Source organism: Mytilus trossulus, chromosome 13 (assembly GCF_036588685.1).
Source record: "Mytilus trossulus isolate FHL-02 chromosome 13, PNRI_Mtr1.1.1.hap1, whole genome shotgun sequence".
NCBI lineage: Eukaryota > Metazoa > Mollusca > Bivalvia > Mytilida > Mytilidae > Mytilus > Mytilus trossulus.
Genome location: NC_086385.1, coordinates 59984746 through 60128924, shown reverse-complemented (window position 1 = coordinate 60128924; position 144179 = coordinate 59984746). Strand labels below are relative to the sequence as shown.

At 33.9% G+C, this 144179-nt stretch overlaps 4 protein-coding genes, 1 long non-coding RNA gene and 1 pseudogene across 6 annotated transcripts in view; 1 reads left to right on the top strand and 5 right to left on the bottom strand.

Annotated features, from left to right (window-relative positions):
* LOC134695401 (Golgi reassembly-stacking protein 2-like) overlaps positions 1 to 6465 on the bottom strand; it is a 14016-nt gene extending 7551 nt beyond the window's left edge. Inside the window, exons 1-5 of the mRNA XM_063556638.1 lie at positions 6287 to 6465; positions 3275 to 3355; positions 2068 to 2225; positions 1260 to 1305; positions 477 to 563 (exon numbers count right to left, since the gene is read on the bottom strand). Of these exons, the coding sequence (XP_063412708.1) occupies positions 477 to 563; positions 1260 to 1305; positions 2068 to 2225; positions 3275 to 3355; positions 6287 to 6349 (435 nt within the window). The 5' untranslated portion in view covers positions 6350 to 6465. The remainder of the gene's footprint in view (positions 1 to 476; positions 564 to 1259; positions 1306 to 2067; positions 2226 to 3274; positions 3356 to 6286) is intronic.
* A 6989-nt stretch (positions 6466 to 13454) lies between these two features.
* On the top strand, positions 13455 to 43109 carry LOC134694661 (chitin synthase chs-1-like). The gene is made up of 16 exons (XM_063555704.1): positions 13455 to 13504; positions 25613 to 25742; positions 26529 to 26904; positions 28772 to 29721; positions 30380 to 30479; positions 31342 to 31496; positions 32209 to 32291; positions 32809 to 32917; positions 33952 to 34105; positions 35076 to 35277; positions 35713 to 35907; positions 36217 to 36614; positions 37961 to 38125; positions 39001 to 39209; positions 40417 to 40739; positions 41971 to 43109. The coding sequence occupies exons 2-16, from the start codon at positions 25642 to 25644 to the stop codon at positions 42852 to 42854; spliced, it is 4404 nt and encodes a 1467-aa protein (XP_063411774.1). The 5' UTR covers positions 13455 to 13504; positions 25613 to 25641; the 3' UTR covers positions 42855 to 43109.
* Positions 43110 to 54047: 10938 nt separating this feature from the next.
* On the bottom strand, positions 54048 to 77298 carry LOC134694624 (peroxisomal acyl-coenzyme A oxidase 1-like; annotated as a pseudogene).
* Positions 77299 to 81335: 4037 nt separating this feature from the next.
* On the bottom strand, positions 81336 to 83437 carry LOC134694543 (cerebellin-1-like). Its single transcript, XM_063555556.1, has 4 exons — positions 83325 to 83437; positions 83008 to 83067; positions 82007 to 82138; positions 81336 to 81604 (listed from the first exon to the last, which is right to left on the bottom strand). The coding sequence occupies exons 1-4, from the start codon at positions 83419 to 83421 to the stop codon at positions 81336 to 81338; spliced, it is 558 nt and encodes a 185-aa protein (XP_063411626.1). The 5' UTR covers positions 83422 to 83437.
* Positions 83438 to 99041: 15604 nt separating this feature from the next.
* LOC134694709 (uncharacterized) lies at positions 99042 to 137162 on the bottom strand. Of its 2 annotated transcripts, XM_063555751.1 has the most exons (14): positions 137027 to 137162; positions 134533 to 134693; positions 131254 to 131429; positions 116217 to 116394; positions 114451 to 114634; positions 112206 to 112392; positions 111204 to 111384; positions 107307 to 107589; positions 105342 to 105531; positions 103607 to 103775; positions 102739 to 102814; positions 102412 to 102473; positions 101663 to 101768; positions 99043 to 101034 (listed from the first exon to the last, which is right to left on the bottom strand). In XM_063555751.1, the coding sequence occupies exons 2-14, from the start codon at positions 134690 to 134692 to the stop codon at positions 100764 to 100766; spliced, it is 2223 nt and encodes a 740-aa protein (XP_063411821.1). In that variant the 5' UTR covers position 134693; positions 137027 to 137162; the 3' UTR covers positions 99043 to 100763. The 2 variants fall into 2 exon arrangements, with proteins under 2 accessions (XP_063411822.1, XP_063411821.1); XM_063555752.1 differs by lacking the exon at positions 134533 to 134693 and having other exon boundaries at positions 99042 to 101034; positions 137027 to 137115.
* LOC134695184 (uncharacterized) lies at positions 124034 to 125681 on the bottom strand. The gene is made up of 3 exons (XR_010102724.1): positions 125462 to 125681; positions 124732 to 124848; positions 124034 to 124259 (listed from the first exon to the last, which is right to left on the bottom strand). It is a non-coding gene; the product is annotated as an uncharacterized LOC134695184 (long non-coding RNA).
* Positions 137163 to 144179: the final 7017 nt, after the last annotated feature.

Below are 144179 nucleotides of genomic sequence, written 5' to 3'. Positions count from 1 at the left end.
GCTCACTGTAAATCATGCAGGCTATTTTTATTCAAATAATCAGAATGATAAAACATTATTTTTGGCGGTACTTGTGATTATATAAGTTTTTAATGGCCAAAAGTCAAAATTAAGTTGTTATATATATGATTTAGATACTCATTGGACAGGTTGTGTTATAAATAGTACACTATGTATTTTTTTGTTATGGTTGCATTGTTACCTTTCTGTCATTATCATTAAATAGTACCGGGGGAAACTACAATCATAAAAATAAGGGACATTAACTAGGAAATACACATCTCAGTTAAAAAAAGGTGGAGAAGTTACCTCTTATTCATTTTATGCATCAAATTTAGGCTGCAGCTAGTAATCAAAATATTTTTAGAAGTAAGTTTTAGTAATGAAATGTTTTAAACTTTTCCCAATTCTGTGAGATTTGTACATATTTCAAAGGTCTAAGTTAGAGATACAATAAGACCTATAGAATTAATTACCTCATGTAATACTGAATCTGCTCCAATGATATAATCTGTATGTGATTTGAGTCCTGCCAAATCGGCTGGTGAATTTGGATTAACTTCCTACAAATAACAATCAGAATGATGTTCTCATATCAAATACAGATAATCACAGAAAATAAACCATACTTATATCATTCTTTTTTTGGATGAAACACGTCTTCTGATTGGCTGACGTTATTTTGTTATGAGCCCATAAACATAATTTAGCCATGTGATCGTGACGTCATCAACGTTTTTTCATGGTTTTCTACAGTTTAAAAGGAATTTAGAATTAAATTGTAAGAAATGACCATGATGACTGTAATATGTTTTCTGTCTATTCGAAATAACTTAAAAAATTTGATGCACACTGATAAATAACCTGCTATGCGCGTTATTCAGTGTGCACCAATTTTTTTATGTTAGTTCTTCATAGACAGAAAAAATATAACAGTCATTCCTTAAATAGTTCTTTCAAACCATCAATTTTGCTAGAAATGTTAATAAAATATGACTTTTTTCTTTTTGTTAGTTAATTTTTGTGTTGCATGTCATTCTAATGAGTAAAACCCATTCCTACTGGTATTTAGTTTAATCTTAAGTTGTGCTATTAAACATTTTTTTAGGGTCATAAATCATGCCATTAATATCTTTTTTTTAATTGTTTCACTTCATATAAAAAAAAATGATGAAAAATTCATTCATTGGCAGTCATGCCACATGATCCACATCACATATTTCTTAGATCTATTTGATATATCAATAATTTCTACCTACCAACACATGCCACACATTCTCATTGGCTCCTTCAAATGAACAGAATCTGAAATAAAATTAAACAATATAGTCATCCTCTTAAACCAAATGTGCTATTATCATAACTATGTCATTTAGGAATTCACAGGGAATATATGTGAGAAAATTTCCAAGGAAATAAGTTCATTATCACTGAACTAGAATATATATTTGTTTAGGGGCCAGCTAAAGGACTCTGGTTGCGGGAATTTCTTGCTGCATTGAAGACCTGTTTGTGACCTTCTGCTGTTGTCTGCTCTTTGGTCGGGTTGTTGTCTCTTTGACACATTCCCCATTTCCTTTCTCAATTTAAGATTTCAAATATGTTTGCTAATGAAAAAGTATGTTCTCAGTTTACTGATTTTATACATCTATGTCTTTTCTATTTTTTTTCTAAAATGTGAGTATTAAATGGTAAAGAGTGTATTCATTAAACATAACATTGTAAAATGCATTGCAGATCTGACATCTGTTTTGTCCGTAATTGTAGTTCTATTGTTCAACTGTGATTATGGACAAAGGGAGATAACTCTAATTTCAAATATTTATTTCTCCAGAACAGATCTATTCTAAATTCATACACATTATGCCAGCATATTAAACATAATAACCTTCAGCAGTAGAATACTTTTTTCAATTTTCTATTGATTGAATTTGATTCTATTGACCAGTAGTACTAGTATAATTTATACATGTCTGGTTTAACATACCAGTGGTCTATTTGAAAACTATAATTCATTGTAATTCTGCATCAAAACCACTGTATTTTCATACAAAATACAACTCTTACCTGATACTAACACCAAGAAGTCCTTCACCACCCCAGTTATGACTAGGTATAATTGTGGCTTCTCTAACTGACTGGGTTTTACTGCTGTACACAACCATTTTAACTTCTTTCTCAATATTTGCTCTCAATAAACTTTTCAATGTATCGTCATCTTGATTCTGTAATGTAAATTGTTTAAAATGTAGCACTCCTCTAACAGCTCCAGAAATAAATGGGGAATGTGTCTATGGGATACATATGATAGACACCTGACTTACATATAATGTTATAAAGGGACATAACTTAACAGTAAAAGTGAGGCTACCAAACTTCATACTTGATCTGAGTTTTGTGGTAGTGAGCATATTGTATTAAAATTGAGAATGGAAATGGGGAAAGTGTCAAAGAGACAACAGCCTGACCATAGAACAGACAACAGCAGAAGGTCACCAACAGGTCTTCAATGCAGCGAGAAATTCCAGCACCTGGAGGCGTCCTTCAGCTGGCCCCGAATGTATTTCTTAATATTTAGTTAAGGCAAACTCCAGTTAGGGAAAGAAAACAAAAAGTTTAGCAAAATTTCCATTAGTAAAGGGGCATAACTCTAGAATGGTAAAAGTGACATTACCCAAAATCAAACTTGATCTGTTGGGTTTTTTGGTGGTAATAAGCATTGTGTATAAGTTTCATTACATTTGGTTATTGAAAACTAAATCTACAGAACATAAACTAATCTGGAAAGAAGTAAATACATTAGGGCCCTTACAATGCAATTTTCCATAAATATCTAATGTTTCCAAAGAGCATAACTAATTTTAAAACCATTGAGCCTCACTAATTTTCCCACTTGTCCAAGACACAGCTGATATAAATTTTATAAAAATATGGCAAGAATTGTACATGTGAGGGTGAGCACCAACAAGACTGAACGTATGGACGCCTTGCAATTCTATGTCCCATTTAACCATTGCAGTGGGGACAAAAATCTACATGATTTCCATTTATAATTTTTTTTCTCTGTCCTTTTTGTATTTAAGCTATTTAACAAAGCAATCAAATTTACTTGACAAGCTGCTAGTACTGAATAATTTGTGAATAGGAAAGATATACATAGAAAATATAAGTGAAGCCAGATCAAATTATATAAATCGTCATTTTTTTCTATCAAAGCACTTTGCTAATACTACATGTACATTTTATGTACATGATGTAATCACTCTATACCCACCAGTCTTGTATTTCCAATAGCAACAATGAAGTCAAAGAAAGCCTCTAACCCTGCTTTATGTCCAGGGGATCCTGGTTGTACCTTCAAAATAAAATAGCAAAAATTAAGTCAAAGAAAGTCTCTAACCCTGCCTTACAATGTATGTCCAGGGGATCCTGGTTGTACCTACAAAATAAGATTACTAAAATGAAAATTGGCAGGTTATAAAGTACTATAAGACTTTCCCTTCTTGATGTTAGTGATTCAGTAATGTATCCTGTGTACAGTGGATCTGCACCTGGATCATGTGTTTCTTATGAAAACCATGAACATTAAAACTGAATGCATGTTCTTTTTGTATTATATCATCTAATCAAAGGAATCAATCTTGTACCAGTTGATGTGTAAAATCTACATCATGTAATCCTAGGGTCACACATGTAATATACATGTACACTGTAACAAGCATGTACATGAATGCATAGTTAACTGATTGTAACATGTGATGATGTGTTTGAAATAGTTAAACTGAAATTTATCTGATGCTGATCATGATTTTCACAAATCTAATAGGGTTGCTTAATTGCATTTTAAATTTATGAGAAAACATGAAAAGATTGATTGATTGCTGATTGCTTAACATGATACAGTGGCAAATATTTCATGCATATTCAGGCAATCATATGATTAGATATTCTTAAAATAAGCAAACATATTTACATTTATAGATAGAACATTTAGACACAATGCAATAAATTCAATAATTGATAAGTGACCAGAGTTGTCTTTCAAACTTTTCATAAGTGGTATGTCATGTATGTGTAGTTTTTTAAACAGGTCTGAGTAGTCTTTTATTAAGACAGGTTCAACTTCAAGTTATCTTAAACATGTTTAAAAGTGGCTTGAGTTGTCTTTAATTCTAAGTTTCATGTATTCATGGGCATATTTTCAATACTATTGTGAACCTAAACTAAACATATGTCCAACCATTGAAATTACCAAACAAATTCAACTTTAGGGAGAGGACAACGCTTATTTTGTGCAAAAAAAAATTGTATTTTGGAAGAATGTCTTCAAATTGGAAACCTTTCATTATATACTCATAGCTGAGCTACACATGACACTTGTTGATTTCATTGTACAAAATGAAACAACTGTCATGATGTATGTCTTAACTATTTAGACAAACCTCAGAAAAACAACAACTTCCCCAAAACAGGTCATCAGTAACAAGCAGAAGAGGGTTTAGAAATTTTGATAGATTATAGTTTACTTTTTAAACATGTTAAAACACAAATTAAAATCATATAATTTCTTTGTTTGAACATGTTGAAGTGTTAACAATGGATTAATCATGTTTCTTTGAAAAATTTAATGGAATTGAATTATTGACGCCATACAACAATCAACTTAACATGGTGGCAAGAGATATTTGTATTATGAAGTTAAAATATTAGGTGAATCCTTGTGATAAAATTAAATGGGGAATGTGTCAAAGAGACAACAATCCGACCATAGAACAGACAACAGCAGAAGGTCACCAATAGGTCTTCAATGCAGCGAGAAACTCACCCGCACTTGGAGATGTTTAATAATGGCTTAAAAAGACCAGATCCCGAAATCCTGAGGTCATGAAAATCGTAAAAAGAAATTCCTAGATCCCGAAAGGGTCAATCTGAAATCCCGACCTTAAAAACACCCGATCCAGTAGTCCAAATATTTAGGACGTCTTTAAAGGCTATTATATTTTTTTTCGACGCCTTACTTCCACGTCATAATGTCAAACTTATATTTTCAGTTGGACTTTGAGAAGGCATGGAAGGAATTTACTGCTTTTGTAAACATTTAAAAACATTTAGCTGATTTAACCTCAAGATGCTTCATTTTAGGAGTATATAATATATTTTTTAACCAAACTCGGTACATTTTGACGGACCTGAATTTCCAGATAATGTAAAACAAAGGTTCCGGAAATTCGGGTCTGTCAAATTTTACCAAGTTTGGTGTAAAACTTATTTTATAATCTCCTAAAAGTAAATCAGATAAACGTTTTAAAAAATGCAGTCGACATGTTTCAGCTTTGGATGGAATTATTATTATTTTTGTAGGCATTATTGGAAATATTTTGCACAAACAAACACATAAAAGTAAGAATTTTTATATATGGAATTTTGTCCAAATTGGGTCTTTAAGTTGAGGGTAAAACATGCTCTCAAAGTCCAACAGAAAATGGTGGCTTCAGCATTATGACGTCGAAGCAAGGCGTCAAAGAAAAAAAAAATTATAGTATTTCAAGACGTCATAATTTTTTGGGTCGAAGTAAGAGGGGGGATAGGAGGGTCCTGATCCCGAAATCCCAGGCTTAAAAACATGAAATCCTGAAGTCCAGAATTAAAATAAAGTAAATCCCGACATCCCAAAATCCAAACCAAAGAATTCCCGAATCCTGAAAGGGTCAGTCCCAAAATCCCAAGCTTAAAAACACCTGACCCCGGAGTCCCGATAAAGGCCCTATAAGGCGTCAAAGAAAAAAATATAATAGCCTTTCAAGATGTCATAATTATTTGGACAACTGATCCCGGGGTCCCAATAAAGGTCCTATCCCCCCTCACTACATGTATCATGGTATAGGAAGACATCCAAGCAAGCAATCAGAATTAGCTCTCGAAGTCACATAATCATTTTGAATAAACGAGATCAAGTCACCTAAAAGCTTCTTCAGGTGAAGTGTTTGTGTGCAATCAATAGTTAATTTCTTGGTGTAAACACAGCCATATTTTTCAATACTGTGATATCTGTCCGATCACGAAAAAGGCAGATAATTTCAACTTTCGGAAGCCGCAGTGCCAGTGGTGTTTTTGTGCAGAAGTTACGTCGCGTAGAGGAATAAAATTATTATATTGGCAACACGTCGTAGCTACGCACTACTCCTGTTATTGTTAACAACAAGTTTAATGTCATGCATGTTTTGTGGATGGTTTTATTAGGGATTTTCATTAGTTCTAAAAATTGACATCACTTTCAAAGTTATACCCTTAGAACATGGTAGCCCTCTGTCCCTCCACCTGGAATCTCTGTACTAAAGGCTGCACCCATTGACTCGGTTTCTCAAATAAATTTAGAAGCCGGTTGACGTTATAAACAAGATGGCCTCGACGTGGCATTCATTGCATTCTGGGTAAACTTACTTCCGGTATCTAAATCTTGGACCGACTCCGGTACGGAATAAATATTTTCCGACAAAGAAAAGTAACACACAAATCAATCAAATCAAGTCAAATTTAAGTAAGGAAGTATTATAAAGTAAGTCAAATTTATTTCAAGTCGGTAAAAGCTTCTTCTTCTTCTTCTTCTTCTTCTATATGTATATCCTCAACGACTGGAGTTAATTAAAACTTATATTGTATGCACTAAAAGTTTTCCACAAATAACATAAAACATTTAGATTCACCGCTGTACACGGATAAAATCTAAGCTATTTAAGGACTGATAAAATAATTTACGCAATTAAAAGGTAAAAGTATCTAGGCCTTATCTCGGCAATATTTATTTTTAAGATTTACTGTATACAACTAAAATCTAAAAATATAGGGTGCTTTATACAATGGAAAGCGCAGAAATCCAAAGTTTACGGATATGAATATAAATGTAAATAAAAATCAAATAAAAACTGGACAGGATCACTTAAGCTTTATACAGTAAAAATAAAGGGGACACCCCTGCCTCTTCCTTATCACATATGTACAAACAGCTCATCTTGATCACAAATGTTCAATATTTATGGTTTTAACTTTATGATACACGGTTCATCGGACGGATTCACAATTTCTGCAGAATACAAGTTCTCTAGGTATGCAACCTATAGCACATATCGGTAGACATTTTCTGAATTTTGTCTAAATCGGTACGACTGTTAATATCAGGCAATATAAACGTACTGTCAATAATCAATTTAACGATATCTACTTTATTTTTAAATCTTTCAGTCCATCCTGACGTGCCAATAAAAGAGATCACTTAGGCCTTTAGGTTATAGAATAATGCTTATCTCTGCTGATGTAATGCAGGACAGAGAAGTAAAAAGTATTTTATGTCCTCATTTGATGTTCCACACAATCTGCATAAGGAAGACTCTTTTCCACCACTAAATTTATGTTAATTTGACTCAAAGAGTTATGTTCCAATTAAAAGCCGAATTTTTACTGCTCCTTTCTTAACATCTGAGATTGTTGATGATAAGCTGGTCCAAACAAGGGTGTACTGATCCAATTTTTAAGAGAGTTCTATCCAGGTGTACCAAAGTAGTTTAAGATTCTATTTCTTCCAGAAAAAAAATGTTGTCCAATATTTTTGAATAGCCATTTTTACCGACGATTTCCATTTAAATTTGGATGGAGGCTGTTGCTTTCATGAATCAATGCTTGGCAAATCATACATAGCTAACGTACCTGCTTTGTTGATTATCCATATTCATAATTAGTTTTCTCTCTACCAGACCCAGTATTGTTGAGTTGTCGCATGAGACAATGTTATAAAGGAAAGAAATTTGCCTTTTATGGATTTCAGACTCAATTGTAAGAGCGCCTAAGATGAGATATACAGCTCCAGTATCTGTTCTTGCGGGCATTGACTGGAAATTTCTTAAGTTTTTCTTATGCAAGCGTGACGAGATGTCCATTTGCTTCTGGTTAAGTGGTAGAATCTCCATACCATACAAGTGGGTCTCATTGGGGTCTAAGCGTGACCTCGGGGGGGGGGGGGGGGGGGGGGCACTTCAAACATTTTTTGGTAGGGGTGAGCAGCTGAGACATCAAGTACCCCACCCTTTTCATATATTTTGTTAATCAAAAATATAGACCTTGTCATATATTAATTAACAAAAAACAGACCTATAGATATATTTCAATATTTTCCCCCCTTATCATCTTGTTAAGAAGCAAAATTGTCGCAATAATATCACCTTCTTTTCCAATAAATTCGTCACATCTTAAACACTTTTTTCTTATTGCCCATTTTACATCTTTCATTATGAAGATATTTCAATTCCAAAATTCACAATACATATAAAAGATGTTTGGTCAGATCATAGATGGTATTACATCTGTAGTCAGATAATTGTAATATCAATAATAATAATATAATAATAAATTATTTTATTAAAGTGTCACGTATTGATTAACAGCTGAACAATATACAGTAAAACATATACAATATTTAAAATAATCAACACCCAGCCAAACAAATTGACTTATGAGACACTGAGAGTGTAACACCTTCACTGATTTAACATGTTTAAATATTAATTAAAAACTGATAAAAAGTTTCATTGAGGGCTGTCACAATGGAATTTCTTTAAATAATTGTTATCAGGTTTTATGTATACAAACCCTTGAATGTTAATTAGGTGCAAATGTCAAAATAGTTGGATTTATTGCATCTATCACTGGCATCAGTGGAAATACCACATCAGAATAAATAGAGTTTAATTGGTTTGACAAATAACTGATGCATTTACGACTGGTTTAACTGCATCAAGAATAAATACGGACATCTGATTAGTTTCAGATACTTATGATATAATCAAGAAAGTGATAATATCAACCTATTGATATATTTAATCTGAATTTCTCACCCTTTTCATATATCATAGAGCATGAAAAAATTAGGACCTATTCCAGCGGCTCATCCCTACCACTAATTATATAGCAAGAGAGCGTGACGCGGGATTGCCGATTTTTCTGTTAGCTTGACACGTGAAAGTCACCAATTATTGTGTCGTGAAAAAGGGAAATGAGGTCTAGCGGGACCCGGGAAATGACAGAAAAATGAGAATTGCTTACGTACATAGTGTAAGCGGGATACGGGAATCGGACAAAACAGTAAGCGGGATACGGGATCGGAACCCCCCAATGAGACCCCCATACAACAGCCGTGGAATGACGTAGCTCTGATAAATTTATAAGATGTTTGTGGATTGAGACCATTTGTGCCAGTGTTCATCAGGGAATACAACGTTCTTCTTGCAATGCTGATACGTGCTTCGATGTTAACATCATTTTCCTTTATTCCTGCTCGTATTAGACCAAGATGTGTAGTATCTTCTGATGGATATATATAGTTTTTGCCTAAGGTCCATTGTAGATCAGATCTGTTACAAGCATTGAAAGATCAAAAGGCGGAGCGTTTTTACGGGTCTGTTAAAGTGGATCATAGGTATATATTTCCTGAGATAGAAATTTCTTATGATTTGACAAAATGGAGCACTGGAAATGATTTTTTTTCTAAATTAAAATAAAAAGTGTGGATGACAGTGCTATTTTTGAAGCTACAACCTCGATCTTGCAAAATTCATGAAAAAACACACTTTTGTGAATAAAGCGAAATCTTTGAAGCAGAATTTTAAAATTAAATATGAGAAGATAGGTTTTATTATATTTTATAATATAAACAGAAAAAGGCGTCACCGAACTTTGGTTCTTGTTATTAGTCAAATCTTAAGATTTCACTATCATTCCAGTATAAAAAAAAACATACTAAAAGAGTTATCTCCCCTTAAATAGCATCGTTGAAAAATTGGTTATAAAAACACAAATATTTGGGTTTTTTTTAAAACATTTTGAATAATACAATGAATTACTTTTTTTTTTATTTTATAAAAATGAAAATTTTTAAATTTTAATTGTAAACTTGTCTTAAAATTTGCAGATTTTTTCAAAGAACTAGACCAAACGTGTACTGCCATTGTCAACCCAAGTTTGCGGTATATTCTACTTTTTTATTTTATCTTATTTTTATATATATTCTTTTATTTCTATTCATTATCCCTCAACTCATCATTTAGTTCATTATTAAAAAAAATTACTCTATTTTACTTCGTATTAACATGTTTTCTCATTATAAATTATATCAATTACCACATGGTAAAAATATAATTATTTAAATGCAAAAAGGCGCAAGCCAGGGTCGACAGTGCAAGTGCTGTACGTATAGCCAGTCAAGCACGGTCGTTAAAAACTTCCATATATATCTACTTTAAGTTTAAAATCTGAAACGATCGTGCAAGGGCTGTATAGTCAGGGTCGTTTAAAACTTCCATCAGTCACCATCATTAACATTACCGACCGTGCGAGGACTGAAAAACCAGTCAAGGTTGTTAAACACTTCCATTATCGTTAAAATGACGGAATACACACCCGAAAAGGGCATATACGCAAGCTTTATTTAGACTCGTCATAGTATACAAACAAGGACATACAAGAGGGACGAAAGATACCTGCAGAGGGACAGCCGGGTAAGCTCATAAATCGAAAATAAACTGACAACGCCTGGCTAAAAATGAAAAAAGACAAACAGACAAATAGTACACATGATACAATATAGAAAAAGTAAGCAACACGAACCCCACCAAAAGCTAGGAGTGGTCTCAGGTTCTCCGGAAGGGTAGCATAACAACAGCCATCATGAGCTTTCAATCGATATACAAGACATTGCATGCAAGACTAAAACGGCATGGTTGCAAAAAGATCGAAGACTGAACAGAAGCACGATAAGCTACGTATTCAAGCTAGACTCACTTTAGATATTAAAGATAAAGGCATAAAAAATGTAAAATAAGCACTATCAGAAAGCTGGTAAAATGCATATATCATAAAATATTTAATGACCTCAATGGAAAACTGGTTAAAGACATAGGTATTCTGATATCATCGAATCTGCACATCCTTTCATTCTTTCTAAATACATATATACAGCAAATCTAATTTTAAACAGCATAGTATACATATAAATATGTTAATTCAATTTTATTCAAATGTATACAGCTTAATTTACCGGTAAATATGGTATTGTAAAATTCAGGAAAAACAATAAAAGTGAGAGGATTCAAAGTGTTAATTGTTGTGGTGACATCACAGGCAATTGTCAAAGAATTTTGTTTAATATATAATATCAAAGTATACTGGTTAAATATGAAAAAAAATCTGATATAGGTGCATGTTGGTGACATACGTGCTTCTCGTTTCTCGTTTTCATATAGATTAGACCGTTAGTTTTCCCGTTTGAAATATTTTACACTTATTTAGTCTTAGTATTTTTGGGGCTCTTTATAGTTTGCTGTTCGGTATGGAGGCTACGTGTTGAAGGCCGTACCTTGACCTATAATGGTTTACTTTTATTAATTGTGACTTAGATTGAGAGTTGCCTCATTGGCACTCATACCACATCTTCCTCTATCTATGAATGATATTCACAACAATCTCAAATATATATGAATACTTTAATACTTTTTTTTATTATATTCTGAATCTCATAAGGAGATATTCATCGTGACTTGTGTATATATTAACATTACTACCATTATTAGTTTTCTATTATTATCCCATCGTCATGTATAACATTCCCCCTTGTGTTGCAAAGTATTTATAGATAAAACCTAATAAATGAGCAATCATAATAAAACAATACTTTGGATTAGGATCTGGCATTTTAATAATTCCTTTGTACAGAAGGGTGTTGACGGGTTTTACAGATCTAGAATATAAAAGGTGCTGAATTAATGGCAAACAAAAAACTTTGAGAATATAAAGAATATAGACCCCAAAACAATAGAGCATAGAGAGTAATAGAGTGCTATAAATATGTGACCCACCATGACATTTGCAGGCTTATGGAGGTAGAACGTCATTGTTAACAAAATTATAAACATGATAAATATCGAGATTCAATGAAATAAGTATTTGTGAAGAAGAGATAAACACTTTCCTTGTCTTCTTTTTTTGCTGACGCCGAGCAATACATATATAAGTTTTGAAGAAGTTTTACTTTATCGTTTGAAGTGAAAAATATTTGAATCTACATTTTAAATTGATTAAAAACAATTCTGCTCTATAGATTTCCTTTCATAAATGAAATCTGAAATATATCCCTAACAAATGCACCGTAAAAATTGCACATAAGAGACCACCTACTTATAAACTGTTACGCGTCGCATACTAAGTATAGCTATAAAAAGAGACATGCATAAGAAATCTAAAATAAAAAAAAAATGAAATCTTAAAGCTTACTTTCACAAATTTTAAACTTCATTTCAACAAGTTTAAAATACATGTTCTAAAATAGAGCTACAAAAAAAAATGCTCTGCTTTATACATTTTCTTTCATAAATGAAGTCTGAAATATATCCATAATAAATGCACCGTATCAAATGCATATATGAGAACACCTGCTTAGAAACTGTTAAGCGTCGCATACTATGTTTAGAGACATGCATGATAAATCTAAATTAAAAGACGAATTTAAAAAAAGGGAATTCTTAAAGCTTACTTTGACAAATTTTAAACTAACTTTATTTCAACAAGTTTAAATTACACAACAAGTTTAAATTACATGTTCTAAAATAGAGCTAAGAATTGTTTGTATTGTAGTAAATTTAAGTCTTTGAAATTTTATTCAAATACGCTATTGAACATTACTAAGAGCCAATAAATACAATAATTTTGTATTTTATAAATTAGTACCTTCAATAGATAAAAGCCGTCATAGAACAGTCTCATTTTCATACAGATATTCGAAATGACTCGTTTCATTGCTATTACAACAAATATGTCATAATAACATGACAGAGAGTTTTGTTTCGGAATATTCTAGATAAATATACAAAAAGCAAATTTTAGACAATGTACCCTCCTAAGCCTGGAAGTGGCTAGTCACATATAGTTAACAGCGTTTTTCTCACAATGACGTTCTACCTCCATAAGCCTGGATATGTCGTAGCTTGTCACAATTATACAGAATAGAAAATAACGGAGGGCTAACATATATAAAGAATTGAGAATAATGTCAAAATAGAAAAAGAATACAAAAAAAAAGGTTTTAAAAAATAAAGAATAAAGAAATGAAGGAACCCCTTCTAGACCCTCATACAAAGGTATCAAATGTTTGAACCTAAAGTTCTCTATCAATACTATAACAAAGATATATGTGTAGGTTCTCTATACAAAGTCATGGTCATGCAACATGGTTTATCTATTTTGTCGTGAAACCAATACTCTTCTGGGTCGCTGTGTTTTAACAGATTGTTTTAAAAAAAATCCACAATAGTTATAAATAAATATACACATACATAAATGGTTTTATGAACTTCTTAGCAAAACCGCGCCTTTATTTCTTAAAATCAGTAATTTATATATTAATTACAGTATAATTTGGAATCCCGCAATGTTATTCAAACTGTCGCATGTGAACTCAAAGTCGGTAAGTCTTAAAATATCATAGGGAAGTATTTGAAAACATTATTATTTATTATTGTTGACAATCAGTGCTTGCTATTTGAAAACATGTTAAACGCCACATTTTTGCGCTTGTCCCAAGTCAGGATCATCTTTCCTTTTGTTATACTTTGGTTAATGTTTATATTTCATTATTGTTAAGGGACCAGCTGAACACCGCCTCTGAATGCGGAATTTTCTCACTGTGTTGAAGATACTTGTTGTGAGTTTTTTTTTTTTATCGGTGACCGTCCTGTATTTTTTTCCCCAGAAAAAAATGATTTCAAACATTAATACTCCGTTTAGGGTAAGAAAATTTAAATTAAGTTCTGAATTCATATAAGTCAACTGATATGGCTCAAAACATTTTGACAGTATTGAAATGGTATAATAGATTGTGAAGTAGAAACTGCGCTCCCTTCCTTGGCACCTGGACGCGAACAGTTCCTATGGTTTCTTCTAGTGAATCTTTAGATTTCTGCGTGTGAAGAGTATAATCTTTACCAAATTTCCATTTAGTCGTTTTTTACAATTTACCATTATGTTGTCTTGGTTCCTTTAAGTTGTGTTTCCAATACGTAATGGTATTTGGTGAGATGGTGTGTTACATGTATTGCGTTTGACGATGTACATATAACCGTATTCTATTGTAATACATTTGGTTATTTTTTTTAGCGTATTTTTCCTTTTTATTTATACTTTATTTTCATGATCATAATCTATGGACGTCAAGTTGGTTACCTATTCCCTATTCCCTATTCGTTACCTATTCCCTATTCCCTATTCGTTACCTATTCCCTATTCCCTATTCGTTATCTATTCGTTACCTATTCCCTATTCCCTATTCGTTACCTATTCGTTACCTATTCCCTATTCCCTATTCGTTACCTATTCCCTATTCCCTATTCGTTACCTATTCGTGACTTATTGTTTTTGCTCAGTTCTTATTATTTTTATTCTTCTTCTTCTTCTTCTTCTTCTTCCTCTTCTTCCTCTTCTTCTTCCACCACTTTAAAAATGAACTTGTCCGCAGCATTTCTCCAAAACTACTTGTCAGATTTACTTAGGGTTTCATATAATGTTAGACTAATATGTCTAGGTGAGCCATCAATCGTTCATTTGTGCATTGGGGTCTATTAAGGGGTATTTTGGGGGGGGGCAGAAAGAAGGGAGGGGTTTACTATAGAACCCTATGGGATTTTATTTTCTAAAATTTTCAAATGAATATAACTTGAAAACTGTAAGTGATAGATACATGCAGTCTCCAGAAATGATTAAAGGACAATAAAACAAATCACATGAAATATAGGGGAGTCCCTGGTGGGTCATCCCTACCCCCTTCAATTCGAGAATATGCTTTTAACTTGTAAACGGTCCAGATCCCCACCCCTAAACCATATATATTCTTGTATGGGACAATAAAACTAATCAAATGAAATTAAATAAAAGTTCCTGGGGTCACTCCCACCCCGTCCAATTTGAGAATGTACTATTATCTTGAAAACGGTCCAGATCCCCACCCCTAAACCATATATATTCTTGAATAGGACGATAAAAAAAATCAAACGAAATTAGATGGAAGTCCCCGGGGGTCATCCCCACCCCCGTTCAATTTTAGAATGTGCTTATATCTTGTAAACGGTCCAGATCCCCACCCCTAAACCATATATATTCTTGTAGGGGACAATAAAACTAATCAAATGAAATTAAATGGAAGTTCCTGGGGGTCACCCCCACCCCGTTCAATTTGAGAATGTACTATTATCTAGTAAATGGTCCAGATCCCCACCCCTAAACCATATATTTTCTTGTAGGGGACAATAAAACAAATGAAATGAAATAAAAGGAAAGTCCCAAGGGGGTCAGCCCACCCCCTCTTGTTTGAAAACTTGTAAACGGTCAACATCCCCACCCCATAACTATATATATTCTTGTAAGGGACAAAAAAACTAATCAAATGAAATTAAATGGAAGTTCCTTGGGGTCACCCCCACCCCGTTCAATTTGAAAATGTACTATTATCTTGTAAATGGTCCAGATCCCCACCCCTAAACCATATATGTTCTTGTAGGGGTAAATAAAACAAATAAAATGAGATAAAAGGGAAGTCCTGAGGGGGTCATCCCACCTCCTCTTGTTTTAAAACTTGTAAACGGTCAACATCCCCACCCCTAAACCATATATATTCTTGTAGGGGACAATAAAACAAATAAAATGAAATGTAGGAAAAGTCCCTGGGGATCACCACCACCCCTCCTGTTTGAATACTTGTAAATGGTGGAGATCCCCACCAGTGAGCCATATATATTCTTGTATGGGACAAAAAATCAAATCAAATGAACATGGGACCATATGAATTGCGAGTTATGGGAGCTTTGTTTGGGAGACTTCGTAACAGCATCCTGTTACAATTACTTCTTGTTGTTTATACTCTTATATCTGGTAATAGTTCTAAATTTGTTGAGGTAAAATGATCTTTTTATGACCTATTTATATGTGTTTGTGCTCAACCGATCCTTTTACTTTATGTTCGATACTCATTTGTTCCTTTTTGATTTTTATACGTTCTATCTTTTAACTGCTTTATGTCCGTATGTTTGAAGATGGATCTTGGTTCGAAGGGATGAAATCACCGTGTTAGCGCTTGCATAAAAAAAAAGATGTGGTATGATTGCCCATGAGACAACAACCCACAATAGACCAAAATGACACAGAAACTATCAACTATAGGTCAATGTACGGCCTTCAACAATGAGCATAGCCCAAACCGTGTAGTCACCTATAAAAGGCCCAGATATGACAATTTCAAACAACAAAACTAACGGCCGTATTTCATATACAAAAAAATAAACGGAAAACAAATATGTAACACAAAAACAAACGATAACTACTTAATTTCAGGCTCTTGTCTAGGGACAGGCACATACTAACATAATGTGGTGGGGTTAAACATGTTAGCAGGGTGTACATCGTTTTGGAGCATGCTATTACCTTGTTTAATTCGTTCCATCACTCGCTTATAATTCGCTTATAATACGTGTATCATACGTTGCACCTTTTAAAACATGATTTTCAATTGTTTTGTTGTCTCTGGTGGTAGATTTGGGTTCTTAGAGGTGATATAACTCTATAAGCGCATATGTACCCGTTCCAGCGCTCGGATAATACCCTGTTAAATATTCGTTACTTATTCGCTTTTAATACGTTTGTTGTACGTTGCACCTTTTAGAAAAGGATTTTCAATTGTGTTTATATCTCTGGTGGTAATAATGTGTTCTTATAGATGAACTATCCCTATTAGCGCGTATGTACCCGTTCCAGCGCTCGGATAATACCCTGTTACTTATTCGTTCCTTATTCGCTTTTAATGCGCGGGGTAAGTATACGTTGCACCTTGAAATAAATCGTTTTTTAATTGTGTTCATGTCTCTGGTGGTAACAATGTGTTCTTAGAGACGAAATGACCCTATTGGAGCGCATGTACCCGTTCCAGCGCTCGGTTAATACCCTGTTACCTATTCGTTACCTATTCGTTACTTATTCGCTTTTAATACGTTTGTTGTACGTTGCACCTTTTAGAAAAGGATTTTCACTTGTGTTCATGTCTCTGGTGGTAACAATGTGTAATTAGAGATGAAATGACCCTATTAGCGTGCATGTACCCGTTCCAGCGCTCGGTTAATACCCTGTTACCTATTCGTTACTTATTCGCTTTTAATACGTTTGTTGTACGTTGCACCTTTAAGAAACGGATTTTCAATTGTGTTCATATCTCTTGTGGTAATAATGTGTTCTTATAGATGAAATACCCCTATCAGCGCATATTACCCGTTCCAGCGCTCGGATAATACCCGGTTACTTATTCGTTCCTTATTCGCTTTTAATGCGCAGGGTTTACGTTGCGCCTTGAAATAAATCGTTTTTTAATTGTGTTCGTGTCTCTGGTGGTAACAATGTGTTCTTAGAGAAAAAATGACCCTATTAGCGCGCATGTACCCGTTCCACGCTCGGTTAATACCCTGTTACCTATTCGTTACCTATTCGTTACTTATTCGCTTTTAATACGTTTGTTGTACGTTGCACCTTTTAGAAAAGGATTTTCACTTGTGTTCATGTCTCTGATGGTAATAACTTTCATGAACACAAATGAAAATCTTTTTCTAAAAAGTGCAACGTACAACAAACGTAGTTTAAGCGAATAACTAACGAATAGGTAACGAATAGTTAACAGGGTATTAACCGAGCGCTGGAACGGGTACATGCGCGCTAATAGGGTCATTTCATCTCTAAGAACACATTGTTACCACCAGAGACATGAACACAATTGAAAATCCTTTTCTAAAAGGTGCAACGTACAACAAACGTATTATAAGTGAATAGGTAACGAATAGGTAACGAATAGGTAACAGGGTATTAACCGTGCGGTGGAACGGGTGCATGCGCGCTAATAGGGTCATTTCATCTCTAAGAACACATTGTGATCACCAGAGACATGGACACAATTGAAAATCCTTTTCTAAAAGGTGCAACGTACAACAAACGTATTATAAGTGAATAGGTAACGAATAGGTAACGAATAGGAAACGAATAGGTAACGAATAGGTAACAGGGTATTAACCGAGCACTGGAACGGGTACATGCACGCTAATAGGGTCATTTCATCTCTAATTACACATTGTTACCACCAGAGACATGACCACAATTGAAAATCTTTTTCTAAAAGGTGCAACGTACAACAAACGTATTATAAGCGAATAGGTAACGAATAGGTAACGAATAGGGAACAGGGTATTAACCGAGCACTGGAACGGGTACATATGCGCTAATAGGGTCATTTCATCTCTAAGAACACATTGTTACCATCAGAGACATGGACACAAATGAACATCCTTTTCTAAAAGGTGCAACGTACAAAAAACGTATTATAAGTGAATAGGTAACGAATAGGTAACAGGGTATTAACCGAGCGATGGAACGGGTACATGCGCGCTAATAGGGCCATTTCATCTCTAAGAACACATTGTTACCACCAGAGACATGAACACAATTGAAAATCCTTTTCTAAAAGGTGCAAAGTACAACAAATGTATTATCAGTAAATAGGTAACGAATAGGTAACAGGGTATCAACCGAGCGCTGGAACGGGTACATGCGCTCTAATATGGTCATTTCGTCTCTAAGAACATATTGTTACCACCAGAGACACGAACACAATTGAAAAACGATTTATTTCAAGGTGCAACGTATACTTACCCCGCGCATTGAAAGCGAATAAGGAACGAATAAATAACAGGGTATTATCTGCACGCTGGAACGGGTACATGCACGCTAATTGAGTCATTTTATCTCTGAGAAGACATTGTTACCACCAGAGACATGCACACAATTGAAAATCCTTTTCTAAAAGGTGCAACGTACAACAAACGTATTATAAGTGAATAGGTAACGAATAGGTAACAGGGTATTAACCGTGCGGTGGAACGGGTGCATGCGCGCTAATAGGGTCATTTCATCTCTAAGAACACATTGTGATCACCAGAGACATGGACACAATTGAAAATCCTTTTCTTAAAGGTGCAACGTACAACAAACGTATTATAAGTGAAAAGGTAACGAATAGGTAACGAATAGGAAACGAATAGGTAACGAATAGGTAACAGGGTATTAACCGAGCGCTTGAACAGGTACATGCACGCTAATAGGGTCATTTCATCTCTAATTACACATTGTTACCACCAGAGACATGAACACAAGTGAAAATCTTTTTCTAAAAGTTGCAAAGTACAACAAACGTATTTAAAGCGAATAAGTAACGAATAGGTAACGAATAGGTAACAGGGTATTAACCGAGCGCTGGAACGGGTACATATGCGCTAATAGGGTCATTTCATCTCTAAGAACACATTGTTACCATCAGAGACATGAACACAAATGAACATCCTTTTCTAAAAGGTGCAACGTACAAAAAACGTATTATAAGTGAATAGGTAACGAATAGGTAACAGGGTATTAACCGAGCGATGGAACGGGTACAAGCGCGCTAATAGGGTCATTTCATCTCTAAGAACACATTGTTACCACCAGAGACATAAACACAATTGAAAATCCTTTTCTAAAAGGTGCAAAGTACAACAAATTTATTATAAGTAAATAGGTAACGAATAGGTAACAGGGTATCAACCGAGCGCTGGAACGGGTACATGCGCTCTAATATGGTCATTTCGTCTCTAAGAACATATTGTTACCACCAGAGACACGAACACAATTGAAAAACGATTTATTTCAAGGTGCAACGTATACTTACCCCGCGCATTGAAAGCGAATAAGGAACGAATAAATAACAGGGTATTATCTGCACGCTGGAACGGGTACATGCACGCTAATTGAGTCATTTTATCTCTGAGAAGACATTGTTACCACCAGAGACATGGACACAATTGAAAATCCTTTTCTAAAAGGTGCAACGTACAACAAACGTATTATAAGTGAATAGGTAACGAATAGGTAACAGGGTATTAACCGAGCGCTGGAACGGGTACATGCGCTAATAGAGTCATTTCAACTCTAAGAACACATTGTTACCACCAGAGACATGAACACAATTGAAAATCCTTTTCTAAAGGGTACAACGTACAACAAATTTATTATAAGTGAATAGGTAACGAATATGTAACAGGGTATTAACCGAGCGCTGGAACGGGTACATGCGCGGTAATAGGGTCATTTCGTCTCTAAGAACATATTGTTACCACAAGAGACATGAACACAATTAAAAGGATTTATTTCAAGGTGCAACGTATACTTACCCCGCGCATTAAAAGCGAATAAGGAACGAATAAGTAACAGGGTATTATCCGCGCGCTGGAACGGGTACATGCACGTTAATAGAGTCATTTTATCTCTGAGAAGACATTGTTACCACCAGAAACATGGACACAATTGAAAATCCTTTTCTAAAAGGTGCAACGTACAACAAACGTATTATAAGTGAATAGGTAACGAATAGGTAACGAATAGGTAACGAATAGGTAACGAATAGGTAACAGGGTATTAACCGAGCGCTGGAACGGGTACATGCGCGCTAATAGGGTCATTTCATCTCTAAGAACACATTGTAACCACCAGAGACATGAACACAATTAAAAAACGATTTATTTCAAGGTGCAACGTATACTTACCCCGCGCATTAAAAGCGAATAAGGAACGAATAAGTAACAGGGTATTATCCGCGCGCTGGAACGGGTACATGCACGCTCATAGAGTCATTTTATCTCTGAGAAGACATTGTTACCACCAGAGACATGGACACAATTGAAAATCCTTTTCTAAAAGGTGCAACGTACAACAAACGTATTATAAGTGAATAGGTAACGAATAGGTAACGAATAGGTAACAGGGTATTAACCGAGCACTGGAGCGGGTACATGCACGCTAATCGGGTCATTTCATCTCTAATTACACATTGTTACCACCAGAGATATGAACACAAGTGAAAATCCTTTTCTAAAAGGTGCAACGTACAACAAACGTATTATAAGTGAATAGGTAACGAATACGTAACGAATAGGTAACAGGGTATTGACCGAGCGCTGGAACGGGTACACGCGCGCTAATAGGGTCATTTCATCTCTAAGAACACATTGTTACCACCAGAGACACGAACACAATTAAAAAACGATTTATTTCAAGGTGCAACGTATACCCTGCGCATTAAAAGCGAATAAGTAACCGGGTATTAACCGAGCGCTGGAACGGGTAATATGCGCTAATAGGGGTATTTCATCTATAAGAACACATTATTACCACAAGAGATATGAACACAATTGAAAATCCGTTTCTTAAAGGTGCAACGTACAACAAACGTATTAAAAGCGAATAAGTAACGAATAGGTAACGAATAGGTAACAGGGTATTAACCGAGCGCTGGAACGGGTACATGTATGCTAATAGGGTAATTTCATCTCTAATTACACATTGTTATCACCAGAGACATGAACACAAGTGAAAATCCTTTTCTAAAAGGTGCAACGTACAACAAACGTATTATAAGTGAATAGGTAACGAATAGGTAACGAATAGGTAACAGGGTATTAACCGAGCGCTGGAACGGGTACATGTATGCTAATAGGGTCATTTCATCTCTAATTACACATTGTTATCAACAGAGACATGAACACAAGTGAAAATCTTTTTCTAAAAGGTGCAACGTACAACAAACGTATTATAAGTGAATAGGTAACGAATAGGTAACGAATAGGTAACAGGGTATTAACCGAGTGCTGGAACGGGTACACGCGCGCTAATAGGGTCATTTCATCTCTAAGAACACATTGTTACCACCAGAGACACGAACACAATTAAAAAACGATTTATTTCAAGGTGCAACGTATACCCTGCGCATTAAAAGCGAATAAGGAACGAATAAGTAACCGGGTATTATCCGAGCGCTGGAACGGGTAATATGCGCTAATAAGGGTATTTCATCTATAAGAACATATTATTACCACAAGAGATATGAACACAATTGAAAATCCGTTTCTTAAAGGTGCAACGTACAACAAACGTATTAAAAGCGAATAAGTAACGAATAGGTAACGAATAGGTAACAGGGTATTAACCGAGCGCTGGAACGGGTACATGCGCTCTAATAGGGTCATTTCGTCTCTAAGAACACATTGTTACCACCAGAGAGACATGAACACAATTAAAAAACGATTTATTTCAAGGTGCAACGTATACTTACCCCGCGCATTAAAAGCGAATAAGGAACGAATAAGTAACAGGGTATTATCCGAGCGCTGGAACGGGTACATACGCGCTAATAGGGATAGTTCATCTATAAGAACACATTACTACCACCAGAGATATAAACACAATTGAAAATCCTTTTCTAAAAGGTGCAACGTACAACAAACGTATTAAAAGCGAATAAGTAACGAATATTTAACAGAGTATTATCCGAGCGCTGGAACGGGTACATATGCGCTTATAGAGTTATATCACCTCTAAGAACCCAAATCTACCACCAGAGACAACAAAACAATTGAAAATCATGTTTTAAAAGGTGCAACGTATGATACACGTATTATAAGCGAATTATAAGCGAGTGATGGAACGAATTAAACAAGGTAATAACATGCTCCGAAACGATGTACACCCTGCTAACATGTTTAACCCCACCACGTTTATTTTTTTGTATATGAAATACGGCCGTTAGTTTTGTTGTTTGAAATTGTCATATCTGGGCCTTTTATAGGTGACTACACGGTTTGGGCTATGCTCATTGTTGAAGGCCGTACATTGACCTATAGTTGATAGTTTCTGTGTCATTTTGGTCTATTGTGGGTTGTTGTCTCATTGGCAATCATACCACATCTTTTTTTTATGCAAGCGCTAACACGGTGATTTCATCCCTTCGAACCAAGATCTATCTTCAAACATACGGTCATAAAGCAGTTAAAAGGAAGAACGTATAAAAATCAAATAAGGAACAAATGAGTATCGAACATAAAGTAAAAGGATCGGTTGAGCACAAACACATATAAATAGGTCATAAAAAGATCATTTTACCTCAACAAATTTAGAACTATTACCAGATATAAGAACATAAACAACAAGAAGTAATTGTAACAGGATGCTGTTACGAAGTCTCCCAAACAAAGCTCCCATAACTCGCAATTCATATGGTCCCATGTTCATTTGATTTGATTTTTTGTCCCATACAAGAATATATATGGCTTACTGGTGGGGATCTCCACCATTTACAAGTATTCAAACAGGAGGGGGTGGTGGTGACCCCCAGGGACTTTTCCTACATTTCATTTTATTTGTTTTATTGTCCCCTACAAGAATATATATGGTTTAGGGGTGGGGATGTTGACCGTTTACAAGTTTTAAAACAAGACGGGGTGGGATGACCCCCTCAGGACTTCCCTGTTATCTCATTTTATTTGTTTTATTGTCCCCTACAAGAACATATATGGTTTAGGGGTGGGGATCTGGACCATTTACAAGATAATAGTACATTCTCAAATTGAACGGGGTGGGGTGACCCCAAGGAACTTCCATTTAATTTCATTTGATTAGTTTTATTGTCCCTTACAAGAATATATAGTTTAGGGGTGGGGATGTTGACCGTTTATAAGTTTTCAAACAAGAGGGGGTGGGGTGGCCCCCTAGGGACTTTCCTTTTATTTCATTTCATTTGTTTTATTGTCCCCTACAAGAACATATATGGTTTAGGGGTGGGGATCTGGACCATTTACAAGATAATACTCTCAAATTGAACGGGGTGGGGATGACCCCCAGGAACTTCCATCTAATTTCATTTGATTAGTTTTATTGTCCCCTACAAGAATATATATGGTTTAGGGGTGGGGATCTGGACCGTTTACAAGATAATAGCACATTCTTAAATTGAATGGGGGTGGGGATGACCCCCGGGGACTTCCATCTAATTTCGTTTGATTTGTTTTATCGTCCTAATCAAGAATATATATGGTTTAGGGGTGGGGATCTGGACCGTTTTCAAGATAATAGTACATTCTCAAATTGAACGGGGTGGGGGTGACCCCCAGGAACTTTTATTTAATTTCATTTGATTAGTTTTATTGTCCCATACAAGAATATATATGGTTTAGGGGTGGGGATCTGGACTGTTTACAAGTTAAAAGCATATTCTCGAATTGAAGGGGGTAGGGATGACCTATATTTCATGTGATTTGTTTTATTGTCCTTTAATCATTTCTGGAGACTGCATGTATCTATCACTTACAGTTTTCAAGTTATATTCATTTGAAAATTTTAGAAAATAAAATCCCATAGGGTTCTATAGTAAACCCCTCCCTTCTTTCTGCCCCCCAAAATACCCCTTAATAGACCCAAATGCACAAATGAACGAATGATGGCTCACCTAGACATATTAGTCTAACATTTTATGAAACCCTAAGTAAATCTGACAAGCAGTTTTGGAGAAATGCTGCGGACAAGTTCATTTTAAAGTGGCGGAAGAAGAAGAGGAAGAAGAGGAAGAAGAAGAAGAATAAAAATAATAAGAACTGAGCAAAAACAATAAGTCACGAATAGGTAACGAATAGGGAATAGGGAATAGGTAACGAATAGGTAACGAATAGGGAATAGGGAATAGGTAACGAATAGGGAATAGGGAATAGGTAACGAATAGGGAATAGGGAATAGGTAACGAATAGGGAATAGGGAATAGGTAACGAATAGGGAATAGGGAATAGGTAACCAACTTGACGTCCATTCATAATCTGGTAAAGTAAAATCTCACAAAATAGCACCAGCAACAGTTAACAGAGACACAATCGATTCTCATTATGGACAAAAATAAGTTTACAACAAAAAATAATCAAAAATATATTACCTTGGTCTAAAGTAGGATTTGGATCGTTTTTACAGAAAAGACAACAATAAGTAAATAGTGCAGAAAAAGGAGAAAAAAATAAACAATGGAGAAAAGAGGGCAAAGAAGGACAGATAGTACTGGGTTGCTAGAATATAAAAAATAGTTAAAAAAGACCAAAATATATGAAGAAAAGAGATTTTTTTCTCAAAAAATGAAAGAATACAGAAAAGAAGGGACCCAATCGAGACCCTAATAAAGTGGTTCAGTGAAATATCCCAGTGAAGGTTTTATTTATATATTTTTAAAATGTGTAGCTTGATAAGAGGGCAAGTATATATGGCAACGCCATACCTGAAAAAGGGGGGGGGGGGGGGTGGAGGAACTTTTTCGGGACGTCCGAATTGGGTGTTTTAAAGCCCGAGATTTCGGGGTTGATGTTTTCGGTATCCGCGATTACTTTTTTTCGAATTTCGGGATGTCGGGATCTAAATTTTTTTATTCAGGACCTCGGAATATCGGGATCAAGACCCTTCCGACCCCCCACGCCCCCTTTCTCAAAAATTTGACAACGAAAAGGTTAAATAGAGACAAATACAATTTATGTTATTAAAAGACAATAATTATTATTACAACTGAAGTAAAAAAAAATGTAAATGTACATAAGTCTAGCTATAAAGAGACTAAGAAAATTCAAGTGGCGGTTTTAATTCTAAATCTTTGGTTTAGATATTTCTATAACAGAGTAGCTTGATAAGATGGCAGCACATGAAAACAAAGGGTTCAGCCAGGACGATGAGGACAACATAGCATCAAGTAATCATGAAACAGAAGAATCAAGGCAAGACCACGAAACCATGTGAGTAAAAGGGTTTCAGCTGGGCTTCAGCTGGCCTTTAAATAAACTAGTAAAAAATAGGCGTAATAAACTAACAGAATAATATGGCCATTATATATAGTTAACAACCCTACCAAACAGTCTCGGAGTATTGATGTGTTTTGGAAGAACGGAAGAATTCCATTATTTTATCTCCAGCAGTGAGCGGCGAAATTCAACTATAAATCGGATTTAAATTCCAATCTATCGTTACTCGTTTTACGAGTATCAATATTTTAATTCGATTGTTACATGTGGAGCAGGATCTGCTTACCCTTCCGGAGCACCTGAGATCACCCCTAGTTTTTGGTGGGTTCGTGTTGTTTATTCTTTAGTTTTCTATGTTGTGTCGTGTGTACTATTGTTTTTCTGTTTGTCTTTTTTATTTTTAGCCATGGCGTTGTCAGTTTGTTTTAGATTTATGAGTTTGACTGTCCCTTTGGTATATTTCGTCCCTCTTCTTTTACAACTTGATGGACTATAAAACGGTATACTGTAGTCAAATAGATAGCAACACTTGAATAAATCCAGATTTAACAAATTTGGTAATGTCAACTAAAAAGTCCAGAGAAAAATAAAGTTTGTCCCTATTGGACAAAAGAAAGCAATTTCGTATAAAAAAAACCCGGTAAGGTCTAACATATGTGAAGAACGCTTTAAACAAACTAAAACGAGTAATGAGCGTTAATACTATAATAAATAAAACATATACTGGTATTAATTTTTTCGTTTTATGTTTTAATGATTAGGGTATATTTTCTGTTTTAGTGATTGGGATATTTTCCAAGAAAACAGGAGCGCAGCTAAATATGTGAAGTCTGAAGAATTCTGGAAAACCTCTGAAAAGATCTTGACAGTGATTTTTGTTGGATTTCTTTTCCTTGTCGTTTTTAGTACAGCTATACTATCGCGTATAACAATACATATCCTTGTGTGGCACATTAAGCCACCCGAACTGCCACAAAACAATGATACAAATGCCACGTTCCAAACTAAACAGTCTCTCTTTCATGTTGTGGATGAGACTTGGATATGGGCATTGTTTATTACAATAGTGGCCCCGTATGTCCTTACTATATGTTCATCTCTAAAAACAATGTGTTTAAAAAACACTCGCATGATCCACTTTAAAAGTTTGTTTGTTGTAAGTATAAAATCACATTTTAAAACAATACGAGGGATTGAAATTTACCTAACCTCGGTAGATCTTACAAACTTATGATGTAGGGTATTGGAAAAGAGGGGCGAGAGATATACCAGAGAGGACAGTCAAACTAATAAATCGAAAATAAACTGACAACGCCATGGCTAAAAATGAAAAGGACAAACAGACAAACAACAGTACACATGACACAACATAGAAAACTAAAGATTGGGGAAGCTTCAGTTAAGCGGTAGAGGAAAATCGCAAATCATTCACAAAACAAGATAAAAAAACAATATTTTAATAAATGTTTATTAAATTCAAGATTATTTTGCTTTCTAGAAATTCAATAAAATGAGAGAAAGAGAGATACCATTAGGAAAACAATAATATATTACCCTAGCCAAATAGAAAATAGAAAGAAAATGGAGAAAAGACAACTTTATACAATTACAAAATACTATGCCAAGCAAATGTTATCATTGAGCAACGCTTTAACTTTACAAATTAGAACCATTCTTGTCAGCAGTACTAGTTAAATAAAAGTAAATACCACTCAAATCAATGAAATATTGATAGGATACCCCAGGAATACTGTATCAGCTCCGAAAGATATACTCTATATACATATGATGATGAAATGTACCTACATAGAAAAGGAAGTTGAAACTGAGGAAATAGTAATCATATTTTTTTCTTCACTTCTCAACCGACCATCATTGTCAAAATTAATTATAGATGCAATTCAAGCTCCAATGCAAGCTTTATTATATATGTGGTATCCTTTCTTCATCCCTTCGTAAATTTTACGGACGCCATCACGAGTTGGTTGACCGTTATGGAATAACCGTTTCACAAATGATATCGGATATGTTCCTTACGTCGTAACTACAATCCCCTTCCCTTTCATGAATGTGACCTACCGAATTAGACTATTTACCGGATTTGTAATTACATAAGCAACACGACGGGTGCCACATGTGGAGCAGGATCTGCTTACTCTTCCGGAGCACCTGAGATCACCCCTAGTTTTTGGTGGGGTTCGTGTTGTTTATTCTTTAGTTTTCTATGTTGTGTCATGTGTACTATAGTTTTTCTGTTTGTCTTTTTTCATTTTTAGCCATGTCGTTGTCAGTTTGTTTTAGATTTATGAGTTTGACTATCCCTTTGGTATCTTTCGTCCCACTTTTAAACTTATTTGATATTAGTAGTGTGTCAACTGTAATTTTCTCTAGGGCAGTATGGCGATAATAAGAATGACAAATTAAGAAGCAGCGTGTTCATTTGTATTCCACACGAATAATTATACAAATAATATATGGGGTTTACATAAATCATATCAGACTGATACCAAAGGGAAGTAACTCAAAGAACGTAAATCAAAGTACGGAAAGTACTATATAAAAATAATGTTACACAACCTACTTTTATCTCCTAATCAATAGTACACAAATTAAAAAGACTAGTTAATATAAGAAATGTACCATAAAAATCACAAAAATACTGAATTCCGAGGAAAATACAAAACGGAAAGTCACTAACCAAATGGCAAAACCAAAAGTTTAATATAATTGGGAAAGGAAATGGGGAATGTGTTAAAGCGACAACAACCCGACCATAGAGTAGACAACAGCTGAAGGCCACCAAAGGGTCTTCAATGTAGCGAGAAACTCCCGCACCCGGAGGCCCCTTCAGATGGCCCCTTAAAAAATATGTTTTAACACACCCAACGAATTGATAACAAATGTCATATTCCTGACTTGGTCATTTTCTTATGTAGAAAATGGTGGATTTATTGTGATTTTTAATAACCAAAACTTTCTATTATTAACACTTATGTAAAATTAAGATTTTTGCTGTTTTGTAGATATTGATTTTAGAGAGTTTTCACAGTATCGGTTTGATGTGCATGGTGTTTATAGTTTTACCGACCTTCAATGCCCCAGCCGCATCTGTGGTGTATTTGGCAGTATTAGTTATATTACCATTAATCGAATTAGTAAGTAGGTGTACAATAAGTGGATCAGTCAATAGTGATAGAAAAGGCGATACATGTAGGTATTTTGTAACAGTATTTGGAGTGCTACTACAGATTGGTGGCATTGCTTTACTATGTGTTTACATGTTTAGGAAGAAACTTAATGAAGACAACACTATATTGGTTATCATTTTCGCAGTATCAGCATTATTCATTTCGTTGAAGTACTGGGAAAATTTTGTAAAATCGTCTGCCGACAAAAGCAACTGGCTGTCACATTTGAAATGGATCTACCAAACAAGACGTACAAAAATGATGTGTATTGTTAGCTTCTGGAAAACCATAATATCTTTTATAACAATCATTGTTTTATACGCAATACAAGCTGAAAGCGCTTTAGATGGTGTCAAAGCTATTTTCAATTTGGGCGATACTAAATTAAAACATGATTTCGGCGGCCATTTTCTTGGTACGACTGACATATGTAAGACATATGTTCCATACGTCGTTGCTGTTGTTAACATATGCAGTGGTTACATATGCACAAAGGCTGCAAAGACAGCATGTGTGACCGGAAGTGAAATATTGTGTTTCTCAATACCACTTATACTGGCGCCTTTCTTAACACCATTTGCTCTACAAGGACTAGTATCATATCCAGATATTTTAGATTTCAAAGACTGCGATATGTTTCTCTCCCGCTGGAACCTTGAATCTATGGAGAATATTTCTGATAGTTGGCCTCTTGTTGTTGGTGGGTTACTGTTGTATATATCTTTACTATTTGTTACAAGCTTCATATGGACGACCAATGGCTTTATATTAGGAAAAACTCAAAGGTAAGACTACAAGAACTTCAACTGGGCCTTAAACTTTATTATTTTCAAAACGGTGGATACTCGATGATCTTCAACTTCGTACTTTTGTCTTTTTATTCGAACGTCACTGAGGAGTTGTTTTTTTACCAAACTCGCGTCTGGCGTACACTATTTTAGTCTTGGTATCTGTGATATGATTTCGTTTATAAATGAATCTTGCAAAACATTTCGCCTAAGTAAAATTTTTATCGAAAAACTAGTATTTGATGTATTAAAACGGAAAGTATGCTACCTCTTGATTAAGGAATTCCCGTTTTGAATTTGACTCGGAGTTCTGTATTTTTGTGATTTTACTTTTTGCTTAAAATAAATAATTGATCTGTATCTTCCGTGCAAAATCCTTTGGTACTAATGATAAAAAACCCGATATATATTCTTTTACTTCCTCAATCGTATTTTTCTACGTGTCGACGTCTCCACTCCGTAACACGCATAGCAACCATCCGCATGTAGCGTTTTATACGGTGAAATAATATAGGTGTATTTTAACTATTTAAAATTTTTAATCAACCGCGTACGCTTAATTATAACATTTTATTTGGTATTGGGAATTGATATGTTGTGACAAAATCAAACAGCACACCTGCATTTTTTCTAAAAGCCCGTTATATTTTCACAGAATGTTTATAACACCTATGTACTGTGGTATACATACAGACATGTCGTTACTACTGAACAGAAGTCAAAATGACAAAGAGTTCGACTTTATCAGAGACATGGTATGTAATATAAACAATTAAATTGTTTTATGCAATTTCAACCCATTGTACACACAAAATTTATATGTTATATATTCAAGTAAATGATTATTTTGAGCGCTTTGAAGTAATAGTAAAGGGACCAATTTAGAATTATATTGAAAAAGTTAAATAATTTGTTTTGCATTGAAAAATGTATGATGCATATAAATAAAGGCAACAGTAGTATACCGCTGTTCAAAACTCGTACCCATTTTGTTTAGTCTTGGATATAATAGCAAAGATTTAATCGCGTCATTTAAGTTTAAGAAATGTACGCTAATTTTTTTTTTTATATTTTATAAAAACTTTAAGATCGTACTCACTAACTCAATATGAAGCGCGAAACATACCTTTATTGGGATGTAAAAGCGATGATTTATTCGGGCTTCATACCAAAAATGTGCTCAAGATGAACGCTTAATCACCCAATTAAAACCTAAAAAAAAGAGGTTTTCAATACAAGGATTTGTATTTGTCATAACCATCAGAATACGACTTAAATCTAGCTTTTAGTTGTGTCTATATGTTTTGTTGGCATGATGAGCTCGAGTAGTCTTTAATAATGTATTCTATTTAAGAAATGACAGTAATATGTTTTTCTGTTTAATCATGATGATGAAATGATCTAAGAAATGGGGAACACACCGAACAACCTGAGTAGCGTGTTACTTAAAAGCGTGTACCACATTTGTTAGGTTATTTCGAATAGATAGAAAGAAAAAAATACAGTCATTCTTTATAATTTAATTCTTAATTCCATTTTATAAATATATCATGCCACGCGAATGATATCTAGGATCTATCAATTGAAACATTTATGTAAAGAATTAGACTGTTTTAGGAGAGAAACAAAAGAATTGAAAAAGAGAAAAAAAGAACCAACCAAGAACATGACAAATGCAATAAAGTAGACGAACGTTCAAAGATTTATGCTTGTGCCACAATGTGGCATGAAACTGAAATGGAAATGACGCAACTATTGAAATCAATATTCAGGTTAGTATTGTTCTGGACAATAAAAACAGTATGAACCACTTTCCGGTTTTTTTCTCACCTCGAATTTAACATAACCGAAGTTGGACTTAATGACTTACACGACATATGATATAGATGCTAAATGTGAAGCAGGACCTGTTTATCCTTCCGGAGTACCTGACTGGATCATCAACGGTTTAAGTATCGGTCGTTTCGCTCAATCTAGTTTTGTATGTTGTGTTTTGTAGACTGTGTTTTGTTCTTTTTTCGTTTTTTCCCATGACATTGTAAGTTTGTCTTCGACTTATGAGTTTGAATATTTCTGTGGTATCTTCCTGTCTTTTTAACGCATCAAAGAAGGATAAGAAATATAATCTTATCTATTTGTATCCCCTTCCCTTTGAGACGAATAAACTGTATTTGCAAATCCAGGGTTATAACAATGGGGAAATAGGGCGGGGGAATGTTAGGAGTGGGACGTAATGTCAAGTTCTATTGTGGGAGGCCGCACCCTTAATTCAGCTTTTGAACTGCACTTGAAATTATAGGAATAGTTATTTTAAAATAGGTTTAAATTCAAACATAGTGTGACAAGAAATAATATTTCGAAGGTGCATATTGCGAATCCAATCAAATAGGGCAAATTTGTTGTTATTTGTATGTCAGGTAAATTTTGCATTTTATTTTCAAATATGCTCATGAAATGTCCTTTAAGATCAAATTTGTATTGTAGAATGGATAAACACCATCACATGATAAAAACTGCTAGACAATCCAATGTAGAAAAAAGCAACTTACTTGACTACGATTTTGAAGGTTAGTAAATAAAAAATAGATGAAAACCCTACCCATTAAAACTGCGTACACGAAGGCCAAAACACCAACTATGGGCCAATGAATAATAACCATGAAGACATTTGTACATCAAAGCAAACTCGGCAATACAAAAAAAACAACAACAAAGACTTCGACTTGGAGGAAAATTAGGAAATAATGCGCAATACTAGTATATATGACAATAAGACACGATCAAGACGACGTGTATGTTGAAAAAAAAAAAAAATTACATAACTAGTATGTTTTTTTCTAAATTTCGGATAAGCACCTACTTGTTATTTTCTACATCATTTTGTCTCTGGCGGAGTTGAGAGATTATTTTCCTCGTTGGCAATCATACAACATATTTTTACTCTTCTCAATAAAACAAGGAATAATAGTTTTGTGCTTTGGTAAAACATCCATTTAACTTCAGTGAACTCTGGGGGATAGATGTTACACTAGCTGGCTTACTTATTGTAATATGCATGTGTACTTTTCACTATTGTATTTGTAGCTCATATCTTTTTTGACGACGCATTTGAGAGCCCGAGGACAGATGAAGATTTCCCGGATGTAAATGAGTATGTGAAAATTCTGATCAAGGTAATGGATACAGCTGCAAGGTAAGTTATCAAAGATTAAAGTAATGCAGTTTGCGTCATTAATGTATTGGTTATTAATTTAGCATAAAGTATAATCACAAAAATACTGAACTCCGAGGAAAATTCTCACCGGAAAGTCCCTAATCAAATGACAAAATCAAATGATAAAACACTCCAAACGAATGAACAAAGGTAATAGTAATGAATGTTGTGTCATTAATGTATTGGATATTAGTACAAGAGGATCTGGATACGGTATACAAAATAGAGAATAATTGACAAGAAGTTCTGAATACGGAAAAAAAGAAAGAAAGAATATTGAAAATGGACCTAAAATGAAAAACAGTGAATTGATGGATGCTATAATATTAAAAGGTAGAATAATGGGGAAAAATATAAAGAATGGACAAAAACTACCATTTTTTTTTTTTAAATATAGAAATGAAGGACCCCCCCATCCACACCCTCGTATACGATTAGTGATCGATTATACATCAACCCATGGTATCATGTGGAAGGTACTTTATATAAACAGTGATATAATTTAATTGTTTATAAAATTTAAAGATCGTTTTTGTTTTATACATATTTAACTTGTATCCTCAATTTTGTTTGACCCTCAAAAGCGTCCCTTATTTGCATTAAGTTACGGAATTTGATGAGACTGTCATCAAAAGGGTTAGCGCTTTAAAACAAGGTTTAATACACCATTTTCTACATTTGAAAATGCCTGTACCAAGTCAGGAATATAGTTCTTGTCCATTCTTTTTTATGTGTTTTGTTATTTGATTTTGCCATGTGATTATGGACTTTCCGAATCGATTTTCCTCTAAGTTCAGTATTTTTGTGATTTTACTTTTTACAAGCTAATGATAAAAAAAACGATGATCATAATGCACTATAGGATACTTTGTTCATTTTTGTTAAGATGTAAGCTTAAAGTAATTGCATGGATAAGTCTGTATCTTCTTTTCTTATATTACATTTTTCTATATACATGGTGACCTTGACAAATCATATTTTAAAATTATAAAATTTTGTTTCATTTCCTTCAGTGCCGTGCATCGAACCGTTATACAGCTTGAAGACTATGAAATGGTTAGGACGCCGTACGGAGGAAGACTTACATGGAAATTGTTGGGAGGAAATTCTCTTGTTTGTCATCTGAAAGACAAAACGAAAATACGACACAAAAAACGATGGAGTCAGGTACATTGTGAAACATTTGGTCACATTGCTGCAAAGAATATTTTGTAGAAGAGCTTAAGGAGCTACCATTTGATTTTTATATGGGCTAGGATGAAATTTGAAAAAATGAGTTTTGAGTAAAAAAAAAAGGCAGGATGAGAAACTTGTTAAAAAAAAAGGCAGGATGACAATTTGTGTAAAAAAAAGTCAGGATAAACTAGTAAAAAAAAAGGCAGGACCGAATAGAGTAAAGAATAAATAGGCAGGACAGAGATTACAACTAAAAAAAAAGCAGGACAACATTTTTCATCCTAGACCCCCCCCCCCCCCCCCCCCCCATAAAATCAAATGGTAGCTCCATTACCATTATGATAACCCAACAACATATACCATAGTACGACGAAGTTAAGACCACATGATATTATAATGTTATGGACGACCTTTTCCATGTTTTCATTGAATATAAATTTAAATTGACAGGAGCAATAGTTCATAATTATAGAGAGACCTATTTAATACCAATTGTTAAAATGTCCGCATGATGTATAACCCTTACAACAAATCATATATCAGGGATAACATTATATAAAGATATGGTAAAAATCGCAACTATAATGGCAATAAGAGATAACAAAAATAAGTGGCATTGAATATGCGACGAGCGCATTTTGTGATATCGATCGTAAATGTCCAAGAGAAAAAAAACAAAAAAAACACACGCACACATTTTAAAGCAGTTTTTATTCTCTGATGTTCAGAAAACAGAATTTCTGTTCATGAAAAATCACAAATAATAATATACATAGTATAATTATGATACTTTTAAAGTTTCGAATGGCTTGCAATAAGATGTACCCCTTTGCACTTCATAGTTCAATTATGTCACTTTAGCATAGTGATTTTTGTAGTATTCCCATATTTAGTCTTTGCTCTTGCAATTTTGTCTTAGCTATGTTTTTCTGAGCTTTACTTGTAATTTACTATTTTAAAGGTGATGTATATGTACTACTTCCTCAGTCATCGGCTTCCCAATAAAATCGACAGAATTGTTGATAATTCTTACAACACGTTCTTACTGGCACTAGATGGCGATGTAGATTTTCAACCGGAAGCGGTTATGCATCTTGTCCGTCGAATGAAAAAGAATCCAATGGTTGGCGCTGCATGTGGAAGAATTCATCCTATTGGCCACGGTTAGATTTATAATGTATATACTGTAGATTAATGTACGTTTTTGTGGATACCAATTTTTTTGGATCAAGGAAAACGTTTGTGGATATTTGATTCGTGTTTATACACTCGTTTAAGAAATGTGTATTTCAATGAATATTTAAATTCATGGTTTACGTATAACCACAAATTTCACCATGTAAATTCATAGGTACATGTATCTACGAATAATAAAGAATCCACAGTATTCAAATTTCGTCAATGTATATGCAAATTACATTTTGAATACTTTATCCTAACATAAGTTCCCCGTGTATATTACATTACACAGTTCTGTCAATTCATTTCTTTTTATTTACAATACTTTTTAGATAAGAACTTGTTATCCCTACTTATACCTCATTTGCATGTATACTGTTAGAATATTTATCATCATATTTTATTTTTCTCCAACGTAGGTCCACTTGTGTGGTATCAAAAGTTTGAGTATGCAGTTAGCCACTGGCTTCAAAAGGCCACAGAACATGTTATTGGATGTGTACTATGTAGTCCTGGATGCTTCAGTTTGTTCCGAGGCTCTGCAGTAATGGACGTCTTGAGAACGTATACAACTGAACCATCTGAAGCTAGGCATTTTATACAGTACGATCAAGGTACGGTTACATTAACTCTATAAGAAAGATAAAATGAAGAAAGAAGATATTAATAAATGCTTAGCAGTTTAAGGACTTTCTGTTTTGAATCTTCCTTGGAGTTCATGATTTTTGTGATTTTACGTTTTTCCAAATATAAGGTATAAAACAAACGCAACAACACCTCACAAAATGGAGGACTTTGTTCTGTCCTCCTTCTTTAAATTCTGGTATAAAGTGTACTATATGTATTTCTAAACATAAAGTAATTTTTTTTCAAGAAATGAATTTCAATTTAAAAATCAAAACGTGTTGAAAAATCATTTTCAGGTGAAGACCGATGGCTGTGCACATTACTATTAAAACAAGGACACCGTGTTGAATACTGTGCTGAAAGTGATGCACTGACCTATGCTCCAGAAGGATTCAATGAGTTTTATAACCAACGTCGGCGCTGGACTCCGTCAACAATGGCCAACATCTTAGATTTGTTAACAGATTGTCGCGCTACTGTGACACAGAATCAAAGTATCTCAACCCTTTATATGGCCTACCAGCTGTTTCTATTTATATCATCATTGCTTACCCCCGGAACTATATTTTTGATGATCGTGGGCGCCATTATAGTAGGGTTTCCGTCTGTTCCACCATGGTTGTCATTGACTTTGAACCTTATTCCTGTTGGATTGTTTATGTTGTCTTGTATATTCACAAAATCAGAAACACAAGTAAGTTTATGCATAAATCTAAAAGACTTTTTGTTTTTGTCGTGTATTTTCAAGACCAAACATGTTAATTATAACTTATGATTATATAATCAAATTTTTGTTTAAGATGTCCTTTTGATCTTCCTACTGCAGACGTGAATTTCGTATATAATTACGAAAAAGAAGGATGATTTGCAAAGAAGAGCCAGTCATTATGGAACGCTCGATTATTGATTAACACATATAGGCACTTTCACTTTATTATATTTCTTTAAAACAACATTATTTTAGTTGTTATGTTAGGTATGGTTTGCATTCGATTTTGGTACAGTTTAGTTCACCTTGAGCATTCAAACACATTTGTGTTTACTGTAAGTGGCCTTTTTGCTTGGTAAAGGATGAACAAAATACAGAAGTTAAGTTAAGGTTTTTGTTTCATTTCTTACCACTAATAAATCGTTTTTGAACCGGAACAGTAATTTTGATCTGAACATGTGACAAAAGACAGAACAGAATGATAAATAAGGAGCTATGTCCGATCTTTCAGTAACTTTTCGGACACACATTACTGTTAATCCATACTGCTTAAACACTTTGCTTGCAGTAAAAAAACAACATCAGTGCGTTCTTTCTTTAAATTATTTAGTAGATGTTTATCAGTGCAAAACAACGACATATGATAATGAACTGTCTACAATCTACTAACAGTACTGGATTATCTATTCTCATAATGTCTTAACAGTACAGAATAAACAATAGGAAAATATCTGAAGATTTAACGTGTTTATGGTCAGACTTTTGGATAAAAAATGCTGTTAAAGATTAAATCAGACTTGTTTTTACCCAATCTGTTCTAAATGAATCATTAGAGTTAATGTAGTTTAGAGTTCCTTAGCAATAAGAATCGGGTTCCTTATAGCCTTGTTTACATCCATTTTCCGTGTGAATCAATGGGACCTGTCTTAACTTTAAGGTTTCCATGTTTTGATGAGCTAACTGATCTGATTATTTTATTCTTTTATTATTGAATAGTTGAATCATGCTCCTATTTAGAGGATCCTCTAGAGAGACTCTACATATGTTTCTTACGGTTTATGTGGCAAGACCAATATAAAAATTCAGTGGAGATAAATAAAGGCAACAGTAGTATACCGCTGTTCAAACGTCAATTATTGATTTATAGAAAACTATAAGAGAGTACCAATGTTACAACAAAAACATTGAAGTTAAATGCAAAAACAAACACCAAAAAACATAGAAACGAATTATTTGATAAAATTGTCAAACATTTTTACACAAATTAAGCAAAATCCTATCCACACCGATCTGTGTCCACACTTATATTGAGATAAACATATCATTTTCAGTTACTGTTTGCTGGGATTTTGTCAGCGATCTACTCCATTGTTATGTTGCTGGTATTGGTAGGAATCGTCAAAGAAGCGGCAGAAGAAGAATTCTGTTCTGTCACTACAGTTTTCTTATGCTTCGTGGCAGGAGTATTTATCATCTCGGCAGTTTTACACCCAAAGGTATTATCATCTTAAACATTACATGATCTTTAGAACACATTGGTCAAAATAAAGATGCAACAATAGACAAAAACTATCTTAAAAACTTGTAACCTACTGACATTCAAACCAAACATTGAAGAAATGAAGAAAAATAATGTAGATCAATTTAAATCCTTTACGGGTAGACTTTACATAGATAAATTAAGTCGTATAAGAAAAGCAATAAGAGTATGTTAAATTTGATGTATGCCTTTTTGTGCTTCTTCGTTACATTTGTTGTTTTTATAGTGATATTAAGATGATAACACAATATTGACTGCTGTACCCCTATTTTTGACATTTTTACTCTTTGAGTATGTTTGTTTTGTTCATGCATCGTTGACAATGTAATGAAATTTGATGCAACTGTCATACAAGTGAGAGGTTTAGCAAGCTATAAAACCAGGTTCAATCCACCATTTTCTACATTAGAAAATGCCTGTACCAAGTCAGGAATATGACAGTTGTTATCCATTCGTTTGATGTGTTTGGACTTTTGATTTTGCCTTTTGATTTTTGATTTTCCTTTTTGAATTTTCCTCGGAGTTCAGTATTTTTGTGTTTTTACTTTTTAAAATAAAATGAACACCAATGAAAAATAGTTGATACAAGTATTTAAACTTCATAGTTAAAACATACATAGCTTTTTGATCATTCAGTTAGACCTATGCCATATTTAAATTTATTACAATCCAGACTAGTAGAACATACAATTTACTATGTTCCTTCTTCATATATTACCCTTCGTTTGATTAGATATTTTGTTACATTTTGTTTTAGGAAGCTTTGTGTGGCATCTATAAAGCCTCATCTCAAGTAATGCTTTATAATTTCTAGTATTGGTTTTTTTTCAGGAGTTCTCGTGCATCATGCATGGAATTTTATACTTTGTTTCCATTCCATCAATGTCAATGTTGTTAGTTCTATATTCCCTTGGCAACCTACACGTGGTTTCTTGGGGGACAAGAGAGGTCAAACAGCCAGTGACACAAGAAAATAAAGCGTCGAACCAAATAAAAGACACAGAATCAGGATACACACTGTCTCTTGGGAAAATATTTAGGTATGATAAGATCTGCATTATACGGAGTCATAGATATAGGCATTTGTCATGAAGACTGGTCAGTTTCACGACATTGTAAGATTTAAAACATGTTTAACACGTCAATGGTCATGTTACCTTTTCGCGAAAACAAGGGATGTTGTATCCTATATAAGTGTTGTTCTAGTAACAACTGTTTCTACTTTTTCAGTATGACAATGTTTATATTGTTTAGCTACCATGGTCTATTTATCATTTATTTTTGAATATATGATTTATTTTAAACGCTATATCAACAATTGCATCATGATATTATTAAACAATCTCAATTTACAAAATTCCCTATTTGGTTTAGGATTTCAACGAAGAAGACAAATAGATATAATATACTATTCCTAATTCCCTGTTTTGACACTTGTCTTTCTTTCACCATTTTGTAAATGATGTATTGTCCTGTTTTACATTGAAAAACTCTGTTTGATTTACCTTAACATTATTAAATTCGAAACGATTGAACGATTGTATGTACACATTGGTGGCGTGCGGACATTGACATCTGGAGGGCGTGCAAGTTGTTCTCAAGCGTCGATAGTTTAGGGCATTATGTCATTTTGGTCTGCGCGTCCGTTCGCTCGTTTGTCCGTCTGTCTGTTCTGCTCTATGTTAATATTTTAGGTCATGGTAGTTTTAAATGACGTTAAAGTCCAATCAACTTGAAAATTAGTACACATGTTCTTCATGATAAACTCATCATAGATACCAGGACTAAATTTATTATATTCGCCAGACGCTCGTTTCGTCTACGAAAGACTCATCAGTGACGCTCGAATCCAAAAAGTTAAAAAAGCCAAATAAAGTACAAAGTTGAAGAGCATTGAGATCCAAAATTCCTAAAAGTGTTGCCAAATACAGCTAAGGTAATCTATGCCTGAGGTAGAAAAGCCTTTTTATTTAAAAAAATTCAAAGTTTTGTAAACAGTTAATTTATAAATATAACAATATCAATGATAATTCATGTCAGCACAAAAAGTGCTGACTACTATGATATGATCTTTCTAATTTTAATGAAAATTAAGAGTTTGAATCCCAATCTCATGATCCAATGAACATTGAAAATGATAGTGCGAGTTGGTCATCCGTGTACTATGAAAACATTTTTATTGTACAAATGTGTGTTGTATCATCATCCCCATTTATTCATTTACGGAGAATGAAATGTATTTTTCAGGTGTATTTGGTGTCCTACTGGAGGATTACAAAAACAGGACATTGCGTACCAGACAATACTAGACAGATTAAAGTCGCTTGAACAGGAAATCAACAAGACTTCACCTGATGAACCAATACTAGACAGATTAAAGTCGCTTGAACATCAAATCAAACAGACTTCAGCTGATGAACCAATACTAGACAGATTAAAGTCACTTGAACATCAAATCAAACAGACTTCAGCTGATGAACCAATACTAGACAGATTAAAGTCGCTTGAACATCAAATCAAAAATACCTCAGCTGATGAACATAAGCTGCAATCAAACATTGACAAAGACGGTATTTATTCATAATTTATGAATTTAACGTTTTGATCGGAATGGGAAAAGAAGATTAAAGTAGGGGAAAACAAAACAAACAAATCAATAATAACAAATAACATCTTGACCTAAAGTAAAACATATCATAAAAAAAATTAAAATCACAAAAATACTGAACTTAGTGGAAAATCAATACGGAAAGTCCATAATCACAAGGCAAAATCAAATAAAAAAACGCATCAAAATGAATGGACAAGAACTGTCATATTCCTGACTTGGTACAGGCATTTTCAGATGTAGAAAATGGTGGAAACATACACCCAAGCGCTCCTAAAATTACCAATCAAATATACGAAAGTCGACAAAACTCATCATAGATAAACAAAAAATGAAGCATTTTTTTCAAAACATTAGAGTGATTGATTGATTGATCGATGGCTTTTCAACGTCCAGTGATTAATCCCTAAGATGAAAGAGGGACGAAAGATACCAAAGGGACAGTCAAACTTATAAATCTAAAACAAACTGACAACGCCATGGCTAAAAATGAGAAAGACAAACAGAAAAAGAATAGTACACATGACACAACATAGAAAACTAAAGAATAAACAACACGAACCCATCTCAGGTGCTCCGGAGGGGTAAGCAGAACTTGCTCCACATGCGGCACCCGTGTGTTACTGATGAAGTAGCACGTTACGATTAAGACTACTAGTATACAGCCTGCCAAGTAAATTGCTTTCTCAATTTTTACGAGTAAATAAAAAAAAACGAAACTACTTAATATGCTCTCAAAAAAAGGGGATAGATTAGTGTGAAGTCCTTGCATTACTATAATATTTAAAAACGAAAAAAGGTGAATCAGCAAAAAATACACTGATGGGTTTGTGTTCTCAAATATCTACACGTACATTTTGTAGTTCAATTCCTCAATCAACTTATGTAAAGGGAAAACCTACACGCACATCTTTTGGTTGTGTTATAACTCTAGGCAAAATGCACGTTAATTTCGTTGTTTTCTTATTTATATAAGGGCTATACCCACAATATATATGAAGCATAAATGAAGAAAGTAATACATAAAAAAGGAAAAAGATCGATCAAAAGTAGTCTCGTAAATGTGGTCTGGTCCAAATATGAGGTTTATGAAGCTAAAAAACATAAGTACACAAAACTGTTTACCAATAAAATACCTGATTTATGTTGAATGTCAACTTACGTCATTTATATATAAAACCTTCCCTTTACAGTAGAAAATGCCACAAACTTAGAGGAACCGGAAGTAGCTGTCACTGACGTCAGTATTTCAATTTATAGTGACAACATCCAAGAAGTTACGAAGACTGTAAATTTTAAGACGGCAAAGCAATTACGCAAAGTAGAAGAAACGTTTTGGGAACAGCTAATTGAAAAGTATTTGAAACCGTTAGAGAAAAATGATGCAAAGGAGAAGATGATTAAAGAAGAACTAATAGCACTCCGAAACAAATGTTGCTTGTTTTTCTTTCTAATAAACGCTTTTTTGGTTACTTTAATTTACGCTTTGACACAGACTTCCGCCTATAGCGGTACTCTCTCAATAAAGATCGAATGTATGTCAATTGAACCGATATCTGTGACTTTCACCATTGTCTTTGGAATTCTTCTGTGTATTCAATTCATTTGTATGCTGTTCCATCGGATGTCGACACTGATTCATATTACCGCGACTACGTCCATCAAAGAAAAACCTGATGAGATAGCAAATCTCCTCCTAGCCATTCAAGTTTTGCAAAGATCAGGTTCAGTAGATAGCAGAATATCATCCAGGACAGAAGACTATCAAAATGTATTCGAAGAAAAGAAAAAGAAAGAAATACAACGTATGATCACAAAGGAGAGGCACAAGAAAGGGAGATTACTCCATCTCGACCAAGTAGTCAGAGAACGTTTAGAGGCTATTCCAGTTTACGATGAGATTGATGGTCCGAACAATAAAATTGAACAAAATGACGACAATCTTCGACAGTTTGGTCATTTAACAGGAAAAGAACGAGAAGCTATGAGGACATTTCTCAATGGGAAACAGAAAAATCTCTTGAGAAAGAAACTAGAAAAGAATGTTACTTTGAATGAGAATACAACTCAGCTTTAATTATCATACATAATGATAATATTTTCAATTGAGTTGCAATTGATCCTATTCATAAAAGTGCACATTATTTCATATATTAAAATGATATGTTATCGTCTTTTACATGTAAAAAGCAAAATCACAAAAATACTGAACTCAGAGGAAAATCAATTTGGAAAGTCCATAATCACATGGCAAAATAAAATAACAAAACGCATCAAAAACGAATGGACAAGAACTGTCATATTTCTGACTTGGTACAGGCATTTTCAAATGAAGAAAATGGTGGATTAAACCTGGTTCTATAGCGCTTACCCTAACACTTTAATAACAGTCTCATCAAATTCCGTTATATTTACATGATGCGTTAAATAAAAGTCATAATTAATAATATAGTTAAAATATGGGTACATGAGTCATCATCGTATAACATTTTTAAAAGGGACAATTTAACAGAACACAAAAACATCTACTATCTACGAACACATTGATTGATTTGAATGTCTGCATGTTTTCGTTAATACCATTATACCATTTACGGTATCAATTTCACTGCATCAGATCAGATTCTTCACTGATACCCGATACAAAACTGAAAGTCCTTAATACCAACCGAAAAGTTTAAAAAAAAAAAAAAGTAAAGCTAGGTCCGGAGGAGGAGTCAGACATATGTAAGAGTAAGATTACTTCCTTTATTTAATTAGTTATCACATATATCAGGATTATAATTGAGTACGCCACACGCGCGTTTCGTCTACATAAGACTTATTAGTGACGCTCATATCAAAATATTTCTAAAGCCAAACAAGCACAAAGTTGAAGAGCATTGAAGATCACAAATTCCAAAAAGTTTGGCCAAATAAGGCTATGGTAAAACATTCTAATGATTTCGAAGCTTTATCACAGCAAATTATCAAAAAATATTCCTGCAAACATATGTATCTTTAATAAGTGGTATTGCCGTGCTTTGATTTCCTATCATAATTTTCATGATCATTTACGGACGCCATCACGAGTTTGTTGACCGTTACAGAATTACCATTTCACAGATTATATCAGATATGTTACTTATGTCGTTACTACACTCCCCTTCCATTTTCATGAATGTGACCTACCAATTTAGACTATTTACCCGATTTGTAATAACGTCAGCAACACGATGGATACCACATGTTGAGCAGGATCTGATAACCCTTCCGTAGCACCTGAGATCACCTCCAGTTTTTGATGGGGTTCGTGTTGCTTAGTCTTTAGTTTTCTATGTTGTGTTTTTTTCTGAACTATGATTCGTCTGTTTGTCTTTTTAGTTGTATCCATGACGTTGTCAGTTTATTTTCGATGTATGAGTTTGACTGTTTCTCTGGTATCTTTCGTCCCTCTTTTATTGGTGAAATTAGATATGAGCATAGCTGATGACAATAAGAAATTGAAAAGAAAAGCGAGTGAAAAAAGAAACTCTGAAGGCTGGATTTTTTAAAAATCGCATTGTGATGTCTTTCTGGCTTTTTGGCTTTTTAACTATTTTGATCTGAGCGTCACTAATGAGTCTTATGTAGACGAAACGCGCGTCTGGCGTATAAAATTATAATCCTGGTACTTTTGATAACTATTTACACCACTGAATCGATACCACTGCTGGTGGACGTTTCGTCCCCGAGGGTATCACCAGCCCAGCAGTCAGCACTTCGGTGTTGACATGAATATCAATTATATGGTCATTTTTATAAATTTTCTGTTTACAAAACTTTGATTTTTTCGAAAAACTAAGGATTTTCTTACCCGAGGAGTAGATTACCTTAGCCGTATTTGGCACAACTTTTTGGATTTTTTTTATCCTAAATGTTGTTCAACTTTGTATTTATTCTCTTTTTAACTATTTTGATCTGAGCGTCACTGATGAGTCTTATGTAGACGAAACGCGCGTCTGGCGTATAAAATTATAATCCTGGTACCTTTGATAACTATTTGGTTCCACGTACTGTTTCATTACGTTTAACACATGCATTTGAAGAGACTATACTACAAATATTTTTTTTTATAAACAACTGTATAAAAAACAAAACACAGACATCTTTAAACTGTCTTTTTAACTGAGCAACACGACACAAACCGAATATTTTAAAATAACATATTATAAATGGTCCTATCAAATTCTTGCACGATGAAAGAAGATTCAATGATGATATTCTATCAAATTCTTACATACTGAAAACAGATTATGTGATGGAATATTCTAACTTATTCTACTTAAATCTTGTACAATGAATGACGTATCAAAATTATGAGCTAAATGTGCTTCTATATAATGATACAGGAGAGTCAAAAGATACTAAAGGGACAGTCAAACTCATCGAAATTGAACTGCCAACGCCATGCATGACTACAAAAGAAAAAGAGCAACAGACAAATAATAGTACACAAGACACAACAACTAAATCTAAAGATATAGCAACACGAACCCCATCAAAAACTGGGGGTGCTCAGGAAAGGTAAGCAGATCCTACTTCACATGTGGCACCGTCGTGTTGCTTATGTAATTACAAATCCGGTCAATAGTCTAACTCGGTAGGTCAAATTCGTGAAAAGGGAAGATGAATGTAGTTCCGACATAAGGAACATATAATTATTATCAGATATTATCTGTGAATCTTCTATAACTGTCAACCAATTCGTGATGGCGTCCGTAAAAATAACGAAGTGATGAGTTCAACTTCACTATTTTGGTTTTAAAGCTTCCTTGTGAGCAACAACATCCTATGAAGAAATACAAACCCGGGAATATCGTATCAACTGGGATATATACACTCCGTATGTAGGTGCTCCGGGAATGTTGCAAAAACATCGCTAGGTCGATAGGATGGATTCCTTCAACATAGTCACAAATTTTGATTTATTTAGTGATAGAAACTCATCTCTATAGCGGAAAGTAAAGTTTATGGATATTGCTAACTCCTTATATTCTCATACGTCCATTATTCAAAATGTGTGTTTGAAATGTCTGTATGACATACTCTCTATGACATTTTCAAAATAATTAAAATCGTATAAAAATGGGTCGCTTCAATATGAAATATTCAAAATAACTTTATTAAAGTAGTAATAATGATTGTAAATTAAAAATGATATAATCAAAATAATTCTTTGAAATTCTTGTGAATCTAAATAATGTTTTGTACCATGAAAGAATATTCCATTATGACATATTCAAAATGATTCTATTAAATTCTTGTGCATGACGATTCTTTGATGGCATTTTCACACAACTCTTTGCAATTCTTATACATTGAATGCAAGTAATATAATGACATATTCAAAAGTATAATAACAAAAACCCCGATCTTCAAGGAAATTCAAAACGGAAAATCCCTAATCCAATTGCAAAATCAAATGCTAAAACACATCAAACGGATGATATTGTAATATTCCTGACTAAGTACAGGCATTTCTTGATAGCACTTACTTATAATGTTTAAACAAAAACATTACCAATGCAGCCAATTTATTCAATGAATTTCACTACTATTTGGGCATCTGACGTATTAAAATTATGAGCTAAATGTGCTTCATTATAATGATACAGGAGAGTCAAAAGATACTAAAGGGACAGTCAAACTCATCGAAAGTGAACTGCCAACGCCATGCATGACTAAAAAAGAAAAAGAGCAACAGACAAATAATAGTACACAAGACACAACAACTATTTAGAATGATTCAAATAACGTCGTGTACAATGCATAAAGATTCTTCAATCAATATACAGACCATCAATACATGGGAATTCTTTTGTATAACATAGCATCAAGACAATCATTATGTTACCTGGTGAAAGGTATAATGCAAATTAATAGTTAAAAGTCAGTGTTTCATCGATTTTGTCATTTCCAAACCTAGAATATGATTTGCGACGATATGTTTTAATGCTTCATTTATTCTAAACGATATATGACTATCAAATTGTATTGACTAGACTGTATATGTTATTTGTAATTAAAAGAATTCAAGAAAAAGTGTATAATGGATTAAATAATACTTCCAACACAAATTAAAGGTAAGAAAATCACTTTTGTCTCGAAATTTTTATTTTTTTTTATTTTGAGTATCACTTTTATATGTAGAATTGTGCAAAGAAGGTGGTTTACGCACGTTAAAATAGGGACGAAAGGTACCAAAGGGACAGTCAAACTCATAAATCTAAAACAAACTGACAACGCTCCAGATCCTGCTCCACATGTGGAACCCGTCGTGTTGCTTGAACTGATTGAAGCCTACCATTTCCAGTACCATGTCATTATTTATCAATACGTTATGGTGTTATTTGGATTGGTTTTGAGCAGTTGTGTATTGCTGTTTGATGGGGTACTGCCTTTTACTAATTATAACATATAAACATATAAATAAAGGCAACACTAGTATACCGGTGCCTACAAGTCATAAATCGATAGAAAAAAAATAAATCCGTGATTCAAACTTAAACCGTTGGAAACACATCAGCTATAAGAGGGAAACAAAGGAACAATAGGACTTAAACTCAACAAAAACAAACGCCAAAATACATAGAAACTATTTGATAACAACTATCATATTCCTGCCTTGGTATATAACATTTTTAGAAAAAAAACTTGATGGGTTGATCCTGGTTTAATGGCTAGCCATAGCTGACATTATTTTTTCCATTCCGCAAAACGACAAAGGTTGATGTTTGGAACGTATACAAGAAAGATACTAAGTAGTGTCTACGTATTTGGATATGGTTGCAATTGGTTGAAAACATATTTAACACTACTAGACAAAGATATTATGTAGATCATAGAACGCTTAATATATTTCGAAATAACAATGCTGTATTATGAATATGCCAGTAAAGCTGGGTAGGTGGTTCGAAAGCAGATTGGGTATGTCATATGTGTTCAATTGATATTGATAATGAATGTAATAACTGATTTCTATGTAATTCTTTCTAACTAAGTTATCAGAATTGATCACATTCCATAGTACTTTGTAAATGGAGACGAAGGCTGTATGAATTATTTTTTTGTAACTTAAATATTTAAAAAAAAAAAACCGGAAATACCGTAACGTTTCCGATTTTGGTTCTGTTGTAAGGAAGTAAGTTGTGACGTTACATAAGTTATGACGTCATATGCAATGTTAACAAAGAAACGCTGTCATCAGGTAACGTTTTTTCATATCAAGGAATTATTAAAACTGAAATTGGTATTGCGTTCCTTCCTATTTTATACTAGACTGATAAATATATATCTTACTCAAAGTTTCATACAAACGAGACCGGAAATAGGAAGTACATTGTAGATTTCTGCGCTGATGCGGGATTTCAAAACATGACATAAAAAAAATTGAACGATTTTGAGTTCATTAGTACAATGAAAATTTCGGAAAAATTTTCCCGATATTAAAAAAAATAATTTTTTATTGATTTTTCTGCTGTTATTGTGTTTTAACATTTGATTTTGCCATTTGATTAGGGACTTTCTGTTTTAAATTCTCCTCAGGGTTCAGTAATTATGTGATTTTACTTTTTTTATATATTTCTATGATCATCTTAGATATGATATTTAATGTTGTATTGTGACAAACAACTTCGCAGTATGGATGTCACGCTATTGTGTAACGGTTTATGATGTGTCAATAAAAAAAACAGCACATCAAGACAAAAAAACCTTAAGAAATCAAGATGGCAACTTAAATTTATACAATAAACAAGTGTCTTTACATAATGACTACTCTACATAAGAAAATGTCTGTTCCAAGTCAGGAATATGACAGTTCTTGTGAATTCGTTTTTTGTGTGTTTTGTCGTTAGGTTTTCCTTGTGATTATGGACTTTCCGATTAGATTTTCCTCTGAGTTCAGTATTTTTGTGATTTTACTTTTTGATATTTTACTTGTTCTTAAATTGAGTGCATATTCAGAATGCTTAATTACATAGAGTTTTTGAATAGGATGTTTGTTGATCTTATGTCATATAACCTATGACAACTTATTAATGTCACGCTATGGTGTAATGGTGTATAATGTAGTAGTGGTAGGTGAATGTTGTGTGCATATGTCACGAAAGCACACCAAGAACATAATTCAAAAAGCAACTTCCATTGTATTTGGCAACACTTTTAGGAATTTTGGATCGCAATGCTCTTCAACTTCGTACTTAATTTAGCTTTTTTTCAAACATTTTTTTTATTCGAGCGTCACTGATGATTCTTTTGTAGACGAAACGCGCGTCTGGCGTATATATAAAGTTTAGTCCTGGTATCTATGATGAGTTTATATGTAACAATTAACAGGTGACAATTCTCAGAAAGAGTGTATATTTATGATGTTTGTTGAGCTATTGTCATATAAACTATAATAATACTTTTAGATATTTGGATGATATTTTGGCTATCAATAATGACGACTTAAGTATGTATATTAATGAAATTTATCCTGGTGAACTTACTTTAAATAAAGCTAATACTAACAATGACCACTGCCCTTTCCTCGATCTTGATATCTATATCACTAACGGAAAGCTGAATACTAAAATTTATGATAAAAGGGATGATTTTTCATTTCCTATCGTTAATTATCCGTTTTTAGATGGCGACGTTCCCTTGTCACCATCTTACGGTGTTTATATATCTCAACTTGTACGATTCGCTCGTGTATGTAACAATGTTTTAGATTTTAACGAGAGAAATTTATGTATTACTGAAAAATTATTACACCAGGGTTTTCGATATCACAAACTAGTCAAAACATTTACTAAATTTTATCATCGGTATAAAGACATCATTCGTAAATATAGCTCAACATGCAGACTTTTTATACGTTCAGGTATTTCACATCCAATTTTTTATGGAAATATTCTTTATAAAGCACAAAGGTGTCAGTATTCACCTCATAAACTTACAAAACCTTTGAATAGGCTTATTAAGAAGGGATATAATTACGATACTGTTGTCAAGTCATTAAAGATTGCATATTTTGGCGTTAATATTGAGTCACTGATAAGGTCTTTGCGTCGGAACTAAACACATTTATTCTAAAAACAGTTGTTGGCATGACACGGGTTATGTTCTTCTCATATATGTTATGATGGTATGATACTAAACCCCTTACGAGAAGGATTGTGCCTGATGTTCATATGATGAAATCATAATCTTTCAGTCAGTTTAATTGAAGTCTGGAGCTGGCATGTCAGTTAACTGCTAGTAGTCTGTTGTTAGTTATGTATTATTGTCATTTTGTTTATTTTCTTTGGTTACATCTTCTGACATCAGACTCGGACTTCTCTTGAACTGAATTTTAATGTGCGTATTGTTATGCTTTTACTTTTCTACACTGGTTAGAGGTATAGGGGGAGGGTTGAGATCTCACAAACATGTTTAACCCCGCCGCATTTTTGCGCCTGTCCCAAGTCAGGAGCCTCTGGCCTTTGTTAGTCTTGTATTATTTAAATTTTAGTTTCTTGTGTACAATTTGGAAATTAGTATGGCGTTCGTTGTCACTGAACTAGTATATATTTATTTAGGGGCCAGCTGAAGGACGCCTCCGGGTGCGGGAATTTCTCGCTACATTGAAGACCTGTTGGTGACCTTCTGCTGTTGTGTTTTTTTATTTTGGTCGGGTTGTTGTCTCTTTGACACATTCTCCATTTCCATTCTCAATTTTTATGATAATTTCGAATTACTGAAGTCACTATACTGCTTTATTCCTTTGTAATAAATCGACGTGCAATTTGATTCCTATATCATTATTCTAAATCGTGATAGATCTCTATAGTGATATTGTATACAGAATAAAGACACAGCATTGATTTTTTCACAATTAACATTTCCTTTTTAGAAATTATTGTCAGGCTTTGCTTAAAGAATAAAACAATATCTGCTTTAGAATCCTTTTGTTACCGTACAGTGGTACTACCAGACAATTTATTGCAGTTTCTATGTGAGATTTCTGTGTGCTTTATTGAATCTAAGACGTCTTTTTATAGATTTTGAGTTTGCATTTGTACATGCACCTGTCTTTCTGTGTGTAGTTTGTGTGAGTTATTAGAGTGATTGCCCTTACATGATGATTTTGTTTACCCTATTTTGTGTTTTAAACAAAAAAAAGGACGATACAGAGAAACTCAACATTCAACGTGATGAGCAAGCGTCAAAACATAGATTTATGTCATGAATTCTATTCCCGTGTACAATGTTGAAGTGTCCTCTGTTTTTTCCCCGCTGTATTCTCGTTTAAAAATTATATTGTAAACAAGAATGTGACGATATCATCAGACAAAGATTCACATGATTTACAACTAGATCTGGACAAACTTAGAATATGGGAATCAAAATGGAAAATGTCGAGCCACCCTGACAAATGCAAGTTACTAACCATCAGTAGGAAAAACAACACAATTGAAATTTCATACAGTCTACATTGTCAAATTCTTGAGTCAGTCAGCAGTGCAGAATATCTAGGCTGCACATTTACATACGAACTTAAATGGAATGACAACGTAAATAAAATATGCAACACTTGGTTTCCTAAAAAGAAATTTAAATATAGGGTCATTTACAGAGAATGAGAATGCCTTTAAAACATTGGTACGTCCAATTGTAGAATATGCCAGTCCAGTATGAAATCCATACCTTAAGACAGAGACTGATAGACTTGAGATGATACAAAGAATAGGGACTCGTTACGTATCTTACAAACATCATAACCACTCCAGCGTACACTTGAAGCTACGAAATCAAAAATGGACATCACTAGATCAAAGAAGGAAAAAGCAAAACTCACAATGCTATACGAAATAGAAAACAACAAAGTGGCCATGTCAAAGGAAGGTCTTCCAGTACCCCCGAAAAGAATGACACGAAACATGCATGATGAATCCTTCCAAGTACCATCAGCATCCTGTGATTACCGAAAACACTCATTCTTTTTAAGAACCATCCGGGATTGGAATACTCTTCCTCCTGTGGTCGTATCAGCACCGTCAGTTGAGGCATTTAAAGGCTCCATGACAAAGCTGAATTTAATTTCAAAATTTTTGGGGGAGGAGGGTGGTTGAATATGCGCACCAAACCATGGCAGTATAATCATTCCGTTGATTGTGGCAATTATCTGGCAGAAGTGACAATAGAACACGGATGCCCAAATCGCACTATCATTTTCTATATTTCAGTGTCCTGTAAAATTGGGGTCAAAACTTTAAATTTGGCATTAAAATCAGAAATATCATATCAAAGGGAACATGTGTACTAAGTTTCAAGTTGATTGAACTTCGATTCATCAAAATCTAAATTGACAAAAAACACCTGAAGCGTGTCAAACGGACGGAAAAACTAACAGGCGCTACAACCGATATACTAATACATATCAATCGGGCATAACAAAAGAGGGACGAAATATACCAAAGGGAAAGTCAAAGTCATAAATCTAAAACAAACTGACAACGTCATGGCTAAAAATGAAAAAAAACAACAGAAAAACAATCTATTTTGGCTGCTTGTTATAAAACGACTGTCACTCTCAAACACATTTAAACAAAACAATTTGAAAGGACAGTCATAACAAAGATATATATATATATATATATATATATATATATGAATAGAACATTTATTTTCAAGATATCCTTTTTGAGCTTGTAACGTGTAATCAATAATTATATTAGGTGTCTCATAAAGTTGAAATCAAAAGAAATGAATATTTTTTTAAATAATGGTTGTGTTTCTGTTATGTATACTGTTTTGTAAATTGTATCATTACCAATATTCAATAATATAACAATATCATTGTATTTTCAGCTGAAGGATATTACAGGATGTTTGTCGACCTATAACTGCAGTAAATACAGAATGTATGGAACAACACAATGTATCATTTAGTCGATTTGCAATACTACGTTTGTAAAGGAAGGAAGCGATAGAAAATATTTAAAACAATTATCCAGATAAAAATTGTATAAAAGTATTTCTGGAGAGCGAAAGCGAGTTCTACAGAAGGTTTACCCTCTCGTTGGTATGAATAATACAGAATGTGATCAATTGAGTTCTAAACCAAATTACACAATTGCAGCATTTGCCATATTATTGGCTTTTTTAACAATAGTTTGCAATTTTATGCTTGTAGTCGTTATACAAAGCACAAAACGTCTTCACACATGTACAAATGCGTTTGTGACATCACTTGCTATTAGTGACTTTATCCATGGATGTTTGAAAATGCCATTTGTTGCTGTAGTAAATTTGTTTACCAACTGGGTACCAGATACATCATTGTGTCACGTGTTAGCATATCTAATGACGTCAGGAAGAATATCGGCGACATTATCTCTGACGATGCTGTCTATTGATAGATGTATTGCTATTTATAAACCTGTTAAATACTCAAGCATTATAACGCCTTTCTCTACCGGAATTATAATTCTTAACTTATGGATAATTAGTTGTCTGATTGCGTGTATTCCGTTTATGGGACATATTAGCTATCATTTTGACGCTCAAGAATCCTTATGCATGTTTTCCGGGTTGTCATGGACAATTCACGTGCTGAGTCTGACGATCATGTCAACGTTTATTCCTACTCTTGTGATCATTCTTGCCCTTTGCATTATAGTGAGAGAAGCTAGATTTCGGCATCGTATTTTCGCATTAGCAACCGTACCAATAGTTCTATCTAATGTCCAGCCTAAAAATCCAATTAAAACTTTGCGCGCTATGAGATCGCTTTTTTTCATTGCCTTTGCGTATCTGATTTTCTGCATACCGGAAGCAGTTTGGTTACTGGTCAAAGTACACGTGAAAGACTGTTTGTCGACCAAATTAGTAAATTTTAAGACGATTTGGTCAATGATATGTTGTTTTATGACGCCAGTAATAATAGCAATATTTAACAAGAGTTATCATAAAAGATTACGACACCTAATTTGCCGGAAATGCTGTAGAAGCAGTAGGAAGATAGTTTCAGACTTTTCAGTTTCAACAGGTTTACATTCTATTTTAGAGGCATCTTATACAATCAGCCATTTCCGTCCAATTCCGAAAAATATAATTCTGTTAGCTAGCGAATCCTCGCGAGTACATTTGAGAAACTCTGTTCAAGCGAACCCAACTGCTCAATCACGGACTCTTTTTGAAAAGCCTATGCTTCGAAAAGCGATGTCATCACCAGAGTTTGGATGATAAAGAAATTATGTGTCCTTTAATGAAAGATCATGTGTTTTTATATCAGTGACAATATATTTTTCTCTTTAAGCTGGTACAATTATAATAATAAAATATTACATAGTCATTCCAGTTGTCATACAAATAATAAAGTGGTTAAGTATACAACAATTATGACTGTCAACATTTTGTCTGATGGATGCCGTAACTTTTCAATGAAATTATCTTAATGTTGTAAAAAGTAAAAGATACAGAGGGCCTCACGTTCGACGCGAATCTTAATCGACTACGATTATCAGTTTGACTATCAAAGATCGGTGGCTCTTTCCAGTCACCATGGCTCCTCTAATCAATCAAAAACTCAAAGCCATGATATAGCTAGTATTGCTCAAAGATAACTTAAACCCTAATCAATCAAAAAATTATTGAAAACGTTCCACGAGTAGAAAATCAACCACGTTCTGCAATGTGAGCCTTTCAGTTCTAAAACATCAAAGAAACAAACACAAGCGAGATGAACATTATGACAGTTTAAAAACAAACTATTTAATAAAATGTTCTATAAATTCACATCTTCTCTTATGTTAAAATACTTATATCCACGTATATTCATAGTTTTGAATAATTTGATGTCGTTGGATTAATCAGTGGTCTAAGGTGTGTATAATAAGTACTGTGAATCTGAAATTAGAAAATAAATGAAAAATTATACTTCAAGGAAAATCTTTTCAAAGTAAGCAGGCTTTGAATTATGTATAAAAGACGTCAATCTCCTATTCAAAATATCAATAAACCAATACCTATGTATTATAATTTCTTGCTGGATTTTGTTCATCTTCAATAACGTAGAATAAGGAATAATCAAGCTTTCTGAGAGTACTGCGTGGCAATACATAGTCTACTAGCGGGTAACAATTTATTACTAGTACCTGCATACTGGAACAAATTGCTAACTTGTTCTATAACTTGTCATAAATATTTTTGTGATTTTACTTTTCACAGTGCGATATCAGTCTAGGCTTGTTTTAACCTTCTTACTTATATAGAATTATAGTATCGGCAACATTTAAGAATATATGATGAAGTACTAATTTAAAAGTATCCCTCATACTTATAAGATTTAAGAATATATGTTTAAATAAAGGCAACAGTGGTATACCACTGTTCAAAATTCATAAATAGATAGAGAAACAAGAGTGCACACACTGAAACGTCTCGCCTTCTTTTCTTATCCTTGATACTATCTTGATAGACCTAAATATAAAGCTTTATTACAACTGTCTCATAAACTCAACATTAACCAAGAAAAGGAAACATTGATCAATCAACCATGAAAATGAGGTCAAGGTCAGATGAACCATGCCAGACAGACATGTACAGCTAACAATTCTTCAATACAACAAATATAGTTGACTTATTCTTAGAAATAAAGAAAAACAGACCAAAACACACAAACACTTAAAACTTAGCAATGGACCATGAAAATGAGGTCAAAGTCAATTAAAACCAGCGTAACCGACATAAAGATCATAAAATATGTCCATACACCAATTATAGTTGACCTAATGCATAAAGTATTAGAAAAATAGACCAAAACTAAAAAACTTAACTTTGACCACTGAACCATAAAAAAATAGGTCAAGGTCAGATGACACCTGTCAGCTAGACATGTACACCTTACAATCATTCCATAAACCAATTATAGTAGACCTATTGCATATAGTATAAGAAAAACAGACCAAAACACAATAACTTAACTATAACCACTGAACCATGAAAATAAGGTCAAGGTCAAATGACACCTGTCAGCTAGACATGTACACCTTACAATCATTCTATATACCAATTAAAGTAGACCTATTGCATATAGTATAAGAAAAACAGACACAAACACAAAAACTGAACTATAACCACTGAACCATGAAAATGAGGTCAAGGTCAGATGACACATGCCAGTTGGACATGTACACCTTACAGTCCTTCGAATATACAAGACCTATTGCTTATAGTATCTGAGATATGGACTTGACCACGAAAACTTAACCTTGTTCACTGATCCATGGAATGAGGTCGAGGTCAAGTGAAAACTGTCTGACAGGCATGAGGACCTTGCAAGGTACGCACATACCAAATATAGTTATCCAGTTACTTATAATAAGAGAGAATTTAACATTACAAAAAATCTAAACTTTTTTTTCAAGTAGTCACTGAACCATGAAAATGAGGTCAAGGATATTGGACATGTGACTGGCGGAAAGTTCGTAACATGAGGCATCTATATACAAAGAATGAAGCATCCAGGTCTTCTACCTTCTTAAATATAAAGCTTTTAAGAAGTGAGCTAACACCGCCGCCGCCGCCGGATCACTATCCCTATGTCGAGCTTTCTGCAACAAAAGTTGCAGGCTCGACAAAAACTAATCCGGGTTACAAACTAAAACTGAGGGAAACGTATCAAGTATAAGAGAACTACGACACAACAGAAACACAACAATAAAGCTCTTCAACTTCGTACTTTTTTGGCCTTTTAAACTTTTTTGGATTTGAAAGTTACTGATGAGGTTTTTGTAGACGAAACGCGCGTCTGGCGTATATACAAATTTTAGTCCTGGTATCTATGATGAGTTTATATGTAACACATCCAGAAACGAACTATACTCAATGACTTGGTACCGGGCATTTTAAAAAAATAAAGTGGTGGGTTGAACCTGGTTTTGTGGCATGCCAAACCCCTCGCTTTAATGGCAATGTTAATTATAACATTAAAATGACAACATTATATGACAAGAGTACAATACAAATAAATGGGAGAAAATATAGGACAGAGAAATATACGAATAGTTGCCAACAAATAGTACTAGGTTCAAAATTTAATACGCCAGACGTGAGTTTCGTCCACACAAAACTAACCAGCGAAGCTCAGATAAAAAAAGTTTAAAAGCCAAAACAAGTACAAAGTTGAAGATTACCGAGGACCAAAAGTTACAAAAGGTTGTGACCAATACGGCCAGGGTTATCCGCCTGATACAAGAACATCCTTATTATTTATAATTTTTCATTGAAATTATCATTTCAAATCTGCTGTATAGATTATCCACGATTTTGAAAAATCATCATCATATACAATTTAAACATCAGATCTATGCGTACCTCTGTTTGGTTCATTGGGGCCAACTTGGCATAGTCATATAAAGCTTGGTAAACCTGGCCATCATATCGTCCTAGACAACTCTGTAGTACTTGGTCTGGAATGTCAAAGGCATCTACAAGTGCCACTGCATTTGGTCTTATTACTTCAAACAGTTTGAACATTGCGTTTTGTAAATAATCTACTTGTTGTCCAGACAAAAATCCATCCTATTGAAAGGCAAACAATGAAACTCATATCAGTTGTTCATAAATACTTATTTTCTTTAAAACAAATAAACTTTTCAATCATTTACTATTTCATAAACACTGCACGTTATTCTACATACGTGCACCTCTCTTTTCCTCATTTCCTAACAATGTATGCTCGACAAACTTGTAAAGAGTTAACGTATTCAGTATAACAATAAGTAGTATATTCCTTGGTTAATGTAAAGTATCAAAATGTTTAAACTTGCAATAGTACGAATTGTTATCATTACAAGAGTGCAAACGCTAAAATGTCTCGCCTTCTTTACCAATCATTGATATTATGCTGATAGTTCTTAACATAAAGCTTTATTACAACTGGCACACAAACTTAACATTTACCAATAAAACTAAACATTGACCAATGAACCATAAAAATGGGGTCAAGGTCAGATGAACCATGCCAGGACGACATGTACAGCTAACAATGCGTCCATACAACAAATATAGTTTACCTATTCGTTATAGTTTAAGAAAAAAAGAACAAAACACAAAAACTTAACACTGAACAATGAACCGTGAAATTGAGGTCAAGTCCAAAAAAAAAGCTGCTCGACTGACATATAGATCATAAAATATATCCATACACCAAATATACTGACATATTGACATATTGCATATAGTATTAGAAAACCACTGAACAATGAAAATGAGGTCAAGGTCAGATGACACCTGCCAGTTTGACATGTACACCTTACAGTCCTTCCATACACCAAATTTACCAGACCTATTGCTTCTAATATCTGAATATGGACTTCACCATCATTTCTTAAACTTTTTTACTGATCCATGAAATCAGGTCGTGGTCAAGTAATAACTGTCTGAAGGGCATGCAGACCTTGCAAGCTACGCACATACCAAATATGGTTAGCCTATTACTTATAATAAGAGAGAATTTAACATTACAAAAATCTTAACTTTTTTTTCAAGTAGTCTCTGAACCATGAAAATGAGGACAAGGACATTCGACATATGATTGACAGAAACTTCGTAACATGAGGCATTTACAAAGTAAGAAGCATCCAAGTCTTCCACCTTCTAAAATGTAAAGGTTTTTTTAAAAAAGAAGGTTGCTGACGCCACCGCCGCCGCCGATCACTATCCCTATGTCGAGCTTTTTGCGACGAAAGTCGCAGGCTAGAAAAACATGACTATTTCATCAAAATGTCTGATCTGATAAAGTTGACATTATTTACATTGAAATTAAATGATTTACATATTTATCAATTAAAATCAATTATATATATTCTGTAGCGTAGTTTAATTAAATTTTTAGTTAATACTATTAAAGTAAAACTTACTTGTATAAATTCTCCCAAATTCTCTAAAATTCCATGAACGCCATATAACTGACAAACTGCTTTTAAAACCTCATTTGTTTTGCTATCGCCGCTACTTCTTTCAATATTTTCCACAAAATTTTGGACGCAAAACAAGTGACAATGAGCCTAAAATAATTATCAAATAATAAAAGCAGAATACCCCATAAACATCATTAACAAACCCGCTCTCGCCCTGCTGTGGAAATCATGATATTTGCATAATTTACGTTTTTACCTCAATTTATCTAAATGTATTAAGGAGATATGCACATTAGTTTACAACTATCATCAATAATCTATAAGTCTAGAGTACATAATTTTAGCCCATTTTTTGATTGGCCAGTTGGTGATTATTCTTAGTTTTATGTGTTTGGTCCTTCCTTCATTAACATTTGTCTGTTTGTCATTTTTCTTTTGCGTTACTTTACTACAAAAATGGTGTGTTATTTTACAAAAATGATTTGGAATTTTCTTCATAATATCCTCTCATTGTTTGACAAACTATTTCGTTCATTGCTACCTTAATACATTCTGTTTGTTTATGAAAAAAGAGACAGAATATAACACGGATACATGCAAATCGCATTAGACATAAAAACTGACAATGTCATGTAAAAAAACAAAGATGATAAAAGGACAAACAAATTCACCAAACTACATGCAGTCCCGGTTAAAAGTATAGTTCGACAGGACACAATCAGACAAAAGATGACGGGATTGTGGTTAGGACAATAGGAACATATATGTTATCATCCGTGAAACAGATGTTTCATAACAGTCAACAAACTCGTTATGGTGTTTGTTATCTTTACGTCAGGATAATTTTCACTTCATCACTTGGAACTCTTGGTTACAGTTTAAAAGCTTCCCTGAGAGTATTAACCCTATATAATCGAAATTATAATAGGAAATACACGATATGAGGCAGATTTTAATGTATCGGTTGTTAAGTTTTCTCCTTGACTAATGACCTATCTGGTTACCAGAGAACACACACCATTTCTAGTGACATTCGCGTTGCTAAATTGTATTATAAAAAAAGAAGATGTGGTATGATTGCCAATGAGGCAACTTTGTTAATAGTTTTCTTTTTTGCGAGTTACTGATTGCCTGTTTTTATTTGGCAGTATGTTTTGTCGATCTTTCGCCGAGAATGGGTTTTAGATTGCCCTTATCTGTTAACCATTTTGTAAATTTTTCCAAAAGGTAAACCTACATTAGCAGCCCATAACTGAACTCTTATTCCATGCTTCATGTGCAGGGCTACCAGACTGTATCAAAGATTGCATATGTTTGGCTGCTGCTTCTATTAACCTGAAAAAACATAGGAGAAATTGGACATGTTACAATTAATTCAAAACCAATCTATTTTTAATGGCATTTATTTATCCACATTAGTTCTGCGAGTACACTCCTATTAAACTACAGAAGCATGCATAGTCTCAAAATTCGTTGTTGGTAATAAAGCTCTTCAAATGCGTCTGTATTTTGACATAATCGGCTCTCAAATAATCGGCATTGAGCATTCTAAATGTGGGTAAATCCAGAAAAGCGCTTCCGACACGTGTTGTTTTCATTATTAATTACAAAGTGCCTTTCTTTTATTTTATTTTTTTTAGTCCACAATAAAGGAGCAGTTATGACATGGCCATTGAAAAAAAATACTATCATCAATCTTTTAATCCTTTCTAGGTTATATAAACAAAGTACTGTATCAACGATAAGATTATGATAATTAATGGTATGTGGAGCATCTTTATAGTCCAGTCACCAACAACCGACTTGTGGAAGTGACAAATATAAAAAAGAAGATTCGGTATGATTGCCTATGAGACAACTATCCACAAAAAAACAAAATGACACAGACATTAACAACTATAGGTAACCGTACGGCCTTCAACAATGAGCAAAGCTCATATCGCATAGTTAGCTATGAAAGGCCCCGATAAGAAAATGTAAAACATTTCAAACGAGAAACTAACGGCCTTATTTATGTAAAAAATAAAAAATGGACGAACAAAAGAAATTGTTACACATAAACAAACGACAACCACTGAATTACAGGCTCCTGACTTGGGACAGGCACATACATAAATAATGTGGCAGTGTTAAACATGTTAGCGGGAACACCCTCCCCCTAACCTGGGAAAGTGGTACAAAGTCCATATGAGCTGTGAAGTGTCTTTTCATAGTGGGTGTGAATCCTTACCTTGCAGCTCTATGTTTATAAGCTTTGACTAAACAGTTGAATGATAAATGTTCATCCATGCAGGATCTCTTCTCTGGTATCTCTGCAATATAACTGACAAACCCAGGAAGTTTTGATCCCTGCTGTTTGTCATTGTAACACTTCATCAAATACCTGAAATGAAACAATATTTGCCAGAACAGAATCAATAATAAATATATTGATGAAGATAATTGGTCATTTTTTAATTCTACTCAGTATAAAGAAGATGTTAAAAAGATGTTTTGTCATGTCGTTATTAAACATAAAAGGCTCTGATGATTGTTTGATTACAAAAAAGGAAATCAAATTCCTCAATGAGATGTAAAAATAAGATTTTTAAGAGGTAAATAGATATAGGAAGATGTGGTGTGAGTGCCAATGAGACAACTCTCCATCCAAATAACAATTTAAAAATTAAACCATTATAGGTTAAAGTACGGCCTTCAACATAGCCTTGATATATACAATAATTAAATTGTACTATAACTAAATTAACAAAAATATCTATACACAAACAAGTGCAAAGTATTGCAAAACTATTTCCTTTTAAATTAACAGGAGAATGTAATTTTTTAAAACAGTAAATGTTCATTTCACAATTTGTTTGTTGTATAAAAATAAACTCATCACAGATACAAGGATTAAACTTTTTCACTTTCTCCAAACCAGCTTTTCGTCTACATAGACTCGTCAGTGACGTTCGAATTATTTACTAAAACTATTTAAAGGTTCTTTACGTATAAAACTTATTTATCATTTTGTTAATTATTTTGTCATGGATAAATAAATGATCAAACACTTGGTAACTCTGTATTAACTCTTAATGTGTAGCCTCTAAGCTTCTCAGTATGTTCACTGTTGACACGTTTTGTGTAGTGGATTAATATCAACATCTGGTATTGAACACATTTCAGAGACTAACCGTGCAACTTGTAACATCATCACTGTGTTTTCACCTTCATATGTACATGCTGGTACTATGCTAACATATATTTTCGGAAGTCCACTAGCATGTGAGTATCCATGACCACCACAACATATTCGGCACACCTCTACACCGGCCGATGCAGCATAGGAGGTAAAAGCTTTTAATCCTGCTGACAAGGCATGAAGCTAAAAGTTAAAGTGCAATATAAAGCTTATAGTAATGCATGATTCTGTAAAAGGAGATGTGGGCCCACTAAGTCAGCATCAGGAGTGGGTCTTGTAAAAATTATATGCAATAACATAGATGTATTTTCATAATGTGGGCTGGCACCGTCTCCACCAACCCAAAATCAGCCTTTGTAATAATACTGGTACAACAAGTGGAGCAGGAGCGGCTTCCATTCTAATGCACGTGAGTTCATCACAAGTTTAAATGGTGTAGCTCAATCTTAAGTAAGTTGTTAAATGTTTCTTGTTACTTTTGACTTTGTTTTTGGTCATGGTTTTCGTCTGTTTTTTATTGAACGTCCCCTTTGTATCGTCTACCTCGTTTTGTGTCTTATCCTCAATGTTTTAAACTTGTTGGTAAGTATTCAAGTCCTCATCTATCATTTTTACAAAATATATAACCAAATGTTACTTTATCCCCCACCAGTATTGTCCAGAAACTATATACTAATTGATTTACTTGTGGCAATTCCTCCAGTTGTCCTTTTTCTATTTTCTGACTACCTTCTGAGTATGCAGTAGACATATAATTCCCAGCAAAATACAGAGCATAAGCTGTGGCTAATAAAGGGAACAACCTATACTGCTGTGTCTGGTAGTCTAATATCTGAGGCTCAATACCACTGAAAGCGAAATAAAACCAAAATAAATATCATGGTAGTTGATTCTTGTTTAATCTAACAAAACACTCATTTACAGCTGCTTGTCATTTACGATTTCTGTAGATTTATAATAATTCGTGGGATAATATGTTTGTGGATTTTGTTGGTACAGGTCAACTATGAACTTTTAAGGTTGAGGTAAGGTAGTACCTCATACTGAGCGAAATATATTCCTATTTCTAATTCACGTCCAGTTATTTTTTAAAATACATAAGATAATATTTTAACATGTTTAGAATATAAACATTGTTTTTCAATTTTAAACATGTTTACCTACATGACATAAACACAGCATAATACATAAACTACAAACAATACGTGTTTTGTATTGACGTTTCTTGTTAGATCTATTGTTTAATAAAAGAAAGAAGATGCGGTATGGGTGTCAATGAGACAACTCTCCATCCACGTGAAAGTAATCCTTTATAGTTGTCTGCTCTATGGTCGGGTTGTTGTCTTTTTGAAAAATAGATGTTTTTTGTGTTCTGTTAAATAGTTCCCTTTAAAATTAATACACGATGATGACTGCTGTACCTATATTTTGACTATTTTATTTATTGTGTCTGTTTTAGTTCACGCATTATTGGAAATATAACGGAATTAGATGAGACTGTCATCAAAGTGAGGGGTTTAACGCTATAAAATCAGGTTTAATCCACCATTTTTTACATTTGAAAATGCCTGTACCAGGTCAGGAATATGACAGTTCTTGTTCAGTCGTTTTTGATGCGTATTGTCATTTGATTTTGTCATGTGATTATGGACTTTCCGATTAGACTTTCCTCTGAGTTCAGTATTTTTGTGATTTTACTTTTTGACTCATTCCCCATTTCCATTCTCAATTTTATCAATATACATGTTATAGTTCAAAATACGGTGTTCAACACGGAACAGCAGCTATAAAGGGCCTAAAAAAGCACAAAAAAAAAAAAAAAAAAAAAAAAAAAAAAAAAAAAAAAAACAAAAAAGCTGGTTAAAAAAAATCCAATTGTTACATACCCTGGAACTGTTTCAGACTGACGACGAACGGCACTGTATCGTATAGATATAACGCATGCCTCTGCTAAAGCACTAAATGCTTGCTTCACTATTAAAGATCTGATATATACCATTACACCATATGACACTTTACTGTTTTTAGGTTTTATGTAGGTACCATCCTCTAAAACCTGTCAACAGTAGAAAACAAGTTTGTTATTGTATTTTAATTAAGAAAAACACGTATTGGTATTATTGGCTTGAATCAATTATGGTCTTGTCAGTTTATTTGGACTTGTGAGTTTGATAAATGAAGGCAACAGTAGTATACCACTGTTTAAAAAATGAGGGACGAAAGATACCAAAGTGACAGTCAAACTCATAAATCTAAAACAAACTGACAACGCCATGGCTAAAAATGAAAAAGACAAACAGAAAACAATAGTACACATGACACAACATAGAAAACTAAAGAATAAACACCACGAACCCCACCAAAAAATAGGGGTGATCTCATGTGCTCCGGAAGGGTAAGCAGATCCTGCTCCACATGCGGCACCCGTCGTGTTGCTTATGTGATTACAAATCCGGTAAAAAGTCTAATTCGGTAGGTCAAATTCATGAAAGGGAAGGGGATTGTAGTTACGAATTAAGGAACATATCCGATATCATTTGTGAAACGGTTATTCCATAACGGTCAACCAACTCGTGATGGCGTCCGTAAAATTTACGAAGGGATGATTTCAACTTCACCATTTGAAACTCTTGTTTTAATAGCTTCCTTGTGAGCAGTAACCCTCTATCAAGAAAATCATGATAGGAAATGCAAGCACGGGAATATCGTATCAATTGGGAGATATATACCCCGTATGCAGGTGCTGCTGGAATGTTTGCTACTTAGAAATGGAAAGTTCACAATTGGAAAGCTGAAATCATCTCTTTTGTCGTAAAGTTTTGTCTTTAACCGACCCTCATTGTCAATTTCTAGATGTAAGTCAAGATATGAAATCGACTTAACTGTATATGTAGTATCCTTTATCTCCAGTTCGATGGGATAGATGCGATCCACATAGTCACCAAATGTTGAATTGTTTAGTTAAAGAATGTCATCTTTATAGCGGAAAGTAGAGTTAAAGGATATTGCTAACTTCTTATCTTTTCTTCCTAAGAAGTTCCTGCATGAAGTCAGCTTCATAATAATAAAGAAACAAGTCAGCAAGTAGAGGGGCACAGTTTGTTCCCATTGGGATGCCGACAGTCTGTTGAAAAACACGTCCTCCGAACGTAACAAATATGTTGTCAATCAAGAAATCAAGCATCTTGATAATATCGGTTTCAGCGAATTTTTTGTTTGAATCAGAGTGATTCTTTACAAAGTAGGATTTATCCCTCCCTAAGACAAGATACTTGTATCTACGTTGGCCATTCTTTTTTATGAAGCAAGGTAATACCAACTCTTTTAATTTGTCTTTTAGTTTGGAATGTGAAATACTTGTGTAAAGAGTAGAAAAGTCATAAATCGAAGAATAGGGGACAATAGTCCCAAGCGATTAAGAATAGAGAAAACATTTAAAAAATAGCGTTATAAATTTCATGCGTTCGAGGCGCTTTTTTTTATCTAACTTTATCACTTCAAAACACTAGACACCATCCTAGTTTGTAGAGTTTGAAGGTATTTTGCTACATGTTATCCCTGCCAAAGGTTTTACAAGTACATTTTACCTTTGCATATCTCATTAGCATATTATCTCTTGGGATCCTGACGTTCGTTATTTTAAGATATCCATTGTCATTTGTTCCAAATCCAAACTTGTTACCGATGACACCAACTTCTATTCCTGATAAAAAAAAATGAACTTAAGTTAAACAGTGTTGAACATATCATTTTACATTGTGTAATTATTAAGATTTACAAAAAATATATATCAATTTATATCTATTCATGATTGAAGCAGCATCTTCATATTCAGTCAAAATACGCTAATTGAAAAACTGATCATTCTAAATCTCATTATTTTAATTCACATCTGGTGCAGAAAATAGGGTACCATTTATGTTATTTCTAATATCAACTTATGTTGTTTCTAATACATGTATCAATTGACCAATTTTGCAAGCTTATATTAAAGGACTGCTGCTACAACGAGAAGCAATTAAATAACACATTTCTAGAGGATTTGATGTCCTTAAAATCAAAAATCAAATTACAAGAAATACAATCTTGAACTAATAAGCAATGGATTTTCACCATGTAATATCGGTTCATACTCCTACCTGGGAGAACAGAATGGTCTTCTAAACTTCTTGTCTGTAGCATGAAAGTATGAATACCATGGCATGCTCCCCGAGTATACAACTGAGCCACTACAACACAATGGTTCGTAGTTTTTCCTACTAAAGTAAAAGATTTATATAAATACTTCATCTAATGATAATATTAGGGAAATGTCAGCAATTTTGAATAATATATTGTACATTGGGCTCAATCGATAGCAGCCTTCAACAATATGGACGTCAAGTTGGTTACTTATTCCCTATTCCCTATTCGTTACCTATTCCCTGTTCCATATTCGTTACCTATTCGTTACCTATTCCCTATTCCCTATTCGTTACCTATTCCCTATTCCCTATTCGTTACTTATTCCCTATTCCCTATCGTTACCTATTCGTTACTTATTCCCTATTCCTTATTCGTTACTTATTCGATTTTTAATATCCTTCCCCCTTTTTAATTGTTTATACTCTTATATCTGGTAATAGTTCTAAATTTGTTGAGGTAAAATTATCTTTTTATGACCTATTTATATGTGTTTGTACTCAACCGATCCTTTTACTTTATATTCGATACTCATTTGTTCCTTATTTGATTTTTATACGTTCTACCTTTTAACAGCTTTATGTCCGTATGTTTGAAGATGGATCTTGGTTCGAAGGGATGAAATCACCGGGTTAGCGCTTGTATAAAAAAAGAAGATGTGGTATGATTGCCAATGAGACAACACCCCAAAATAGACCAAAATGACACAGATATTATCAACTATAGGTCACTGTACGGCCTTCAACAATGAGCATAGCCCAAACCGTGTAGTCACCTTTACAAGAAAGGCCCAGACATGACAATCTCAACCAATTCAAACAACAAAACTAACGGCCGTATTTCATATACAAAAAAATAAACGGAAAACAAATATGTAACACAAAAACAAACGATAACTACTTAATTTCAGGCTCTTGTCTAGGGACAGGCACATACTAACATAATGTGATGGGGTTAAACATGTTTGCAGGGTTTACATCGTTTCGGAGCATGCTATTACCTTGTTTAATTCGTTCCATCACTCGCTTATAATTCGCTTATAATACGTGTATCATACGTTGCACCTTTTAAAACATGATTTTCCATTGTTTTGTTGTCTCTGGTGGTAGACTTGGGTTCTTAGAGGTGATATAACTCTATAAGCGCATATGTACCCGTTCCAGCGCTCGGATAATACCCTGTTAAATATTCGTTACTTATTCGCTTTTAATACGTTTGTTGTACGTTGCACCTTTTAGAAAAGAATTTTCAATTGTGTTTATGTCTCTGGTGGTAAAAATGTGTTCTTAGAGATGAAATGACCCTATTTGCGCCCATGTACCCGTTCCAGCGCTCGGTTAATACCCTGTTACCTATTCGTTACCTATTCGTTACCTATTCACTTGTAATACGTTTGTTGTACGTTGCACCTTTCAGAAAAGGATTTTCAATTGTGTTCATATCTCTGGTGGTAATAATGTGTTCTTATAGATGAAATACCCCTATTAGCGCGTATGTACCCGTTCCAGCGCTCGGATAATACCCGGTTACTTATTCGTTTCTTTATTCGCTTTTAATGCACAGGGTATACGTTGCACCTTGAAAAGTGTGTTATGTCTCTGGTGGTAACAATGTGTTCTTAGAGATGAAATGAACCTATTAGCGCGCGTGTACCCGTTCCAGCGCTCGGTTAATACCCTGTTACCTATTCGTTACCTATTCACTTGTAAAACGTTTGTTGTACGTTGCACCTTTCAGAAAAGGATTTTCAATTGTGTTCATATCTCTGGTGGTAATAATGTGTTCTTATAGATGAAATGCCCCTATTAGCGCGTATGTACCCGTTCCAGCGCTCGGATAATACCCGGTTTCTTATTCGTTCCTTATTCGCTTTGTAATGCGCAGGATATACGTTGCACCTTGAAATAAATCGTTTTTTATTTGTGTTCATGTCTCTGGTTGTAACAATGTGTTCTTTAAAATGAAATGACCCTATTAGCGCGCATGTACCCGTTCCAGCGCTCGGTTAATACCCTGTTACCTATTCGTTACCTATTCGTTACCTATTCACTTATAATACGTTTGTTGTACGTTGCACCTTTAAGAAAAGGATTTTCAATTGTGTCCATGTCTCTGGTGATAACAATGTGTTCTTAGAGATGAAATGACCCTATTAGCGCGCATGTACCCGTTCCAGCGCTCGGTTAATATCCTGTTACCTATTCGTTACCTATTCGTTACCTATTCATTTATAATACGTTTGTTGTACGTTGTACCTTTTAGAAAAGGATTTTCAATTGTGTCCATGTCTCTGGTGATAACAATGTGTTCTTAGAGATGAAATGACCCTATTAGCGCGCATGTACCCGTTCCAGCGCTCGGTTAATATCCTGTTACCTATTCGTTACCTATTCATTTATAATACGTTTGTTGTACGTTGTACCTTTTAGAAAAGGATTTTCAATTGTGTCCATGTCTCTGTTGGTAACAATGTGTTCTTAGAGATGAAATGACCCTATTTGCGCCCATGTACCTGTTCCAGCGCTCGGTTAATACCCTGTTACCTATTCGTTACCTATTCACTTATAATACGTTTGTTGTACGTTGCACCTTTTAGAAAAGGATTTTCAATTGTGTCCATGTCTCTGGTGATAACAATGTGTTCTTAGAGATGAAATGACCCTATTAGCGCGCATGTACCCGTTCCAGCGCTCGGTTAATACCCTGTTACCTATTCGTTACCTATTCACTTATAATACGTTTGTTGTAAGTTGCACCTTTTAGAAAAGGATTTTCAATTGTGTCCATGTCTCTGGTGGTAACAATGTGTTCTTAGAGATGAAATAACCCTATTAGCGCGTATGTACCCGTTTCAGCGCTCGACTGATACCCTGTTACTTATTCGTTCCTTATTCGCTTTTAATACGCGTGGTATACGCTGCACCTTGGAATAAATCGATTATCTATTGCTTTCATGTCTCTGGTGGTTATTATGTGTTCTCTGAAGTGAGAAAAAACCTATTAGCGCATATGTACTCGTTTCAGCGCAACACTGATACCCTGTGACTTATTCGTTTCTTATTCACTTATAAAACGTGTGTTATGCGTTGCACTTTAAAAAAAGAAATATTTTAGTGTCTCTGGTGGTAACTGTCGGTTCTTAGAGGTGAAATAACCCTATTAGAATATATGTACCCGTTTCAGCGCTCGACTGATACCCTGTTACTTATTCGTTCCTTATTTGCTTTTAATACGCGTGGTATACGTTGCACCTTGAAATAAATCGATAATCAATTGCTTTCACGTCTCGTGTGGTAATTATGTGTTCTCTGAGTTGAAAAAAAAACTATTAGCGCATACGTACCCATTCAACCGCTACACTGATACCCTGTTACTTATTCGTTCCTTATTCGCTTTTAAACCGTGTGTTATGCGTTGGACTTTAAAAACGAAATGATTTTGTGTCTCTGGTGGTAACTGTCGGTTCTTAGAGGTGAAATAACCCTATTAGAATATATGTACCCGTTTCAGCGCTCGACTGATACCCTGTTACTTATTCGTTCCTTATTCGCTTTTAATACGCGTGGTTTACGTTGCAACTTGAAATAAATCGATTAACGATTGCTTTCATGTCTCTGTTGGTAATTATGTGTTCTCTGAGTTGAAAAAAACCCTATTAGCGCATATGTACCCGTTTCAATGCTACACTGATACCCTGTTACCTATTCGTTCCTTGTTCGCTTATAAAGCGTGTGTTCTGCGTTGCACTTTAAAAAGAAATATTTTTGTGTCTCTGGTGGTAACTGTCGGTTCTTAGAGGTGAAATAACCTTAATCGAACATATGTACCCGTTTCAGCGCTCGACTGATACCCTGTTACTTATTCGTTCCTTATTCGCTTTAAATATGCGTGCTATGCGTTGCACCTTGAAATAAGAAGTAACGAATAAGTAACAAGGTATTAGCCGAGCGCTGGAACGGGTACGTACGCGCTAATAGGATTATTTCATCTCTAAGAACACATTATTTCCATCAGAGACATGCACACAATTAAAAAACGATTTATTTCAAGGTGCAACGTATACCACGCGCATTAAAAGCGAATAAGGAACGAATAAGTAACAGGGTATCAGTCGAGCGCTGAAACGGGTACATATGTTCGATTAAGGTTATTTCACCTCTAAGAACCGACAGTTACCACCAGAGACACAAAATATTTCTTTTTTTAAAGTGAAACGCATAACACACGTTTTATAAGGGAATAAGGAACGAAAAGGTAACAGGGTATCAGTGTAGCGGTGAAATGGGTTCATATGCGCTAATAGGGTTTTTTTCAACTCAGGGAACACATAATTACCACCAGAGACATGAAAGAAATCGATGATCGTTTTATTTCAAGGTGCAACGTATACCACGCGTATTAAAAGCGTATAAGGAACGAATAAGTAACAGGGTATCAGTCGAGCGCTGAAACGGGTACATATATTCTATTAGGGTTATTTCACCTCTAAGAACCGACAGTTACCACCAGAGACACAAAATATTTCTTTTTTCAAAGTGAAACGCATAACACACGTTTTATAAGGGAATAAGGAACGAAAAGGTAACAGGGTATCAGTGTAGCGGTGAAATGGGTTCATATGCGCTAATAGGGTTTTTTCAACTCAGGGAACACATAATTACCACCAGAGACATGAAAGAAATCGATGATCGTTTTATTTCAAGGTGCAACGTAAAGAACGCGTATTAAAAGCTATAAAGGAACGAATAAGTAACAGGGTATAAACCGAGCGCTGGAACGGGTACATACACGCTAATAGGGTCATTTCATCTCTAAGAACACATTGTTACCACCAGAGACATGAACATAATTAAAAAACGATTTATTTCAAGGTGCAACGTATACCCTGAGCATTAAAAAGCGAATAAGGAACGAATTAGTAACCGGGTATTATCCGAGCGCTGGAACGGGTACATACGCGCTAATAGGGGTATTTCATCTATAAGAACACATTATTACCACAAGAGATATGAACACAATTGAAAATCCTTTTCTAAAAGGTGCAACGTACAACAAACGTATTATAAGTGAATAGGTAACGAATAGGTAACAGGGGATTAACCGAATGCTGGAACGGGTACATACGCGCTAATAGGGGTATTTCATCTATAAGAACACATAATTACCACCAGAGATATGAACACAATTGAAATTCCTTTTCTAAAAGGTGCAACGCACAACAAACGTATTCTGCTGTTGTTTTTTATATGGTCGGGTTGTTGTCTCTTTGACACATTCCCCATTTCTATTCTCAATTTTATAAGTGAATAGGTAACGAATAGGTATAGAATAGGTAACGAATAGGTATAGAATAGGTAACAAATAGGTAACAGGGTATTAACCGAGCGCTGGAACGGGTACATGCGCGCTAATAGGGTCATTTCATCTCTAAGAACACATTTTTACCACAAGAGACATGAACACAATTAAAAAAACGATTTATTTCAAGGTGCAACTTATACCCCGCGCATTAAAAGCGAAAAAGGACCGAATAAGTAACAGGGTATTATCCGAGCGCTGGAACGGGTACATACGCGCTAATAGGGGTATTTCATCTATAAAAACACATTATTACCACCAGAGATATGAACACAATTGAAAATCCTTTTCTAAAAGGTGCAACGTACAACAAACGTATTAAAAGCGAATAAGTAACGAATATTTAACAGGGTATTATCCGAGCGCTGGAACGGGTACATATGCGCTTATAGAGTTATGTCACCTCTAAGAACCCAAGTCTACCACCAGAGACAACAAAACAATTGAAAATCAGGTTTAAAAAGGTGCAACGTATGATTCACGTATTATAAGCGAATTATAAGCGAGTGATGGAATGAATTAAACAAGGTAATAGCATGCTCCGAAACGATGTACACCCTGCAAACATGTTTAACCCCACCACATTATGTTAGTATGTGCCTGTCCCTAGACAAGAGCCTGAAATTAAGTAGTTATCGTTTGTTTTTGTGTTACATATTTGTTTTCCGTTTATTTTTTTGTATATGAAATACGGCCGTTAGTTTTGTTGTTTGAATAGTTTGAGATTGTCATGTCTAGGCCTTTTATAGGTGACTACACGGTTTGGGCTATGCTCATTGTTGAAGGCCGTACAGTGACCTATAGTTGATAATTTCTGTGTCAGTTTGGTCTATTGTGGGGTGTTGTCTCATTGGCAATCATACCACATCTTCTTTTTTATACAAGCGCTAACACGGTGATTTCATCCCTTCGAATCAAGATCCATCTTCAAACATACGGACATAAAGCAGTTAAAAGGTAGAACGTGTAAAAATCAAATAAGGAACAATTGAGTATCGAACATAAAGTAAAAGGATCGGTTGAGCACAAACACATATACATAGGTCATAAAAAGATCATTTTACTTCAACAAATTTAGAACTATTACCAGATATAAGAGTATAAACAATTTAAAAGGGGGAAGGATATTAAAAATCGAATAAGTAACGATTAAGGAATAGGGAATAAGTAACGAATAGGTAACGATAGGGAATAGGGAATAAGTAACGAATAGGTAACAAATAGGGAATATGGAATAGGTAACGAATAGGGAATAGGGAATAGGTAACGAATAGGTAACGAATAGGGAATAGGTAACGAATAGGGAATAGGGAATAAGTAACCAACTTTACGTCCATTTCAACAATGTGGTATCCTAGACGTATTTGTCACAACTTTTCGGAATTTGCAGTTGATCAAATATCTTCCTCTTTGTATTTGATTTGGCTTTTCAAACTTTGTATTTGAGTGCTACTGATCAGTCTTATGTAGACAAGAAGCACGGCTAGCTGACATAAATAAACTCATCATAGATACCAGGATTAAATTTTGTATTTACGCCAGACGCGCATTTTGGATTCGAGCGTTACTGACGAGTCTACAAAAGACTCGTCAGTGGCGCTCGAATCCAAAATAGATAAAAAGGCCAAATAAAGTACAAAGTTGTAGAGCATTTAGAACCAAAATTCCTAAAAGTTTTGCCAAACACAACTTAGGTAATATATTCCCGAGGTAGCACTAGACTACCACGCCTTGTATCTTAATTGAGTTTGTATACTTTTTCAATAAAAACTACTGTTGCCTTTATTATTCAATAATATTGTTTTTTCATTGTACTTACAAGCTGCTGGCCAATATTTTATAGATGTTAATGTTGGACTGTTCAGTATGAATTCTTTTGTCTTTGGGTCATAGGTTGCTGTTGTTTCTAATCCTCGGAGAAATGTACCTGTGAATATACATTATAAAATATGGAAACATGTTATAATGGTCAAAGAGATTATCAACAACAGACCAGAGGACAAGGGTGTAAACAACTACATATAACGAAGACCAATAACGAAGACCAATACTTATAGATAATTATATATAAAGGCAAAAGTAGTATACCGCTGTTCACAATTCATAAATCGATAGAGAAAAAACAAATATGGTTTACAAACTAAAACTGAGGGAAACGTATCAAATATAAGAGAACTACGACACAACAGAGACACAACACTGAAACGAACTATAATGTAACAATGGCCATTTTTCTGACTTGGTACAGGGCATTTTATGAAAAAATGGTGGGTTGAACCTGGTTTTGTGGCATGCCAAACCTCCCGATTTAATGGCAGTGTTAATTATAACATTAAAATGACAACATTACAGGACAGGGTTACAATAAATTAACAGATAAATGGGAGAAAATATGGGACAGAAAAACAAACGAATAATAGCCATCAAAAGGTAACAGGTTAAAAAATATTTTTATACGCCAGACGCGCGCTACGTTTACACAAAACTATGCTCAGATGTAACAAGTTTGATTAATGAAAGCCATAACAAATACAAAGTTGAAGATAGCCGAGGACCAAAAGTTTCAAAAAGTTGTGAGGCCAGGGTTATCCGCCTGGGACAAAAACATCATTATTATCAAGAATAATACATAGTTTTGCAAACAGTAAATTTTATAAAATGACTATAATAGATATACATGATTAAACTGAAGTGGTGACTGACTATAGAATAAAAACAAATACATTACAAAATCACAGCCCTGTTAGCCATAGTCAATACAACGCCCAAAGTGACGTCACATTTAAATTTCTAAAACGTGTTCCAAAGATTAAGAAATAATTTGGATGAAATTCAAGATAAGATTTGTATGACTTATCTAATCTTCTTGTGAAAAAGTGAAAATTATAATACTAATTAACATTCAATAGTAGTAGTAATTTTATAATTGATTGTATTATCTAGCTTTGTCGGTGTTTCTTCTGACCAAACTGCAAACCAAATATATAGTGTAAACTTCGTTGATCTAAAATTAAATCTACCAAATGAACTGGATGAGTACTTATCCCCAATACAACAAAATAAAACAACAGAAAAATATACGATTTACAACTACAAACGTTTAGACATTTGACAAAATCCGATGATAACAACAAACACAACATTAAAATCCAATAAATTAATTTGGGATGAAAAAGTACCGTGCCACGTTTTAAAGCAATACGAATTCGCACTCAGCAAAACAGTCACATATATATTGCAATCGTTCATCTAATCTTTTTTTTCACGGTACATGATTATACACATCAGCTCTTGATTTTGTGTTGACACGTTTTGGGTTGCTTTTTTTAATAATTAATTATAAATTTACCCACCATGCCCCATTTCTGTTTGAGCATATGTCCCTTTCATTTCTTCGGAGTATGCTGATGCCAACCATTTTTCCTTTTGTTCAGCCGTTCCTTGTTGTTCTATAGTTGGTATAAACATTCCATAATGTACGTCTAGTGGACCGGGTTCGTGTGGTGTCACGCACCTGTCATATTTATAAAATGAATGTTTTAAAAAGTCATCAAAAAAATATTAGGCTAGCTTATAAGTTAAAATAGAGAAACGCAGAAGCCTGATTTGTATTTAAAAAACAAAAATTCAAGCAAACAGGGCAACAATCAACGAAAACAACATACGAACAAATTGCTCGACCTATCTCACCCATAAATGACACAGCACTGACCTTTGAATATGTAGATATATATAAATTGCAGTTACTGGTTGAAAGTTTAATACATAACTTTCGGAGTTGTAGATCATAGAAATTTGGGAATATAATCAGTACAAACCTACGATTTATAATTTATAATTATACAGATCTTCAAATCCATTGAGCTCTAATTTGTCTTTACTCTCCTTTATATGATTATAACGAATTAGCACTAACTTGCGATTTATAATAATACAACACTTCAAATCCATTGAGTTGTAACTTGTCTACACTCTCCTTTATATGGTTTTAACGAATGAGTACAAACTTACGATTTATAATAATACAGATCATCAAAGCCATTGAGTTCTAACTTGTCTACACTCTCCTTTATATGGTTATGTTTGGCTAAACCGTTTTTGTATTGTTCTTCAACACTTATTGCGCGCGGAAACAACATACGAACAAATTGCTCATCTTACCCATCATTGACCTTAGTGTATGAAGATATATATAATTTGTAGTTGCTGGTTCAAAGCCCAATACGTTTACGACCGGAGTCGTAGATCATACAAATTTTGGCATAGAAATAGTTCCAACTTACGATTTATAATAATACAGATCATCAAATCCATTGAGTTGTAACTTGTCTATACTCTCCTTTATATGGTTATCACGAATCAGTACAAACTTACGATTTATAATAATACAGATCTTCAAAGCCATTGAGTTCTAACTTGTCTATACTCTTCTTTATATGGTTTTTAACTAATGAGTACTTTAATACTTACGATTTATAATAATACAGATCTTCAAAGCCATTGAGTTCTAACTTGTCTATACTCTCCTTTATGTGGTTATGTTTGGCTAAACCGTTTTCGTATTGTTCTTCTACACTACAGTAGGACCATGGCTTTAGTTTCTTGTAAAATGGATCTTCACTTGCAACTTTATCTGCAAAAATACGTTAAAGTCTTTTGAACAATAATATTCTATTTTCATAATGTAAATACCAAATATGAATACAATACTTTGTTTTCTTCGTTTATTTTCATATGTCAAAAAAAATCATCATAGAAACAAGGCTTGTATCAGCCCAGAAATTTAAATGTAATCCTGTTTTACTTATCAATCCCGTGAAAAAAACGTATTCTGAGACGTTCATTACTGTATTCAAATCTTTTTTTCTGACTGCTATTTACAGTTAATAACGTGTTTACACTAAATCCATTATGTTGGTTGTGTACTGATTCATATTTCAGTCTTAGATAATTTACTTCTATCTAATGTTATTGGCTTTGAACTAGGAGTCAGTAACTGCGTATACTCTCATATCTGTACAAATACCCGTCGACGTCCGCTATGTGTTTTTGACGTTTTTCTATTTGTATCCAATGGCATCTGATAAGTTAAGCCATTTTCAAATGATTTCTAAAGTTCGTTCTCATGACTCTCTTATGCTGTGCTGTTACACAACTCTTCCAGATTAAGGGGAGGATTAAGCAATAACAAACATGTTTAACCCAACCACATCTTTGTTGTGCCTTTCCAAAGACTGGAGCCTGTAGTTCCATGGTTGTCGTTGGTTGATCTTGGTTCATGGTGATATATTTAAACAGTTTTATATAGACGATTCGCAATGCTTTCGCGAGCATTTATGCCTTAATCGATCGAAGTACATTTGTGAATTGTTCAAATAATTTGTTCGATTACATATATTTGAAAAGAGGTGGTTTGACTTTTCAGTCTAACTTATTCGAAGAATTACGTGATTTAGAAAAAAGGGGGAGGGTCTGATCTTACTCAGCCTAATTTTACTTATTCATATGAGGTAAACGATATAGTTCATTATGATAAAAGACATGTCAATGATTTTTTTGTTGATATGGCTGCTTAACGTATTGCCATTAGTTATTATTAACTTGTATATACATACAAAATAAATGAGATCGTCCTACATTTTGACCTTATAACTTTATGTTGATACTTACGAATTTGCCTTCTACGTTCGACCTTTTCTGGTCCACCATAGATTAAATTTGTTAAGTTTTCCACATCAAACGTTGCATTCAATCTTTCTTTGGCTAAATCAACATTTACACTTTGTTCTGACATATCACACTATATTATGTTTTAGTATTATATCGATTATTTATGTGTATTTCTCCTATGTTTATATATACTACTGTCAAATGATAAAATTAGTATCAAGTTCATGGGTTAAAGGTCAATAGTACACAGGTAAATTACAATTCATAAACTTGGTGGTAAAGTAAAATGATTGCAGACAATTATACAAAAGACAATATGTCACTAGATATTTTATAGGCACACACGTATTAGTGAGGGGCCTGATCGGATGGGTTATTTTCGTTCTTCGTGATTCGGCGCATTTTCGCAATCGCGATCCGTTTTTCTACAGATTTTTTTTTTATATTTTCGTGATCCGTGATCATGGAGATTTATTTTCTGTGAATCGGGATTGACAAAAAACTCGTAAATCGTGATGAGACACCCCCCCCCCCCCCCCGCCCCAATAAAACCAGGCCCCTCAATAGTGAAAGGCTCTGTTTAATTTTATAAAATTACGTTTTAAAATTAAAGAAAACATACGTTTTAAACAATGATATTAAAAGAAATTAGAAGAGGAATTCATAAAATACTGGAAACAAGCTCTTTTTTGTGACTCTAAAAATGTTATAGTCAAGGTAATAAACTGAGAACATATCGCAAAGTTAAAAAAATTTTGAATTAGAAAAATATCTTCTACTGGACCTTAACAAAAGTGTTATTTCTAAAATGGAAAAAATCAGAAAAAAAATTAAAAAAAAAAAAAAAAAAAAAACAGAATTAGTAATAGTAAATTACTAACAGAAGTTGGTAATATACTAGAAAATCTTTAGAACAGAGAATTTGTCCAATTTGCAAGGATGGAATTGAAGGTGAGTTCCATTTTCTCATTCAATGTAAAGCATTATAACTTAATAGAAAAGTACTCTTTTGTAATTTAAGTGATATAGTTAATATGTGTGAACAAGATAAGTTTAGTTTCATTTTGAAAAGTAATGATACAGACATTAGTACTGTAAGTGTAGCTGGAATAAGCGATATGTATGATTTGAACATTCATTTAAAGCAAACATAATGCTGTTAAGAACTTTTATAGTATTAAAGCTGATTGTATTGTATGAATAACACCTCCATGCAATGTAAATATAAAATATGTATCTCTTATCTTTGAGAAAATCTGTTGTTTTCTTTTGGGTTTTTTTTTGGTTGTTTATTTTTGTATTTGTATTTGTATTTTGTAAATGTCGGCTGGTATCATTTCTGTGTCGGAATTTACACCAATAAATTTTTTTGATTTGATTTGATTTGTTAAATCATCAAACATGTCAAAATTTGTGTTCTTCCGTCGCCAGGATAATTGATTGCAGATTAGCTAAATAGCTATCGTAAAGTTCGAAGTAAGATACAATCAAAGAAATAATCATTTTGATAAATATATCTTAGAATCAAGTGACAACCATACGACAGATTTATCCATGCATTTGATCATCACCAGTGAACGTGACACACGACTGAAAACACAACTACTTTAGATATCAGCACACCAATAATAAATCTGCAAATTTGAAGAAGCGTTGATCATGTCAGTTTGCTTCAACAGTAAACTCATTTCTAGAGTATGTTCTTAAGTAGCCTTTTGTTCATCCATCAATGCATCGATAGAGATAAAAAAAAAAAAAACACCAGAGGCTCTAAAGAGCCTGTATCGCTCACCTTGGTCTATGTGCATATTAAACAAAGGACACAGATGGATTCATGACAAAATTGTGTTTGGTGATGGTGATGTGTTTGTAGATATCACTTTACTGAACACTCTTGCTGTTAACAATATCTTCATATAATACACTTTGCCCAGTAGTGAGAGAAAAAAATCATTTTGTAAAAATTTACCAAAATTGACTTGATAAACAATATAAATCCTTGTCCTTACCCGTATGTTCTATTCTTAGCCATGGCGGCCATATTGACTGGCCGGATTATCGGACACATTTTTTGAACTACATACCCCAATGATGATTATGGCCAAGTTTGGTATATTTGGCCCAGAAGTTTTAGAGAAGAAGATTTTTGTAAAAGTTAACAGACGACGACGACGGACGACGGACGGCAAGTGATTAGAAAAGCTCACTTGGCCATTCGGGCCAGGGGAGCTAAATAGGATGGGTTGAGATCTCAAAAATGAAAAATAGATAAACAACGTAACCTGTTCCTGTCACAAGGCACGGACCTTGGAAGTGGTCCTTAAATGGATAATTTTGGGTTGATACTCAGGCAAACTTCACTCAAAGGAACTTTCCAACTGACTGTCGAGAATTCTTGCTGACGATCGGTTGTTTTTCACGGGCACTTCGTCTTCCTCTTTAAAACATTTTGACCGCTAAGAAATAGCCAATAGTGTTAGAATTGGCGTTAAACACGAGCTTAAAGAATTATCTCAAAATGAAGCAAACATAACAGAACATCGCAATGCCGTTCGTCATTTTGATAGCCGTTCTATATTTTTACAGGAATTATCGTTCAGATATAAGTATTATCACATAATCTATAAATTGCACAGATATAAACTAAATATTTGCAGTAAAGGTTATACTGTTTAATGAAGTACTCCATAATAACAGTCTGCCATGGATACGTTTTACATTCGTGACATCACCAATTGCGATTAAGGGAGCTACCATTTGTTATAGTTTGCGGGGGGGGGGGGGGGGGGGGGTGAAGCTAGGATGCTAGGATGTAAAATGTTGTCCTGTGTTTTTTAAATTGTAATCTCTGTCCTGGCTTTTGATTTTCACTCTTTTCAGTTCGGCCTTTATAAGTTTATCCTGCATTTTTTTTTGCCAAGTTGCTTATTTATCCTGCTTTTTTTTATTTTTGCCAAGTTGCTTTTATATCTGCATTTTTCTTTTTTGTCAAGATGCTTATCCTGCCTTTTTAAAAATAAAAACTCCTGTCCTGCCTTTTTTTAAATATTTCATCCTAGCCCCCTCTAAAATTCAAATGGTTGCTCCCTTTGCATTGCCGGGATTTTTACTAGGTTTATGAGTGGCAGGTGTCACTAGGGGATCAGAATTGTTTACCCATCCGAAGCACTGTTTAAATCTCCAATTTGTTTTGTTGGCTTCATATTAATCAGCCATCACTTTTGTGCTAAAACGTTTCGTGTGTATTTTTATTCTTTTAGTCTGTCCGTCTTTCTTTCGTGGTATTATATTATTATTTCCCGCTGCATTTTTTGTGTGGCTTGTTCTAGTTTTTATTGTCAAATGGTCCTGCTGATGAAACAAACAAAGGGAATCGGTCATGTTATTTTGTCAGTAATGCACGAGGGAAAGACTTTTCTCAACATTTTTTTCACGTAAAATATTAGTGACTCGATAAGGTATGTTGCACAGATGTATCTGAATAAAGAATCTTACGGATTCTATTTCATGTTCCCTCAACAGGTCATCCATACATTGGTTTCTTTGTTAAGGCAGTGTTATCCATCATTACGTAATGAGTAACGATTTGAATATATATATATCCAAAGAATATTTGAGATTCTGAAACAGGGAATTGTAAGCACGTTATAATGAGGATCTGTTGCAATGCCTACCTGAAAATAGCATTGACATTCAATGGAGAAAAACAAGAATGTGTCCATAGAACACTGATGTCCCACTCGAACTTTCTTTTTCTATGTTCCGTGGACCGTGAAATTGAGGTCAAACTCTAAATTTGTATTACAATTAGAAAGATCATATCATAGGGAACATGTGTACTAAGTTACAAGTTGAATAGACTTAAACTTCATTAAAAACTACATTGACCAAAAACTTAAACCTGAAACTCGCACTATTATTTTCTATTTTCAGTGGACCGTGAAATTGGGTTTAAAACTCTAATTTGGCATTAAAAATTAGAAAGATCTTATCATAGGGAACATGTGTACTAAGTTACAAGTTGAATTGACTTCAACTTCATCAAAAACTACCTTGACCAAAAAAATTAACTTGGAGCGAAAAAGACGGACAGACGAACGAATGAACGAACGAACGAACAAACGAACGGACGGACGAAAGAACGCACAGAACAGAAAACATAATTCCCCTCTCTACTATCGTGAGTGGGGCATAGAAACAATCAACTTCATTTAACTTCTTTATTTTTAACTTCGATAAAATCTCATGTAATTTATCGAATAAGATACCCAGAAAACATGCTGTAGTTGTAAGCAGATTCACTGTAGATGTATTTCTCTGTGTTTGCCTGTTTAATGTAGACTTTGTCGCCTTTCTGAAGTTCTAATATCATATTTATAGTTCCCGTATTATAACCAAAATTGGCAGCACCAGGATAAACAGCTACTGTCTTCATGTCATTTTTCCATAGGAAGAGACGAAGAGTTTTATTATATGGCGTCATTACTGTGCATATGAACTGGTAAACCCCTGGTTTTGGAGCTGTGTATACCCCTGTACTTGGATTATTATAGTATAACTAATCGCCGTATTTGAATATCAAAAATAAGACAACGCGTGACCGAACGATGCATGGATTAAACGAGTGCGCGGCACGAGTTTAATCCATAGCGGCGTTCGGTCACAAGTTGTCTTATTTTTGATATTCAAATACGGCGATTAGTTATACTTTTTATTACATTGTCAAATTGCTTTTTTTTATGAAATTAATGTAGAAAATGTAAGGAACTATATGGTTTTCCTACGCATGTTTTGTTTCGACGTTATCGACGTCTTGACAACGCCTATTGTTGTATGACGTCAGAGAGTGAAATAACCACGTTTATTTCACATGTGAAATTATCGGATTTATCTAACTGGGAAATCAATGTAATTCATTGCAACCAATGTAATAATAGTCGTTATTGACGTTCGTCCAAACTTTGTCAAACTTTACAATTTCACCAGTTCCCAGGGTTTTTGATGCAGTAAGAGAAGCTGCAAAGGCTGAAAATGTGTCGTCGCGTTGATTTGTACCTGTGCAGATATTAAAAAATAAAATTGGAGTTAAAAAAATCTTAATACTTATAAAACGAAGATGTGGTATGAAAGCAAATGAGACAACTCTGCACAAGAGACCAAAATGTTACATAAATTAACATTATAGGTCACCGTACGGCCTTCAACAATGAACAAAGCTCATACCGCATAGTTAGCTATAAAAGCCCCCGACAATGTAAACAATTCAAACGAGAAAACTAACGGCCTTATTTATTTAAAAAATGAACGAAAAACAAATATGTAACACTCAAACAAACGACAACCACTGAATTATTTGTCTACAAAACAGTCTTTTTTAAATGATATCTGATGGTGATATGAGGTTTTTCATTCCATATATAATCTCATGTATAAAAAGTACTTCTATGTATTGAGAATATGTCAAGATTTCAAATTCTTGAATGTGGAAAAACATTAAAAACAAATAAGATTAAGCAGTCTTCATAATGCAATGAATAACGTCGATGCCTCTGCTGGTGGGCTATTAGTCCCCGAGGGTAGTACTTCGGTACTGGCATGAAAATACGGATTATTTGTGTTATTAAAATTTGCTGTTACAAAATATTATAAATTATTATAGATTAAGGAATGTATCTCCCTCATGCAAAGCTCTGATTCCTTTCACGGATTTGGCTATACTTTTGGACCTTTTGGATTATAGCTTTTCATCTTTTATATAAGCTTTGGATTTCATATGTTTTGGCCACGAGCATCACAAAAGAGACATGTACTGTCGAAATGCGCATCTGGTGCAAGAAAATTTGTACCGTTAATTTTATTATACAGTTAATTTACTATAAAAGTTCTGTAAAACACGATATACTAGATGCATCCCATATTATTACCTTTCTGTATTCCTTTGATCTTTAACATCATACTAAGAAGGTCTTCGAAAAGGGCGTTTTCTGTTCAACAAATAAATACTTGGATAAGAAAAAACAGTATATATAATACAAAAGCAATGCATTCAACAAGTTTGGTTAACCTATGTTTGTGTGTGGATTACTAAGGGAGATGTAAAAAAAATCATGTTTGTCAAATTCTTATCCATACTATTTCTTTATCAATTTATTCCTTTGCTTCACTTAAACATTATTTAGATACTTATTGTCTTAAATATATTGAATAAATTTCAATTAACAATATCATGAATATAACATACCAAGTTTTGGTGTACACGACCCTGAATCTGCCTTATGACCATAGCAACTCATAACCAATGCAACAACAATACAGCACACAACTCTCATGGTGTACATTGTTTACCAGTTTTTTATAACACTTCAAATGTCAGAATAATGCAACTATAAATAATAACTGCTTAATTGCAACATTGCATGTTATTAAATATGATAATGAAATTCGATAATAAAAACAGGATATTCAATTGCACTCCTTCCAGGAATTAAGAAAAAACTACATGTACTAATGTTCATGATTTTGGATCACTGCTAGTATTCCCTAACGGAAAGTCTAAAGTGGCGTATTTGCCCCCAATACAACCATTTTCCCCACAATATTGGAACTAATACATCAAATTCAAGGCCATATCATTTGCCAAAGAACTTTTAACAGATTTCACTTATTTTCCTCAAATTTTCTTAGACTTGTGGGTGGGAATGTGTAAATTTCCTGCACAGCTGGTCTTTTGTTTTGCTGATGAACCATGCAATAAAAACATGTACATCAACTTTGGGACACCTTTAAAAAATCAGCTTAAAAAAACATAAATACAAACATCCCAAATAAAGAAATAACATCAAGAAATAACATTCCATGGATCAAACACAATCAGTGGAAAATGCTAAAGATAGAGCCTATACAAACTAGATGCTCTAAAGAGCCTGTGTCGCTCACCTTGGTCTTTGTGAATAATAAAACAAAGGACGCAGATGGAATCATCACAAAATTGTGTTTTGATGATGGTCATGTGTTTGTACATCTTACTTTACTGAACATTCTTTCTGCTTACAATTATCTCTATCTATAATGAACTTGGCCCAGTAGTTTCAGTGGGAAATTGTTAAAAATTGAGTGTAAAGGACAATAAATTGATCATTTCGGTCATGTTGACTTATTTGCAAATCTGACTTTGTTGAACATTATTGCTGTTTACAATTTATCTCTATATATAATAATATTCAAGATAATAACCAAAAACAGCAAAAAATTCGTAAAATTACCAATTCAGGGGCAGCAACCCAACAACGGGTTGTCTGATTCATCTGAAAATTTTAGAGCAGATAGATCTTGACCTGATAAACAATTTTACTTCATGTCAGATTTACTCTTAATGCTTTGGTTTTTGAGTTATAAGCCAAAAACTACATTTTACCCATATATTCTATTTTTAGCCGTGGAGGCCATCTTGGTTTAAAAGCCAGGTCATCGGACACATTTTTTTAACAAGATACCACAAAGATGATTGTGGCCAAGTTTAGATTAATTTGGCAAAGTAGTTTCAGAGGAGAAGATTTTTGTAAAAGATTACTAAGATTTACGAAAAACGGTTAAAAATTGACTATAAAGAGCAATAACTCCTAAAGAGGTCAACTGACCATTTCGTTCATGTGGACTTATTTGTAAATCTGACTTTGCTGAACATTATTGCTGTTTACATTTTATCTCTTTCTATAATAATATTCAAGATAATAACCAAAAACAGCATCATTTCCTTACAATTACCAATTCAGGGGCAGCAACCCAACAACGGGTTGTACAATTCATCTGAAAATTTTAGGGCAGATAAAAGTTGACCTGATATACAATTTTACTACTGTCAGATTTGCTCTAAATGCTTTGGTTTTTAAGTTATAAGCCAAAAACTGCATTTTACCTCTATGTTCTAATTTTAGCCACGGTGGCCATCTTGGTTGGATGGCCGGGTCACAGGACACATTTTTGCTAAACTAGAAACCCCAAAGATGATTATGGCCAAGTTTGGATTAATTTGGCACAGTAGTTTCAGAGGAGAAGATTTTTGTAAAAGATAACTAAGATTTACGAAAAATGGTTAAAAATTGACTATAAAGGGCAATAACTCCTGAAGGGATCAACTGACCATTTTGGTAATGTGACTTATTTGTAAATCTGACTTTGCTGAACATTATTGCTGTTTACAATTTATCTCTATATATAATAATATTCAAGATAATAACCAAAAACAGCAAAAAATCCGTAAAATTACCAATTCAGGGGCAGCAACCCAACAACGGGTTGTCTGATTCATCTGAAAATTTTAGAGCAGATAGATCTTGACCTGATAAACAAATTTACTTCATTTCTGATTTTCTCTAAATGCTTTGGTTTTTGAGTTATAAGCCAAAAACTGCATTTTACCCCTATGTTCTATTTTTAGCCGTGGAGGCCATCTTGGTTTAAAAGCCAGGTCATCGGACACATTTTTTTAACAAGATACCCCAAAGATGATAGTGGCCAAGTTTTGATTTAATTTGGCCCAGTTGTTTCAGATGAGAAGATTTTTGTAAAAGATTACTAAGATTTACGAAAAACGGTTAAAAATTGACTATAAAGAGCAATAACTCCTAAAGAGGTCGTCTGACCATTTCGATCATGTGGACTTATTTGTAAATCTTACTTTGCTGAACATTATTGCTGTTTACAATTTATCTCTATATATAATAATATTCAAGATAATAACCAAAAACAGCAAAAAATCCTAAATATTACCAATTCAGGGACAGCAACCCAACAACGGGTTGTACAATAGACCACTTTCGAGTTCATCCGTCACCGGCAAAAACTCGTCAATTATGCACGCTTTTATGACGTCATTTACCAGATAGAGGGGCTCGCCTGTATCCCTGCACTATTTACGTTCATCAAGCGTCTTAGTGATCGTCTTTGTGCAGGATAAACTAGAAATAATGGTTGCTATGTAGGTACTTACTGACAATTCCCTAATGACAGCAGTGTTGATTGTCTATTTTCAGAATTCAATTTGCCGAATAATTCGTACAAAATAGAATTATAATTTTCCAACCACTCGCTCAACATTATAGGGAAGTGACGACGCCCCTAAACGCACAGATGACGGTGATAAAGGCGCGTATAATTGACGAGTTTTTTTCCGGTGACGGATGAACTCGAAAGTGGTCTATTCATCTGAAATTTTTTGGGCAGATAGAAGTTGACCTGATAATCAATTTTACTACTGTCAGATTTGATCTAAATGCTTTGGTTTGTAAGCCAAAAACTGCATTTTACCTCTATGTTCTATTTTTAGCCACGGCGGCCATCTTGGTTGGATGGCCGGGTAATCGGACACATTTTATTAACAAGATACCCCAAAGATGATTGTGGCCAAGTTTGGATTAATTTGGCCCAGTAGTTTCAGAGGAGAAGATTTTTGTAAAAGATTACTAAGATTTACGAAAAGTAGTTAAAAATTGACTATAAAGGGCAATTGTGATCAAAGGTTCCAGGATTATAATTTAGTACGCCAAACGTGCGTTTCGTCTACATAAGACTCATCAGTGACGCTCATATCAAAATAGTAATAAACCAAACAAATACAAAGTTGAAGAGCATTGAGGATCCAAAATTCCAAAAAGTTGTGCCAAATACGGCTAAGGTAATCTATGCCTGGGATAAGAAAATCCTTAGTTTTTCGAAAAAAATCAAAGTTTTGTATACAGGAAATTTATAAAAATGACCACATAATTGATATTCATGTCAACACCGAAGTGCTGACTACTGGGCTGGTGATACCCTCGGGGACAAAACGTCCACCAGCAGAGGCATCGACCAAGTGGTGTAAATTGTTATCAAAGGTACCAGGATTATAATTTAGTACGCCAGACGCGCATTTCGTCTACATAAGACTCATCAGTGACGCTAATATCAAAATAGTAATAAACCAAACAAATACAAAGTTGAAGAGCATTGAGGATCCAAAATTCCAAAACTTTGTGCCAAATACGGCTAAATCTATGCCTGGGATAAGAAAATCCTTAGTTTTTCGAAAAATTCAAAGTTTTGTATACAGGAAATTTATAAAAATGACCACATAATTGATATTCATGTCAACACCGAAGTGCTGACTACTGGGCTGGTGATACCCTCGGGGCAATAACTCCTGAAGGGATCAACTGACCATTTTGGTAATGTTGACTTATTTGTAAATCTGACTTTGCTGAACATTATTGCTGTTTACAATTTATCTCTATATATAATAATATTCAAGATAATAACCAAAAACAGCAAAAAATCCTTAAAATTACCAATTCAGAGGCAGCAACACAACAACGGGTTGTACAATTCATCTGAAATTTTCTGGGCAGATAGATCTTGACCTGATAAACAAATTTACTTCATGTCAGATTTACTCTTAATGCTTTGGTTTTTGAGTTATAAGCCAAAACTGCATTTTACCCCTATGTTCTTTTTTTAGCCGTGGAGGCCATCTTGGTTTAATAGCCAGGTCATCGGACACATTTTTTTCACAAGACACCACAAAGATGATTGTGGCCAAGTTTTGATTTAATTTGGCCCAGTTGTTTCAGCTGAGAAGATTTTTGTAAAAGATTACTAAGATTTACGAAAAACGGTTAAAAATTGACTATAAAGAGCAATAAGTCGTAAAGAGGTCAACTGACCATTTCGGTCATGTGGACTTATTTGTAAATCTGACTTTGCTGAACAATATTGCTGTTTACAATTTATCTCTTTCTATAATAATATTCAAGATAATAACCAAAAACAGCATCATTTCCTTAAAATTACCAATTCAGGGGCAGCAACCCAACAACGGGTTGTACAATTCATCTGAAAATTTTAGAGCAGATAAAAGTTGACCTGATAATCAATTTTAACCATGTCAGATTTGCTCTAAATGCTTTGGTTTTTGAGTTATAAGCAAAAAACTTCATTTTACCCCTATGTTCTATTTTTAGCCATGGCGGCCATCTTGGTTGGTTAGCCGGGTCACCGGACACATTTTTAAATTAGATACACCAATGATGATTGTGGCCAGGTTTGATTTAATTTGGCCCAGTAGTTTCAGAGGAGTGGATTTTTGTAAAAGTTAACGACGACGGACGCCAAGTGATGGGAAAAGCTCACTTGGCCCTGTTGGCCAGGTGAGCTAAAAAGCAAGAAAAACAAATAAATGGTCAAATTATAGGTCTTTTCAAAAGGAATGTAAGAAACAACTGAGGAAAGCAGAATACGAATGCGTCCAACCAAAACATCTTTGAGGTCCTAAACAATAAATGATACAAAGCCGTTTTGGAAAAACATTAAATCCAAACGCCAGAACTCAGGAGGAATTAAACCATTAAAAAGAGGACTAATATTGTAAGTGACAGTAAAGGGAAAGCCGAACTTCTACTATAACAATTCAAATCCGTATTCACATTAACATCAGGCACTAACCTACCAACAACAAGAATACAAGCTAAAATCAACATAACACCAATAATGATCGACCAAAAGGGACTGAAAAACTATTAAAAAACACAAACCCAAACAAAGCCTCTGGACCAGACAATATTTCAAACTGCATATTAAAGGAATGCACTGAACAACTATCACCCATCCTTCAAATTATAAAACAATGCTCGCTAGACACAGGTGAACTACCAAAAGATTGGAGAGGCGCGAATATATCCAGTATCTTCAAAAAATGAGACAAACTTCTAGCAGAAAACTATAGATCTGTATCCTTAACACCTGTCTTAAGCAAATTCTAGAACATATCGTATGCAGACATATTCTAAAACATCTGAAGAAAGCAAGATCCTAACCATCGTCAACCACGGCTTCAGGTCAGGATACTCATGTGAAACCCAACTTATTACTAGCATCAACAACTTCCTACAAGAACATGACAAGGGACATCAAGTCGGCGTAGGCATATTAGATTTCTCAAAAGCTTTCGACACAGTACCACACAACAAATTATTACATAAGTAAGATCAATATGGAATTACACACACACATGGCATAAAAACTTCCTAACTGCAAGATCAATGCGAACAATCGTGGAAAGCGAATAATCTAGCGAAACAACAGTTGACTCTGGGGTCCCCCAGGGCACAGTTTTAGGACCAATCATGTTCCTGTGCCACATAAAGGACCTCCCAGACAGCGTAACATCATCAGTAGGACTATTTTCGGACGATTGCCTACTGTACAGAACAATTAAAAATAGCCAAGACCAACAAACTAGAGGCTCTAAAGAGCATGTGTCGCTCATCTTGGTCTATGTGAATATTAAACAAATTTAAGGACGCAGATGGATTCATGACAAAATTGTGTTTTGTTGATGGTGATGTGTTTGTACATCTTAATACACTGAAAATTCTTCCTGCTTACAATTATGTCTATCTATAATTAACTTGGCCCAGTAGTTTCAGAGGAGAAGATTTTTGTAAAAGATTACTAACATTTACGAAAAAATGGTTAAAAATTGACTATAAAGGGCAATAACTCCTAAAGGGTTCAAATGACCATTTCAGTCATGTTGACTTATTTGTTGATCTTACTATGCTGAACATTATTGCTGTTTACAGTTTATCTCTATCTATAATAATATTAAAGATAATAACCAAAAACAGCAAAATTTCCTTAAAATTATCAATTCAGGAGCAGAAACCCACAACGGGTTGTCTGATTCATCTGAAAATTTCAGGGCAGATAGATCTCAACCTGATTATCAATTTAATTATGTCAGATTTGCGCTAAATGCTTTGGTTTTTGAGTTATAAGCCAAAAACTGAATTTTACCCCTATGTTCTATTTTTAGCTGTGGCGGCCATCTGGGTTGGTTGACCGGGTCACGCCACTCATTTTTTAAACTAGATACCCAAATGATAATTTTGGCCAAGTTTGGTTTAATTTAACCATGTAGTTTCAGAGGAGAAGATTTTTGTAAAAGATTACTAACATTTACGAAAAATTGTTAAAATTTGACTATAAAGGGCAATAACTCCTAAAGAGGTCAACTGATCAACTGATCATTTCAGTCATGTTGACTTATCTGTTTATCTACTTTGCTAAACATTATTGCTGTTTAGTTTATCTCTATCTATCATAATATTCAAGATAATAACAGAAATTATCAATTCAGAGGCAGCAACCCAACAACAGGTTGTCTGATTCAAAAACTGCATTTTACCCCTATGTTCTATTTTTAGCTGTGACAGCCATCTTGGTTGGTTGGCGGGGTCACGCCACACATTTTTTAAACTATATACCCAAATGATGATTGCGGCCAAGTTTGGTTAAATTTGGCCCAGTAGTTTAAGAGGAGAAGATTTTTGTAAAATTTAACGACGACGGACGAAGGACGCAAAGTGATGGGAAAAGCTCACTTGGCCCTTCGGGCCAGGTGAGCTAAAAACTACAAACAGATTTGGAACAACTAGAAATCTGGGCCGACAAATGGGGGATGCGATTCAATGTCAAAAAGTGCCATGTCTTATCCATGAATAAAAAAGCAGACACATCCTATACGCTTATTAACACATCATGCAAGAGGTACAAGCGAACCCATACTTAGGACTCCAAATATCAAACGATCTAAGATAGAGTATCCATATTAACTTTGGGCTTTCTTAGAAGGAACTTGAGGTACGTACCAGAGGCATGTACGAAAGTAGCATACATGTGCATGTATATCCCTAGTAAGATCGACAATGGAATATGGCACAATTAATTTTGAACCCATAATATATGAAAGGGGATATTGGCAAACTAGAACGTATACAAAACAGAGGCACACGAGTCATTAACACAAATACAGGAGTCGAGAAACAGGGTCCATAACTTATATGAGACGCCAGCTTGAAATGGACACGCTAGAGGAAAGAAGCCGACACAGCCTTGTATTATCCTTATTTACAAAGTGGTTGAGGGTCTGGTGCCGGTTCTACCAGCTGACAATTTTGTCATACCAGCACGACCTAAACGAACTATCAAAGCCAAAACATATTCAAACTGTGAAACTGACAATACTAGAACGTCAAGTAATCAATAACACCAGAGAACTTAAAGTACCAAATAGCTAAAAACTACAGTACAAACATTCATTTGTTGTGGAAACAACTATTCACTGCAACCAACTACCAGATAAAGTTGTGCATGCAAGTTCCGTAGAGGCATTTAAGACCGCTCTACAAGAATACTGCCAATACCAACGGCGCTCTTCTCCGCCGTGTATAAAAGCCTAAACAGGATTCGTCACGTACCATTACAGATACAGACAGATAGACCTAAATATAAAGCTTTATCACAACTGTCAAATAAACTCAACATTAACCAAGAAAAAGAAACATTGATCGATGAACCATGAAAATGAGGTCAAGGTCAGATGAACAATGCCAGGCAGACATGTACAGCTAACAATTCTTCAATACAACAAATACAGTTTACCTATTCCTTTTAAATTTAAAGAAAAACAGACCAAAACACACACTAAACACTTACCAATGGACCGTGAAAATGAGGTTAAGGTCATATAAAACCTGCGTAACAGACACATAGATCATAAAATATTTCCATTTCTCAAAAACTTAACTTTGACCACTGAACCATGAAAATGAGGTCAAGGTCAGATGACACCTGTCAGCTAGACATGTACACCTTACAATCATTCCATACACCAAATATAGTTAACCTATTGCATATAGTATAAGAAAAACAGACCAAAACACAAAAAATTAACTATAACCACTGAACCATGAAAACGAGGTTAAGGTCAGATGACACCTGCCAGTTGGACATGTACACTTTACAGTCTTTCAAGACATATATTGCTTATAGTAACTGAAATATGGACTTGACCACCAAAACTTAATCTTGTTCACTGATCCATGAAATGAGGTCGAGGTCAAGTGAAAACTGTCTGACGGACATGAGGACCTTGCAAGGTACGCACATACCAAATATAGTTATCCTATTAAGTACTTATATTAAGAGAGAATTTAACATTACAAAAAATCTTAACTTTTGTTTCAAGTATTCACTGAACCATGAAAATGAGGTCAATGACAATGGACGTGTGACTGACGGAGACTTTGTAACATGAGGCATCTATATACAAAGTTTGAAGCATCCAGGTCTTCAACCTTCTTAAATATAATGCGTTTAAGAAGTTAGCCGCTGCGGGATGACTATCCCTATGTCGAACTTTCTGCAACAAAAGTCGCAGGCTGAACAAAAATTAAAACTGAACCCCAAAAACTTTTTGAATCGATTCAATTGGATCAATTACCCCCACACTCGATCTCAGCCTTCCTTTGTAGCATGGAACATTGTAGTACCATTTCAGAGAGATCCAAAGACTTAAACAGAAGTTATTGTCTGGGAACTTTGTTTAACAGTAGTTTTAATTAAGGTTTGTTACAAAATCAAAATGGGGTGCATAAGGTGCACTTTATTTTTAGATCTGTAACAACCTTTATAATATTTTTTTTATTTGACTTGTTATAAATGAAACTGATCTCCCCACCAAGCTCCATCTGATTAGCAATCATACCACATCGTCTTTTTACTCTTATATGGAGTTGTCTAACAATTGGGTTCATTTTGAATTACTTGTTGATGTCTTGTTTTGCTGATAACTTTTTGCACTGTTCAAAATCTTGGCAACTAGAAGTTGGGTTGCTGTTGTTATGATATTGTAATGATTATGTTTATTTATGTTGGCCTAATTTGTGTTGAATGGCCTGATAGTTGTTTACCAAATTATTAAATAACTGTGCAGTTTAGGAATCACTGGAACAATCACAGAATGATTGGAACTTTCTAGAATGATCCTTATAAAAGATGCGTAATTTAAACTTCTACGTTATTCCAGAAACTTCCGTTGTAACTTTCCAGGATTTTCCACAATGTTCCATTATAGAGTGTTCTAGAACTTTCCATGACAACACTATATATACAGACACTAAAGTTAAACTCTCATAATTAAACTTGGACATAGACATTGATAGACATTAGTATTCACAGCATTTGGATTGACACTTTTATTCTACAAACAACATCATACTGGATTGTGACATTAGTAGTGAACGTAATATTCAAATTGGATTCCGAAAGATTTCCGGATACAGATAAAGATAACAGATTGGACTCATATTTTGACAGTTAAGTTAACAGTAATATTTGTGTAATACCTTTTGTAAACTTTTGTATATTAAATATTGTTAAATTTTACTATTGATTTGTGTCTTTTGTTGGCTACAATTTAAAGGCGATTTCTGGCCGTAACAGAAATTGGGGGCTCGTCCGGGATACTGAACATATTTTATTCAAAATTTGTTTAATATTTTTATTATAACTAGCCAACAAAATTCTACAAAATGGCATTTGATGCTGGTAAATTTTTGAAAACGCCAGACCTGGAGAGTTTTGATAATTTAAAGAAAGAGGAATTAGTGTTGCTTGCTAAACAACTGAAATTAGCTTTTAAAGTATCTATGAGAAAACAAATTATAAAAAATTTGGTTATAGACAAACTAGTTGACGCAGAAATTTTAGGTGAAGAGGCTCTTGAACTTAAGGTCGAAAATGTTGACGCCTTTAAATTAAAACAGCTTGAATTAGAACATGAACTTAGATTAAAAGAACTGGAAATGAAGGAAAGATTGGAAATGGATAAACAAGAAAAAGAAAAAGAAGATGAATTCAAATTAAAACAAGATGAACTTAAATTAAAACAGGCAGAACTTGAAATGAGGGAAAGACTAGAGATGGAAAAGCTGAAAATTGAAATGGTCAAAGAAGAAAGCAACACTAAAGTCCAGTCAAAATCAGATTATTTTGATGCAGCAAAAAATATACGTTTGGTTCCAAAATTTTGTGAAAAAACAGTCGATAAATATTTTCCACAGTTTGAGAAAATTGCTAATAATTTGAAATGGCCAATGCCGTATTGGACTACCATGCTGCAAAGTGTTTTTGAGGGTAAGGCCGCTGAAATATACTCTGCACTTCCATCAGAAAAAAGTTCTGATTATGACACGGTGAAACAGGAAGTTTTGAAAGCCTATGAGCTAGTACCAGAAGCATATAGACAGAAATTTAGATCTTATAAAAAGTTTGATTCGCAAACCTATGTGGAATTTGCTCGGGAAAAAGAAGATCTATTTGATAAATGGCTTACTTCAAAGAAAACAGATAACAATTTTGATAACCTAAGACAATTGATGTTATTAGAAGAGTTCAAACAATGTGTTCATTTAGACTTAAAAACACATTTAGACGACAAAACTGTTGAGTCAATACATGATGCAGCTGTTATTTCAGATAATTATACTCTTTCACATAAAAGAAGTTTCAAGGGTCAAAATGTTAATACTTCCAGTGGAAATTACAAAAATCAAAGCACTGATCATACTGATAGTAAGCCTGTTCCACAGAATAAGAGTCAGTCCAGTTATAATATGTCTAGTCCAAAATTTGATACTTTTGAGAAGAAGTCACTTACTTGTGCTTATTGTAAGAAGATTGGTCACCTGATGGCTGATTGTTTTAGACTCCAGAAGAAGAATGAACGAGATAATAAGCCGAAGACCAGTGCTTGTACGACACCTTATATTACCAGTACATTGGAATGTCCTGCGAGTCAGGCTTTTAAGTCCAGTTTTTGTGATTATATGGAGGAATACAAACCCTTTATGTCTGATGGGTTTGTTGCTATTGTTGATGATACCACTCTTCAGCCTATTAAGATTTTACGGGACACTGGAGCTTCTCAGTCTTTATTGTTAGAAGGTGTGTTGCCTTTGTCTGAGAAGACTTCTGTTGGTGCCTCCGTTTTGTTACAAGGTGTAGAGTTAGGTTGTATAGATGTTCCTCTCCATCGAATTTATCTGAAGTCAGATTTGGTAACTGGACCAGTTGTTGTAGGTGTTCGTCCTAATCTCCCTGTTGAGGGTGTTACATTATTGCTAGGAAATGATCTAGCTAGGAACAAAGTGGTTGCTGAACCAATTGTTAGCAGTGAACCGGTGGTGGATGCCAAATCACCTGAAGATGATGCTGAATTGTATCCAGCTTGTGTTGTTACTAGGGCGATGGCTAGAAAACAACAAGATGATAATTTGAAAGAAGACAAATTTGATTACATGGACCTTTCTGACACTTTTATAGCTGATATTGCAGATCCTAGTAAATCAGAAAAGGCCATTATAAAACCAACTAGTGTTAACAAGAATGTTATTATGCCATGGCCAGACGTTAACAGCCATTCATTAGACCGAAAGAATTTATCTGAAGAACAACATAAAGACCCTGAGGTTCTCCAGCTCAGCCTGAGAGCTCAACCACAGGACGAAGCAGACAAAGTGGCCGAATGCTATTACCATCAGGACGGCATTTTAATGAGGAAGTGGAGGCCTCCTGATGCTACCCCAGAGGAGGAATGGAGAGTGGTGTACCAAGTGGTGGTGCCTAAAGTTTATAGGCAAGAAATTATTGGTCTTGCCCATGACACCCCCTTGGCTGGACACTTAGGTATCAGGAAGACTAGCCTTAAGATCTTGCAGCATTTCTACTGGCCTAAACTTAGAAATGATGTTGCAGAATACTGCAAATCATGTCATATATGCCAGGTTGTTGGTAAACCTAACCAGAAAATACCACCAGCACCACTTCTGCCTATTCCAGCCTTTGACGAACCTTTCAGCAGAGTTCTAATAGACTGTGTCGGACCTTTACCAAAGACCAAGACTGGAAATGCATATTTATTGACAATCATGTGTACATCTACCCGCTTTCCTGAAGCTATTCCGCTCAGAAATATCAAGACACCTACTATCGTCAAAGCTTTGATCAAATTTTTCACATTAGTAGGACTTCCTAAGTCTATACAGTCCGACCAGGGATCAAATTTCATGTCAGGTTTATTTCAGCAAGTCGTGTACCAGTTAGGGATTGCTCAGTACAGATCAAGTGCTTACCATCCAGAGTCTCAAGGTGCCTTAGAATGTTTTCATCAAACATTGAAGAACATGATTAGAACTTTTTGTCTTCAATTTGACAGAGACTGGGATGATGGAGTTCATTTTCTACTTTTTGCGGTCCGAGAGGCTGTTCAAGAATCCCTTGGATTTAGTCCCTTTGAATTGGTATTTGGTCATACTGTAAGAGGACCGTTAAAATTGATTAAGGAAAAGTGGCTTACTGAACATACTGACTTGAATCTTTTAGACTATGTATCTAGATTTAAAGAAAAACTGTATACTGCTTGTCAAATTGCTCAGAAAAACTTGAAAAATGTACAAAACAAGATGAAAATATGGTATGATAAAGATGCCAGGGACAGAGTTTTTGAGCCTGGTGATAAGGTACTTGTGTTTTTGCCAGTCCCTGGACATCCTTTACAGGCTAAATATTGTGGTCCTTATACAATAGAGAGTAAAATTAATGATTTGAATTATATTGTAAAAACTCCAGGTCGGCGCAAACAAAATAGAGTGTGTCATATTAATATGTTAAAACCATATTTTGAGCGTACTAATGTACTATGTGATAGTAAACCAGTTGCCACTTTAGGCATGGTTAAATTTGAGAACAATCATGACAAACCAGATGTAATTGAACCAACTTTTAGTTGTAAAACTATGGAAGAGACAGTTAGATTGGAAAATTCAGAAATTTTGTCAAATTTAGATTCAAAACTTGCACATCTGTCTTTTGATCGTAGAGAAGAAATAAAAACTTTGGTATTTTCTTTCAAAAATCTTTTTCCAGATGTGCCTAACAAAACAACTGCTGTTTGTCATGATGTTGATGTAGGAGATGCTTCTCCAATTAAGCAACATCCTTACCGGCTCAATCCACTCAAACTTGAAGTTATGAGAAAAGAAATTAAATATATGCTTGACAATGATATTATTGAGCCGAGTAACAGTGAATGGAGCTCTCCTTGTCTCCTTGTGCCAAAACCAGATAAAACCTTTCGTTTCGTGACTGATTTCAGAAAAGTAAATTCAGTCTCAAAATCTGATTCCTATCCGATTCCAAGGATAGACGATTGTATTGACAATATTGGTCAAGCAAAATTTGTGAGCAAATTTGATTTATTGAAAGGTTATTGGCAAGTTCCATTGACACAGAGAGCTCGTGAAATATCAGCTTTTGTTACACCAGATGGCTTATTTCAATATACTGTAATGCCGTTTGGCATGAAAAGTGCTCCAGCTACATTTCAAAGAATGATCAATAATGTTATAAAAGATTTAGACTGTTGTTATGCTTATATTGATGATCTAATTGTATGTAGTGATAGCTGGGAACAGCATTTAACACATTTGTATGATACTTTTGATAGATTGTCAAAATCAAATTTGACTGTTAATCTTGGTAAAAGTGAATTTTGTCAGGCCACTGTTGATTATTTAGGGCATACAGTTGGCCAAGGTCAAGTAAAACCTATAATGGCTAAAGTGGAAGCTATTTCCAAATTTCCTCCTCCTACAAATAGAAAACAACTTATGAGATATTTAGGCATGATTGGATTTTACAGGAAATTTTGTTCAAATTTTGCTACTGTTGTTCAACCATTGACTCATCTTTTACGAAAAGACTCTAAATTTATCTGGAGTGAAAATTGTCAAAACGCTTTTGAAAATAGCAAATCACTTTTAATTAATAGTCCAGTTCTGATTACTCCAGACTTTGAAAAACAATTTAAACTTGCCGTTGATGCAAGCGATGTAGGAATAGGAGCTGTTTTATATCAAGAGACAGATGATAATGTTGAAAAACCTATGTCATATTTTTCTAAGAAATTAGATAAACATCAGAAAAATTATTCAACTATTGAAAAAGAGTGTTTTGCAATGTTGTCAGCACTTCAACATTTTGATGTATATTTGAATCCCACTGTATATCCTATTCTTGTTTATACTGATCATAATCCTCTCACCTTCATGCATAAAATGAGAAACAAGAATCAGAGGTTGACTAGGTGGAGTTTATTGTTACAGGAATATGATGTAATTGTAAAACATATTAAGGGTAAAGATAATGTAATAGCTGATGCTTTATCTAGAGCTTATTAAATCACTTTGTATATATTATGTATTTTTGTTCATATTATTCATGATAAGTTTTTGTTACACTAAAACTTCTTTTAAGGGGGGAGGTGTTATGATATTGTAATGATTATGTTTATTTATGTTGGCCTAATTTGTGTTGAATGGCCTGATAGTTGTTTACCAAATTATTAAATAACTGTGCAGTTTAGGAATCACTGGAACAATCACAGAATGATTGGAACTTTCTAGAATGATCCTTATAAAAGATGCGTAATTTAAACTTCTACGTTATTCCAGAAACTTCCGTTGTAACTTTCCAGGATTTTCCACAATGTTCCATTATAGAGTGTTCTAGAACTTTCCATGACAACACTATATATACAGACACTAAAGTTAAACTCTCATAATTAAACTTGGACATAGACATTGATAGACATTAGTATTCACAGCATTTGGATTGACACTTTTATTCTACAAACAACATCATACTGGATTGTGACATTAGTAGTGAACGTAATATTCAAATTGGATTCCGAAAGATTTCCGGATACAGATAAAGATAACAGATTGGACTCATATTTTGACAGTTAAGTTAACAGTAATATTTGTGTAATACCTTTTGTAAACTTTTGTATATTAAATATTGTTAAATTTTACTATTGATTTGTGTCTTTTGTTGGCTACAATTTAAAGGCGATTTCTGGCCGTAACACTGTCACAAAGACAAAAACTACACATTTGTCTATACTTGAATTTTTTATTTTGTCCTGACAGTCACTGTTTAAAAACATTGAATTTTTGGCTACTTTCAAAATTACAATATGTTAAAATATCAATATGTTAAACTTATATAAATACAGCTATACATCAGCAGAAGAAAATTGCAAAAAAACAAAATTTCCACAAACTTGATTAAGTCAGTTAGAATGGACCAATCAAGAAATATAGGATCCTCAAAAATAAGTTCATTTACAGTGACTATTATGTTTTTAATTACATGACTAGAAAAGTAAACTGACATATTGAATTCTTACTTGTCTTTGTTCACATTTGATTCAGCTATACTGGTATATTTTATACATACTTTAATATAGAATGATTAAATCAAACAAGAATGTGTCTACTGTACACAGATGTCCCACTATTACTTTAATTTTAATATGTTTAGTGCACAGTGATATTAAGGGTCAAAAATATAATTTGGCATCTAAATTACAAAGATCTTATCATAGGGAACATATTTTATACATATTTATAGAATAACTAAATTGAAAAATTTAATATAGAATCAAATGACAAAACAACACATTGGTTCAAGAACATAATAAATGTGTGTAATGCTTGAATCAATTATTAGTTTTAAGTCACAAGTTGAACATCTTTTTATATCTAGTTATTTACTCTTTTTATTAAAATGGCTATGGGCTTTTAAATTGAACTTAAAATTAAAACACAAGGTTCTATATCTTATCTACATGTTCTCATTTTGTTTCAATGTAACATCACTAACAAAGTCTTTCATTGGATGACGTCAGGTGTGAAATTATGTGTTATTATTTCTAAAATGGGAAATCACAATATTTTTTTTTATAAATGAAATACAGTATAACCTTCCTAATCTGACATCTGGATATTCCAACATCCTGTTTTAACAGACACAATTTCATGGTCCCAAAATAGACCTATCCTTGCGATAAAACCTGAATATTCCAACATCCTTTTTTATCCAACATTTTTTTCTGGTCATGTAGTGTGTTGGATTAGGCAAGTTCCACTGTAACAATATTTAAGTCAATATATATACATTTTTTACTAATTCCTATCATGCAAGTTATATCTTATTCAACATTAAATCATACCGTAAGATCTACTACTTAGTGTCTGCTCATTTGTCTAACAGAGAACCATGTCTGGTTTGTATTATACAAAAAACTTTTATCAATATCTTTACTATTGCGCCAAAAATTACATCTTTCATTTGTGCCATATATTTATATACAGGTAAATAATAAGGTTTTTCCTTAGGATTTAAAACAGAATCTTCTAAAAATATTATCAAACTCTGAGCACTATAAAATCCTTGCATTTTTGGTAAAATGTCATGTTGTAGGAACATCCTGCACAACATTGTTATGAAAAAAAGATATTTTTTTTTTAGTTCTTGATTGCATAAGAAAACATTCCTCAGAAATTAGTCATCATAAAACCATTAAAATTAATAAAACAGTTCGGACAAATTAATGTGATCATAAAACCTGGTAATAAAACTCAAACGAAAGCACTATAAGAATTTCACTTGTGAGACCTGAGTTCTGAGCACTATACACAACAGTAAAGTTATACTCTCCATATCAGCTGTAATTGTGGATTTGTAATTTTATTTATGGTACACATAGTTGACTAGTCTCCATTTTCAGCCTGAAACCAACTAATTTGTTTATTCTTTATCATATGACAATCCGTTTTGATCCAATGGACATGCTCAGGCTATATCATGCAACACTTTTGACCAATGAATCAACTTTTCCTTGAAGCAATGAATTTGCTTATCCTATATCATGTGACAATCAGCTTTTAACCAATAGCCTTGCTTATGCTATATCATGTGACACTTTTGACCAATGAATCAATCTTCCATCCCTGATAATATAAATATCTTTTTCAGATAAACACTGTAAAACACCAAGTGTATATCCAACAGTAAAATCAGCCGTAAGTTCAAGGTCATCTGCAGCTAGTAAGATAGTTTTATGTAAATCCTGTGTGGCAAGAAATTCAGCAAATGTCCCTAATTTAGCAGTCCTATGTGTTATAAGTATTTTATCATGTTTACAGTTTCTACACACATCAGCAATGCTCTTTCTGAAATTAAACAATATATAAAATCATGTAAATATTAAAATAAAATATTTGGACAAAATGAGTATTTGTTGTAAGTACCCTCAAAAATATTGCAGATATTATGACAAATTTTTTAATGTACTGTCAAACCTCTATTGTCTCGTAAATATTTCCATTTGTTTAATGCATTCCCAACTGTGATGGGTCAAACTGAGTTGATTGAAACCTTGGTTAACTTGAGCATATATATTGATGGTGGGTAATTTTACTTACAATACTTAAAATGTTTCCCTTCCAAATTATTTGACATATGTAGGTAAACTTTACTTGTCAACAAATTTGGAAGAGAAACATTTTAAGTTAGAAATAAGAATTCAAATATTGAAATCTTTCTTTTTAATCATGAAAGAAAAGAAAAGTTCCTGATAATCCTGGGTCAATTCATTGTTATATAACCATGATAACAATTGGAACTGAAAATATTAGGCAGTAAGATCAAAGGGAAAATGTACAAATTGGCCATTAATACAGATTATTGGATTTATCTAATTAAGAAAAATAAATTATTGAATTCTATAGTCTGAGCCTCAGCAAGTTTTAACTGTTTGCTTCTTATTATTTTTTAGACACCAAGAAATTAAAAACTTACATATCATCTTCATTAAAGTCCTGATCATTCTGACTGCAAGTTTGGATTATTGTTGGTTTTGTGGCGGCTCTTTCAAGAAATCTGATTAATTCCTCATTCAATGTTGCTAAAAGTTAAAAAATAAAATTGAGAATGGAAATGGGGAATGTGTCAAAGAGGCAAAAACCAGAACATAGAAAAAACAACAGCAGAAAGTCACCAACAGGTCTTCAAAATAGCGAGAATTTCCCCCACCCAGAGGCGTCCTTCAGCTGTCCCCTAAACAAATATAAAATAGACTGTCAATTGCTTTACTGCCGCCATAGTTTGATATATCTGCTGCCTGCTTTGTAAGTTAATATATATGTATGGTTTTTTGCTCATTGTAGAAGGTTGTACAGTGACCTACAACTGTTTACATCCAATGCGTTTGAACTCTGGTAAATGTTGTATAATTGGAAATCATACCACATTTTTTTTTATATGTATGTGTAAAAATAAAGAAGAGGTGGCAGCATTGGCAATGAGACAACTCTCCACAAGAGACAAAGTGACACAAAAATAAACAGTGGTTTATTTGTAAGGGAGCTGTAATATATAGATTCATTATTACATGAAATAAATTGTCATACAACTGAATGGTCAAGTTATCATCTATAATATGTAGTACAGTATTACGGTATTATAAATTAATTTTTGTCTTTTAATCTTTTACTCCATAAAAGCACAGGTACATGTTGTATCCCCCAAAATAAAAATTCTCTGTTTACCTCCTGCTTGAATAACTGTCAGGCCCTCATTTGAATCAGGCAAAGTTTTCATTCTTTTGCAACTGAAAGTAAATTAATATACAATGTAGGTCTTTATAGTTTATAATATAATGATATTTTCTTTACTTTTTTTTAAGATGTAAATTAGAACCAAATATAATTACTTTTTCTGTTTAAAAAAAATAAAGTCTCTAGTAAAAGTTTCAAAAAGCACAGTTGATTCTTTAATTTCCCTAGAAAACATTTTCATGGATGGAGGAAAACTTGTTTCTTTGACATTTGATTTTGAGGCACTTTCATTCATCAGAACTATTTTTAAGACTTTACCTTGTGTCCTCCCTGGATTCTTGATGTGAAAGATCAGAGACAGATCTTTTATTACTAATCACAGCTGGCTGGTTTACTAAAGGAAAAAAGTTGATTAAAACAATACAAAACACTCTGGTTATTTACATAACTCACTACAGGAAAGTGGACTCTAGTACAATGTATATGTAGCAAAAGTTTCATCAGAAAAAATAGTTCTCAACAATGATAAGGTATTTTTTTCCATCTTGGATTACAATAATTTTATAGTAGATTTTAGTGCAGAAATGAATTTGTTTTAAAACAAACATTCAAATGAACAAAATATAAAATTTATATCTCTCAGAAATAGCTTTGTTAAACTAAAGGTCATTTTTTTTCAATCTATCAATAAGAAAAATAAAAAAATAAATGAATATGCTTTTTAAATGGGAGATAAATAAGAAAAAATCATAAATTTAAAAGTTCATAACTAAAACATTGATCCATTTTTATTTTTTTTTGATTTACCAGAAAGCATCTCTAAATGTGAAGCAGGATCTGTTTACCCTTTAAGAATACATAATGGTCTTGCTCAGTCTTACTTTACAATGGTGTGTGATGGTAGATTATCTTTTCATAATTTTTTATTCTTTTGCCATGGCATTGTCAGTATGTTTTCATTGTTTTGCCATGGCATTGTCAGTATGTTTTCATTGTTTTGCCATGGCATTGTCAGTATGTTTTCATTGTTTTGCCATGGCATTGTCAGTATGTTTTTGTCTTCTGATTTTGAATGACCCTTTGGTATCTTTCACCTCTACTAAATAAAGAGTTTTCTCTTATTCCTGTTTTGAAATTTGTCAATTTTTTTCTTTGGATCAGACACCAAATTCCCACTTAAACTTACCCTCATTCCTCTGAATCTCCCGTAGTTTATGAAACACTTTGATCATATTATTCCTGTCATTGACTGTATAAGGCCTCAGATGAACTACAACAGGCAGGCTGTCGACAGGTTTAAACTCCACTGTCAGTTGACTTTTACATGTAACCTTAACAATAATTCCTGTAGAAACCTGAAAAGAAACAATGCTCCATTACTATAACAGATTATCTACAGTTTTGAAAACAAGGATTTTCTCAGCTAAAATTTCATCATAGTTAAATGGACAGAGGTGTTGTCATAGTTTACTCATTTTTGAGAAAATGACCTTTTTCAGTTGCCATAAACTATCTATCACCTTTTTTCTCTGCACCATGAAAGTCTTTTGGTTAGGATTGACATCTCTGATGACAACTTTTTCTTACAAATTCCACTGTGGTACCAACTTGTTGTAAATGGTGCAGAATTTTTTAAATATTAAAAGAGAATTTTTTTCTTCATTTAACTTGTTTGTGATATAACACAAAGAACTTCCATCTACAACTTGATTTCGTTTGCAGTATTCTCATGGTTTTACAAATAATAGTCTGTCACTTCTCTGTTTATTTTTAACAAAACCTGATTTTAAAAATTTGTGAACAATTTAAATATCCAACTGTTGAATTGGGGATTTGAAGAATCATGACCTCCAACATGACACAGTCAAGGTTTCCATTCTCAATTTTAATATTTCCTCAATCCCAGTACAGTCTAGTTCACACCAAACAGCAAGTTATCAAAAACTACCTTGACCAAAAACTTTAACCTGAAGTGGGACGAACAGAAAGACAAACACATAGATGCCAACCCCCTTTTGACACAATCAGCAACAAACTATCAAATTTTCCGTATTTTTGAAAAGTTTTCAGTAATCATTCATAAACGTGCATTTACCAATAAAAACTACTGACAAGTGGTTGCAAGGTGATGTGCACTAAAATTTGTTGTTTAACATGTTGTCTGTAGTATGTATTCCATTAATTAATTGTTCAGATGTTCTCGACTCGTACATTTTGGTTTTGTCAAGGAGAAGTAGAGAAAGGGGGAAAGCTACTTCATGAATGCACATTTGCCTCTTTGGAAGTCAGTGAGTTTCTCAACAATAGGTTGATAACTCCCGAGAAACCGTAAGCATTACAATGGCGTTTCTAAATACCGGACCAGGACGGAAAGTAATGATAAAAATCCGCGTTTTACAAAATTGTACGGCGATGATTGGTAATCCGTAACTATTCAACTTTGACCGTAATAGCGTAGTTTTTAAAGCAAAATCGGAAAAACTACGCAAAAATCGTAATGGTTGGCATCTATGCAAACAAACAAACAGACGGACAGAGGAACAGACCAGAAAACCTAATATCCCTCAACTATCGTAAGTTTCAAGTTGATATGACTTCAACTTCATCAAAAACTACCTTGACCAAAAACTTTAACCAAAGCTTTAACCCGAACTTTGCACTATCATTTTCTATGTTCAGTGGACCTCAAAATTGGGGTCAAAACTTTAATTTGGCATTAAAATTAGAAAGATCATATCATAGAGAACATGTATACTAAGTTTCAAGTTGATTGGGCTTCAACTTCATAAAAAAATACCTTGACCAAAAACTTTAACCTGAATTGGGACGAACGGATGAACAGAGGCACAGACCAGAAAACATAATGCCCCTCTACTATCGTAGGCAACATAAAAAACATGGTACACTTTTGAACCACCTACATTATATTTCATTATTATCATTCCATCTCCTATAACATAGTAATTTAAATCCATTTTCCATGATCCATCTACACACTTCATTTTTAGCGTTCCATCATCCCTCCATTTAGGCAAACATAACTCTTCTCCAACCAGCTTCATCTTTCCACTACATTTCAGTTGGGTTGTCTGTGTAAGGGGCACCTTGCTACTGTAGTGAAAAAGGAAATTTCAAATGTAGAATTAAACGTCAATGTAAATCCAAATGTATCATAATAAACATGGGAGATGACCACAATTTCATGGTAAGTTTTACTATTGCCTGCAACTTTCTTAAAGTGTAACTTAAATAATATTACTATGTCAATTCTAAGGTTTTCTACATGTTCTAAACATTGATATTTTAAAAATAACACTATGTGAACCTTTTTGGCTAGTGAGCGCAGCAACAAAGCTTCACATTGTATCAAGCAGCAGATATTTTACATCTATACCAAGAAAACCAAATTATCTGTTTACTGGAAATTCAGAAATTATTGCTATGTTTGGTATGCAGTTGTATTGGCATTGGCACATCTCATTACCATGGAGATTACTTGTTGGGATATTAGATATCTCTGTGTCCATTGAAATGAGATTTTGGCATGTTCTTTACTACATATATAGAGAATAATACATGGCCAAATCCGTATCATATGTCGTATCATCCCGAGACATCAATATCAGCCCAAGGGCCTTTATGCCCGAGGGATGATATTGGTCTAGGGTGATAAGACATGTGATACAGATTTTGCCATGTATTATACGCTTTATCATATATTTCAACAGAAGAGTATTATATTATATGAACTGTTTTCTGATCCATAACACTGGGTTACCTTCAGTTCTAGATTTTCTACTTTTGTTTTGTTTCAAAAGCATTAAAATAACTGCTCAATTACTTATCCAAAGCACCTGAGTTACCTTACAAATTGTGTGCTGATGTTTTAAAATATTTTTTTTTATTATTGTATTTATTTGTGTGTTTTGTATTTTTTAAAGTTGCCTTTAGTGTGCCAAAAAAATGAAAACTTGACGTTCGTGACACCACATACAATATGAAAACTTGACGTTCGTGACACCACATACAATATGAAAACTTGACGTTCGTGACACCACATACAATATGAAAACTTGACGTTCGTGACACCACATACAATATGAAAACTTGACGTTCGTGACGTCACATACAAAATGAAAACTTGACGTTCGTGACGTCACATACAATATGAAAACTTGACGTTCGTGACACCACATACAATATGAAAACTTGACGTTCGTGACACCACATACAATATGAAAACTTGACGTTCGTGACACCACATACATTATGAAAACTTGACGTTCGTGACGTCACATACAATATGAAAACTTGACGTTCGTGACGTCACATACAATATGAAAACTTGACGTTCGTGACACCACATACAATATGAAAACTTGACGTTCGTGACACCACAAACAATATGAAAACTTGACGTTCGTGATGTCACATACAATATGAAAACTTGACATTCGTGACACCACATACAATATGAAAACTTGATGTTCGTGACGTCACATACAATATGAAAACTTGACGTTCGTGACACCACATACAATATGAAAACTTGACGTTCGTGACACCACATACAATATGAAAACTTGACGTTCGTGACACCACAAACAATATGAAAACTTGACGTTCGTGACGTCACATACCAAACAATGACGTCATTCAAAAAATTGACCTATTTTGAGGACAAATTTTCTTAGGCCAAAAAAAAAACAAAACTGATTTTACGTAAGAAAAAAAAATTAAAAAAATTAGGGGTGTGATAAAGGGTAGGGGTGTGATAAAGGGTGCGCATAAAAGTTGCGTGATATGAATTAAACAGCAGGCTATTTATCAAATATGCAAAACTACTGTATTTACTACTAAACATATGATAAATTAATATATAATACCTCAAGTCTGTGTCCTTTGAAATGAGATTTTGGCATGTTGGGATATTAAATATCTCTGTGTCAGCTATTATCTCAGTTTCATATGGTGAAATTTCAACGTGTTCTAGTGCTTCTTTATCAAGATTCTGATTTGATGTAATTTCCATGGGAGATGTTCTTTCTTGCATTGTTGTAACTTTTGGTTGTCTTGGAGATATTCTCCCTGGCTGAACTTTATGCTTGGTTGGTTCAATTTCATATTCCTTAAAATTCTCATCTTCAGAATCAGACATATTCTTTATTACTGAAAAAGAAAACATTGAATTATAAAATACATCAGATTTAAATGAAGCTTTCTTACACAATGCAGAACGCTTTATATAATAGTAAATGAACATTTGAATATTTGAAGAAAAAAAAATTCCAAGTTTGGAAAAATAAGAAATAAATCCTCAAACTATTCCAAAATATAAGGTGCTTGTCTGAATCAGAATTTCAGCATGTGTGCAATTGTCCTGTCAAGTTTCAAGATAGAAAACTGTAGAGGAGTTGATTACCCACTTGTCTATGCCCATTGTCATAATGTCTTCAAATGTACAACTCACAACTTGTTTTACCAAGTATTCATATTCTCTATAATGTAACGCCAACATAAAAACAATTTTACTTGAGGGGGTCCCCACATAAATCAAAGAGCTGATAGCTCTGAGGTGGAAGAAGGTGAATAAAAGGTAACCTGAATTACCATAAAATCAGCCCCACTAACCCAGGCTGCTCAGTTCCATTATCGTTATGATGTATTTCCCATCCGTACAATCATTTTCTATGTTCACATGACTGTGAAAATTAGGTAAAATCTTTAATTTGGCAGTAAAATTGAGTAGATCATATCATAAGGAATACATGTGTATTATTTAGTTACAAGTTGATTGGATTTCAACTTCATCAAAAACTACCTCGACCATAAACTTTTAACCAAAAGCAGGACAGACAGAAAACATAATGCCTATAAATGGAGCATAAAAATAGTAAGGCTTGTTACATACCTGCAAACTTTTGAAAGTTCCCATAAGGGTTTTTCGGGCACAACAACAATTTTAAAGGTTACAATTTTTAGCGTAGTATTTTGCACAATCTAAATCCTATATTTATTAAAATCAATCAAATGTCCTGAAATATTTATGTAAATTATTATCTTCCATCCATATTTTGTCTTTACATACCTGCCAACTTTCACGATTTAGGCGTGTACTATACGATTTTGACCCTTTGTCACGATTGCACGATCGTGTTCCTGAAAAACCCTCTAAAACACGATTTGGTGAAAATCTACACGAAAAATATTGTTGTTCCCGATTTTGAACTGTGTCCAATGGAGGAAAATCGTGATCAGCCAATCAAATTGTGTGTATCTCATGATCAAATTAATCAGCCAATCAAAAACGTTCTCTCAAGATTGTTTTAACATGCTAGATATTGAACTTGTGTTGTATTCCTCTGTTTGTTGGTCAGTAAAACGTGAACATGGCAAATGATTTTTCAACTGCAAGGAGGTTCTTACACAGAATAAGAATAAAAGCATGGCTGATTGACAAACTTCAATGATGCAGTACTACCATGAATATAATAAATAGTAGTTTATTCACCAACTTATTGACATTACATGTACACTTGCTGTAACATAATTTTATTTATGTATTCAATCATTTAAAGACTAATGTACTATTCATTATTTTTCACATGGACACCCCCCCCCCCCCCCACATCAACATGAGGAATCCCTTAAATGAGGGACTACCCTTAGTCAAGGGGTCACTCTTGTAAAACATAAAATAGAAAAATGTTAATTTATTAACTTAAAAAATGGGAAATTCTGACATTCATGACATTATATTTGGAACAGCTTTTCTAAATGAAGAGTCTTATTATTTTGAATAATAAAGAAGATATAAGGCCAAGAACATATCAAAATTCTTGAACATGTGTTGACCATATAATACCAGATAGATCATAAAATGTATAGTTCTTTGGGAAAAGTTTCTTCAAATAATACATGTAATATGAATGTGTGCTCATTTGAACTTAAAAAGTGGTTTTTAATGTCCTAACATTGAGGGGGGAACCCTATGTGTTGTTCCCAACCTAGTAAAGGCCCTTCTTTGTGTATAATTTTAAATTGGAAAAGTCAACAACTATTTGGTATCCTTACACATGAAAATAATTCCTAGTCCTACAGCTACATGTTCATATTTTCTGCTGATATAATAACTAGAATCATGCAAATAAACTTAAAAAAAGGGATGTAAGCTCATCTTACAAATCATGAAAATATGACACTTTTTCTAGACTACAAAACAGCACGCGCAAAATAGTCGTCGCAAAGAATTTTTAACTTTGAAATTGTTGTCGCGCGCTAAAACCCCCATGGGCATTTTCAAAAGTTGGCAGGTATGTCTTTACTTCATGTACTTGTTTAGTAAACAAATTATTTACATGTTCACACAGGTAAACTAATTTTGCTAAAAATAGATCAAAGATGTCTGTGTAGAATCTCTAATCTACTGTTATAATTTTATTTCTTTAAATAATCAAATTTAAATTTATGAAAATAATCATGATTGATAAAATGGTATTGCATAAAGTTTATGCTTTCAGAGACTATTTATGTTTAGATCATGGTTCTAGAGGCTTCTTCACATATTTGTAAACAAACCAATATGGCCGCCACACGTGATTACCTTTGCACTTTGTATATGGAAAAAAATATTTCTGACAAAAGTCAGGTTTCTCTTGTCAAAACGGATTTATATTTATATTGCAATAAATTATTCATAAGGAGGAACATTCAGTTTCAATTATATTTCTTATTCTATGAGCATTTAGAGTTTAATCGAATTCTCCCAACAGTAACTTAATGCTCTTGTCAACTGAGTCTTGAATAATTTTATAAATAGGTTCAAATCATTTGAAGTAGAAGGGCATCTAATTCATGTGACAAAGGAAAACAATGAATAAAGACACCAATTTAATAAGAAATAGATTCTTTTTATTTATTAAAAACACAATCTTCTTGTCTGCAAGATTGCAAATTCGTAACTTCAAGGGCGAGCTTGTAAACAGGGCTAGTTGTCCCGATACAAAATTCACGCATGCGTAAAACAAATATGTACAGTAAAAACATCCGGTTACAAGTAAATAAATAACGTTCATGTGGATGAGATGAAATCTATTAATTTACATAAATAAAAGGGTCATATTTACGATAGTGATAGTTTTTAAATCCTAATTTACAAATTAAATGATTCAGATGCTAAATCATTGGTAAAAATCGGTGTCAGGAATCTTAAGTTGTTATGGCTTGGAAATTGTAATACACAGAAACTTATTCAGAAGACTTGACGTATTCTTCCACCAAAAATAAAAGAGGAAGAATGTGTCTGAGGATATTATTGCCCAATAGACTCAAGTTTTAAAATATATTCTAAATTTAAAGGGGCATAACTCTTGAACAGTAAATGACTCATAACACAAATTTGAACTCACTCTGGGTGTTGTGGTTCTTAACATTGTGAATTAATTCATATTTTTTTTCTGAGACAACATAAAGTTAAGGACAGAACCAATATTCAGAAAGAAAGACAGTTAAGGGTAATATTTAATGTCCCCATAGGCTCCAGTAGGGAGATATAAATTCTGCATACCTACTGTATATTCAGAAATTATTACATGAATTTTTTTAGAATCATTTAAAGACTAAAAAGCAGTTTTAATTTTTGCAATGTTGAGAAAAATACTGTTTAATTCATAAAAAAAAGAAGAATAAAGCGAGTTTTAATCATTGCAAATATAACCCTGTCACATTTTTGGCAAAAATAAAAACATCCTACTTATTCAAGTAAACACTGAAAGTGACTTTACCTGTAGGAACAGCGTTCATCTTCTGAATTTCCAACAACTTTTCATAAATATTCTTCATTTTCTCTTCCTCAACAGATTTCATTGGAATAAGATGGAAATATAAAAAACTCTTTTGACCAAGTTCTAAGGTTAATCTAAGTTGGGTTAAACAGTCAACGGTTTTAACAGTATCTGGTCTGAGCTTGGGGAGAAGAAAAATAACATAAGTGTAAACATATTATATTATAAAATGAAATTCAAGTTAAATTATGTACACAATTCACCGTTTATGGGTAATCTCATTGTTCGTACACCAAAATGAAAATAACATTATTTCATTGGTTGAATTACCATTGGTTTTTTTAATTAGTTGTTAGTGGCTTTGAAGTAGCTGTCAGATAACTGCGAGTACTCTCAGATCTGTACCTAGTGTCTTTTTATTATTGGGATGTACAGGAACCTGGCCACATCCAATCTGTGTTTTTGTTAGATGTATTAAATTTCTATTTGTATCCATCTGAAGAGTTTAACCTTTTTCAACTGATTTATATTGTACGGTTACACCACTTTCCCAGGTTAAGGGGAGGGTTGAGATCAAACATATACTGTGGATTCATTTATTTTCGTGGGTACCAATTTTCGTGGTTTGAAGAAAACTTACACATTCATGGATATTTGATTTCGTGGTTTGGGCAAAGTCTATACTCATTCCTTTACAAAATTTGTATTTCGTTGAACATTTGAATTTGTGGTTCTCCTTTACCCACGAAATCCATGAAAATTGGTATCCAACGAATATAAATGAATCCACAGTATGTTTATCCTCATCACTGTCTATATATATGTGCATGTATTTCAGTGATTGTCATTTATTACTTATAACTTTGTTTTTTATTCATTTTTTTGTGTGTGAATTGATAAGGCCATTATTTTTTCTCGTTTGGAATGATTTTAACAACTGGTTGATAGATTAATGTATGACTAATGGCAAATATTTCTATTAAAGCAAAATATTAAAATTACCTCGTAACATTTCTGTGTGACACTTTGTCTGATGTCATAGTCCAAGGTCAAGGTCCATTTCCCTTGATAAAGTTCTACACTGAGTGACCCACTTCTCCATGGTAACTTGGTAGGGTCACTTCTAAAACATTTAATTTTTCCTCTACAGGCCAATGGTGATAGAATGTTTCTTGGTTTTTGCATTTGGCTGAAGAAAAAAGTTATAATTAGTATCTAAAACAAGAATGTGTTAATTGTACACAATGATCAACATTAGCATACCTGCCAACTTTCACGATTTAGGTGTGTACTACACGATTTTGACCCTTTGTCACGATTGCACGATCGTGTTCCTGAAAAAACCTCTAAAACACGATTTGGTGAAAATCTACACGAAAAATATTGTTGTTCCCGATTTTGAACTGTGTCCAATGGAGGAAAATCGTGTTCAGCCAATCAAATTGTGTGTTTCTCATGATCAAATTAATCAGCCAATCAAAAACGTTTTCTCTCAAGATTGTTTTAACATGCTAGATATTGAACTTGTGTTGTATGTCAGAATTGTAAAAACGTGAACAGGGCAAATGAGTTTACAACTACAAGGAGGTTCTTACACAGAATAAGAATAAAAACATGGCTGATTGACAAGCTTCAATGATGCAGTACTACCATGAATATAATAAATAGTAGTTCATTCAATAATTTATTGACATTAAATGTACACTTGCTGTAACATAATTTTATTTATATGTATTCAATCATTTAAAGTATAATGTACTTTTCATTACTTTTCACATGGACCCATCCCACAACAACATGAGAAATCCCTTAAATGAGGGACTACCCTTAGTCAAGGGGTCACCCTTGTAAAAAATAAAATAGAAAAATGTAGATTTATTAACTTATAAATTGGAAATTCTGACATTATATTTGTAACAGCTTTTCTAAATGAAGAGTCCTATTATTTTGAATAATAAAGAAGATGAAAGGCCAAAAACATATCAAAATTCTTGGACATGTGTTGACCATACATGTATAATACCAGATAGATCATTAGATGTATAGTTCTTTGAGAAAAGTTTCTTCAAATAATATGAATGTGTGCTCATTTGTACTTAAAAAGTGGTTTTTAATGTCCTAACATTGAGGGGGATCCCTATGTGTTGTGTCCAACCTGATTAAGGTCCTTCTTTGTTTATAATTTTAAATTGGAAAAGTCAACAACTATTTAGTATCGATCTTACACATTAAAATAATTCCTGGTTTTACAGCTACATGTTCATATTTTCTGCTGATAGAATCATGCAAATAAACATTAAAAAAAAAAGGGATGTAAGCTCATCTTAAAAATCATGCAAATATGACACTTTTTCTAGACTACAAAACAGCACGCGCAAAATAGTCGTCGCAAAGAATTTTAAACTTTGAAATTGTTGTCCCGGGCTAAAACCCCCATGGGCATTTTCAAAAGTTGGCAGGTATGCATTAGAGTCAATAACTCGATAAAAAGCTAACTTACAATTTTTAGTCATGTTGACATTTATAAGAAAATCATGTCCAGCCAATTGTTTTTACTTTTTTAAGTTTTTATCTTTCTAAAATTATAGTTTTCAAGATAATGGCCAAAACATGGTTAAAAATTCATCAATTGGGCAATAGCTTTTTAAATAGTATTTCCAATGTGGTACTATTTTTGGGACAAATCATATCAAAACTATCAAAAATTCATGAGCTCTTAACACGTATTGGCCAAATTTGTGTTAAAGAGGGTCTCAAATTCAGTATGACAGCTTCAAACATACTATTTTTTTACCTTTTTAAAATCTTTTCTTTTACTTTGAATTTCATGAATCAAATTTTGTTATAGTAATTTCATATCCCCATCTAACAGTTTTTAGGCTGAACATGAATTATTTTTAATTTTAGTTTCTTGTGTACAATTTGGAGTTTAGTATGGGGTTCATTATCACTTATCTAGTATATATATTTGTTTAGGGGCCAGCTGAAGGACGCCTCCAGGTGCGGACATTTCTCACTGCATTGAAGACCTGTTGGTGACCTTCTGCTGTTGTCTGTTCTATGGTTGGGTTGTTGTCTCTTTAACACATTCCCCATTTCCACTCTCAATTTTATGACATAATAAATTGTGAAGTGTTATAACCAAAATTTGCAAGTACTACTCTGTCAACACTAGGGACTATATTTGTAGACAACAAAAATGAAAACGATTAGAACAATAAACACCTGTGTACATTTGCCATTTTACCTTGTACTTGTTGGCTGTTGTTTACTTTGACTGTCTCGTGGTTTATCACGGTTTTCATCAATCTGTTTAAATGGCAGTCTGTTGGTCAGGGTTTTATTCTGATTGTCTTGTGGATTACCATGGCATAAGTCTGTCTGTTTTAATGGTGGTTTGTTGGTCAAGGTTTTATTCTGATCTGGCTGTCCTAAAAAAATAACAAGAATGTGTCCATAATACAAGGATGCCCCACTCAACACTATTATTTTATATGTTCAGTGGACAATGAAATTGGGGTCAATACTTTAATTTGACATTAAAATTAAAAAGATCATATCATAGGGAACATGTGTACTAAGTTTCAAGTTGATTGGACTTCAACTTTATCTAAAACTACCTTTACCAAAAACTTTAACCTGAGGCAGGAGGAGCAGACAGAAGGACGAAAGAACGAACGGACGCACAGACCAGAAAACATAATGCCCCTATACTATCGTAGGTGTATCGTAGGTGGGGCATAAAAAGCACAAAATCTAGAATTGTTTCCAAAATTAGACTTGCTAAGGTAGCACAATACAAAGGTTTTATCAATGTTTATACCTTCCATTCCCTAGTTTTAAAATGCTGTAACTTTCTTTATAACGCTTGAACATTTATAAAAGTGGTATTTATGGATAGCTAACAGATAACTCTTTAAATTTAATGCAATATTAGTATTATACAACAATTATGTAATCAATTATAATGTTAGCTATGTCTACAAAATTTTACAAGAAATTTCCACTTTCAACATGTTCCAATTGAAATGATCTTCTTCATGGTTACCCTGAGAGGGTTGATTTTATAACTTCTTGTTCCTAGAGCCTGTAACCTTCTTTATAACGCTTGAACATTTATAAAAGTGGTATTCATGGATAGCTAACAGATTACTCTTTCAATTTAATACAATATTAGTATTGGGTTGATTTTATAAATTCTTGTTCCTAGAGCCGTTATCTACAAAAAAGTGTCTCAGATTTCTGATAGACTGTATATTTTCGCAATAAAAGATTAATCTTTTATCTATCTATATATACCTCTTTTATATTGGAGATTGGAAGTAAAAAAATCTTTTTATTGTGCTACCTTAAGTCTGTTCCTTATATATATAAAACAAAATAATTTTGTATAAATAAAACAGAACTAAATATTTAAGCTACACATCTATGAATATGTCTGCTTATCTTTTCTTTTAGGCATTACACATGTTTTTTTCTGACATTTTCTGACTTTTTTTTGATTAATCTATTTGATATGACCATACTGATATTTGAGTATTTGATAAATAGATTTAAGCACGCTGCATTCTGTTTGTGCTTGTCCATAGTCAGGTTCTGTTATTTAGTGGCCGTTTGTTGCTTATTTGATCATAAATCCGGCAGTGTTTTTTTCTCATTTGTAAAGCTTGTATTTGTCCAATGTCAGGACCCTTTCATTTAGTTGGTGTTACTTTCTTGTTTGTACATAAATCAGGCACTTATTTTTCTCAATACATTGTAATAGTAAGACTTGTACTTGTCCAAAGTCAGAAGCCTATATTAATTTAGTTGTTTGTTTCTAATGTTAGTACATAAATCAGGCACTTATTTTTCTCATTACATTGTAATAGTAAGACTTGTACTTGTCCAAAGTCAGAAGCCTATATTAATTTAGTTGTTTGTTTCTAATGTTAGTACATAAATCAGGCACCTATTTTTCTAAGAAGTAAAGCTTGATCTAGAAATAAATTCATACTTCATCTGTGAACCTACCATTCCCCTTTTGTATCTGTAACAGTTTCTTATACACCTTCCTCATATCACCTTCCTCTTTTTTGGCGTGTGGTTTGAAGTTAAACGTCATACAATGTTGTGTAGAGCCTCCATTTGGACGTAACTGTATCTTTAGTTCAGAGTTACAGGAGAGGTCACATATAATGTTTGAAGATAGCTAAAACAAAACAGTGTAAATAAAGATTATGTACTGAACAAAATCGCCAAAATAAATTCCTCCAATATAAAATGGCACATGCAAAGGTATTGATAAAAGGGGGCAGCCCCGATGTTCCGACACCCCGTTAGTCCGACACCCCATTAGTCCGACACCCCATTGGTCCGACACCCCACTATTCCGACACCCCATTAGTCCGACGCCCCATTGGTCCGACACACCAATAGTCCGACAATACAATAAATCCCGACCAATAGTAGTACGCTGATACACAGAAACTTACTAATATGTGAACCTATTGTTAGACCAGTGAGCAATCAGGGTCACATCGATAGTACTATAATTATGCAAATGTTTATCTTTACGAGGAACTACATGAGACTTGCATACCGAAACTGAACACACACTTTCCACATCAATTAACTTATCAATTAATCCGCTATCCGAACGGAATTTCTCACCTAACAGCCCTCCCTTGCGGGAGATGCAAACAACAATTTTCACCTTCAACTCATTTATTTGATTCAATATTGTTGATTAAAGATATACATTCATTGGTTAGATTAACCAAAACCGAAAACTGTGAGTTTTTTCTGTATTTTTTTGATTGTTTTGTTCTTTCTGTATTTATTTGATTAGTCCTATTAGTACGGTGACCAGAGTGAACATTTTAAAAATGTAATCGTCAAAAATAGTATACGGCTGTATTATATATCATTCGAATCGAAAATATATGTTTACTAAAATTAATTTGGTCGTCAAAACTAAAAATGGTGCAGTTTTTCAGAAATCGAGATCAAAGGTCAACCATCATATTCCATACATAATTGCAATGGATATTAGATAACAACTAAAATACCTTATCGCATATTTTTTTTAGCAAAACATTATGGGTTCTGTTTTTTCATTCCATTTTTTACCCAAAAATCAAAAATTATCCTAAAATAAACTGTTTCGATAAAGTAAAACACTTTTAAAAAAAGGGGGGTGATTTTTTACTTAAAAAGAAGTATTTTTTTCGAAACTATCATTATTACAAGCATCAAAACTATAATAAATGAATATAAAATACGAAAAAACATGCCTGCTTTAAGATAAATATCTTTTATTACCCAATATAGGTTTAACGATTAAGTTTTGTACACTTAGGATACGGTGACTACACGCTAAATTTACAACAAACTCTATAAACACAGACTGATATGTGGCTTTAAAAAAACTTTTTATATGTTATACCATGCATAACAAGGAACACAAGTCAGCGCAGAACATATACACAATTGTAAAAAGTATTTTGGATTACTAGAACTACATTTAACTGTCTGAAAACTTTAGATTTTTGATAAATGATACAATATCAGAAATGCACATTCAATTTGCAAATCGCACCAAAAGCCTTATATATACTGGTAAATAAAATTTAGTTCTCAAACTTCTTTTGTTAGGGCATGTTTATAAACGTTCTTGCATGATTCTGATCCTTGGCAGGAACATAAGTCGGTACATGCAAGGTTTTGGGCGACACAAACACACGACTTTTTACATTGTGATTTTCCCTTACACGAACACACGAGGTCGTGAAGAAAATCTGCTGACATGTTTCCTTCAAAGTAGACAGGGTGCAAGGAATCTTTAAATGATTTCCATCCGTATTCCAATGGTGAAGGCAGAGGTGGTTTTGCAAGACAAGAAGCATGCCAAATTTTGGTCTGAAAAGAGGCACGAATGATATGCTGTCGAAGCGCCGCTTCAGAGGGTGGCAATCTGACCAGACTTGAATCCTTGCTTGTAGCAAGCTTAACTCGAAGTTTGTTAATGTCCTGATGGCAGGATGCATATTTCTGCTTTTGGTCGTAAAGTCTTGCCACAAACCGTCTAGAGCATGATATGGCAGTCTCTGTGTCGGAATCTCCTAAATTGTACAGATCACTGAAATCAAATACTGCATCTTTCAATACTTTATACACTGACTTTTTACCAATTCCAAATAAGGAAGATGTAGTGTCACACCCAGAGAGAGCATGTACGGCAGGAAGAACTCTACAAATGATTTCAGGGAGTGAAGAACACAGTTGGGGAATTGGCAAAAACCTTCTGTTATCTTTTAAAGTACCAATATTTCCCATTTGGATCCAAAATTCACTCGTATTGGTCATTTGCTTGAAAAAATGAATACAGAGAACAATGACATCTGTATCAGATGTTTTGATTATAATCCTGCCTTTCTTTCCCATCTCTTTCAATCTTTTGTCTGCATGTAAAGCCTGAAGGATCGTGCGGGTGTCTGCCTCTTCCTGAGTACTGAACAATTCAGGACATTCAACGACTTCCTGGTCAGAAATAACTTAAGCAATTTCAGGATATTCAAAGGAACCTGCCATATAATAAGTATGCCCAGGGAGCACTAATAGAGGATTGCTTTTACTGAACTAGACCAAGAAGTCACCAAAAAATTTAATGAGAGCCTGCTTGTTTTCTTTAACAGAAAGAAATTTCTTCCAGTCGGGGACATTTCTTCCTTCAATAACCTGAAACACCTTTGCATGAGCAGTGACTTTGGTACGACGCTCTCTTTCAGCTGACTTAATGGAGTGTTTTACATCATACCGATCAAAAACATCGGCCACTGTGTGAGCTTTTTTAAAACAACTTGCTAAATAATTGCAATAGGCAAGAGCAAGATCTCCAAAGGTTTTATGTTTCTTGGCATCCATGCATTGAACTATAGCCATACCGTCTCTTATATAAGTTGTCAATGAAGGATCAAAATCTGGCAACGACAGAACCGGCGAGACATCATTTTCAAACTGTTTTACTAGATCCGATTTACACGATTTTCTCATAGTTCCATCTTCATGGAACAAAGAAACCGGGATAGGCCCAAGTGGAAGTGAGAGAATACTTTCAATAGTAACATCATCTCTGATGTTAGCCAAAACCAGAGCCCGTCTAAAAACAATTTCTGGATTTATATGGCTGGTTATAATTTCGCCAGATTTACACTTAAGGATTGTCTTAGCGTTCATATGTTCAAATGTTTTCAATTTTGACTTGGTAATAGGACTATAGAAGCTACCGGATTGGTCTAAAGAAAGCGCACTCTTAACAAATTTTCTGCACATATTTTCTCCTTCATCTACTGCAGAAAGCAAAGAATCCTGAACTTCTCTAGTAGCATGCATGCCTGTAGATATATTAATGAGACAAGGAGGGTGGGCATCTATATCAAAGGGATCAGTCATGGTCTGGTTCAAAGGAGTTACTATTGCTTGTACTTGTTCTTCGTCTCGCTTCAAAGCTGTTTGTTTGCATGTAATACCTGCTCTTTCATTCATTTCATTACTAAAGGACGCCAATAAATGACGAGTCAGAGTCCACGATACCACCTGAACCCTTTGAATCTTTTATGATGGTTTTTTCAGTGCCCATCTCACTCCAAATACCATTGAACGTGCCTTGCTTTTGTCTGATAGAAAACTCCCCTAGTTTAAAAGCTGATTCGATCTCTGCTGGTAGTTCGAGCATATCAAGTATATATACAGGCATCCATCTAGAGTAATTTGTACGGTTGGTAATGTAAAAATAGGGCAGCATTTTGGATGAAGACATAAAATGTGCCGACCAATTACCTTCTCGTTCTGCTCGTACATTTGACAGCATAATTTGAACGGCAACGAGGAACATATCCCAATATTTGAAAGTAGGTGATGCATCGTGACCCCATTCTTTGAACAGACCAATAAGAGATTGTACATGGTCTTCAAACATCTTTTCCAGTCTAGTTTTAATGTCTGAGGCTTGGTCCGTTTGATCACATATACTTGTATGGAACTCTAACAACACATTCCAGAACGCAGATGGTATCTGATCGAAGTAATCAAATGTCCTACACCAGTGTATAAATGCTGATATAAAAAGAACTTGAAGGGCTTCAAACACAAGCGTGAACCCTCTGACAGCCCTGTTAAACTCTTTACCATTCAACATAAGTTCGGCTGTATTTCCAGCGTACACACCAGAATCTACCAACAAATCGCGAAGACCGCCATCGGCCCAAAGTTTCCCGATAGAGGCTAAGAAACACGATAAACTGTGGAAACCACCAAGCCTGAGAATATGGCGATTAAAAATGTCAGGCTTCGACCATTTGACTTGTTGTGCGATTGCATAGAGTTGCTGGTCAAATGTTTGAATAGCGTAATCCTGTCCAGCATCATTAGACATGTCAAGACATTTCTTCATGGCAGTATACACCGTGGCCATATCATTTGGTTTAGAATCTATAATTGGAGGATATGCTACAACTGTAACATCGGTGCCCTTTTTAGACAAAAGACAATTGTACCCTGTCCAAAAGGAATCTTCTGTTCATTCACTTTTATTTCCATTGGGAACTCTATAACATCCCTTGACAAAAGTCTGGAGAAAACCCATATCTGATCGACATCATTACTCTTAATATAATCACATAATTGAAGTTTTTCGAAAGCATCCGATCGTCGTGGAGGTTCTGACCTACATTTTGGTTTAAGATAAGGAATGGCATCGGTCAATGATGCTGTTGTATCATCTATAGCCAAAGATCTCTCTATTCCTCGCTTAATTCGTTCTGAACCATAGCTATGAACGCTAGTTGATTTAATTTGAAATACAGCCCTAGCTAGAGAATGGAAGGTGTTTTTTCCATCTATTGTCTCGGCGTTTATGTAAATATTATCAGAACCCTCTTGAATCAATCGACCTCCTTCTGAAATGGGACGAATACCTCCTGGGATGTATCGATCGCCACTAATGCGACTTATCTCATGGTTTGCAACACTGGTAAGGTATCTCCGCAATTCGGTATAGGTAACGCAAAACCCATGCGCGTTCAGAATTTCAATAAGGCGCTTCGACCCAAACTCGTGGTAAACTTGAATTGCAAGACCAAGATGAAAAGGTGTAAGGATATTGCGGCTAGTTGCAACAATACATTCCGTTAAAGCCAAACATTTCCTCACACTTTCTGTTTTGATATTAGAAGGAACAGTGCAATTGCTAAAGGCCTTTTCGTCGGTAATCCAACTTAGTAGTTTAACCAAATATGCGGGCATTGACTGTAAAGAACTTTCGAATGATACCTCTGTTGAAGTTGGGTAGTTTTCTTTAAAAATTCTGACTTTTTCAATGTCCCTCCGAATTAAACTTGCTACTGAATAAAGGAGTTGGTCATCCGTTTGTTCGCTATAAATACGTCTCGTTTGTTTTTCATTTGACCATTTTAACTCAGTTTTCAAATTACTGGCTGCTTTGATCGCATCCCCTAGTGTTATATAGCTACTCATTATCATGTTGGACTTAACCTGACCTTGTTGTAATTGAATAATAACAGAATCACCGTAATGGCAGTTTCCTTGTTGTACAGCTTGTAGGCATATTTTCTGGTAGGTATGAACCAAACTTCTCAATTAAAGAGGATAAGATAAATGCCTTTTTATTCCTTAATAAATCATCATTTATGCAAGAGATTAATTTGGAAAAAGCAGCTGCATTTATGGATTCACATTCTGAAGTTGAGTTACCAACGACCTCAATATCTTTTTTTAAATACGTTAGATATTTTGTTATGCACTGGTTATGGTAAAAAGCTTGCTCTTTGAAATTGGCTTGACTAATTTTATGCAGCAAGTTTAAATCACCGTTATGGTTTGCAGCGTTTGTTATACGACTAACCCTTTCGTCCGATTCAATTTTCAAAAGTTTTTTGTCTTGCTTGTAGCTTTTCTTATTACAAAATATACAAGCACTCCAATTGGTAGGAGAAGACATAGATCGAGTTAAGATACTCGTGACTGGACTGGACTCGACTGAACATTCCGCTACTTCATCATCTTGTCTCTTAATAAACACCGCAATGTTGTGTTCACTTGTATAAGACTTGTAGCAACTTTTATGATAAACCATTTCCAAACTGTCATTCGGTATATCATCGAATGAATCATATCCACTAATCAATTTCAAGTAAATCTCATCTCTACGCTTACCAGCTGCAGCAAAAAACCGAGATTTACTGTTATGTGTAAATAAAACTACGGTTTCATTACTGCTTTTCAGGCAAATTACACATTTTTCTAATATTAAACTTGGTTTGAGTCGCTTTGCAGTACTTGGGCCAAGTTTCAACGGACTTCCCTGTTGTGCCATCTTTTGGAGTTAGACCAGACCTCAATTTCTAAAAATAACTTCCAACTAAATAATTTATATTCCTCTTCAAAGAATAAAACCTAATCAACACAACCTAAAAAATGGAACAAACAACAAACAAAAATATCTAAGAAACCAAAAACTAAAGTCTTTGACCAAATACAAGTAATATCAAGTGATAATTGCTATAAAGTAATCGAGCATATGGTGCGCTCGAAGTTCAAAATCAATAAGGTTTATAATATCGGATCACCCGTACCTGACACGACTTTCCAGAAAATTAAGTAAGATTGTATTTTGATAGTGAATATTTTGCATGCTATTTTACATCTTTTTGTGAAATTTGCTATGATAAAAAATTATGTCACTGAAAAGAGTATTTGCTGAATTTTTACGTTGTATTGATAAGTTCATAATTTAACGATACATGCGTTCTTGCAAAGTATTGAAAGACGGTGAAGCGACAAAATGTCCAAAGTTTTAGAACTTTGTAACTTAATATTTATTTAACAAAAAACTTATAATGTTACTTTTATTGCTTAATATATAACATATTATATGTGCTATTCAAATCCTATACGGAATACATATATTTGACAACGATTTAAAAAAAGATTGCCGAAATTACATGCCTCGTAGAGTCCACATTTTATGACATGTTTGCTAACAAAACGGCAAATTAAAAAAAACTGCACCGTACGACTTTTTGACGACCAGTCTAAAATTAAAGTAAAATCATTTCTCTAGATGTATATCAATTTTTAGCCGTATACCCTAAAGTGAAATTAAACTCTGCTAATAATCGCCTTTTTACTATTCCGTCACCGTACACTGTAAAAACAGTGTTTAGATCCTAAACACTTTTTCTGTTTACGTTTTGAAACGCGTTTAGCATCTAAACATGTTTAGATTTTAACAAGTGTTTAGATTTCAACAAGTGTTTAGATGTTATATGTTTAGAAATATATGGTGTTTAGACCTTCCAACGGTAAACCTACTAGTACTTTGATTTCACAGGAACTACTTGTGTGGTACAGCACTACAGGTTGATTAGTCCACACTGTATTGTAGAATATACAATACACGTGAATATTTCTGCTTTCATGTTCTTGCAATGATTTTTACCATAATAAAAAATTTTGACTTGTCTATATAGTATATTAAAGCTGGAAAACTTCAGTAATGATAATAATAATATTAACAATAATAGGTTTACACATTTTATTTTTCCTGGAGACCAAAGAAAAGTTTGTAAACAATACGACCAAGTTCAGTAAAGTCTGTAAACAATTAGACAAAGTTTAATCCTCCATTATTTATAAAGGAAAAGCCTGTACCGAGTCAGGAATATGACTTTTTTTCCCGTTCCTTTTGATTGTTTATGTAGTCAAGTGTTTGATTTTTTTTAACGTTCTGGTTCTTTTGTTTTTGTTTTTTTCTGATCTAGTCTTAAACATAACATACAATCTATTCAAATTAGTTCAATAATTTATTTTTAAGTCTCACTAAATGCAAACAAAAAATACAATTATAAAATTTTATGATTTTTATCCTCAACAAATAGAAATTGTTAGTCCATCTCCTATCATACAGGAATTTTTCACTGCGGAACAATCTTCTTTTGAATGATAAAGGCTCTTGGTGTGCAGTTTCTTTCCAGTTGTCAGGTGAACTTTTGTATCCTGAAATGAAAAAATGAAACCTTCATGTACAATTGTATGCAACAGTCACTTATTCTTAGATCATGATTATTAAAAACCATTAAACAAGCTTCTTGAAAAAAATTCTTACAAAAGAAAAATACAAATTGTAGTTAAAAAGACAATACTTTTCACCTTGTACAAATGTATACATCAAAAGACAAATAAATCAAAGGGAACAATATATAGAGCAAACAAGCATGCAAGTTTTTTTTATATTATAAAACAAAATCCTTGATTTCTGAGAACTACAGCCTGTTTTCCTATTCTATCCTAATAGTAATATTATGAGTAATTTGACCATTTCTTACCTATTCAACAGGATACATATTAGAGAATGATTTAACCTCCATTTTTCAAAACTAAATTATAATCCTGGTACCTTTGATAACTATTTCAATCATATTATAGTTCTGTTGGCAACTTAATAATATACTTTAATATTTTTACTTACATCTGCTCTTGAAATCAAGTCATCCTTTTCTCTCTTCCTAATATGTTCTTCAATTTCATCTATGGTATGGATTTATTCTAGCTCTTAAAATTTCATTCCGACTTCAGTGTCACAGTCCTATAAATGCATACATAGAAATAATTATAATAGGTTTAAATAAAAAAGAACAACTTGACACTTTATTTTTGACATTGGAGTTCGAATTTCAGTTTATTTTCAACTTTTTAGTCATGACGTGGTCAGTTTATTTTCAAGTAATGAGTTTGAATGTCCTTTTGGTATTCTTTGTTTTTCTTTGACAAGGTGAAGTGAAACTATAATTTCAGTCTGAGACTACTATAACATGTGTTATAGTAGTCTCAGTTTCAGTGTTTGTGTAAAGGATGTTGCAGTATTAGCCATTGGGAACTTATTCCTTGCAAAGATAGAATACTTGAAACTATGCTTTTATGACATTGTGTATAGCAGGGATCAGTATATCTAACATATATGTTCCTGTGTACAGTGACACTTTAGACTATTCAATCTCATTTTAAATTTCCGAACTAGCTCATTCTTATTTTATGCTTGGTTCTTGCGACTGAGTATGTGTGTATATTATATGATTCATACCACAATAGTGGACTTGAAATAGCATAGGTTAACAGTTTAACGCACATATTCCTTTAATTAGTCTGTTAAATTATGGTTTGTGCCCCTCCCCCTTTTTACGAAATCTGGATATGCTTACCTTCCGCTGCTGTTATAACTGTTAAGATGGCTTTTGATTTCCTTTAATATTCTAATATGAAGTTCTGTATCTGTTGCATCGTCAAAAGATATATATGCTTGATAGATATGATCCATTGTTTTAAATGTTGTTTGTCTTTGGCGGGTCCGAAGGCGTCGGTATCAAATTACAACGATAGATAACTCTTTTCGTTAATTAATATAAGACCACATTCGGACAACGACTCCGGAAATTAGAGAAATTCACTCACATCTTCCTTATAAATACCAGGGACATATATAAGTCCTTGTAAATACTATAAAAGATTATTTTATATAATATGTCTCTGGTATAAACAGTTAATTGCTTAACTTATAAGAAAATAATTGAAAGTAATTTTATAATCTTACAACACAAAAAAGGGAAACTCATTTGGGGAAGATGATATGATTTGTTCTCATTAATAAAGAAGCTCCGCATACGTTGGACTAAAGTTCGAAAATAATGTTAATTTCAAGACATCTAAGATATCATAGTTTCACAGAATATGTTTGAATATGTAGAAACATCGCAACTTGAGGTGAAACCAGTACTGAAATATTATAAAGTGTTTAGGTGTTTAGGAAAGTGTTTCAGAAGTGTTTAGATGCCATTTAATGTTTAGCATAATGATAACATTCACTGATAATAACCCTGCAACACGTTTAAATTCTTAACACGTTTAGGGTTTTATGTGTTTAGATAAATATCCGTTTAGATCCTAAACGCTTTCTTAAACACGTTTAGACCTAAACATGTTTTAGATCCGTTTAAAATCTAAACGCTGTTTTTACAGTGTACTATATTACATAAATATTGGAAGTGATGTAATGGCAGTTCTGTATTTGTTTGTATACGGCCGTCAAAATGTCGACTGGACGTATTATGGTATACAAATGTCCGTCTGTCCATCTGTCTGTCCGACTTAAACATTTCGCACCGTAACTTGAGAACGACTCATCCAAATTTCATGAATCTTAACAGACATATTAACAGACATGTAGTCGTTTCTTATGATGGTCAAACGATCTGCATACTTTTTAATAAAAATGTGATTAAAAATGTTTGAGTAAACTGTGTAAATTTGGGGTGTGTTTTTTTCACATGCCGCCGCATCTCAAAAGCCATTTTTCATTATTATACTTCACGTTAAAATGCCATATTTTGATTGGCTAATACGAGGGTGTCATTTTACTCTATCACATAGCTGAGAGGGTGACAATTTTTTTTAATGTTATCCTCTCGTCTAAACCAATCAAAAATCGACAATTTAAAGGACACTGGATTGAATTTACATCAAGTAGATGAATACAATGCTTAAGTTTTACGTTTTGGGTCAAATTTTATTATTTAACTGTCAAAATAAAATAAAAAACATCTTGTTGTTTTTTTCTAATACTCGTAACGTTGGTATGTACGTGACGTCATAGAAAATCATTTTGAAATAAAATTAATCTGTAAAAGACAAAAATGGTAGGACGTTCAGTATAATAAATTAAATAACACATAGCTGAGAGGGTGATAGAGCAGATTGGTACCCCTTGAAAAAGCATTGTCAACCTTGGCTTCGCCGCGGTTGACAATGTTTTCTCGGGGTACCAATCTGATCTATCACCCTCGCAGCTATGTGTTATTTATATATTATTGCTTAAAACTTTACACACTTCTCAGTTATATTAATCTAAAAATCTGTATCATTTTTGGTTTTGATTCAATTTTTTTTATAGAGATATTGAGTTTTAAAAAAAATTAAAAACAAAGAGATTATGTCGCACCTTATTCCAAAAACAATTTCTGATTATTGCTTATAACTTTACACACACTTCTCAGTTATATAAATGTAAAGATCTGTATACTTTTTGATGATGATTCGACATTTTATTTAAGAGTCATGATTGAGTATTTTGTAAAAAAAAAGGGAGATGGGTTCTCACATGTCGCGCCGTATCTCAAAAGCGATGTATGATTATTGCTTTAAACTTTACACACTTCTAAGTTAGATTAATCTAAAGATCTATATAATTTTTGGTTTTGATTCAAAATAGAGATATTGATTTTTTTTTAACATAAAAAATGGGGGCAGGGGGATTCACATGTCGTGCCGTATCTCAAAAACAATTTATGATAATTGTTTATATCTTCATACACTTCTTAGTAATATTAATGTTAAGATCTGTAAACTTTTTGGTGATGATTCAAAATTTTATTAGTTACTGATTTTTTTTTGTGAAAAAAGGGGGGTTCTCACATGTCGCGCCATATGTCAGAAACTATCATTTATGATAATTGCATTTTAATTAGTTTCAAGACGACGGGCATATCATGCGCTCATGGCGCAGCTGTTTATTAAACAAGTATTGCTGTGCAAATATCTACATGTACATACACTGACGTCATTGAATGCAAAACGGAGCTCTTTATAGCATCATATACGGATACCGGGTTGTTTTTTTGGGCGGTGTGAATTTTCGAAGATAGAATAAAATCTCCAAATTAAATTCCGCAAGTGTATATGCAAAGGTATTGAAAAATGGCACGACAGTGACACGACAGAAACACGCGCATTCCATGACATGAAATTCTGAAAAATAGCCCTAAACAACTCACGATTGTCGTACGACTGTCGCACGACCGACTTGCGGCTTACCTACGACAGTACAGTTACAATTCTTTTTTCTCTGTCGTGGACATGTCGTAGCTGATGTGAACACTAGGGATATTTTTTTGACATTTTGCACGACAGTGCCACGGCAACTATTTTATAGATCTTCCACGACAAAAAAATTCTGTTGTGATGGGCTTAATACACAGATTGAGTATCATTGAATAGAAGAAATTAGTATTTGATAACATAAATAGAATAATTTGAAGTAAAAGTTAAGAAATAAGAAGATAGTACTGTAACAAATCAGCGGTCCTCAATTAAAAGTTTGTATAATTTTGCTAATTTTCAGATAGGCTTCAACAAGTGGATAAATGAAACACCTTTTAGGAATTTGTAAGTCAACTGCGATTATTGATTCCCTGAAATGAAACGTGTTTCCACTAAAATTGTGTGATGACGTTGTTTTAATCGCGTATATATATATAAAAAATAGATGTGATATGATTGCAAATGAAACAACTCTCCAAAAGAGACCAAAATGACACAGAAATGTACAACTATAGGTCACTGTACGGCCTTCAACAATGAGCAAAGCCCATTCCGCAAAGTCAGCAATAAAAGGCCCCAAAATGAAAATGTAAAAAAAAATAAAACGAGAAAACTAACGGTCTTATTTATAAAAAAAAAATGAATGAAAAATAAATATGTAACACATAAACAAACGACAACCACTGAACCACGGCGCGACATACATAACGCGTTGCAGGATTAAACATGTTAGCGGGATCCCAACCCTTACCTAACCTGGGACAGTGGTATAACAGTACAACATAAGAACAAACTATACGAATCAGTTAAAAATGGCTTAACTCATCAGATGGACAAAAATACAAGTGGACGTGGTCGGGTACTTGTACATCCCAACAACAATGATATACACTAGGAACAGATCTGTAAGCAAGTGTTTGAGTGTTTGAATTTTAAATATACTGAGTGCCAATGAAAACGCAACACTTGATTTTTCAAAAATAAAATTTATATTAGAAATGATAATCTTTCAAACTAAATTGTTCTTGTAAATTAACCATTCTAACAATAGATCGATATCAAACAAAAATGTTTCGTTGTCATCTTTCAGACGCTATAGGTAAACGAAAAATCCAATGTCGAATCATCAACTCACAGTTCTCACAAAACATGTTACAACCCCGTTGTGCAGCGCAATCTCGACAGCGCCGTGGAATTGATCATCTCGGACGTTTAATGTGATCTCGAGGAATGTTAATCCACTTGTCCCGCAAAGCAAACTCAAGCTGACTTTATGATAGTGGTGGTGGTTTTCATCGACTAAACCATGTCTGATCTGATGTAAAATTTGCTCGATCGGACCAAAATCGGGCGAAACACATGACTTTTGGCCAAGATGGGTGTCAAATGTCTATGTAACCACCACTGACGGTTCTAGGTACATAATGAATGATTTTTGGTCTACAGAATTCGATGTTTACGCCTGACGGCCGTTAAGATGTCTCTAAACAAAGACTTTAGTGCTCTTTGAAATCTCTGCGCAAATGGTGCTTTACTGAAATTGCTCCAAAGGATCAACCGTGACCACCATTGAACTCTCGTGACCTTTGTACAGCTATCAGAATCAATATCGGATATGTTTAAGACCAAATGTATCGGTCTGGCAGAGCGGTTCTTGCTTTTTGTACCCCGGGATGTGGCTTATCATTAAATTATTCATTTTTTGCTGATTTTGTGGAAGATTTGGGTTATTGTAGAGGCTACAACTTCAGTCTTCTCGTAATTGTATGCTGTAAAAGGCTTCATTGGATCATGCCCAAAACTGCATGTCGCTGGTTGTCAGAAAGTCCTGGCATTTACTCAGATGTTTATTGCAGTTTCCGAACAATAAGGGCGGGAAAATTCATGACATTAGCCAAGCTTTAAATGACAAAACCGTGAAAATGGTGCGTATGTTGAAATGTGGTGGACTCGGTTTATGTCCGTTCAAAATAACCCTTACTTCGCATTTGTTCCAAAAATCAGTCAACCGTAAAGTTGTCGACAATTGTCTTAAAAGTAATTTTAACCAACTATACAAAGTTCTAATATAAAAAAATTAAAAAAATTATAAGTTTTTTTTGAAAAACAAGTTTTGCGTTTTCATTGGCACTCAGTATATCTTTTAATGTACGAATGCAGTTCGCAATTATTATGTTTTCGTCCGTTCAGTATTTCAAGCATTTGCATATCGTTTGTTTGAATATGTTAAAGGTCTCGTAAAAACCATGGTAAATATAGTACATAATCTGTTTAAAGTGTCGGACTAACGGGGTGTCGGACTAGTGGGGTGTCGGACCAATGGGGTGTCGGACTAACGGGGTGTCGGAATATCGGGGCGACCCCGATAAAAGTTTTGAATTTGCCAAAATAATAACTGCCAAAATATTTTGTATACATTATTTACTGAAAATTGCAAAATTTTACATCCACGAAAATAACACACTATATCATGTATATGCATGGCATGACATAATTTTTTTCAAAGATGTTTAACATTTCACAGCATTTTTATATTTCTAGTTTTACTCTAATAATTCATCCCTTATTTTTAAAACAAAATTCATTCGTTCATTCATTGTCATGAGTGTGTGTTTATTTGTGTTACTTTGTTTTTTGAACGAGTTAAGTCATTCCAATTGTTATTTATAGTGTGTCTTTCTATGTTGCGATGTTATACTACTGTTTCCATACCCGTAGCCAGGGGGGGTTTTCATAATACCCCCTGAAAACAAATAAGCACTGTTAAAGTCAATGTTCTGTTCGATTTGTGACTGTTAAAGTCGAGTTTGTGAGTCCAACGAACCCCCCTTTGGAAATTCCTGGCTACGGGCCTGGTTTCAGAAAAGGGAGAATGTTTTGAACCATTACAGTGAGTTGACTATGGGTGGTACTGTAAAACTTTAGCTCAACTTGTTTTTATTTTTATATAGATCTAGACCGTTGGTTTTTCCCATTTGAATGGTTTTACACTAGTCTTTTTTTGGGGCCCTTTATAGCTTGCTGTATGATGTGAGCCAAGTGACTTGGATGGAGAGTTGTCTCATTGCCACTCATAACACATCTTCTTATATCTATAGTATAAGCCATAAAATCTACCTACTGCTACATATTTCTGTATAGCTTCATATTCTACGCTGATTGTCCATGATCCATTTACAAGCTGGAGTATAATTCTACCATTCTTCCAAGTGTATTCTCCATCCTCATTACAGAGTCCGCTATCATTGACTTTACCTCTGCACATCAGACGTGTTGGATAATTTAAAGGCATCTCATCTGAAAAAGTAAAATAATCATTAATTTCTGAAGTTCTGAACATAACATTAAGTGGAAGTTAACCCTTACAGAGTTATCTCCCATGTGAGTCACAGTGACTTACACTCCCCATTTAATATGATTAAGGTGGCTCGGGCTTATTTGAAGTTTCTATCATAAGTGCTGTATTTTTTGTTATTTTATTCTTTACACAAAGTGAATTACATTGGTCGAAAAAAAAAATAGGGGTCATTCCATTTAAGCACAATATTTTTATCGGAATATCAAAAGAACTTTCTATGACACTTGGTCCAAAACTGCAATATAAAAAGCTCAAATATAGCTTCAAAGAATGAGCAAATAAAAAACATACGTCACAGATAAGGAAAAATAAATATTTTGCCTTTAAACCCAAATTTTGCGAGAAAATGGTTAAAATGGGTGAAATGTCATATTGACCCTTAAAAAAATATGGATAATAACTAAAACATTTTATTAGTCACATAACTACAATGATTTAACATTTCAAATCAATCAAAATATTTTAAAAATTATATCCAATTTACGACAAATACTTTTATAATTCATACTTGAAATTATGCGCCGTCAAATAGTCCCGAGCCACCTTATGAATATCAGGAATAAGAGCGGGAACACAGATAAGGTGAGATCAGTTTCACAGCTTCTAAATTTTATATTAGGTCCTCAACTAACATACTAAGAAAATCAATCATTATTAATAACCTCATATTGCACATGTTGATTTGGACTGTTCATTTGGGCTTAAATTAAAATATTGTTTGTTTGCAGTTTACCGACCGACCCTTGAAAATCCTCCCGACTGTGAAATTTTATTGCTTTAAATTTGAAGAAATTTTTTTTAATACCTCTATTGACGCGATCCGGAACTTTGTGTCCTTTCCAGAAATGATTTAAAGTCTGGGTCAATTATGTGTTCAAGTTCGGTTTTTCTTAGCTTCTCGTCAAGCGTTCATGTGACCATTTAATGATAAAGCACATGGAAATTGTTTACAGGTATCCATGAAGTCACGGGGGAGTACTTTACGCTGTCGTCTCTTGTCAATTTTAAGACGAATAACAAACAAAAAAGTTTATTAGTAAACTGTTTATACAGATACAGGCACATGTAATGATGTGTGATGATATCATTGACGATGATGCAGCGGATATTCATAACTGACACGATAACCATTCTGTCTCAAACAAATCGGGTTCAGAATCTATGGAGCCTGACTTTATGGAACCAATTTCAGTGGTTGAATAATTTGACAGCAGCTTGAAGTCTGGCATATTTTCTACAAATCGTTGTGAAGACGACAAAGATGAAACCACTCCTCCGTGACTCAAATCTTCATGGATATCTGTAAACACGCCTGTACGGAGGATGGGCTCATTTGAAATGTTAATGGTTATGGATCATGCCAAATCAATAAGAAGCAACCCTAGCTACACAAAGATGTAGAGAAAATGAATGGTTAGCTTGAAAAATAAATATACTCTCTCTATATTAAATCTATCTTCGATTGCAATGAGTACATGTATGCTCCTTTAGGATAAGGGGGGCTGCCCCACTCATTGCAATTATTCTCTTTCTTACAATATTAAATATACCCAAACTGTGTGGCCTGTGTGAATTCAATTAAAACATGTCCTTAGGAGCTATGCTCAGTGCCAATTTTTTTTATGCATTAAAAACATTTCAGTACAGACCATTTACTTTTAATGGGGAGCTATGGATTTCACCCAAACTTTAGATTTCTTTGGTTTTCATTAAAGCCTGGCAAAATTATAACCTTATCACATATAATTAAATATTGTTAGAAATATGTAAACAGTCGGATGTCTGAATACTTTTTTTTTCCAGTTGCCTTTTTTTCAATTGAGGAAGATTCAATGGTTTTTTTTTTTTTTATTAAAAATACACTCTTTAATAACTGTCTTATAAATCTATAATATATACATTTTTTCTGATGAAAATACTCTACTCATGAAAACATTCTAGTCAAGAAGCATACATGTCTGAATATATATTTCTTTAAAACAGTTCTAGTCATAATGACATTCCTTGTTTATAAGTGTTCCAGTATTTAATAATTATACCATATTTTATGTCATAAATTGGATAATGGCACTATGTTAAAGTTTCAGTTTTGGTTAAAAAGTTTTTTATCTGAAAATGTCTGTTCATTTGATGTTGGTTTTCAGCATGTCAGCGTGTTTGTTGTTTTAAAAAGTTTTTTTTTTCATCTCAAGAAACTTGGTTTAGTGTAAGGGCTATTCCATTTAAACATAGATCAACCCCCAGGAAGGCATTTTGAAACCACTTCTAGTGGTGGGTGCCCTTTTCAAAGTTTTGATGAGGACAATCCTTCAAAATTTGTAAAAATGCTTCTCTGGGTGGCTGCCCTATTGTCATAGTGCCTTCCTGGGGGTTGATGTATGTTTAAATGGAATAGCCCTAACTGCTTGTTTAAACTGTATTTTGGCTGTGAGATAAAATAAAATATTTTTCCTACCTACATTGACCTACCGACCCTTCAGTCTGAAGGTACAGTCGGAAAACTGCAAACAAACATATTTTTAAGGTTGGCCTTGTATAAATTCTTGATACTGAATATTATCTACTATATACATGTATTACATGTATTAACAGATGGTGTTAAGCCACTTATATCATTGCCAACTTTACATTCGGGCCAGGTGAGCTAAAAATCATAAATTCATATATCGAAAAGATTAAAACAAATACATTGACCCATTTTTAGTTATAAAATTCTAAAAGCATCTCCATATGTGAAGCAGGATCTGTTTACCCTTAAAGAGCAACTAATTGTCTTGTATAGTCTTTACTTTTTTATTTTCTATTTTGTGCGCCAGTGAATTATCTTTTCATTGTATTTTGTTTTTTTGTCATGTCATTGTTAAAAATAAAATTGAATGAAAATGGGAAATGTGTCAAAGAGACAACAACCCGACCATATAACAGACAAAACAAGTGAAACTGCGAGCTACAGCTCACGGATGATGCCCCCGCCGCAAGTGGGTAATATTAATAGTGTAAAAATATGCAAGTGTTCGGTAAACAGGAAGTTGCCAACTTTACCTTCACTCTCAGATAATCTCTCATTCCCTTTATGATGTTTATTAACTGCTGGTTTGGAGCAAGAAAGTTGGTTTTCTTTGATTATATCTAGCTTTTGTTGGTTCATGTAAGAGTACTTCTTTGTTTGGCAAACAGTCGGCTTTCTTCTTTTTCTCGCCATTCTGAAAACAAAAGGCAGACTGACATTATACATACACTTAATTTAACATATAACATGTATAAACAAACTATAAATCCATATGTAAAATAGTATTTATATGCATAACTCGATTAAATCACTATCAGTAGCATGCAGTGCCTTATTGAGGTACATGTATATTTGTACCTTTAAAGTGAACATATAGTCATTTTACCATAACCTAAGAGTGCCTCTTCAAGTGCTGCCAGCATGGCCAATTGCACTAAGAGTGCCCCCTGAGAAAATCAAAGTGCTTGTAGATGTTAGCACTGAAGGGTAAAGATTAAATTTGACCAGGTGACATTTAAAAAAAATTTGACTTGCGGACTATAATTATGTTCTGGTTATCCTTGTCTCGTGGGTTTTCAATCTGTTAATTAAGAATGCATCATGCATGTCATGGGGGTCTCATTGGGGGGTTCTGATCCCTGATCCTGCTAATGATTGAGATGGTCCAGTGCTGTGCAGCACACTTTATCAAAAGCAACTACTCAAGAGAGTCTGGAACAGTTACAACTCTTCTAGAAGAATTGAACCTGACACCTTTAGAAACCAGAAGAAAAATAGCACATATAACACTCTTTCATAAGCCATCCATAGAAAGGTTGCTATTCAAATTCCATCACACCTTTTAAAACCAAGAGGAACTTCAAGACTCCATCAACTGAATACTTAAAGATATGTACAAATCAGGCCAAACAAAGATATTTACAGCTTTTTTCCTCGGACCATTAGAGACTGGAATAAACTACCAGACGAGCTATTAGAGATTGAGAGCAGTGAGGATTTCAAGACCAAACCAACCGAGCTCCTCTGTAGTGGCTAACCAACACAATCAAAAGATAGATGATGTTTAAACCAGCACCTGTACATAAATTATGAGCACAATTTGGAACTGTTTTTATTAAATGTTATTAACAAAGTTTTGTCATGTTGTAGCATGTTGGAAGATGTCAAAGTAAAATTTTATACTTGAGTGATACATGTAGGCAGAAGTACCCTTTTCCAGTGACGACATAGCTCTATGTTGTTACGTAGATGTACTGTTTTGTCAGATTCCAGTATCAAGTATCTAAGCAATTCTTTTTTTTGTAATTTATTGTGTCCCGCTAGACTTCATTTCTCGTTTTCACAGCAAAATAATTTGACTTTCACGTGTCATGCTTACAAAAATATCGGCAAGCCTGCTTAAACCTTAGACAGGTCAGGAATAACCACCAATTGGTGGATTATACCTCAATTGACGTATAATCCACCAATTGAGGTATATTGGTATAGACCAATTGACGTATAATGCATTTTTTTGGTAATAAAATGCTAGTGTGAGAAAGGAGCATGATTTTGCAACTTGCAACCTATTTTATGACCCTTATTGGGTCTTCCAAAAGTTTTAGTTTAGTCAAAGCCTGCTGCGTCTCTTGAGAATGCATGAGTACAACAATTCTTTTGTTGAAACATTTGTACTATTGACCATGATTGACTCTTTATCATGAAAGTCAAGTATTAACAAAGAGCTCCATTCACCTGTTTGAGTTGTACTCATGGTCACATGACTGCAGACAGTAATGATGTCCATTGAAAGGTGATTACAGGTAAATTTGCCAATCAAGAATTGACAAGATAACAATAGAAGAAACTGTTATGTCACTATACTAAACTAGGAATGTTTGACAAGTTTTCATACCATAATATGGTTTTAAGAAAACAATGCTCCATTTTAGTAGAATAATTTGTTTTGAAAAACAAACAATTATACACCAATTGGTCTATACCATTATACCTCAATTGGTGGATTATACGTCAATTGAGGTATAATCCACCAATTGGTGGTTATTCCTGACCTGTTAGACCCCACTGAGACCCACTATCATCATGATTATGACATTCCAATTTCCTTGAAAAAGTATGCATAGAACGAATTCATATGAAGTATAAAAATATATGATCTGACCATTTTAATATTCATACGAATTCATATGATTTGACCATATATATTCATGTCATAAAATGATAAAAATGACAATTTATTTTAAACAAAAATAAAACATCATTTCTATTCTTAAAGTGTTAGAAACATATTTTTTCAACTGTTAAAAGATACAAAATATACAATAAAGAAAAAATACATCAAAAAGACTTTTAATTCAAATTTATTATGTAAATGTACATGGCCAAAACTAGTGAGAGATAATTTACTCCGTCTGTGAGGACCATCGGCCGTTTTGCCAGACAAACTGGGGCCGTGGGACAAAGCTTGAAAGACTTCTACATAAGAAATGATACAGCCTGACTACATAAGAGAAAGAAAATACTTACGTGTGCTGTTTAAAATCGGAAAATAACAATCGGGGTCCGTGATAAAATTTCTTGTTTACGTTTCAATTTGGCGGGGAATTAATTTGGGTTACCCTAAAGCCCTGACCAATCCCCTGACTACAAATCCCGACCGATAGGAAAACTTTTTTTTATTCGAGATGGATTTTCTTTGAATTCGAAATAAGCAACATGCTAACATTTTGAAAGATATTAGAAAAAATGTAAAATTCAATTGCAAGGTTTTAAAAACTTTCCCTGACTTTATTCTGACCAGTTTAAGTTAAATCACAGTCGCTTGAATTTTAGTGATATATGTATGAAAAAAAATTAAAAAAAATACTGTTATATGTATATTATACATATAACAGTATTTTTTAAAAAAAAATTTCATACATTTATCACTAAAATTCAAGCGACTGTGGTTAAATACTCTAAAAGGAGGATTTTGAAAATAAATAACTCAGCCTTGATAATCACAAAAATAAATTGTTGTTCTTTGGTAGTTTGAAAATAAATTACCTGGCTTGCAGCTGTAATGTCAGAGCTTGGTAGATTTCCTATGTATTTTACTATAATTTTATCAATGTTAAATTATTGTCATAGACTGGAACGTTTGAAATAAGGATTATTATTTGATGCATTTATATGTTGTAAACAGTTACATAGCTCTAATGTAAATACATGATATTCTAGTATAGATTATATTCAGAGAGAAATTGAATTACCAAATTTTGACCAATCAATTGGTTCTTTAGGCAGCAACCATTTGATTTTCCGAGGGGGGGGGGGGGCTATGTTTTATTTTTCTGTGCAAACTTTTTTTTCCCGCATTTTTAACATTACATATAGTGGCAGCTGAGGGTGAAACAAACATTTTTTTTTCTCAGGGTCCAAAACAAATTTTTTTTTCTCACCCAAACCTGGAAACAAACTTTTTTCCAAAAAAAAAAACATAGCCCCGGGGCCCCCTAGAAAACCAAATGGTTGCTGCCTTATGTCAGTATGTTAAAAATAAACTATGTAAAAGTTATGTCACATTTTGGAATAAACTGAAGTATCAAACAATTAACTCCGAAAAAGGGAAGCTTGGTACTTATTTTTCTATAAAAAAATTGTTTTAAAAAAGAAAAATATTTAGAATTGCAGGACTTCAAAAAAGGCAGTCAATTTGTTAATTAAGACTAAGTGCTCACTCTTTAAAAATTGAGACAGACAGATATTCAAACTAGAGGCTCTCAAGAGCCTGTATCTCTCACCTGAAACAACCTGGGTTTTAGAATTCATAAAAAAAAGATAAAATTTGGCTACAACTTTACAACACTTGGACAGAACCTCATAAGGAAAGGAACATTTATGCTATGTTTGGTTTCATTCAACTCAGTGGTTCTCTAAAAGAAGAAATTTGTATGTATTTCTCATAGGGTCCTATGTTAAATTGATTCCCCCCTATGGCGACCATCTAGGAAGTTGGATTGGCGACAAAGTAACAGCACTTGGTCGGCATCTCATTAGGAACATTCATGCTATGTTTGGTTTCAATCCATTCAGTGGTTCTCTAGAAGAAGTCATTTATATGCATTTCCCATAGGGTCCTATGTCAAACTAAGTCCCCCGCTGGCGGACATCTCGGATGATGGATCGGCTACAAAGTAACAAAACTTGGTTAGCACCTCATAAGGAACATTCATGCCATGTTTGATTTCATTCCATTTAGTGGTTCTCTAGAATAATTCATTTGTATGCATTTCCCATAGGGTCCTATGTTAAACTAAGTCCCCCGCTGGTGGCCATCTTGGATGATGGATCGGCTAAAAAAAAAACAGAAGCCACAGACTTAACTATGTGAATTACATTTTTGCTGTATCATGCATATTAGTCTTTTGATGTTGTCCCTAAAAGCTTAAGTCTTCCTCTGAATCTATACATTTAAAATGCTTTGAGACCAAAATATTGTCAAAAAATTATTCAAACAGAATTTTCAGATTAAGAAGGGGTTTGGGAAACACCCGCAAAACATGATTATGCATCATTTGTTTTATAGCTTCTTGGGGCTTTAATGGGTCCAAAACCCTTCAAAAAAAATTTTGCTCGGCGAAAACAAGTTTCCAATACTTTTAAAAAAGGCTAGATACAACCAAACTTTAATACTTTGTATGTAGCCAATACATATATGCAGTTGGGAATATAGAATGGTACATAATGACTTGACTATACATGAATTATTTATAATAAACAAATAATTTCAAAATTGTATGTTTTCGAATATTATAGTTGTGAAAATAAATAATCAGTCCCTTGCTTTAATGAAAATGAAAAATCTAGCTTCAATAGTGCAGAAAATAGATAACTGTCCTGTTAGTTTACAAAAATAAGTAACCGATCCAAAACAAATCCTCCTCCCCTCCCCCCCCCCCCGAATATCAAATGGTCGTCCCCTTATTTCACAGTATGTCTCAGATCCGGACATCCTGGCATTTACATTTTTCAGGGGGTGATGCCAATGGGAATCCTTTAGATTTTTCATCTATTTGAAGGTGATTACTAATTCTTTGTATTGCCGATTATTTTTAACCAGAGGTTATAGTATTTAAAAATCAAAATGGAGAAATAATATAGTGTCTTTAACAATATTAAAAGAGTAAAATTACTATATTCAACTGGTAACGATATATTCATCAATTAAATTAATTTGCATTAAAGTCTATGGAAAATTTAGAGGATTCTTATCCGCATCACTCTGAACATTGTTTACATATTAACAAAATTCTTCAGCCCATTGTATGAATATTCTCGTATAATTACCGCTTTTTGCCACCATTGGCTGTTCCCGCATATCGACAATTCTGAAGATCATAAACGTCATTTTCTAAAAATTAAATATATAAGCAGAGGTATTGATTTTATCAACTTATCAAGTATATTTAATGACTCTACCGTTCAAAACTTTATACCTCCCTATTTTGATAATATAGAACCACCTATAATTTCATACACATACAAAAAAAACAGCAGAAGTTTAATTTTCAATTATACGTCGGTTACATCAGACGTTAATATAGATATTAATACCCCCTTAACTTGAAACTGTGAATCGTCGAAGTTAAGATATGTTCCCTATGGCCATGTTATTACAAGGTACCTCAATATCGACATTTTTAGACATATAAACCAAACTGAGGTCGCCACTTCTAGACAGATACATCAAACTTAGATCCACATTTCTAGACATATACACCATACTTAGGTCGACATTTCTAGACATACACACCAAAGTTAGATCCACCTTCCTAGACATATACACCAAACTTAGATCCACATTCCTAGACATATACGCCAAACTTAGATCCACATTTCTAGAGACATACACCAAACTTAGATCCACATTTCTAGAAATATACACCAAACTTAGGTCAACATTCCTAGACATATACACCAAACTTAAGTCGACATTCCTAGACATATACACCAAACTTAGATCCATATTTCTAGACATATACACCAAACTGTTATCCACATTCCTAGACATATACACCAAACTTAGATCCATATTTCTAGACATATACACCAAACTGTTATCCACATTCCTAGACATATACATCAAACTTAGATCCACATTCCTTAGACATATACATCAAACTTAGATCCACATTCCTAGACATATACACCAAACTTAGATCCACCTTCCTAGACATATACACCAAACTTAGGTCAACATTTCGAGACATACACACCAAAGTTAGATCCACATTCCTAGACATATACACCAAACTTAGATCCACATTCCTAGACATATACACCAAACTTAAATCCACATTCCTAGACAGATACACCAAACTTAGGTCGACATTTCTAGACATACACACCAAAGTTAGATCCACCTTCCTAGACATATACACCAAAGTTAGATCCACCTTCCTAGACATATACACCAAACTTAGATCCACATTCCTAGACATATACGCCAAACTTAGATCCACATTTCTAGACACATACACCAAACTTAGATCCACATTTCTAGAAATATACACCAAACTTAGGTCAAAATTACTAGACATATACACCAAACTTAGATCGACATTTCTAGACATCACACCAAAGTTAGATCCACATTCCTAGACATATACACCAAACTTAAGTCGACATTTCTAGACAAACACACCAAACTTAGATCCACATTTCTAGACATATACACCAAACTAAGATCTACATTTCTAGACATACACACCAAAGCTAGATCCACATTCCTAGACATATACACTAAACTTAGGTCGACATTTCTAGACATACACACCAAAGTTAGGTTCAAAATTAATAGACATTTAGACCAAACTTAGATCAACATTCCTAGACATATACACCAAACTTAGGTCAACATTTCTAGACATACAGTCCAAACTTAGATCCACATTTCTATACATATACACCAAACTTAGATCCAAATTTCTGGACATATACACCAAACTTAGATCCACATTCCTAGACATATACACCAAACTTAGATCCACATTTCTAGACATATACAACAAACTTAGGTCGACATTTCTAGACATACACACCAAAGTTAGATCAACATTCCTAAACATATATACACCAAACTTAGGTCGACATTTCTAGACATACACACCGAAGTTAGATCCACATTCCTAGACATAAACACCAAACTTAGGTCGACATTTCTAGATATACACACCAAAGTTACATCCACATTCCTAGACATATACACCAAACTTAGATCCACATTTTTAGACATATACACCAATCTTAGGTCAACCTTTCTAGACATATATACACAAAACTTAGGTCAACATTTCTAGACATACAGTCCAAACTTCGGTCGACATTTCTAGACATAAACACCAAACTAAGATCCACATTTCTAGACATATACACCAAACTTAGATCCACATTTCTCGACATATACACCAAACTTAGATCCACATTCCTAGACATACACACCAAACTAAGATCCACATTTCTAGACATATACACCAAACTTAGATTTACATTCCTAGACATATACACCAAACTTAGATCCACATTTCTAGACATATACACCAAACTTAGGTCAAAATTACTAGACTTATACAACAAACTTAGGTCGACATTTCTAAACATACACACCAAAGTTAGATCAACATTCCTAGACATAAACACCAAACTTAGGTCGACATTTCTAGACATACACACCGAAGTTAGATCCACATTCCTAGACATAAACACCAAACTTAGGTCGACATTTCTAGATATACACACCAAAGTTACATCCACATTCCTAGACATATACACCAAACTTAGATCCACATTTTTAGACATATACACCAATCTTAGGTCAACCTCTCTAGACATATATACACAAAATTTAGGTCAACATTTCTAGACATACAGTCCAAACTTCGGTCGACATTTCTAGACATAAACACCAAACTTAGATCCACATTTCTAGACATATACACCAAACTTAGATCCCCATTTCTCGACATATACACCAAACTTAGATCCACATTCCTAGACATTTACACCAAACTAAGATCCACATTTCTAGACATATACACCAAACTTAAATCCACATTCCTAGACATATACACCAAACTAAGATCCACATTCCTAGACATAAACACCAAACTTAGATCCACATTTCTAGACATATACACCAAACTTAGGTCAAAATTACTAGACATATACACCAAACTTAGATCCACATTCCTAGACATATACACCAAACTCAGATCGACTTTTCTAGACATACACACCAAAGTTAGATCCACATTCCTAGACATATACACCAAACTTAGATCTACATTCTTGACATATACACCAAACTTAGATCGACATTTTTAGACATATACACCAAACTTAGAACCACATTCCTAGACATATACACCAAACTTAGGTCGACATTTCTAGACATACACACCAAGGTTAGGTTCAAAATTAATAGACATTAAGACCAAACTTAGATCAACATTCCTAGACATATACACCAAACTTAGGTCAACATTTCTAGACATACAGTCCAAACTTAGATCCACATTTCTAGACATATACACCAAACTTAGATCCAAATTTCTGGACATATACACCAAACTTAGATCCACATTCCTAGACATATACACCAAACTTAGATCCACATTTCTAGACATATACAACAAACTTAGGTCGACATTTCTAGACATACACACCAAAGTTAGATCAACATTCCTAAACATATATACACCAAACTTAGGTCGACATTTCTAGACATATAGACCGAAGTTAGATCCACATTCCTAGACATATACGCCAAACTTAGGTTGACATTTCTAGATATACACACCAAAGTTACATCCACATTCCTAGACATATACACCAAACTTAGATCCACATTTTTAGACATATACACCAATCTTAGGTCAACCTTTCTAGACATATATACACAAAACTTAGGTCAACATTTCTAGACATACAATCCAAACTTCGATCGACATTTCTAGACATAAACACCAAACTAAGATCCACATTTCTAGACAAATACACCAAACTTAGATCCACATTTCTCGACATATACACCAAACTTAGATCCACATTCCTAGACATATACACCAAACTAAGATCCACATTTCTAGACATATACACCAAACTTAAATCCACATTCCTAGACATATACACCAAACTAAGATCCACATTCCTAGACATATACACCAAACTTAGATCCACATTTCTAGACATATACACCAAACTTAGGTCAAAATTACTAGACATATACACCAAACTTAGATCCACATTCCTAGACATATACACCAAACTCAGATCGACTTTTCTAGACATACACACCAAAGTTAGATCCACATTCCTAGACATATACACCAAACTTAGATCTACATTCTTGACATATACACCAAACTTAGATCGACATTTTAAGACATATACACCAAACTTAGGTCAACATTCCTAGACATATATACACCAAACTTAGGTCAAAATTTCTAGACATTTACACCAAAGTTAGATCCACATTCCTAGACATATACACCAAACTTAGATCCACATTCCTAGACATATACACCAAACTTAGATCCACATTTCTAGACACATACACCAAACTTAGATCCACATTTCTAGACCTTTACACCAATGTTAGGTCAAAATTAATAGACATATAGACCAAACTTAGATC

Coding starts and splice junctions, on each gene's coding strand:
- LOC134694661 (XM_063555704.1), top strand. CDS start 25,642: ATGGCAGCACATGAAAACAAAGGGTTCAGCCAGGACGATGAGGACAAC. Junction 35,908..36,216: donor TTTTATACAGTACGATCAAG/GTACGGTTACAT, acceptor AATCATTTTCAG/GTGAAGACCGATGGCTGTGC. Junction 40,740..41,970: donor ATCAAACATTGACAAAGACG/GTATTTATTCAT, acceptor TTCCCTTTACAG/TAGAAAATGCCACAAACTTA.
- LOC134694709 (XM_063555751.1), bottom strand. CDS start 134,692: ATGGCGAGAAAAAGAAGAAAGCCGACTGTTTGCCAAACAAAGAAGTAC. Junction 105,532..107,306: donor TCAAAGGACACAGACTTGAG/GTATTATATATT, acceptor TTTTCACTACAG/TAGCAAGGTGCCCCTTACAC. Junction 101,035..101,662: donor GACTTTAATGAAGATGATAT/GTAAGTTTTTAA, acceptor GTTTAATTTCAG/AAAGAGCATTGCTGATGTGT.
- LOC134694543 (XM_063555556.1), bottom strand. CDS start 83,421: ATGTACACCATGAGAGTTGTGTGCTGTATTGTTGTTGCATTGGTTATG. Junction 83,068..83,324: donor GTCGTGTACACCAAAACTTG/GTATGTTATATT, acceptor TTTGTTGAACAG/AAAACGCCCTTTTCGAAGAC. Junction 81,605..82,006: donor TAACGACTATTATTACATTG/GTTGCAATGAAT, acceptor GGGTATACACAG/CTCCAAAACCAGGGGTTTAC.